General features: G+C 36.6%; 4 protein-coding genes across 9 annotated transcripts; all 4 read left to right on the top strand.

The window, feature by feature from the left end:
* Positions 1–2571: 2571 nt before the first annotated feature.
* Positions 2572–3404, top strand: LOC121244187 (disease resistance protein SUMM2-like). The gene is made up of 2 exons (XM_041142212.1): positions 2572–2664; positions 2778–3404. Exons 1-2 carry the CDS (start codon positions 2572–2574, stop codon positions 3402–3404), a joined length of 720 nt encoding a protein of 239 aa, XP_040998146.1.
* Positions 3405–3406: 2 nt separating this feature from the next.
* Positions 3407–6873, top strand: LOC121244186 (probable disease resistance protein At4g27220). Its single transcript, XM_041142210.1, has 4 exons — positions 3407–4468; positions 4533–4973; positions 5565–6266; positions 6509–6873. Exons 1-3 carry the CDS (start codon positions 3407–3409, stop codon positions 6048–6050), a joined length of 1989 nt encoding a protein of 662 aa, XP_040998144.1. The 3' UTR covers positions 6051–6266; positions 6509–6873.
* Positions 6874–27034: 20161 nt separating this feature from the next.
* On the top strand, positions 27035–94571 carry LOC121244342 (probable disease resistance protein At4g27220). 6 transcript variants are annotated; one of them, XR_005936399.1, is made up of 7 exons: positions 27035–29586; positions 57946–58500; positions 58559–58641; positions 58936–58990; positions 59065–59132; positions 59271–59371; positions 62436–62562. XR_005936399.1 is itself a non-coding variant. In XM_041142370.1 (5 exons), exons 1-4 carry the CDS (start codon positions 27076–27078, stop codon positions 94146–94148), a joined length of 3294 nt encoding a protein of 1097 aa, XP_040998304.1. In that variant the 5' UTR covers positions 27035–27075; the 3' UTR covers positions 94149–94187; positions 94326–94571. The 6 variants fall into 6 exon arrangements, 3 of the variants coding, with proteins under 3 accessions (XP_040998304.1, XP_040998305.1, XP_040998306.1); XR_005936400.1 differs by lacking the exons at positions 59271–59371; positions 62436–62562 and adding an exon at positions 76634–76859; XM_041142370.1 differs by lacking the exons at positions 57946–58500; positions 58559–58641; positions 58936–58990; ... (1 more) ...; positions 59271–59371; positions 62436–62562 and adding exons at positions 92998–93696; positions 93991–94045; positions 94120–94187; positions 94326–94571.
* A 14584-nt stretch (positions 94572–109155) lies between these two features.
* On the top strand, positions 109156–119712 carry LOC121244345 (S-adenosyl-L-methionine-dependent tRNA 4-demethylwyosine synthase). Its single transcript, XM_041142374.1, is given in 9 exon segments — positions 109156–109597; positions 109600–110132; positions 112365–112480; positions 112845–113020; positions 113938–114128; positions 114237–114323; positions 118692–118849; positions 118926–119136; positions 119225–119712. Coding segments are annotated over 9 exon segments (1944 nt in total). The 5' UTR covers positions 109156–109266; the 3' UTR covers positions 119366–119712.
* Positions 119713–144179: the final 24467 nt, after the last annotated feature.

Here is a 144179-nt window from a genome sequence, read left to right as displayed (position 1 = left end):
AATTGCATTGTCAAAATCCGATCAAATAATCAAAATGAGGTCTGTCCACGCCGATTGAGCCCTAGTGCATGAACATCAACATTAGGCTCTATTTGGATACTAACAGCTCTTTTGGATACAAAGGTGAGATAAATTCTTGAAATCTAGATGATCAGGTTCTGGTTGCTGGTTCTAACCAGAAGAAAGCCCAAGCTGGTAGCCTCATAACCCGAGCATACCCCGGTCCCAGTACCAGATAAAAAAAAAAATTATCGTCAAAACGACAAACAACGTGGTTTTTTTATTTTTCCTTCAATAAACCCACAGCCGGCCTTCAATCCCTTGAAGAAATTCATGCACCTAACTCATCTCACAAAACCAGTTTTACAAGAGATGATTATTCCTTATAAACATGCCCAAGACTTTGTCTACAGGTAATATGAGATTATTCCTCAACACCCTTTCTCATGTGTAGGCCAGTATTTTTCCTGGTCCTTATCACGGGATAAGTAGTATGGACCCCATTCATCCTGTGGCAGGTAATTCTGATACAATGAAGTCACCACCCTTCCCAACAGTTTAAGCTGATGGGAAGATGTAGATTTTATTATTTATTTTATATCTTAACACTCTCTCTCTTGTGCCGAAACCCTAGCCACTACATCGTGAACTTAGACCTAAGACTTGATCAATTATATAGACTTTGATGAAATTTTTGTCATCAGCTCAATCAAAATTCTATTTATAGAATGTCTATGAATTCCATCGTGACATAGTTCTCGAGGATTTAATAGAGTACAAAAATCATTAATTAAGAGGCTTTGTATATTCCATAGATATAGATAAGAGTAGTGATAGATTAGTAAATGAGTAGTAAGAGAGTAGTAACCCTATCATTTTCCATAGATAAGAATTACATGCTGCTCTAAAAGGCCTTTGTTCACTTGCGGGGAGTCTAGACCAAGAATATTATAATGGAAGATATAAATAGGAAATACTACCGTTGCTACTATATAATCATAGTTTATAAAAGAATATTATATGTTATTCGTATTCAATGATAGTCTCATTTAATCAATTTTTTATTTGAATTTTAAATTTTAAAATCTTTATACTTTTCATGACTTAAGATTCCCATTATCACGTGGATATTTAACTCTATCAATAATTGTATCCCATGCACCACGTGATCTGAATTATTAATGGGTCCTTTTGCTTGACTGAACGACAAAATGTCATGTGGCTAAGAAATTTATTGTGTATTTCATCTAGGGGTGTGCAAAATTCTGAAAATTTCGACTCCGTCCGACTTCCGCTCCGACTCAGACTCCAACGTCGGAGTCATCGGAATTCGGAGTTGGAATTCGGAGTAGCTCCGAATATCTATTCGGAGTCAGAGCTCCAAGAAGCTCCGATTCCGACTCCGAAATTTTTTTTACTGTACACTTGCGTTCGAGCGAGGTGTCGAGCACAAGTCGAGCACACGTTGTATTAAACATTGGCTCGATCGACATGTCGAGCGGAAGTCGAGCGAACCTCTCTGGAAGAGTTCTGCTCGAGCGACATGTCGAGCGGAAGTCGAGCAAACCTCTTCCAGAGAGGTTCGCTCGAGCGACATGTCGAGCGGAAATCGAGCGAACCTCTCTGAAAGAGTTCCGCTCGAGCGCCATGTCGAGCGCACGTCGAGCTCCGATCTTATGTTGGAGCTCCGACCTCCGATCGGAGTCGGACTCCGACTCCAATTCGGAGTCGGAGTCGGAGCTCCAATTTGGCTCCGACTCTTGTCGGAGTCGGAGGTCGAAAACGAGCACTCCGACTCCGTCGGAGTCGGAGCCCAGCCCTAATTTCATCATTAAATTTTTGCAGATTGTGGGCTTGAAGTTACAAAAACATGACTACAACCTCAGAGTTAGCTAGACACTTTTATCTTTCCTTTTGAAGAGGATAGATTGGCTGAGGTTGTCCGTCTAAGAAAGGGGGCCGAATGCTGGTGGAAACTCAGAAGAGCTGAAAGAAACGTTGATCTTGCAATATTAAGAGGTTCTTAATAATTTCTTCTTCGATCACTTATTAATAATGCATGCAAAAAATTCTTTTTAATTGGTCACAAACTTTTTAATTAATTATTTGTTCACGATATATGTATGTGTGTTACCTTGTAAATAATGCCAAAAAACAAAAATACTTTAATTAAAATTGGTTGCAAACTTTGTAAATACTTGTTCATGATGTTAATTTTTGAATATAATGAATCGTATATAGACGAGAGAATTTGATACAAAATACATGTTGGTAGTTGAGATCGATGTCTCCTGCCATAGCCTTCTTTTCTTACAACATGCCTGTTTTTCTCTGATATTCCAATTTTCGACTGACTTTTTTTTTTTTCTTTGATTGTTAAATGGGCAGGTGGCAGATTTCGTCCCATTCTTTCAGGGGAAAAAAATTACAAAAACAGAAAAACTACTTTTGAAAAAATGGAATCATGTATTCTTACAATTGTTGGAAAAATAGGAGCAGAATTGTTTGGTCCATTAATCGCAGAACAGTTTGGCTATATTATTTCCTACAAGAGCGATATTGCGATTCTCGATGACAAAATTTCGTAGTTACAAGGGAAGGAGCAGGCAGTGCGACGATCTTTTGAAGACGCCAAATGGAAGCGACAAACAGTCCCAAGTGAAGGTAAGACCTGGCAGGCAAATGTAGAGAAAAAAATTGAAGAAGCCCAGAAATTCCTTAAAGAAGAAGATGTCCAAGCTAATAGGATGTGCTTGAATGGTTGGTGTGATTTGAAGCTACGCTATTCCTTGGGTAAGGAAGCTCAAAAGAATATTCGAGCTATCGACGGCTTGCTAAGAGAAGGTAAAGATTATGATAAGGTGTACAGTATTAAACTTCCATTGGAAGTAAGATCATCATCGTATATGAATTTTGATTCTCAAGAATTGATGATTCAAGATGTTTTGGAAGCTCTAAAGAATGACAAGATTGACATGGTTGCATTATGCGGTATGGGAGGAATCGGCAAGACAAAAATGGCCAAAGAGATTGGGAGAAGAGTCAAAGATGAGAGTTTGTTTGATAAAGTTGCGATTACTGTGGTGTCTCAAAGTCCGAGCTTGACAAAGATTCAAGGTGAACTTGCAGAAATGCTAGGTAAGAGACTTGATGCAGAGAATGAACGTGTAAGAGCAAATGAATTATATTCAAGATTAACTGAGGAGAAGAAAGTCCTTTTGATATTGGATGATGTTTGGAAACCACTTGATATAGAGGCTATTGGAGTTTACCATGCAGTTCAAGAAAAGAGCTGCAAAATCTTGTTGACGTCAAGAGATAAAGAAGCTTGCAATGTGATGAGAATTCAAAAGATTTTTTCAGTTGGACTTTTATCTGAAGAAAAGCGTGGAATCTTTTCGTAGAGATGGCAGGTGATTGTATCAAAACCTCCAATCTAATCTCAATTGCAAAACAGGTCGCGAATGAATGTGCACGTTTACCTCTTGCCATTGTGATAGTTGGAGGCGCTCTTAGCAACAAAAACGACAAAAAGGAGTGGAAAGTCGCGCTTCAACAACTTAAAATGTCTATCCCACATAATATTTATGGTCTGCATCCAAAGGTATATTCCAGCATAGAGTTAAGTTACAATTACTTAAGAAGTGACGAAGCCAAATCATGCTTTTTGCTATGTTGTTTGTATCCGGAAGATTATAATGTTCTGGTTGAAGATTTAGTCAGGTATGGAGTTGTAAAAAGGTTTCTTAAAGGCTTGGGTACTGTGGAACAAACAAGAGAACATGTCCACACAATAGTTAAGAATCTTATAAGATCAAATCTCTTGCTGGATGGCGACTACTACAAGGACGAATACGTCAAAATGCATGATGTTGTAAGGGATGTCACCATATCAATTGCATCTAGAGACGAAAATGGTTTTATGGTAGTGTTGCATGAAGAACTTGAAAAATGGCCACAGAATGGTGACAGTTACACCACAATTTCTCATTTACTTGGAGAAATGAAAGGGCATCCTACTGAGTTGAAGTGTCCCACAGTTCAGCTTTTGCAACTATTATGTTTGAAGCATTCAAAAACATTCCCAGACAATTTATTTGACGGGATGAAGGAGCTAAAGATGTTGTCTTTGCAAGATTGTAGGTCTTCCTTGACGATGTTGCCACCATCAATCCAGATCCTCCAGAACCTTCAGATGTTGAATCTGGAGGATTGTTGCTTAGGAGATGTGTCGGCAATTGGAACCCTTGGCAACCTAGAAATTCTTAGCTTTTCTTATTCCAAGATCGAGGAGTTGCCGTCGGAAATAGGAAATCTTAGTCGTTTAAAGTTACTAGATATGAAGGGATGTGATTCTCTAAAGAGAATTGCAGCTGGTGTATTATCCGGTTTATCTCAACTAGAAGAATTGTACATGGGAAGAATCAAGAATTGGGGATGTACGACTACGATGGAAGGAAATGGGGAAGTAACAAATAATAATGCAAGCCTTGCTGAACTAATTCCTTATTCCAATCAACTGGTGGTTTTAGAAATCAGTGTGCCAAGTATCTTGTGCTTGCCAAAAGAATTGGACTTCAGTAACCTCCCATTTCAGATTTAGGATAAATATTTGTATAAACGATAAGTCAGGCGGTGTGAGATATTTATTTGAAAATACTTTGGAACTTGAAGTGAAGGATGCAAGTGATCTTGGGGAACACCGAACAATTCATTCATTGTTGAAGAATGCTGTAATTTTGAATTTGGATATTGAAAAAAATTGGAAACATATTTGGTTTGAGAAAGAGGAAAAAGGAATTATCCCATGCAGCTTGAAGAATCTATCAAGTTGTGGATGTGAAGATTTAGAATATCTACTCGAAGCCACATCGGATAGTACTCCACCTAATACCTTCCATCTCTTGCAGTCACTATCATTATACTGCTTACCAAGGCTCATTGGCATATGTAAATCCACAGATTCAGTTGAGGTAGGTTCTCCCAATAAACACTACATATACGATTCACTTTCTATATGAATTAGGTGAAATTTTTATACATGTTGCCAAGCCCAACAAAGGGTTTAATGATTTTAAACCTTGCTGCAAAAATTTGGAATTTAGAAATGACTACTTCTATTCTAAAGTCTTTACACCACACACAGCTTATATGGTATAATTTGATTTGGAAGATAAATTCTAAAATTCGAATCTTACAAATCTAATCTTATTATTTAAATGATTTTGGAAGAATATTATTCCACCAGGATTTCAAGGCTTTCAAAACTTAACATCAATTGATATCCGGGATTGTCATCGTCTGAAAAATTTGATCCCTGCTTCTATAGCAAAATTACTGGTGAAACTCTAACGCATTGTTATAAACTTTTGCAACTTGATGAAAATATTATTCAAAGGGAGTACGAAGCTGGAGGAGAGATCAGGAGAGCAGATATTTTGAGTAGCGAAGCCCATTCTCTTAAATTAAAGTTGAGCGTAAAAATATCCTCCTACGAGTCTACTTGAAACTGTCATTTGTTTTTAATATTATGTACTCCTTCACATTTTTTAATGTTTTGGTAGATTACATTGACAAAGGAAGAGGAGCAAAATGTGAGAGAGACTGAAAATCAAGCAAAGATGTTGTCGTTGTTTCAATACAACTTGATTGAAAGTTTGGAAAATCTACAACAACTTTCTATACATCGATGTGATTCATTGGAAGTGATATTTGAACTTGAGGGACTAAATGCTGAAGAAAGCAATATCTTCAATAATTTGACAGTGTTGTCATTAATATATTTACCGAAACTATTGCATATATGGAAGAAAGGCCCACGAGATATTAAGGGATTTAATTACTTGAGATTGCTACGAGTATGGGATTGTGGTAGTTTGAAATGTTTGTTCACACCATCCATAGCAAAACTTCTTGTGAAATTAGAGAAAATACAAGTATCTAGTTGCAATGAAATGGGAGAAATCCTTGGAAAAGAATTGGGAGATGAAGAGAATAGAGATGTGATTGCATTCCCCCTAGTGAAGACCCTCAAGCTCGAGCATTTATAAAAGTTGGAGTGTTTTTACACCGAAGATAATCATGCTTTTGAGTGGCCATCTCTGGATAAAATAACAATATATGGATGCCCAAAATTAAAAATGTTCGTTTCAACAAGTACAGAAACACCTAAGCTAAAGGGAGTGCATATGAGGTTCGAAGGAAATTTTCAACCAATGGTAGAAGGAGACCTCAATGCCACCATACAACACATTATCAAAGGAAAGGTATGTTACCATTTATAACAAACATTGCTTAATGGGAAATGTTTTACTTCAACTATTTGTTGACCGTAGTAATAGTATTGATATGTTTGGAAAATGGAAATTAAACATCATTCACCACGTTTTAACATAGTGTTTAGATACCTAAGAGTACTATCAATCAATTTTTCAATTGCTAGGCATCTTATGAGTTAATAATTGAGTTTTACGACTTGGTTTGATATATGGGCTCTCTTTTCTTTTAGGGGTTGAATTAATCTTCTTCTCCAGTACCTTTTCCTCTATGGAGTTTATGGAGTCAGAGATCAGAAGGTACCTAACACGATTAAATATTTTTTTCTTTTATACAATCTAAATTCTTAAAAGTTATTTTCTTTGAATTTCAGACGATAAAGATATTTTTGATTTTTTGAGATCGCGGAAGTTCCAAGTCTCCGTATACATGAGCATTGTAAGTTTCTATACTTCACCGATTCCCATATTTTCACTCCTTTTATTTTTAATTTCCTATAATTATTTTTTTCTAATTTTAGGACCCTCTTCTCAATCTCTTGACTAGCAGTCGTAGACATCCTTACTAGGTGAATTCCCAAATAATTGTTTACTTCTCTACCTTGTGCATTAGTAATTTTGTATTCTTTTTTTCTTTTTTATTTTATAAGGTAATTATTTCAAATATTCAATGAAGATCAGGACAAGTATTATAGACATAATTCCTAATGCATGTATCAACTTTCCCCTATCTAAGAAGACACATGATGTAGCCAATTCTTTAGGGGAAGACTAAGATTACAAGCTCCAATTAAACTTACTAAGTGCCTAACCCCTAAAGCCTCCTTATTAAGGGGATTCTTGGGAATGAAAAGAAAAAAATTGTACGTGAATAACAGTAAAATGGTTTGTAAATAGTAGTGAAATATATAGTTTGAGTTAGAATGTTTTATTAGATTTTGGAAATGTAACACCCCGTATTTTATTATTTTTATTTTATTCAAAATTATTCTCTTGTTTTAAAAATATTGGATTTTAATTGGATTATTTTTTTAGGATTTTTTAATTGGTGAAAATTAATTTTTATGTGCTTTCTTAATATTTATTTATTATTGTGCATTTAAATTGCTTTTCATATTTAATTAATTATTGTGGGATTTAATTATTTCAATTTGACTTTACCATTATGTTTAAATTATTTTATTTAACTTGAGGTTTTGAAATCATTTCCGTTGGATCATTTTTGTGACACAAGTTATGAGGATTGGACCTCATTTCTTTTCCCTCTATTTTTCTTTCCTCCTTTTCTTTTCTCTTTCTTTTCTTTTCTTCCTTATTTCTCCTTCGGTCTCTCCCTCCCGTGCACGACCCAGCCTCTCTCCCCCTCTCCGTCTGTTTGCCTCTTCTCCACCCAGCACCGTCGTGAGCCGGCGGTGGTCGACACCGCCCTGCTCCCCAGCTTTCCCATCCACCGGCGACATCACCCCTCCATTTCCAGCTCCTCCATCGCCACTGTTAACCACCATGAACCCATTGAAGCCGTGGCACTCTTTCCGCCGCTGCGCCGCCGTCACACCACCATTGGCCACCATCTTCTTACCACATCATCCTCGACCTCTTGGCAACCCATTGGACCCAACCCCAGCTCCGATCCGCCACCGGTGAAGCTCCACCATCTACATTTCCGATTTGGGTATTTTGGTCTTCTACCACCCATTGCGCCGCCACCCACGGCAAACCACCACCACTACTAGCTTCACCGACCTCCCTAGGCCCTACTCTATCAAATTTGAGTCTTCGTTTGTCACCGTTGAAAAGTGGGTATCTGTGACCCACGGCCACAGTGTATTTTACACTGTTCGACAGCTATTTTTCCACTTCGAGCGCACCCGTGATCCTCGGAAAATTATTATATAGCATTGTAAGTATTTCTCCAAAGAACTTTCATAATTTAAATGTCTTTTTGCACTAACCCATTTCACTGTATTTTTGGCATGCCGGATTGAGTCCGAGGAGTTCGGGAGTCGGATGGATTTGTGATTGGAGTTGTTTGGTTGGTTTGGTTTATTTGGTTTGGTTGTTGATGAGTTGTTTTGATTGGATTTGTTGGGATTGGTTCTGGATGGATGTTAGATCAGTGTTGGTGCATGTTCATATCATTATTTCATGCATGATCATGTTTGTAAAGAAAACTGGGTTTTCGTGTATTGCATTCATGTTCATGTGTTTATGAAAACTGGGTTTTCATGTGAGAATGGATTTTGGGTGCGTGTGTATCACGACCCCAAGCCGAGATGGGGTATTAACTCGGTGGAACTCTTCTGGTTACTCGGGAGCGGAATATACTGAGTAACGTCCCCTGGATTGTCGCCGGGCGATAATGGGATCGGACGAGATGGTCTCGTGCCGACTCCGTGGTCCTTCTGCTGGCGGGGACTAGAGGATGTCTGGTCACGTACGTGCTGGGCGCGGAACTGGGCATCGCTCGTTGCGTAGTGTGGGTGCTTGGCCATGTACGCGCCGGGCGCAGAACTGAGCACCGCTACGAAGCCAGGACGTGCAGATGGTCCATAGGGGAGGCCATGGTGCATATGGAATTAATGCATGGTGCATATGGAATTAATGCACTATTTTTTGGGAAAATAGTGCGAGTTGGATTTCTGGGTAAATTATTTTCTGGGAAAATGTTTTACGGATATTTTGGGCCAAATGGGATTTTGGCGTGTGTTGAAATAATTATTTTCGGAGAAAATAATGTGTTGAGTAAAATACATATTTTTCATGTGCATGCATGTTAGTTGCATTTAATGCATTTTATATTACGTTGTTATTTGGGGTCATACTTACCTGCGACACCATTTTGTGGTAACGCAGATTTTGATGCAGATGAGGAGGAGGAGGGCAAGCCTGAGGAGACGGCTCCGCCCGAGGAGTGATCTGGGATCACTCGTTTGTTTATTTGAAAACTATTGTAATATATTTTTATGGATGACTGTATAACTGCTATTCAAAGTTTTACTGATGTTTGATTGTAAATAAATTATGGTACTTAGTTGACTATCCGCTGCGTTATTTTATTTGTACACTGTTGCATGTACACACACTGGCACTTCGTTGGGATGTGTGACCGTGTTGTCACCATCCTGCCGTCTCGATCCCTGTGTATTTATGTAAGGGGGATTGGGGGCGCCACAGGTGGTATCAGCGCAGTTCGGCTCTGGGTAAAACCACATGTTCCTTAGGATAGTACCAGAAAATTATTTTTATTATTATTTTAAAATAATAAAATTTTTGTTTAAGTGGTGTAAGTTAAGTTATTTATTTTATATTATGAGTTTATTGCTATTTTATTTTATGTTAATTGATGTTATTTGATTTATTTTATTTTATTGCTTTAATTGGTGTTTACCTTTGGTTGAGTATGGTTTTATTGGCTTTATTTATTTTATTGTATAATAATTCTATTGTTTATTTATTTTATTGTATAATAATTTTGGTGTTTATTTATTTTATTGTGTAATAATTTTGTGGTTTATTTATTTTATTGTATGTCATTTTAATTTAATTGTTTTATTTTATGGCGGATTATTTTATTGTTTTATTTATTTCATTGTGAACTACTTCATTGGTTTTATGCATTTTGTCGTATGTTATTTTATTTATGGAATTTTATTTTATTTTGTTTTGTTCGAAATTGAAATGCGGGTTAAGGGTTATGTTATGACAGGAAGATGGTACGACTGAGAAGGCCATTGTTAGGCTTAAACATTGGTATAGTAGGCCTGAACTCTTGGTGATTGGTTGTTTTAATATCAAGGCTCGAACATCAGGGTCTGGGTGAACTCTTTGGATTAGGTACTCAAGTTGCTGCTAGGGGGGGAATAGTTTTTAATTGCTTAGAATAATTGAGGTTTTAGGTTTTGTAGAATTTATGTAGTGAGTCTATGGGTAGGAGGTTGTAAGTTCAACGAATGTCAATGTTAGATTTATGAGAAGTTCATCTAAGGTTTGTGGCCCCATAGTTTTTAGGAAATAAGTTTATGGGATTCAAGGTAGTAGGTTCAACAAGCAATTAAGGGATTACTTAGATTAAAAGTTTTTGATCTTGCCGACCTCGATAAGCAATTTGATAACATTTGGGGTTTTAGAATTTACAAGTTTTATAAGGTGAATGTTTTAGATTTAAGATCATCGATCTTGAAGATTTCAGGAAATGATTTATATCTGGGTTAAGGTTTTAGAATTGCAGAGTTGAAGGGCTGAATTAAAATAGGATTTATGAGAGTTGAGTTACTAATATGAGAATATTTTTTTCAGGCGAGAATTTTCTTGGAGATGGAAGGTAATGATCTAGTTTGTTTATTTTCTAAGGATTGAAGATTTTGATCTAATTTGGTTAAATAATTATTTTTAGCTTGGTGTTACAGTGACAGGTTAATGATTTAATCCATATCAATTTTAAGGATAATAGATGGTGCGGATATAGGAAATGATTCTTATTGGTTTTGGCTAAGGGTGCGTAAGATTGATGTATAGTAGTGGTGAGTGGTTATGGATTTCGGAGAGTATAGGTCCTAGTCTCATTTGGTTTGGAAGAAGTGGTTTTGGTTGGTGTGGAAGAGGAGTCGACACAATAGTACTAATTCAAGAGACCTTGGCTTGGAGTTTTTGGTGAGTTGATCGAAGTGTGCAATTGAAGTGGGTTACTCAATGAATCATGGTTGGGAATAGTTATTGTGATTATCTTCAGGAATTAATTGTGACTTGAGGTTACCTAGGAATTTAAATTTTGAGATTATACTTTCTTTGGAGATTGAGCATCCAGTTGGTTGAATTAAGGACATTGTTATTTAACTTGAAGAGAGATTGATGGGTCGTCATATTTGGTGTATGATAAGATCTTGGAAGTTGAAGTTTAGACATTAGCGATGAATAATATGATCAAGTATGTGAGTTAATCAAGTATTAGAATTCTTGGGTGATTTGCATTGGCTTTTGGTGGATTGATGATTTGAGCAGTAGGGCTTGCCTTGAGGTTTAATAGTGATGTGTTATTGAATGAGCTAGTCGTGCTAATACTAGCTTATAGGAGTAGAAGTAGCTGGGCGAGTTACCAAGGAGGTTTTGTTAATGTTTTGGTGAAGTCAATGGTGGTTCATTGTGAGTTTAGCCACCGTTAGATTAGATGTTGTTTAGAATGTAGAGGATGAGCTTTCGGGTTTAGGTTGTTAGGTAGAAGTCTCTAGGCACTCTTTTTGATTCGCTAGGTTGGAATTATGTCTTTTAAAGTATGTTTCTTATCTTAAAGGAGATGAGTGTATTTTGGGTTGAGGTTGCTTATTTTCAATTTGGGATGCTGAGGTTGTTTGATATTGAGTTTCTGTCTTTGATCATGGATGTATTTTATAGAATTTGATTTTGATCAAGGCAGCAGAAATTAATTGAGGAATTTGAGTTATAACTCGTGGTTTTGGGAGAGAGAGTATTTTTCTACCAAATTGTGATAAGAGTTTTGGTTAGTAGGAATGGAGCCACCTTGTACTCGATGGTGTTAGTTTCATGAGGACGTAAGTTTTATGCATGTGGCGAATATCAGAGTGCACAGCAGAAGCATGATATTTTTGTTGTAGTCAGGAGTTCAAATTGTGCTGATTTGAATAATTAATGGTGACTTGAATTTTGAGAAGATACTTGTAATTGGAGATTAATCATCTGGTTGTGCAAAATCTGTTATTGATGGTTAACATTGGAAGTGGCTATTAGGTTTCCAATAGTAGAATTCAATGAAGGTTTAGAAGTTGGAGCATAGGAGTTGATTGCAGTTGGCACATATTATTGTAAGGGCTTTTGATCATTGGAATTTATTGGATGTTGTATTAAGGTTCTCGAGGAAATGAGATTTTTTGGATAGCAGTCACTCTAGGAATACTGGTCGTGATGTGTCATTGGGGGACTAAAACTAGTATATTGGATATCGCCATGTTTATTGAGAAATGTGCCACGTGCTGTCAAGTTAAGGCTGAGCATCAAAAGACCTACTGGTAGACTTCAACCTCTCCCTATTCTAGAGTGGAAGTGGGATAATATTTCTATGGATTTTGTTGTAGGTTTGCCGATGACTCCTAGTGGGAAGAACTCAATTTGGGTGATTGTTGATCGGTTGACCATGAGTGCTCATTTCTTGCCTGTTAATAATACTAACTCTTTGGGTAAGTTGACTCGGATATATGTCAAGGAGATAGTGCGTTTGCATGGAGTACCCAAGAGCATTGTGTCGGATCGGGACCCGCAGTTCATGTCCCATTTTTTTTGGAAGAGTTTACAGGCAGCCTTAGGCACTAAAGTTGAAGTTTAGTACTGCATATCACCCCAAACGAACGGCCAATCAGAGCGTACTATTCAGACTCTGGAGGATATGTTGCGGTCTTGTATCATGGAATTCCAAGGAAGTTAGGAGAATCACTTACTGCTTATTGAGTTCTCTTATAATAACAGTTTTCATTCCTCCATTCAGATGGCCCCGTATGAAGCTTTGTATGGAAGGAAGTGTAGATCGCCTTTATGTTGGGATGAAGTTGGCGAGAACAAATTGTTTGGGCCTGAGATAATTCAAGAAATGAAGGATCAAGTTCAGTTTATCAGGAAGAAGATGGCTGAAGCGTAAAGTCGCCAGAAAAGTTACGCAGATACAAGAAGAAGAGACTTATCCTTTGAAGTAGGTGATTGGGTATATCTTAAAGTCTCTCCTATGAAAGGCGTTAACCGCTTTGGTAAGAAAGGAAAGCTTAGTCCAAGATATGTTGGCCATTTTCAGATCGTAGAGAAGGTTGGGTTTGTTGCTTATAGAGTGGCCTTGCCGGACCATTTTGGTGGTATGTTCTTAGTATGCTCTTAGTTGAATCTTATTCCTGTCTTAGTCTTAATGTTGACATTGCCAATTTCGAGGACGAAATTTTTTTTAAGGGGGGGAGGATGTAACACCCCGTATTTTAGTGTATTTTTATTGAATGATTATTTTTATTTTATTCAAAATTATTCTCTTGTTTTAAAATTATTGGATTTTAATTGGATTATTTTTTTAGGATTTTTTAATTGGTGAAAATTAATTTTTATGTGCTTTCTTAATATTTATTTAATTAATTACTGTGGGATTTAATTATTTCAATTTGACTTTACCATTACGTTTAAATTATTTTATTTAACTTGGGGTTTTGAAATCGTTTCCGTTGGATCATTTTTGTGACCCAAGTTATGAGGATTGGACCTCATTTCTTTTCCCTCTATTTTTCTTTTCTCCTTTTCTTTTCTCTTTTTTTTCATTTCTTCCTTATTTCTCCTTCAGTCTCTCCCTCCCGCGCACGACCCAGCCTCTCTCCCTCTCTCCGTCCGTTTGCCTCTTCTCCACCCAGCGCCGCCGTGAGCCGGCGGTGGTCGACACCGCCCTGCTCCCCAGCTTTCCCATCCACCGGCGACGTCACCCCTCCATTTCCAGCTCCTCCATCGCCGCCGTTAACCACCACGAACCCATTGAAGCCGCGGCACTCTTTCCGCCGCTGCGCCGCCGTCGCACCACCATTGGCCACCATCTTCTTACCACATCATCCTCGACCTCTTGGCAACCCATTGGACCCAACCCAAGCTCAGATCCGCCACCGGTGAAGCTCCACCATCTACATTTTCGATTTGGGTATTTTGGTCTTCTACCGCCCATTGCGCCGCCACCCACGGCAAACCACCACCACCACTAGCTTCACCGACCTCCCTAGGCCCTACTCTATCAAATTTGAGTCTTCGTTTGTCACCGTTGAAAAGTGGGTATCTGTGACCCACGGCCACAATGTATTTTACACTGTTCGACAGCTATTTTTCCACTTCGAGCGCACCCGTGATCCTCGGAAAATTATTATATAGCATTATAAGTATTTCTCCAAAGAACTTTCGTAATTTAAATGTATTTTTGCACTAACCCATTTCACTGTATTTTTGGCATGCCGGACTGAGTCCGAGGAGTTCGGGGGTCGGATGGATTTGTGGTTGGAGTTGTTTGGTTGGTTTGGTTTATTTGGTTTGGTTGTTGATGAGTTGTTTTGATTAGATTTGTTGGGATTGGTTCTGGATGGATGTTGGATCAGTGTTGGTGCATGTTCATATCATTATTTCATGCATGATCATGTTTGTAAAGAAAACTGGGTTTTCGTGTATTGCATTCATGTTCATGTATTTATGAAAACTGGGTTTTCATGTGAGAATGGATTTTGGGTGCGTGTGTATCACGACCCCAAGCCGAGATGGGGTATTAACTCGGTGGAGCTCCTCTGGTTACTCGGGAGCGGAATATACTGAGTAACGTCCCCTGGATTATCGCCGGGCGACAATGGGATCGGACGAGATGGTCTCGTGCCGACTCCGTGGTCCTTCTGCTGGCGGGGACTAGAGGATGTCTGGCCACGTACGCGCTGGGCGCGGAACTGGGCATCGCTCGTTGCGTAGTGTGGGTGCTTGGCCATGTACGCGCTGGGCGCGGAACTGAGCACCGCTACGAAGCCAGGACGTGCGGATGGTCCATGGGGGAGGCCATGGTGCATATGGAATTAATGCATTGTGCATATGGAATTAATGCATGGTGCATATGGAATTAATGCACTATTTTCTGGGAAAATAGTGCGAGTTGGATTTCTGGGTAAATCATTTTCTGGGAAAATGTTGTACGGATATTTTGGGCCAAATGGGATTTTGGCGTGTGTTGAAATAATTATTTTCGGGAAAAATAATGTGTTGAGTAAAATACATATTTTTCATGTGCATGCATGTTAGTTGCATTTAATGCATTTTATATTACGTTGTTATTTGGAGTCATACTTACCTGCGATACCATTTTGTGGTAACGCAGATTTTGATGCAGATGAGGAGGAGGAGGGCGAGCCTGAGGAGACGGCTCCGCCCGAGGAGTGATTTGGGATCACTCGTTTGTTTATTTGAAAACTATTGTAATATATTTTTATGGATGACTGTATAACTGCTATTCAAATTTTTACTGATGCTTGATTGTAAATAAATTCTGGTACTTAGTTGACTATCCGCTACGTTATTTTATTTGTACACTGTTGCATGTACACACACTGGCACTTCGTTGGGATGTGTGACCGTGTTGTCACCATCCTGGCGTCTCGATCCCTGTGTATTTATGTAAGGGGGATTGGGGGCGCCACAGGAAAATGATACATAAAAATATTATTAAGTTAAAATATTGTTAGAATATTATTTTTGTTTTGGGGTTTGAAACGTTTGAATTTTTTTTTTGTGTTTTGTTTAGAATTGAAAAAATTGTAATGATTAAGTAATAATTAAATAAAAATTGAATATTTAAAATTGAAAAGTATTTGTATTTGAGTGATGTTTAGAAAGGAAATGAAATGAAATTTTTTTATATGAGATGAGATGAAGCATCTCTATTCCAGAACTGCCCCTAAGTTTCCTATTCAATGAGACATTAAGCAAAACTCTTGAAAAATGGTTGATAAACTCTAGTTTAATCTTTGAGCAAAACCTTGCATCTCGGTCATACGGTAAAGAAAGGTGCCTAATTGATCTTCATGAGCTTGGTCTTTGCCTCGCTGCAACAAAATGTCTCCTTATCTAAATTTAGTAACATTTTTTTCCTATTCGAAGAGAAATTCAAGTTGTTTTCAGTACAAAATGCAAACTCCATGCCTACCTAGAAATTTATGTATCTTCTCAATTCCATTTGAGACTTTTAAATTCAGACAAAATTTAGAGATTATTTTCTTAGCCATTGTATAGTCTTCTCCATTATGTGTACAAACAAAATGTCTTCTAGCACCCTAAACGTGGAAATTTCAAATGACATATGAATTTGGCATATTACTTCCTCTGCTCTTTCAAATCCCTAGACAACAATCTTCCTCTATTACCTATTTTATTTAGGGCTTGCTTGGATAACAAGATATTCATAGATATTTCATTCCCAAACATCACTCAAATACAAAAATACTTTTCAATTTTACATTTTTAACTTTTTTATCTAATAATTACCTAATCATTAGCAAAGCAGAGATCCTGAATTTGAATCCTAACTCTATACTCTATCTCATTTAATTAAATATTCCATGTGTTCGACTCACTTATTGAGAGGTTGCTTCCCCCCCCCCCCCCATGAGAGAGAATGTTAAAAGTATGATGCAAATAATTAAATCTACTTCTTCCCTAAAACTTTTGGGATAATTGGTGATTTCACAAATATAAAAAGTAATTTCCCAATGTACTAGGGAGTTTCTTGCTTGACTTGAAAACTTCACACAAAGAAAAAGCCTCCTTGTTTTGAAACTAGACACTAAGCAATTACAAACCTTATGTTTGCTTTTCAATCCACATGGTAGTTTACGTTTCAAGTTACAAGCTCATTTAGCCATACTGACCTTAGTTATCATCTAATACTTTTTTAAATATTTTCAATTCTCTTTACCTTGATTCTATATAGTAGCTTAAATTTGTCGGAGCAGCATAAACTATACATTTGAAGTAAAAGTCGCCAAGCCCTCTTATTAGTTTGGCTAAAATAAAACTTTAATCAAATTTAGCTAACAAGAATTTAAAACATCTCACATCGAATTAGACACGTCTATATAAATTTAGACATTAACTATATTAACTCACCAAATATGTGGATGTACAGTAACTTAGCGAAACACTATAATATTTATTTCTCACTCCTCTCAATTTCGCGAGAAACCCTCCCGCTATTGAGACCCTCCCATTTTCACTGTATTCACTCTCATTCTCTTTACTGAACCTTCTCTCCCTCACTCTCGTAACTCTCCTTCACTGTATTCTCTCCCATTCTCTTCACTAAACATTCACTCACTCCCGTGACTCTCCCCATTCTCTCTCCTTCACTCTCATAACTCTCTCTCACTGCCATAACTATTCATTCCCATAACCAACGATTGAGCCTCGTGAGAGAGATAGAGAAACTCTCACTCTCTCCAAATCTACCACTAGTCTCACTCCCGAAATCCCTCTCCCATTCGTTTCGCTCACTCTCGAAATTCCTCTCTCCATTTTTATTCTCACTCCCAAAACCCCTACCGATCGACATTCACCGCACCCTTTCCACAACTAAGCCCGCGTGAAGCCTTTCCTCCTCACGATAGCCACAAAATGTTTGACGACAGCTTGATTGTTAATTTCTGTGATTTATCTCTTCTCCTAACTCTCTCATAATTTACGGCAGTCGTTTGGTCTTATTATTGTGATTTTTAAAATTTCTCTCAAGCATGGTTATTGTTGTGATTTGAAAATTTTTCTTGATTATTTTCTTACTGTTGAGCATGGTAATTTTTTTATTTCTGATTTGATGCAGATTTTTTGATTAATTTCTTACTGTTGAGCATGGTTATTGTTGATTTTTTTAATTTGAAAAAATAGTAAGAGGGGAAGAACGGGGACTTTTGATTTTGATGGAGATTTCTTGATTTTTTATTTGAACATGATAGTTGACGTTGTAGCCATTATCTTTGCCATGGAAGTCCTGTTGTTCCTCTCAGAATAACTAGAGTGAAAATCTGAGTACTACTAGGGAACCAAGAATTAGATTCTTTCAAAAAAATGAAAAAAAGAGGGAGAGTTTAGAAATTCTATTTTATGTATCCTGTATGTGTATATGCTTTAACAGTTTTGGTATTTCTTTTCCAGTGTTATTCCTTGTGGGTTATTTTGGAGTTTGGGAGAGAACTCTTAGTTTTTGTTATAAAATGGTTGAAGTGGACAAGAGTTATGCATGTTCATTATCCTTCTGCTAACCACTGATTACTTAAATGTTCTTGAGCTACCTATTTTTCATTAGGCTGAAAAAGAAGGACCTCAACTGGGAAAGTGAGCCAGATGCTTAAGATTAAGATTAAAAAAATACAATAAATATGCAAGCTTAGCCAATAAAATATAGAAAAGACAGCTTCTCACTTTCGATTAAGTTGAGCTTCTTCCATGATGCATTAAGTTGGGAAAGTTTTTGGGGTCTTGAGATTATCTTAATGCCATTGGCAGCACTATATGAGATGCCTATACTTTCAGTTTGAGGTTGTGATATGTTTGAGATCGTGCTTAATATGGCCTCGTTTGTTTTCAAGAAACATCTCATCTCATCTCATCTCATCTCACTTCATCATTACAACTTTCCCAAATCCCCACACAAAATAAAATAAACAATTCAACTTTTTCAAATCCCAAAACAAAAATAATATTAAAAAATATATTCTAACAATATTTTATTTAACTTTCTAATTTTAATCTCATCTCATCTCATCTCATCTCTGAAAACAAACGAGCCTAAGTTTCATGTTGGAGCATATATAACAATTAGAAGTTTTGCTTTGACTTGCTTGTATTTCCCACCTTTGCTTGGAAAGCATCACTTAAGTCTCAAAATTCCTTAGATTGTTTGAGGGACAGAATTCTCCCTTAGTTTCAATTTTTTCTTACATGTATAGGAACCTTACATATGCCCGCATCTTGATATGTGACTGATTCTACTTATGTGCCTGCACCTTTATATGCGCCAATTCACCTTGATATGTGCCTGCACATGATTTGTGTAATCTAACATGCTAAAACAACATTTATTACAAAGTGTGATGCACACTGTCTAGTTGTTTTCTGAACACATTATCTGTAGTTGAAGAATTAATGAAGTCGAGAAATCAACACTGCTAAAGAATGCAATTCTTGTTTTGTTTGTAAAAAAAGAAAAAAAAAGAGAGAGAGAGATAATATTCTGGGTTTTTTTGTTGGTCATCTTGGGTAATTTTTAATGTTTTGGGTCATTATCTCAAATTGGCATGAAACACAATCAAAAGACTCAAATTGTACGAATCTAGATAGCTTTGAGAAGCTGAAAGTTGAACACAAGAAAAAGTGGCATGGTCCAATCCATAATGCCATAAACGAGAGGAAGTAGTGAGAGTAGTAACATTTGTAGATGCATGGGAGGGAATCTGCAAAGAAGAGAGCTCGGACAAACGTTCAATGATCTTACGGTCGGTCCCAAATTGCTAGCCTGTCTAAAGATCTTGTACATCAATACCATAATTAGAAATATAGGACGAAAATATTTTGGTTTTATCTTTTCATTTGTTTTTATATTTTGCATCGTAACTTTTTGTTTTGGGGTATATGTCTTACCATATTGTTAATTTTAATTAATTTTAACTTATTCAGAAAAAGAGAGAGACATATGAAATAATAAAAGAGAGAGCAAGTTTGAGAAATAACCAATTAAAAACATAAACGATAGTCTTCTTTAATCATACTGATCCAATTGAGCAGTTATCGTGTAACTCTATTACAAAAAAAATCTTCATATTGAATAATCCAACACATGTAGAGAATTAAAGTGTACCACTCCTACTGATCTAATATTTATCATCTTAGTATATAATTATATTTGTTAGTCATTTAAATTTGAAAGTAATGAGTGACATTTAAAGAAACTTATGTTGGGTAATTCTTATAAGAAAAATGATATTCATCGTCTTTTTAAATTTTAGCTATCATTTTTTTGTCATATTCTAAAATAATATTAAATGATGAATAATGTTAGATACAGTTTTAGAGCGTGCAAGCCCTGCATACTCTATTTGAAAAAAAATAGGGCCCGCCATTAAAAATTAATGTTTTTATGTGAGACCAAAATTTATCTACTTTTTTTTTTAAAAAAAAGGTAGGCGGAGTTTGTATATTCTAGAATTGCAAATATCATTTCTCTTAAATAATTGGAAAATAAGTAAACAAGGTAATTATATGCATTCAAATTTCAACTCCTTTTACAACTACATTTTACATGAAGGGAAAATATGTAAAATCTGAAATTCAAATGAAAGATTTCTATAATTTTATAGGGTGATACTTCCATATTTAAAAGTGTGATTTTTAAAAGAAAACTTTTATTTATCATCTTTTCATAATTTCCTGATATACTATCAAAATAATTGGCAAAAAAGTAGAAAAATTACAGATACACACATACAATATTAAATTATTTTTACAACTCTCTTTTAAATGATAAGAGACAAACCTATTTAGATAGTGAGATTAGATGAGATAATTTATGAATAGTAATTAAATTATTAATTAAAATAAAATAAAATAAAGTGAGATAATTTCATCTTATCTCTGTATCCATAAGGACCTATAAAAGAATGGCAGATAATGCTAATTTAATAAATAGTATTTATTTCTCAATATTATCTCCTTCGACGGAGCCCATACTTTTGCAGAGAAAAGTGATGTACTCCGTTTGGGCCTAAATCCATACATTATGCATGGGGCCCATAAAGAATACAAAAGTCCAGTTGGATAACAAAGCGCACAGAGCCCACTCTGTTTTGAGTGCCAAACCGCTGTCGTCTTCTTCTTCTTTATAAAAAATAATATCATTTTATAAAAATATATTTATTTTATAACATTATTATATAATATATCGTGCAATATATATGTATATCATTACTCTTCCCTCAAAGGTTAGAATCAGAGGGTTAAATACCCACCATGTCCTTCTCCTCTGTCCCTGCTCGGCTCACCCTACTCGCCCTTCTTTCTGCCTCCACATTCTATTGCTTCTACAAGTCTCGCCGCCTCAGACAACTCAAATTCTCCTTAAACCATAACCCTAATCTCTCTCATTCAGAAGCCAAGATCTTCTTTGTTTCACAAACTCGTACCTCGGAAGCCCTAGCTCGCCGTCTCTTCGATCTTTTATCGTCGAAGAACTTGTCGTTCGACCTTGTCGATCCCAAGGACTGAGGACCTCCCGAAAGAATCACTAGTTTTAATCATCGCTTCAAATGCAAAATCATTATGTGCTTTTACCTGAAATTGAGTGGCAAAGCTATTCTTCTTCCATGTAGTTTCTCTCTAGGTCAATTAGTTTATTGGCTTAAGTTCAAATATGGATGAATAATAGCTCAGCACTCCAGCTCGTGCACTGAAGCAGGTTGAGTTTTACAGGTACCTGTGTCAATAGTTTTGACAGTACTAGTAGTCAAATTTTGTTCGTGATTGAAGAAAGCTGCAAAGTGTATGGAATTGTGAAGCAACTCTTTTAGGGACAAAGAGCCTGCAATTGGAGGTTACATGGCTGTCATGTGGCAGGTTATATCATTTTGTAATAAGTTGATGTTATGGGTCTAAAGGTAATGCTACAGTTAAATTGTTGCATACTTGTAGCTCCCAGTGAATTAGATATCGTTATGGCATGATATGTTTTGTTAAATGATACATTGGCTGGGAGGTCTCCCTCTCCCAATCATAAGAATGATCTTAGTAGCCTCACATCTCTGCTAGTTCAGCTTTATCTGTTGCGCTCTCTCTCCCTCCCTCCCTCCCCTTATTACAAGCACTCATTTTATGGAATTGACAGTCATAGGGAATTAGAAATCTATTTTATTTTATTTTTAATTAAAACTTGTTTTCATTTGTATTTGTATTTCCAAACTATATGGTCAGTTCTAAGAAAACTTTCATCAGATCATTAAAATTCAAATAAAAACTGATGACTAATCACTAAAGATTATGTACTTCTCTATGTTCATATAGATGAAGTTCTCCTCATGTATACATTATGTGTACTTGGGCTTTGCCTTCTCTTATGAATAAAGCTTCTTGATTGCCTATCGAAAGAGATGATGCCCTCCATTCTGCATTCTTTCCCACCCCCTTCTTTAAGATGGTCTGCTTTTTATTCATGCCTATGATCTCATAGTGCCTCAGCTAGCACATTAAATTTTTCAAAAATTTGGTTTTCACAGGTGCATGGAAGCAACCCCTAGTTTGGCTTGTGCCAATAAATGTGTTTTCTGTTGGAGACATCACACAAATCCTGTTGGAAAGAGTTGGCAGTGGAAGATGGATGATCCGCTAGAGATTGTGAATACTGCCATAGACCTGCATACAAATATGATTAAGCAAATGAAAGGAGTACCTGGTAATTATAAAGTTAAAAAAAAATTAAAAATATTTGTAATATATTTTTTTAATATTATTTTTATTTTGAAATTTGAAAAAATTATTCTATTTTTTTATTATTATTATTTTATTTTTATGTTTTTTGAAAGTTTTGAAAATGTTGTAATGATTAAGATCATAATTAGATAAAAAAAATTAAAAATCTGAAATTAAAAAATATTTATATTTATGTGATATTTAGAAAAGAAATTATAAAAAATTTTGATATGATATGAGATGTGTTTTCTAAACAATCCTTAGGATTCTTTTCACGAGCGTTAAAAACGTTATAAGAATATCTATATACCATTTTGGGTAGTGCTACGCCACTCAAGTTTGTCTACTTGATGTATTTCTTAGTGTAAATTATAATTTTTTTATTTTTATTTTTAAATATCTTTAAATACTTTAAAAAAATATTAATACAATAATTACTTTCTTAATCATAAAATTAAATTAAATTAAATTAAAAAATAAAATATATGAATGATGATCAAATTGAGAAAACAAATTTAGAGGACGTAATATCATTTTCCTACTGTTTAACTGTACCAATAATTATCAAATAATCGAAAAGTGGCCTTGAACAAAAAGGACAAAAGACAAAAGGAAATGGGATTAGATACCCACCGCATTATCTGAATTATTATGAAATCCGTAATTCTTTGCTTCACTGACCGACAAAAGGTGTGGCTAATTATTAACAGAAAAACAAAAGAAAAAGGTATACTTTTTTTTCATCATGACTACAAGCTCCCCATGCCAAGCTTACATGCATAGAAGCAAAGAACCCACCAAGTACCTCCCCCACTGCAAAGCTCCCCTCCTGTTGGGGATAAAGTCTGGAAGTCTCCTGTTGGGGATAAAATCGACTCGAAAGTTATTTAAATTTATCTATCTTATCATTATAATTTTTTTTTTAAATTATTATATAAAATATAATAAATAATTATATTTTTTAAATTTTAATATAATAATAATATTAAAAATAATATTTTAACAATATTTTATTCAATTCATCTAAAATTATCTTAATTCATCTTTAAATCCAAACAAAACTATTTAAACCATCGCTAATAACAAAGAAAGAGAATAAAGTCAAGAATTTGGCTCAAGATAAAACCAGTAAGATATAAGACAAGTTGACTCAAACTTTAAAAAGGAAATAGCTTGATAAGGTAAATAGGATTCAATAACTTCAGTGAAAGAAAAACACCTCTGGGATTTTCATAAATCTAGATACGCTCTCCACAACTTCTCTATGTACAGAATCCATCACGCACAATGATTCTAAAGGATCTTTTCTCAAGGGAGCTAGGCATCGTCTTCAATCTTTTAAAATTCTAAATTTCTCTATTCTATTGTGAGATATGTGAGGTCATGAGAGATTGTAAAATTATCCATAATAGATCATTAGAGATTGTAAAAAATCTTTTTTCATTCTTACTCGTAACTATAAGTTTTACGTCTCATAGAACATTTGTGGTCACAAAGAGCACAGAAAAATTTACAAAAAAAAAAAACACTACTTTTGGAAAATGGAAATTATTTTTTCAAAAATAGTAGTTGGTCCAATCAAAGACCAATGAGGCTATATTATTTTCTACAAGAGCAAAATCAATTCTCGTAGAGAAAATTCTGAAGCTACTTGAGAAGGAGGTAAGAATCTTCTTCTGGGCTGATTTTTTTTCTAGCCAGGTTTGAAATTCGAATGACAGGTTCCTGTTGTGAGTTCTAGCCCGAAGAAAACCCGAGCTAGTAACCGCATAACCTGAGCATACCTCGGTTCGGGTATCCAATTAAAAAATATATATATCATCGAAACGACGTTATTTTTTAATTTTTCCTTCATTAAACCCTTAGCTAGTCTTCAACCCCTTGAACAAATTCATGAGCTTAACTAATCTCATAAAATCGGTTTTACAAGAAATGATTATTTATTTCTTAAAAACATGTCTAAGATCTTGTCCACAGGCAATGTAAGATTATTCCTCGACACCCTCCCTAACGTGCATGCCAGTATTTTTCCTGATCTTTCTCACGGGATAAGTGACGTGAACCCCCATTTGTCCTGTGATAGATGCTGATATCTTGAAATCATCACTCTTTCCAATAGCTTAAGCTAATGAGAATATGTAAATTTTATTATTTATTTTATATCTTAATACTCTCTCTCTTGTGCCGAAACCCTAGCCACTACATCATGCCTTTGACACCATTGTCTCTCGCTGGACAATTGCAGTATTGTGACTTTGCCGTTGTTGCTCTCTTGCCAGATGTTACAATCACCACCTTCACAGAAACTGCTACTAGCCTTTGGGGTCTGTTTTCTTCTCTCACTGTTAAATTTGTTTTGTTCTTTCTCTATTGATTTGGGTCTCTTTTTTTTTTTATAAGAATGTTTAAATCGAATAATTTTTGTTTAAATCGAATAATTTTTATGGAGTATTTTTATGAGTTAGTTCTTAATTTGTGAGGGCGATGTGATGTGTGGGTTTTTCTTGTGGATAGGAGCCAGGAAGGGAGAAACCGTGTGGGGGCAATCACTGTCCCAAAAGCAAAAGGAAACAAGAATGCAAAGAAAACACCTTAGTGTACATAACTGCATGGTATGATCGATCAAGCCTTGTGGAGTTCATATTGCTTTCCAAACGAGTACAGTTAAGATTGCTTTCCAATAATAAATCATATATTTTTTAGATATATAGCTGTAAAAGCAAGATGTTTCAGCAAAGTGTTTTTTATTAGTTTTTAAATAGGTTTGTTGTTGGACTGATTTTGAATAATAAGCTAACGTTTGTGATTTTGTGTGAGCTGCATATATGATTTTTACTCCATTTATTATATTTGTTTTTGTAATTTTCGACTGACTTTTTTTCTGTTTTGCTTCTTTGATTGGTAAATGGGCAGTCGGTAGATTTCGTCCCCTTCTAAAAGAAAAAATAATAAAAATTACAAAATTAAAAAAAATAGTTTTAAAAAATGAAAAATATTATTTCGTTAATAGTTTTATTAACAATAATACTACATACAATCGTGAAATGCGCAAACGCCGCACAGTCGCTTTTAAAAAGAGTGAGATCTACTGTTAAAAAATTAATTTCTTTTCATGTGAGTCCTATATTTATTCACTTTTTTCAAAGCGACTGCGCAGTGCTTGCATATTCACGATTGTAAGTATCATTTCTCTTTTATTAATGGTCCAATCAAATAATAAAAGTGATCATGTCTTGTTCAGGCCGATTGAGCCCAACAGCTTCTGCATGACAAGGCTCCGTCTGTCATTAGTAAATATTAGTAAAGATCCCATAAAATGATCGAATTATGAATTCCTATTCCTTGCTTCGGCGAAACCTTTTAATATTGGTGAATAATAGTAAAAATATAATAATAAAATATTAAATAATAATAAAATATAAGTAAAAAATAATAAATAGTAAAAATTAAGTAAAAATTAATAATAAAATAAATAATAGTTGTGAGAATACTTGAGATACTCTTACTTGCCAAACATATAATATTTAACTGCATCGATAATTTCATCAACATGGATCTAAAGATTTATTTTGACACAGAAATTCAGAATTTTCAAAATTTATGATAATTTCATTACATGTTATCACTCAAATACAAATCGTATTTTTTAATTTTAGATCTTTAATTTTTTTTTATCTAATTATTAGTAAAACACAAAAATCAATATAATTTATATAAATTAAAAAAAATAGTATTTAAATAATTTTATTTTTAGAATAATTTTATTTAACTAAATTTTATCTCTCCTTTTTAGGAAACGTGCACTTAAGATATTTTTTGGCAGTGTCAAAATGTTACATGACATTTTACTGCATCAATAATTGCATCGTCAAACTCCGATCAAATAATCAAAAATGAAAAATAAGAAGAATATTTGATATCATCTATGAATAATAATATAAATTAATAGTAATAAATAATTTATAAATATTAGTAAATAGGTTTTAAATAATAATAAAAAGAAGAAATTAGATGGCCCATCACATGATCGAATTATGAATTCCTATTTGCTCGACTAACCGACAAGAAGTGTGGCTATAAGAGATCTTTTGTGTATTTTCCTCGTTTACTTTATGCAGAGATTGTGGGATCGGAGTTATTTGTCGTTTTTGCATTTTTTCACGCGGTTTCAGGTAAAGGCAAACGTAAATGGAGAAAATGATTACAACCAGGTTGGTCCCATTGTCATGCACAAGCTGTTGGGCTGTGTCTTTTAGAAGAGGAGAGAGCATTATCAGGAGAGGAGAGAGCATTTGTCTTTCTTTTTGCAGAGGATAGATTGGCTGAAAGTCTGTCTAAGAGAGGGGGAATGCAGCTGGAAACTCGGATGAAGAGCTGAAGGAAGTCGTTGATCTTGCGAAATTAAGAGGTTCTTACTAATTTCTTCCTCCATCACTAATTGATCACTTATTTCTAATTGGTCACAAACTTTTTAATTACTTGTTCACGATATATGTGTGTTACCTTTGTAAATGACGCCAAAAAACTAAAAATACTTACTGAAATTGGTCGCAAACTTTGAAAATACTTGTTCATGATGTTTTTGACTATAATGAATCGTTTATAGACGAGAGAATTTGATACAAAAAACGTGTTGGTAGTTGAGATGTCCCCTGCCATAGCCTTCTTTTCTTACAACATGCTTGTTTTTCTCTGATATTCCAATTTTTAAGTTACTTTTTTTCTGTTTTGCTTCTTTGATTGGCAGATTTCGTCAAGTTCTTTTAGAAGAAAATATTACAAAAACAGAAAAACTACATTTGGAAAAATGGAAAATATTATTTCGTTAATAGTAGAATACTCAGTTGGTCCAATCGGAAAACAGTTTGGCTATCTTGTTTTCTACAAGAGCAGTATCGTAACTCTTGAAGAGAAATTTCAGAGGGTACTTGAGAAGAAGGAGGCAGTGCAACAATCTGTTAATGGAGCCCAATGGAATCAAGAAGTAGTCGCAAGTGAAGTTAAGACTTGGCTGACAAATGTGGATAAAAAAATTGAAGAAATCCAGAAATTCCTTGGAGAAGATGTGAAAGCTAATAGGATGTGCTTGAATGGTTGGTGTCCGGATCTGAAGCTATGCTATTCCTTAGGTAAGAAAGCTCAGAAGAATACTCAAGCTATCATTCAGATGCTAGAAGAAGGTGAAAAATATGATAGGGTGTACAACATTGCACCTCCATTGAAAGTAAGACCATCATCCACAGAACGGTTTAAGGATTTTGAATCACGAAAATCAACTATTCAAAATGTTTTGAATGCTCTAAAGAATGACAATATCGACATGATTGCATTATGCGGTATGGGAGGGATGGGCAAGACAAAAATGGCCAAAGAGATTAAGAGAAGAGTGGAATCTGATAATTTATTCCATAAAGTTGCCATTACGGTGGTGTCTCAAAATCCAAACTTCATAAAAATTCAAGGCGAACTTGCAGAATCGCTAGGTACGAGACTTGAAGCAAAAAGTTTACAGGGAAGAGCAGATGAATTATATTCAATATTGACTGAAAATAAGAAAGTCCTTTTGATATTGGATGATGTTTGGAAACCACTTGATAATGAGGATATTGAGGATATTGGAGTTTACTATGCATTTAAAGAAAAGAGCTGCAAAATCTTGTTGACGTCAAGAAACGAAGAACCTTGCAATGGGATAGAAATTCAGGAGACTTTTCGAGTTGACCTTTTATCTGAAGAAGAAGCGTGGAATCTTTTTGTAGAGATGGCAGGTGATTTTGTCAATAGCTCCGATCTAATCTCAATTGCAAAACAGGTTGCGAAGGAATGTGCAGGTTCACCCCTTGCCATTGCAACAGTTGGAGGTGCTCTTAGCAACAAAAGCGATAAAAATGAGTGGAAAGCCGCACTTCAGCAACTTAAAATGTCTATCCCACAAAATATCAATGGTCTTCGGCTAAAGGTATATTCCAACATAGAGTTCAGTTACAATTACTTAGAAAGTGACGAAGCCAAATCATGCTTTTTGCTATGTTGTTTGTATCCCGAAGATTATGATGTTCGGATTGAAGATTTAGTCAGGTATGGAGTTGCAAAAAGGTTTCTTGAAGGCATAGGTACTGTGGAACAAACAAGGGTACTTGTCCACACAATAGTTAAGAATCTTAGAAGATCAAATCTCTTGTTGGATAGCGACGAGGACGAATGCATCAAAATGCATGATCTTGTACGAGATGTTGCCATATCAATTGCATCGAGAGACGAAAATGGTTTTATGGTAGTGTTGCACAGAAGACTTGAAGAATGGCCACAAAAGGATAGATATGACAGTTACACCGCAATTTCTCTTTTACTTGGAGAAATGAAATGGCATCCTACTGAGTTGAAGTGTCCCAAACTTCAGCTTTTGCGACTATCATGTTTGAACTATTCAAACACGTTCCCAGACAATTTATTTGATGGGATGAAGGAGTTGAAGATGTTGTCTTTGCGAACATCCTTGTCGACATTGCCACCATCAATCATGATCCTCCAGAACCTTCAAATGTTGAATCTGGAGAATTGTGAGTTAGGAGATGTGTCGGCAATTGGAACCCTTGGAAACCTAGAAATTCTTAGCTTTCGTGATTCCAAGATCAATGAGCTACCTTCGGAAATAGGAAATCTTAGTCGATTAAAGTTACTTGATATGAAGGAATGTCATTATTTAAATTTTATTGCAGCTGGTGTATTATCCGGTTTATCTCGACTAGAAGAATTGTACATGGGAGGACCATTCGAGGATTGGGGATGTACGACTGCGATGGAAGGATATGGAGAAGAAACAAATGATAATGCAAGTCTTGCTGAGTTAATTCCTTATTCCAGTCAACTGGTGGTTTTAGAAATCAGTGTGCCAAGTATCTTGTGCTTGCCAGAAGAATTGGATTTCAGTAACTCCAATTTCAGATTTATGATAAATATTGGTGTAAAAGATTGGACAAATGAGAGATATTTATTTGAAAATACGTTGAAACTTGAAGTGGAGGATGCAAGTGATCTTGGGGAACACCGAACAATTCGTTCACTATTGAAGAATGCTGTAGTTTTGAATTTGGATATTACAAGAAATTTGAAACATATTTGGTTTGAGAAAGAGGAAAAGGAAATTTTACCATGCAGCTTGAAGGATCTAACAATTAGTAAATGTGAAGATTTAGAAAATCTACTCGAAGCCACATCGGATAGTACTCCACCTAATACCTTCCATCTCCTGGAGTCACTATCATTAGAGGACTTACCAAGGCTCATTGGCATCTGTAATTCCACGGATTCAGTTGAGGTAGGTTCTCCCAATTAACACTACATGTATGATTCACTTTCTATATGGATTAGTTGAAAATTTTTGTACATGTTGCCAAGCCCAACAAAGAGTTTAATGGTTTTAAACCTTATTGGAAAAATTTATAATTTAAACCTATTCTAAAATCTCTACAGCACACACTACTTACATGGTATAATTTGATTTGGAAGATAAATTTTAAAATTTGAATGTTTCAAATGAAATCATATTGTTTAAATAATGTGAATAATGTGCTCTACGCAACGACTTAAGAATAGAATAATTCTTCAGGAATTTGGTTTTGTAGGGAATAAACATCTTATTACTTTCATATCTTAAGGAAATACATTTTATATATGAAAACTACTCACAACATTGTAATGGTTCAATTAATGGATTAAACAGGTTGAAGGAGGAGGCGGCATTGCATCAACAACTGTCACTCATAAACTATTTTCATCTAACACCATTTTGTGGGTACCCAATTTGAAATCCCTTGAAGTAGATGGCTGTAAATCAATAGAAGTGGTATTTGATCTGGAAGGACTAAAGGTCAAAGAGAACCACAAGCCCATCCTAGCAGTACTTTCTGATCTACGTTTAGGGAATTTATCTGGGTTGTCACATGTGTGGAAGAATATTCCACTAGGATTTCAAGGCTTTCAAAACTTAATATTAATTGATATCATCGGATGCGATAGTCTGAGCAATTTACTCCCTGCTTCTATAGCAAAACTACTGGTGCAACTCCAAGACTTTAAAATATGGCAATGCAACTGGATGGAAAATATTATTCAAAGGGAGTCCGAAGCTGGAGAAGAAAGGAGAGCAGATATTTTGACTAGCGAAGCCCATTCTCTTAAGTGGCCATCCATAAAGAAGATCGAATTGGTTGCATGTCCAAAATTAAAAACATTTGGTTCAGAAGTTCAAATCGGAAGAAAGCTAAGAAGGATGGATGCGGAATTGGATCCAAGAGCCCAAGAGCCTAGTGTTGGTTCCTCCTCGGCAAGAGAATCTTCAAGACTTTTCAACCGATGCCTAGAGTCTTGTGTACCACGTCGCAGGAATTATAGTCCAGCCCAAGGAAATAGCAGCTTCTCTTTAGGAGAGAATAAACAGGACTTAATTAAGAAAGAGGTATGAGATTAAGGTTTATTTATTATTCTTTTCATTTATAACTTTTTTGAAACACTTCTCTTTACAATTGCATTAATTATTATTTTTTATTATTTTTTTTATCAATAATTTTACTAAAGCTCCAGAATGAACTTTGGGCAATTCATTTAAAGATCTTAGACTTCCATTAGATTATAAAAAAAAAAAAAAACGTTTATTTGCAATATCAAATTATTGATTTTGATAGTTTGGCTGTGTAATTTAGAAAATGTGGTAATTTAGGGGCTCAAATTGAAGTTGAGCGTAAAATATACTCCTACGAGTCTACTTGAAAGTATCATTTGTTTTTAAGATTATGTACCCCTTCACATTTTTTGATGTTTTGGTAGATTACATTGACAAAGCAAGAGGAGCAAAATGTGAGTGAGATTGAAAATCAAGCAAAGATGTTGTCTCTGTTTCCCTGCAACTTGATTGAAAGTTTGGAAAATCTACAACAACTTTCTATATATCAATGTGGTTCATTGGAAGTGATATTTGAACTTGAGGGAGTAAATGCTGAAGAAAGCAATATCTTCAATAATTTGACAGAGTTTTCGTTACGAAATTTACCGAAGCTATTGCATATATGGAAGAAAGGCCCACGAGATATTAAGGGATTTAATTACTTGAGATTGCTACATGTATATGATTGTGGTAGTTTGAAATGTTTGTTCACACCATCCACAGCAAGACTTCTTGTGAAAGTAGAGGAAATAGAAGTATCTAGTTGCAATGAAATGGAAGAAATCCTTGCAAAAGAATTGGGAGATGAAGAGAATACAGATGTGATTGCATTCCCCCTAGTGAAGACCCTCAAGCTCGAGCATTTACAAAAGTTGGAGTGTTTTTACACTGAAGATAATCATGCTTTTGAGTGGCCATCTCTGGATAAAATAAAAATATATGGATGCCCAAAATTAAAAATGTTCGTTTCGACAAGTACAAAAACACCTAAGCTAAAGGGAGTGCATATGAGGTTCAAAGAAACTTTTCAACCAATGGTAGAAGGAGACCTCAATGCCACCATACAACACATTATCAAAGGAAAGGTATGTTACCATTTATAACAAACATTGCTTAATGGGAAATGTTTTACTTCAACTATTTGTTGACCGTAGTAATAGTATTGATATGTTTGGAAAATGGAAATTAAACATCATTCACCACGTTTTAACATAGTGTTTGGATACCCAAGAGTACTATCAATCAATTTTTCAATTGCTAGGCATCTTATGAGTTAATAATTGAGTTTTACGACTTGGTTTGATATACGGGCTCTCTTTTCTTTTAGGGGTTGAATTAATCTTCTTCTCCAGTACCTTTTCCTCTATGGAGTTTATGGAGTCAGAGATCAGAAGGTACTAACACGATTAAATATTTTTTTTCTTTTATACAATCTAAATTCTTAAAAGTTATTTTCTTTGAATTTCATACGATAAAGATATTTTTGATTTTTTGAGGTCGCGGAAGTTCCAAGTCTCCATATACATGAGCATTGTAAGTTTCTATACTTGACCGATTCCCATATTTTCACTCCTTTTAGGACCCTCTTCTCAATCTCTTGACTAGCAGTCGTAGACATCCTTACTAGGTGAATTCCCAAATAATTGTTTACTTCTCTAGCTTGTACATTAGTAATTTTGTATTCTTTTTGTATTTTTTATTTTATAAGGTAATTATTTCAAATATTCAATGAAGATCAGGACAAGTATTATGGACATAATTCCTAATGCATGTATCAACTTTCCCCCATCTAAGAAGACACATGATGTAGACAATTCTTTAAGGGAATACTGAGATTACAAGCTCCAATTAAACTTACTAAGGGGATTCTTGGGAATAAAATGAAATGAAAAAATTTGTACATGAATAGTAATAAAATGGTTTGTGAATGGTAGTGAAATATTAAGTTTGAGTTAGAATGTTTTATTAGATTTTGGAAAATGACAAATAAAAAGTTGAATCAAAATATTATTAAGTTAAAATATTGTTAGAATATTATTTTTATTTTGAGATTTGAAAAGTTTGAATTATTTTTTGCGGTTCGTTTAGAAATTTGGAAAAATTGCAATGATTAAGTAATAATTAAGTAAAAATTGAATATTTAAAATTGAAAAGTATTTGTATTTGAGTGATGTTTGGAAAGGAAATGAGATGAAAATTTTTTATATGAGATGAGATGAGTCATCTCTATTCCAAAACTGCCCCTAAGTTTCCTATTCAACGAGACATTAAGCACAACTCTTGAAAAATGGTTGATAAACTCTAGTTTAATCTTAGAGCAAAACCTTACATCTCGATCATACTATAAAGAAAGGGGCCTAATTGATCTTCATGAGCTTGGTCTTCGCCTCGCTACAACAAAATGTCTCCTTATCTAAATCTAGTAACATTTTTTTTCTTATTCGAAGAGAAATTCAAGCTGTTTTCTGTACAAAATGCAAACTCCATGCTTACCTAGAAATTTATGTATCTTCTCAATCCCATGTGAGACTGTTAAATTCGGACAAAATTTAGAGATTATTTTCTTAACCATTGTATAGTCTTCTCCATTATGTACTGTATAAACAAGATGTCTTCTAGCACCCAAAAAGGGGAAATTTCAAATGACATATGAATTTGGCATATTACTTCCCCTGCTCTTTCAAATGCCTAGACAACAATCTCCCTCTATTACCTATTTTATTTAGGGCTTGCTTGGGTAACAAGATATTCATGGATATTTCATTCTCAAATATCAAGCAAATACAAAATACTTTTCAATTTTAAATTTTTAAATTTTTTATCTAATAATTACCTAATCATTAGCAGAGCAGAGATCATGAGTTTGAATCCTGACTCTATACTCTACTCCATTTAATTAAATATTCCACGTGGTCGGCTCACTCATTGATGGGTTGCTTGGCCCCCATGAGAGAAAATGTTAAAAATATGATACAAATAATTAAATCTACATCTTCCCTAAAACTTGGAATAATTGGTGATTCCACAAATATAAAAATTAATTTCCCATTGTACTAGGGAGTTTCTTGCTTGACTTGAAAACTTCACACAAAGAAAAAGCCTCCTAGTTTTGAAACTAGACACTAAGCAATTACAAACCTTGTGTTTGCTTTTCAATCCACATGGTAGTCTATGTTTCAAGTTACAAGCTCATTTAGCCATATTGATCTTAGTTATCATCTAATACTTTTTAAAATATTTTGAAGTCTCTCTACCTTGATTCCATATAGTAGCTTAAGTTTGCCGGAGCAGCATAAACTACACATTTGAAGTACAAGTCGTCAAGCCCTCTCATTGGTTTGGCTAAAATCAAATTTTAATCAAATTTAGCTAACAAGAATTAAAACATCCCACATCGAATTAGACATGTCTATATAATCAAACTTTCAAGTTACATGTCTTGTAAGTCTCTCTCACTGCCATAACTATTCACTCCCATAACCCAACGACTGAGCCTCGTGAGAGAGATAGAGAAACTCCCACTCTCTCCAAATCTACCTCTAGTCTCACTCCCGAAATCCCTCTCCCATTCCTTTCACTCACTCTCGAAATCCCTCTCTCCATTTTTATTCTCATTCCCGAAACCCCTACCAATCGACATTCACCACACCCTCTCCACAACTGAGCCCCCGTGAAGCCTCTCCTCCTCCCGACAGCCACAAAATGTTTGACGACAACTTGATTGTTAGTTTCTATGGTTTCTCCTAACTCTCATAATTTCTGGCAGCCGTTTGCTCTTATTATTGTATTTTTAAAATTTCTCTCAAGCATGGTTATTGTTGTGATTTGGAAATTTTTCTTGATTATTTTCTTACTGTTGAGCATAATTATTGTTGATTTTTTTTTTTTTTTTTGTTTGAAAAAATAGTAAGAGGGGAAGAACGGGGACTTCTTGATTTTGATGAAGATTTCTTGATTTTTTATTTGAACATGGTAGTTGATGTTGTAGCCATTACCTTTGTCATAGAAGTTCTGTTGTTCCTCCCAGAATAACTAGAGTGAAAATTTGAGTACTACTAGGGAATCAAGGATTAGATTCATTCAAAAAAATGAAAAAAAGAGGGAGAGCTTGGAAATTCTATTTTATGTATCCTGTATGTGTATATGCTTTAACAGTTTTGGTTTTTCTTTTCCAGTGTTATTCCTTATGTGTTATTTTGGAGTTTGGGAGAGAACTCTTAGTTTTTGTTATAAAATGGTTGAAGTGGACAAGAGTTATGCATGTTCATTATCCTTCTGCTAGCCACTGATTACTTGAATGTTCTTGAGCTACCTATTTTTCATTAGGCTGAAAAAGAAGGAAACCTCAACTAGGAAAGTGAGCCGGATGCTTAACATTAAGATTAAAAAAATACAATAAATATCCAATAAAATATTAGAAAAGACAGCTTCTCACTTTCGATTAAGTTGAGCTTTTTCCCTGATGCATTAAGTTGGGAAAGTTTTTGAGGTCTTGAGATTATCTTAATGCCATTGACAGCACTATATGAGATGCCTATACTTTCAGTTTGAGGCTGCGATATGTTTGAGATCATGCTTAAATTAAGTTTCATGTTGGAGCATATATAACAATTAGAAGTTCTGCTTTGACTTGCTTGTATTTCCCACCTTTGCTTGGAAAGCATCACTTAAGTCTCAAAATTCCTTAGATTTTTTTAGGGACAAAATTCTCATTTAGTTTCAGAATTCTCTTACGTGTATAGGAACCTTACATGTGCCCACACCTTGATATGTGACTGATTCTACTTATGTGCCTGCACCTTTATATGTGCCAATTCACCTTGATATGTGCCTGCACATGATTTGTGTAATCTAACCTGCTAAAACAACATTTGTTACAAAGTGTGATGCACACTATCTAGTTGTTTTCTGAACACATTGTCTGTAGTTGAAGAATTAATGAAGTCGGGAAATCAACACTGCTAAAGACTGCAATTCTTATTTTGTTTGTTAAAAAAAAATGAGATAATATTCTGGGTTTTTTTGTTGGTCATCATGGGTAATTTTTAATGTTTTGGGTTATTATCTCATCGTTTTGTATAAATTCAAACCTAAAATAAGACAATAAATCAACTTTTTGGTTTGCTTCTATTGTCAAGGACAGAGAGTTGCAAAGTTTTTTTGCCAAGGGGTGTGTGCTTCTTCACATTTTCGTTGTTGTTCTGAGGCAGGTTGTTGGGGATATTGCATTGGCACTTTCATGGGTGCTTTTTATTGTATACTCATGGAGGGAGAAGTATGATTAGATTTTCCAAAACCACAGTTTACATTTTTTCTACTCACAGTTTGCATTAATTCTGGACTTCATATTGCAGAATTTATATATGTGGCTATAAGCAAATTAATAGTTAGAAAACTATTAAAGTCTATCTCATTTAGTTTATCTTCTTTATCTTATTAAAGTCAACATACTTTCTGTTGTGCCAACATTTAGGATGATTGTGTTTTTGCAGGTACTACTCAGAACACCCTTTGTGGCTGGTCGACATTGCTAAAATTCTTTGAAAACTATGTTTTGTGTTGCTATTATGTGTTGTTGTAATTGCAGATTTTACGTGGATGGTTTTTGCAACTTAGTATGTGGATGTTTTTTGCAACTTAGTATGATAGATCTAGGTTTTTTTTTTCTTATTTATTTACTTTTTTTTTATATACATAAAATATGTGTGTATTGTACGTATTGGGTTGTAATTCGGGGGTTTCTTCTTATGTTGTTGTTATGTGTTGTTGACATGAACACAAGTATGTTGCTAGACATGGTAATTTCTTGTTGGAAGTGCATATTTGTGTATGTGTTTTTTGTAACTAGTATGTTGCTGTAACTGATAGATGAAAGTTTGAGAAGAAATTTTGGTAAAAAAATATAATTTGATGGAAAATGTAAATATTTGGTTAGTAATTAAGAAATTTATATAGAATTTTAGATGAGTTTAATCAAATATTTTTAGTTATTAGCATTAAATGACATTTGAAAATATGATTTTTTAATATTAATTTAATTAGAATATAATTTTTATTATTGACATTTAATTGGTAGAATTACAAAATGTGATAAAAATAAAAAAATTATTAAACTAATAATATTTTATTATTATATAGAAAGTAAATGGATAATTTAATGTAGGGATTAGATTTGAATGGAATAGGCAAATACAAACTCATATGATATTAGCTAAAATTTGAATTTATATTTGGTCAATCCAATAAGAATGCTCTTAGCCATTCTGATCTTAGTTATCATCTAATACTTTTTTAAATATCCTAAAGTCTCTCTACCTTGATTCCATGTAGTAGCTTAAATTAGCCAGAGCAACATAAACTACGCATTTGAAGTACAAGTCGCCCAACCTCTCTATCCTTCACCACAAATTTTTGAACTCCATTGATGAAAACAGTCACCATCCATTGGTGGACACTAAAAAAAGGCACATTGATTGTGCATACAATAATTAGAGCAGTCTTACCTCAAAGTTTTCCAGGAATAGAAGCATAAATGATAATGGCACATAGAATCTCTAAAGTGTGACGATATTTTCTTTCTGTTTTTCTATTTTTTTTAGCAGTATATGGGCACGAATAATGTGAGAGTATTCCTTATTGACTCAAGAAATCAAGAAAAGATTTGTAATTATATATTATAACATTGTTTGAACGAAGGATTTTGATGGCACGAAAAAATTGAATTTGTACTATTTTGTGAAAGTTCTGATAAATGTGAGCAAATTCAGAATAATGCTATAAGAGATATATCCAAGTATAGGGACAATAATCATCAACAAATGTAACAAAATAATGTGATCCCCTATGTGAAAATGGGAGCGGGTCGCCAAATAACAAAATGAATCAAATCAAAATGTGCAGAAGAAAATGATCACTTTTATTAAACAAAAAATATGTATATTTTCCAAATTGGCATGAAGCACAATCAAAATACTCAAATTGTACGAATCCTAGATAACCTTGAGAAGCTAAAAGTTGAACACAAGAAAAAGTGGCATGGCCCAATCTATAATGCCATAAACGAGAGGAAGTAGTGAGAGTAGTAACATTTGTAGATGCGTGGGAGGGAATCTATAAAGAAGAGAGCTTGGACAGACGTCCAATGATCTTACGGTCGGTCCCAAAAAGCTAGCTTGTCTAAACCTAACTACAAATTAGAAAATGTTGGCTTAAAACCTAACTCACAAAGGCGATACATCCTATTCCTCAAAGAAATATAGGATGAAAATATTTTGGTTTTATCTATTCGTTTGCTTTTATATTTTGCATCGTAACTTTTTTTTTGGGGGGTATATGTTGAGAACCCCATCCCCTCTTACCATATTGTTGATTTTAATTAATTTTAACATATTCAGAAAAAGAGAGAGACAAATGAAATAATAAAAGAGAGAGCAAGTTTGAGAAATAACCAATTAAAAACATAAACAGTAGTCTTCTTTAATCATACTGATGCAATTAAGCAGTTGTTGTGTAACTCGGTTAAAAAAATAATCTTCATATTGAATAATCCAATACATGTAGAGAATTAAAGAGTACCACTCCTACTGATCGAATATTTATCATCTTAGCATATAATCATATTTGTTAGTAATTTAAATTCGAAAGTAATGAATGACATTTAAAGAAACTTATGTCGGGTAATTCTTAAACAATATTAAATTATGAGTAATAATACAGTTTTATGGTGTGCAAACCCTGCAACTCCATTTGAAAAAAAGTAGGGTTCGCCATTAAAAATTAATGTTCTATGTGAGACTAAAATTTTTCTACTCTTTTCAAAAGAAGTGAACAGAGCTTGTATATCCTAGAACTGCAAATATCATTTCTCTTAAATGATTGGCAAATAAGTAAACAGGGTAATGATATGCATTCAAATTTTAACTCATTTTACAACTACATTTTAGATGAAGGGAAAATATGTAAAATCTGAAATTCAAAGAAAAGATTTCAATAATTTTTATAGGGTGATACTTCCATATTTGAAAGTGTGATTTTTAAAAGAAAAGTGTTATTCACCATCTTTTCATAATTTCATGATATAATATCAATATAATTGGCAAATAAGCAGAAAAATTATAGATACACACATACAATATTAAACTATTTTTACAACTCTCTTTTAAATGATAAGAGACTGGCCTGTTTGGATGGTAAGATTAGATGAGATGAGTTGAGATGAGATGATTTATGAACAATAATTAAATTATTAGTTGAAATTAGATGAGATGAAGTGAGATAGTTTCATCTCACCAATATATCGACCCTATAAAAGAATGGCAGATAATGCTAATTTGATAAAGGAAAATTCTATACACCATACTACCATCTCACTTTCATTCCACTAAGTACGATGTGGCACATTTATCACCATTAAATGGTCATTTATTGCATGTTTCATTAATAACTAATGGTGATGAATGTACTACATACTACTTTGTATGATCAAAATATGATGAGAGTGTGATGTATAACATTACTCTTTGATAAATAGTATTTCTTTCTCAATATTATCTCCTTCGACGGAGCCCATACATTTGCAATGAAAAGTGATGTACTCTGTGTGGGCCAAAATCCATACATTACGCATGAGGCCCATAAAGAATACAAAAGTCCAGTTGGATGGATAACAAAACGCACAGGGCCCACTCTCTTTTGAGTGCCAAACCGATGTCGTCTTTTTGTTCTTTATGCTCTTCCTATCTCTCGAAATCTTAAACCTCCCTGAGCTCTAATAACATGAAGTCATCAACAATTGGCCACTTTACCTGAAGGGTTAGAATCAGAGGGTTAAATACCCACCATGTCCTTCTCCTCTGTCCCTGCTCGACTCACCCTACTCGCCCTTCTTTTTGCCTCCACATTCTATTGCTTCTACAAGTCTCGCCGCCTCAGACAACTCAAATCCTCCTTAAACCCTATCCCTAACACTAACCCTAATCTCTTTCATTCGAAAGCCAAGATCTTCTTTGTTTCACAAACTGATACCTCGGAAGCCCTAGCTCGCTGTCTCTTCGATCTTTTATCGTTGAAGAACTTGTCATTCGACCTTGTCGATCCCAAGGACTGAGGACCTCCTGAAAGAATCACTAGTTTTAATCATCGCTTCCACCTGGGAAGATGGAAAGCCCCCTACAAATGCCAAGTTCTTCTCAAGTTGGCTCTCCGAGAGCGCAGAGGACTTTAGGGTCAGGTTGTTAGACCCCCACGTCGAGTTGCCTCTAGAGATGCCGCACATGCCCTAGTCATGGTGGGGACAAGCACCTTCACTAGCCCACAAGCATGCCTTGGCTCGTGGGGCACCCCCAGCATGCATGCATGCCTTGCCCCTCGCGATGGCACACACCGAGCGCCCAGCATGCGGGCCAGCGAGGTTAGTGAGCACCTGCCGATGCGTGCAGCAATGCGCGCTAGCATGCGCCGAGTGCTCGTGAGTTCAACATTGAGACTTGAGCGCATGTGCGTGGCATTGCACTTAGCAGCGCACCGCACGCGCATGCGAGTTCCAGTGCGCAGGCCCATGCACACATTGATGGGCCGCGTGGCCCTTGCACGCGCCCATGTGCCACAAGGCCATGCGCAGCACATCCAGCCCAACCAGTGTGCGCGGGCGCGCACACACACGCACAGCCCTGCCTAACATCAGCGAGATTAGTGGCATGCCTCACGGCTCCAGCCCGTGCCTTGCAGAGCGGGCCAGTGGCATGCCCACCGAGCATGCCATCCAGCCCATGCCTTGAAGCCTCAGCGCCTAGGCCACCAGCCTGAGCCAGGTAGCACACCACTATGGGTCACCATCAGCAAGCCATGCCACACCACCTAGCCATGGACTTGCCGGAAGACCACCATGCACCAACCTAGCCCACCATGGGCCATGCATGCCACGGCTAGACTTGGTCCATGACCACTATCATGTTACTTATTTTATTTATTTAATTTGATTTATTTATTTATTTTCAAGAGACCTATTGCAGGTTTCCAAATTGTATTGCTTATAAATAGGACTCCATTCACTGCCTTAGAATCTTTTGGGCAAAACTCCTAGAATGAAGACTATTGTTTGAGAGATCATAAACGATGCCTTTGCACTTGGGCTTTTTGGGTGAAATTCGTGAATCCCAAAGAGAGGATTACACCTTGCAATTCATTGAATATGTGTAATTCATTTATCTTGTTTTCTTGCAAGTTAGTGCAATCCATGAATCCAAGTTGTATTTATCAATATATGAGGTTTATTCAATTCTTGTGCAATTCGTGAATCAAGCGTTGAATTATCATTATTGTTATTTGTTCATTCAAGTTCTTAAGTTTCATATTTTTGTTCTTGAGTGTTCTTCATTATGTTCTTGGTGTTCATCACATTTTTGCTCTTCCAAATCCAATAAACCCTAAAAGTCGACCAACCATAGTGTTAGTCAACTTTCCATAATTGATTTGCTTCATCCATTTACCCTGGCCGAAATACACTTCCTACTTGGTGCAAAGTCTTATTCGGCTACCACTTGCCTAATTTGGATGTGCCCTAGCCGCCCACTCCACTTGCCATACTAGTGTTCCTATAATTTAGGAACCCTAGTTGACCCAATCAAAGCCCCATAGCCGGCCATACACATCCCATTGAATCCAAAGATTTTAAGAAACTTTCCTAAAATCTCTCACTAGCCATACTCGCCCAACCCTAGCCGCCCAACTCCAAAACACTAAACCTAATCCTAACCATCCATCATCCATCTTCCAAACCCTAATCCTAAAACCTAAGTGGTACCATCCCTAATTACCCTCCATTGTCGTGCGCCTCTTTCCACCATTGTAGTCATACACTTCATCAAACAAGTCCATCATCCCATTCATCAATTCAAGCCTAAACACCAAACCTCACCATACCAAAGTGGTCATATTGGCCACCATTGTTCGAGAATCAAGCAAGAGAGGAACGGACTTTCAGTCATCTAAAGGGGATCCTAGGCGTGGAGATCATAGTGTTTAGGGACTTGACCGAGGTCCATAACATCTCTGTTGTTGTCTCGGTGTAAATTCGCAGTCTTCGGCATGGGAAGCTGTGCTTACGGCGCGACATTCAATGCGGTTGCGAGGGACTATTCAAAACAGATGAGAGCGTTGGGTGCCAACGAGATTTTGCCAGTCTGGGAAAGGGATGTGGATAACGGTTATTTTGATGAGGTATTTGAAGCCTGGAGTGCTAAGGTGGTTGGGCTTTTGAAGGTTGGCATCTTAGATAATGGTGCAGTTTTGCATTCTGAGACTGAGGCGTTAGCTGGTGGGGTGAGTGATGCTGAGAGTTTTGGTAGCTCAGATGAGGATGAGGATGAGGATTGGGAAGGCAGCGCAGAGATTGTCGATCTGGAGGATATTGCGGGGAAAGGGCCATCAAGGAAGTCGGCGGTAATGGCTGAAAGTAACAGGAAATTGGATGGGAAAAAAGAGATGGTGACTCTGGTGATTAGGGTGAGCTTAGAGAAGCAGGTGCGCTCGTGTATTTACAGTTTTCTCTTTATCTCTACCTTCTTGTCCCTGAAATTAAAGAAAATGGTGCTCTTTTTAACTTTTATGATTTTGGATGGGCCTGTCATTTTTCGTGAAACATTTTTATTGCCTACACCCTTCCTGGTTATGTATTGGGATTTCAAATGCTAATTCTATTGCTTACTGTCCCCTAACTAGAAAGTTGCACTTGTGGAGATGGAGATCTCTCAAAATTATCTGTCAAAGCTATGTGAAACTGTGGGAGGAAGAAGTTCTTGCTCTTTATAATGGTTCAAACTACTCTAATTGTACCATTTACTAGTTCATTTTAGAGTATAGACCCAAATGTAGTTAGGTCTTCCCTTGAAGTGTTACAAATGGTATCAAAACCTATTTCAACTAGAAGTGTGAACTTGAGTCGTGCCACCTACAATAGACTGACCTAACGAGGACGTTGAAAATTTGAAGTGGAGATTATGATACCCCATATTGATTGATGAGTGTATATGGTGTATAGGATCCTGTATTGCTTGAGAGGAAAAAGTTCTTGCTTTTTATAATGGTTCAAGGGCTCCAAGTGTACTATTGACAAGTCGTTTTGGAATATCGACCCAGATGTGACTTGGGACTAACTTTGGAACATTTTTTTTTTTTGATAAGTACATTACTTTGGAACATTACAAAGGATCTGTTTTGATTCACAAACTTTTTTGGCATTTAAGGTTATATCTGTGACTGTAAATATGTTATTTTGTAGCCCCATTAAGCCCAATGAGATGTTCAGTTGTCTTGGAACCTCTAGCTAATCTGATTATTAACTAGAGCTAATGGAGATGTTTAGGTTTTAATTAATACTCCGTGGAGAATTTTTGGACATTTCATGAGCTTTTTTCCCTGGATAAAGGCATCAGAGATGTTTTTTGTTAGATATTCATTGCCTTTTTATGTTAGAGCCTTTTATTATTTGTTTTTTTTATAAGATATTCCTGGATATTCATTGCCTTTTTTGTATGTTTTTAGATCAGTTCTCAACCCTTTTTAAAAGACAAATGCAAAATCATTATGTGCTTTTACCTGAAATTGAGTGGCAAAGCTATTCTTCTTCCATGTAGTTTCTCTCTAGGTCAATTAGTTTATTGGCTTAAGTTCAAATACGGATGAATAATAGCTCAACGTTCCAACTCATGCACTGAAGCAGGTTGAGTTTTACAAGTACCTGTGTCAATAGTTTTGACAGTATAATAGTCAAATTTTGTCTGTGATTGAAGAAAGTTGCAAAGTGTATGGAATTGTGAAGCAACTCTTTTAGGGACAGAGAGCCTGCAATTGGAGGTTACATGGTTGTCATGTGGCAGGTTATATCATTTTGTAATAAGTTGATGTTATGGGTCTAAAGGTAATGCTACAGTTAAATTGTTGTATATAAGGCTGCAACCCGGCCCGCCACAACCAGGTTTACACCCGACCCGACCCGCTCTATTTATGGCACCAAAGCGAATAGACCCGACCCGATTAAAATAGACTCAGGTCGAACCCGTATGACCCGACCTTTACTAAACAAAAAAAACACCTAACTTTCTGCACATCGATTTATCTCAGATTTAAGCCTCTAATGACAATATCAATCTCCATCGATCTCAGATTCTTCTCATTCTCAAGAAAAACCCAAAAAAAAAAAAAAAATGAAAAGAGCAAACTGTGAAGAAGTCATTCGGATGCGGTCATTTGCAGAAGCGATAGTAGTAAACAAGAATGGTAGATATTCAGTCTTCCTCCTCACTCTTATTCTCGACAATGTTGAAGTAAACATTCCTATCCTTGTTGGCAGCAATCACCCGAAGCCAGTCCCTCACATTGTGCTTCTTCAAGTACTTCTTAGTCAAGTACTTAAGATACCTTTTAGAGAAGTTACTTTCAGAGGTGATAGAGATTTTGCTCTTTTTGCGGACAACGATGATGTGGCTCCCTTCTTCTTTCCCTTCGATCCCACCAATGCTGCCCCGCGACTCATTTTCACTGTGAATTCTTCACTCCACAAACACGAGAGATAAAGAGGGAAGAGTTTTCCGCTCAGGACTTGGAATTGGGTAGCTAGGGTTTGATAACTGATAAGTTTGTATTTATATTCGAACGGGTTGACACTAACGTAAACAACCTGCGTAACTAGTCGGGTTGGAAATCGATCAGATAACAAACCAATAAAAAAATCGGGTCGGGTCGGGTCATTTTAAACAGGTTTTCGGGTAATCAACACAACCCTAGTTGTATACTTGTAGCTCCCAGTGAATTAGATATCGTTATGGCATGATATGTTTTGTTAAATGATACATTGGCTGGGAGGTGTCCCACTCCCAATCATAAGAATGATCTTAGTAGCCTCACATCTCTACTAGTTCAGCTTTATCTGTTGCTCCCTCCCTCCCCTTATTACAAGCACTCATTTTATGGAATTGAGAGTCATAGGTAATTAGAAATCTATTTTATTTTATTTTTAATTAAAACTTGTTTTCATTTATATTTGTATTTCCAAATGATATGGTCAATTCCAAGAAAACTTTTATCAGATCATTAAAATTCAAATAAAAATTAATGACTAATCACTAAAGATTATGTACTTCTCTATGTTCATATAGATGAAGTTCTCCTCATATATATATATATATATATATATATATATATATATCCTGTGTACTTGGACTTTACCTTCTCTTATGAATAAAGTTCTTGATTGCCTATCGAAAGAGATGAGGTTCTCTATTCTGCATTCTTTCCCACCCCCTTCTTTAAGATGGTCTGCTTTTTATTCATGCCTATGATCTCATAGTGCCTCAGCTAGCACCTTAAATTTTTCAAAAATTTGGTTTCCACATGTGCATGGAAGCAACCCCTAGTTTGGCTTGTGCCAATAAATGTGTTTTCTATTGGAGACAACACAAATCCTGTTGGAAAGAGTTGGCAGTGGAAGATGGATGATCTGCTAGAGATTGTGAATACTGCCATAAACCTGCATACAAATATGATTAAGCAAATGAAAGGAGTACCTAGTAATTATAAAGTTAAAAAAAAGTTAAAAATATTTGTAATATATTTTTTTAATATTATTTTTGTTTTGGTATTTGAAAAAATTATTATTATTATTATTATTTTGTATTTTTTGGAAATTTTGAGAATGTTGTAATGATTAAGATCATAATAAGATAAAAAATTTAAAAATCTGAAATTAAAAAATATTTGTATTTATGTGATATTTAGAAAAGAAATTATAAAAAATTTTGAGATGATATGAGATGTGTTTTCTAAACAATCGTTAAGATTCTTTTCACGAGTTTTAAGAATATCTATATGTCATTTCGGATAGTGCTACGCCACCCAAGTTTGTCTATTTGGTGTATTTCTTAGGGCAAATTATAATTTTTTTATTTTTATTTTTAAATATCTTTAAATACTTTTAAAAAATAAAAAAATAATAATTACTTTCTTAATCATAAAATTAAATTAAAAAAATAAAATATATGGATGATCCAATTGAGAAAACAAATTTAGAGGATGTAGTATCATTTTCCTACCGTTTAACTGTACCAATTATTATCAAATAATCGAAAAGTGGCCTTGAACACAAACGTCAAAAGGCAAAAGGAAATGGGATTAGATACCCACCGTATTATCTGAATTATTATGAAGTCCGTAATTCTTTGCTTGACTGACCGACAAAAGGTGTGGCTAATTATTAACAAAAAAACAATAGAAAAAGGTGTACCTTTTTTTTCATCTTGACTACAACCTCTGTGAAGATACTGCATAGAAGCAAAGAACCCACCGAGTACCTCCCCCACTGCAAAGCTCCCCTCCCTCCCCTGTGATGTAGCCCGGAAGTCTCCTGTTGGGGATAAAGTTGACTCGAAAGTTATCTGAATTTATCTATCTTATTATTACAATTTTTTTTAAATTATTATATAAAATATAATAAATAATTTAATTTTTTTAAATTTTAAAATAATAATAATATTAAAAATAATATTTTAACAATATTTTATTCAACTCATTTTTAAATCCAAACGAGACCAATCTAGACCATCGCTAATAATAAGGAAAGAGAATAAAGTCAAGAATTTGACTCAAGATAAAATCAATAAGAGATTAGACAAGTTGACTCAAATTTTAAAAAGGAAATGGCTTGATAAGGTAAATATGATTCAATCACTTCAGTAAAAGAAAAAAACCTCTGAGATTTTCATAAATCTATATAGGCTCTCCGCAACTTCTCTATGTACAAAATCCATCACGCACAATGATTCTAAAGGATCTTCTTTCAAGGGAGCTAGGCATCATTTTCAACCTCCTAAAATTTTAAATTTTACTATTTTATTGTGAGATATGTAATGCCGTGAAAGATTATAAAATTGCCCATAATAGGTCATTAGAGATTATAAAAAATATTTTCCCGTTCTTACTCGTAACTTTAAGTTTTACGTCTCATAGAACATTTGTGGTCACAAAGAGCACGGAAAAAATTACAAAAATAAAACACTACTTTTGGAAAATGGAAATTATTTTTTCAAAAAAATAGTAGAATACTCAGTTGGTCCAATCAAAGACCAATAGGGCTATATTATTTTCTACAAGAGCAAAATCAATTCTCGTAGAGAAAATTCTGAAGCTACTTGAGAAGGAGGTAAGACTGTTCTTCTAGGCTGAATTTTTTTCTAGCCAAGTCTGAAATCCGAATGACAGGATCCTGTTGTGGGTTCTAGCCCGAAGAAAACACGAGCTAGTAATCGCATAACCCGGGCATACCTCAATCCGGGTACCAAATTAAATATATATATATATATCATCGAAACAACGTCGTTTTTTTTATTTTTCCTTCATTAAACCCTTAGCCGGCCTTCAACCCCTTGAACAAATTCATGAGCCTAACTAATCTCATAAAACTAGTTTTATAATAAATGATTGTTCATTCCTTAAAAATATATCCAAGACCTTATCTACAGGCAATGAAGATTATTCCTCAATACCCTCTCTAACGTGCATGCCAGTATTTTTCTTGATCTTTCTCATGGGGTAAGTAGCGTGGACTTCCATTTGTCCTGTGATAGACGTTGATACCTTGAAGTCACCACTATTCCCAATAGCTTAAGCTAATGGGAATATGTAGATTTTATTATTTATTTTATATCTTAATACTCTCTCTCATGCCAAAACCCTAGCCACTACATCGTGCCTTTGACACCGTTGTCTCTCGCCGGATAATTGCAATATTGTGACTCTGCTGTTGTTACTCTCTTGCCAGATGTTATAATCACCACCTTCGACAGAAACTGCTACTAGCCTTTGGAGTATATTTTCTTCTCTCTCTGTTGAATTTGTTTTGTTCTCTATGTTGATTTGGGTCTTTTTTTTTTATATAAGAATGTTTAAATGAAATCATCTTTGTGGAATATTTTTTTAATTTTAGATTTTTAATTTTTTATCTAATTATTAGTCAAATACAAAAATCAATATAATTTTTATAAATTAAAAATAATAATATTTAAATAATTTTATTTTTAGAATAATTTTATTTAACTAATTTTTATCTCTCCATTTTAAGAAACGTGCACTTAAGATTATTTTTAACAGTGTCAAAATGTTACATAACATTTTACTGCATCAATAATTGCATCGTCAAACTCCGATCAAATAATCAAAAATGAATAATAAGAAGAATATTTGATATCATCTATGAATAATAATATAAATTAATAGTAATAAATTAACAGTGTCAAACTCCCATTGTCATGCACAAGCTGTTGGGCTGTGTCTTTTAGAAGAGGAGAGAGCATTATCAGGAGAGGAGAGAGCATTTGTCTTTCTTTTTGCAGAGGATAGATTGGCTGAGGAAGTCTGTCTAAGAGAGGGGGAATGCAGCTGGAAACTCGGATGAAGAGCTGAAGGAAGTCGTTGATCTTGCGAAATTAAGAGGTTCTTACTAATTTCTTCCTCCATCACTAATTGATCACTTATTTCTAATTGCTCACAAACCTTTGTAAATGACGCCAAAAAACTAAAATACTTTTTGAAATTGGTCGCAAACTTTGAAAATACTTGTTCATGATGTTTATGAATATAATGAATCGTTTATAGACGAGAGAATTTGATACAAAAAACGTGTTGGTAGTTGAGATGTCCCCTGCCATAGCCTTCTTTTCTTACAACATGCTTGTTTTTCTCTGATATTCCAATTTTTAACTTACTTTTTTTCTGTTTTGCTTCTTTGATTGGTAAATGGGCAGGTGGCAGATTTCGTCCAGTTCTTTTAGAAGAAAATATTACAAAAACAGAAAAACTACATTTGGAAAAATGGAAAATATTATTTCGTTAATAGTAGAATACTCAGTTGGTCCAATCGGAAAACAGTTTGGCTATCTTGTTTTCTACAAGAGCAGTATCGCAACTCTTGAAGAGAAATTTCAGAGGGTACTTGAGAAGAAGGAGGCGGTGCAACAATCTGTTAATGGAGCCCAATGGAATCAAGAAGTAGTCGCAAGTGAAGTTAAGACTTGGCTGACAAATGTGGAGAAAAAAATTGAAGAAATCCAGAAATTCCTTGGAGAAGATGTGAAAGCTAATAGGATGTGCTTGAATGGTTGGTGTCCGGATCTGAAGCTATGCTATTCCTTGGGTAAGAAAGCTCAGAAGAATACAAAAGCTATCATTCAGTTGCTAGAAGAAGGTGAAAAATATGACAGGGTGTACAACATTGCACTTCCATTGAAAGTAAGATCACCATCCACAGAACGGTTTAAGGATTTTGAATCACGAAAATCATCTATTCAAAATGTTTTGAAAGCTCTAAAGAATGACAATATCGACATGATTGCATTATGCGGTATGGGAGGGATGGGCAAGACAAAAATGGCCAAAGAGATTAAGAGAAGAGTGGAATCTGATAATTTATTTGTAAGAAAGGGGCACCCATAGTGGGCACCCCTTCACCTTCTCTTGGTGGTTATGAAGTGGTTTATTCATGAGACTTAATAACTGGCCATTAAGGGCCAGCCGGGGGTTACACTTAGAGGGGCTATTTACATAGCCCCTCTCCCCTTTGGAGTACACTTGCATCAAAAACATGAAATCTCTCTCTCAAATGACTCTCTCTAGTTTCGACATTTAGGCTGTGGAATATGTGGGTGTTGCTCTGGTATTGCCACGTAGCACACTCCACCATCGATATGGGAGATTGTGAATGAACAATGACGATGACGAAGAATCTGTGGAACAACCGCACTAGATCCTAGATATTTACGATGAGGTAATATCGCTTCCGCTGTGTACTTTGATCTAGTATTTCTAACATTGGTATCAGAGCATATTGGTTGTTCTCGATTTGTGTTTGATGTGCATGTTGTGATTTCATTTACTGTTTTTTTTTGCTGCCCGATGAGAAAATTTTTATTTTCTCTCGATAACCGTGAGAGGCGGTTAATGTTTACCCCTTAATGTATGCCGATCATTGTTAACACAACCAAAGAATCGCTGCAGCTGTGGCCATATGAGGCAGCAACCTGCACTGGAGGGTACTGTGCATCCCGGTGCTATGAGCGCCACAAAAGACACCAGAGCGCACCACTTGGGTGCTGCCGCACAGGTGATGGGTGCACCTTTGTGTTGCATCCGCAAGGCAACATTGAGCACCTCTTGAGGTGTCTGAGCGCCACGGTGCTGCTCGAGCCAGAGGGCAGCGACGTGCACCCGAGGTATTGCGGCCTGCTGCATACCAAGCGAAGTGGCACGATGGGGCACTGCGTACCAAGAGCGGCTGCACCGTAATGAGAAGCAGCGACAAGGCTGGTCCTGCTGTGCACAAAGCCACCCACTTGGGCGCGGTGAGCTCTGCTCCACTCAGAGCTGCGCACAAGGGGAGTGAGGCAGTCCAGTGCCTCAAGAATGCTGCCGTGGTTGCACACAGTGCAGGGTGGGGGCGGTGCTGCCATGGATGGGCGCCTCTGCCATGGCTACGAAGTGCATCGGGCACTGCAGTGTGGGCGCACCAGCTGGGTGTTGCGCCGCCCATGCAGTTGCGCCCACCAGCCATGGCGCAACCCGCCATGCTCTGCGCTGCACCATGGCTTAGTAGTCCGTGTCGCACAGTCCTCTGCTGCATGCAGAGCAGCGCGCACCATAGTGGTGCTGCGAGCTCTGCTCCGCGCAGAGGAGCACGGCAGGCTCTGCTAATGGAAGAGCTGCGCACGGATGGTGCGACAGTCTCTGCCTCCCGCAGAGCTGCGTGCTGCGAACGTAAGTGTGCAGCGTAGCCCACGGTGCGTGCTGCCCACGGTGCTACGGCTGTTGAGAACCAATGGCCGAACGAGTATACTCGTGCCAACATGAAGCAGTAGTAGATGGTTAATATGGTGACAGCGGTTACTTGAAATTTTTTTTTTACGTTACTCTGTAACCGATGGGAGGAAGAAGAAGAACAGTGCAATTTTTTTTTTGGTTGATATAAACATGTGGGCTGCTAAATGGATTTGGGCGATTACTTGGGCTATGGGCTTGTTTCATAATTTGTTTTGGGTTGTAGGCAGTAAAACAAATGGGTTGTTTATTACTAAATCAAGTTTTTCGGCCCGGCCCATGTATCTTTTTCCAACAAAACATAAACTTTTTTAGTTTGGGCCTTTTTTTAAATACTTCGGCCCGTATCACATCCTGTTAAGGGTGCTTGTAGATTTGGGCCGTGAGCCCAGTAGGCACAGGCCTGCTTTGTAGTTGGGCGCCCAAGAAGGTGCGGCCCATTGGCTGTCTAAGAACAATTTTTTTTTACAAAATGCTTGAGTGGTGTTTTGAACCCAAGACCTCACACACAAAGATTATAAGCTCAACCATTGGGCTAGAGCTTATTGTTAGTGTGTATGTTAATTTTAGTTATTTATTCAGCATGTTATTGTGGCATAAAATATTCTTTTTGAAATATTTTTGCATGTCATTATGGTTATTAAATACATACTTGCCATGATATTATTTTTGTCACATTTGTTTGGCATTTTATTTTACGTTATAAATTGCCTAGATTATTATTTTTGTGAATAATAATTATTTGAATGAAATGTGATGATTATTTTTCCATACATGTATTGTGATTGCATGTGATTGTGAGCTTAATTTATCACTTATATTGTTAGACTATTTTTTAGAATTGTCTTCAGTTTTTTTTATGTGATAAATTAGAGGATCAAGTAGCCCGAGTTTGATTAGTCCATGCTTCTGATTGGTTCAAATGAATTTCTTCGATCAGAGAAGAATTTTTTTTATGTGACTAACTCGGTAGATTGCTTATCCTAGTGGGAGTATGGTTGAGATTAATTTGGAATTAATCTCCTATACGATATAAATTTGCGCGAAAATTAAATTAGAAATTAATAATTAGACATTGAGGCGCAAGAGATGATTAGGAAGCTTAGCGAATTTTCGATCTTGCGACATGTATTAATTATTTTTGTTCTAACTTAGATTAACGCGGCAAATTTCTTAAATGTGTGTGCAATTAGATGTGCATAGTTTAGTAACTTTGAGATAACCATGAAGAAAGCCTTGAGATTATTTATACGACTTAATCGTCGCATTAATCTCCTCCATGAGCAGTAGTTGGAAATAAATAAAGATTATTGTGAGTGTCAGATTGTCTTAGACCATCATTATTGTGAAACCTCTAAAAGGTTTAGAGTAAAATTGGAAGTGCGCGTAGGACGCTTGCACTATAATTTTTTATGGAAGTTGATGGGATCAACTGTCAGATAGAGCTAAACCACTATTTTGCCTTTGAATCTTGTGGGTAATAACAAAAGTTGCGCATTGTTTTTGTAACGCAAAGATTAAATTGCTCCTATATTTGAGGTTGAGCATATAATCTTGAAGCAACTTAGATTAACTCACAGATAAGTATATACCCTCTGTACTTGCTAGTATGTTTGGCAAGTCAGGACATTAAATTTTGAGTGTGCAGGAGTGTTGAGGACATTCTTAATTGGCACATTCATTTTTTAAAGTTTTTATCAATGCACCTCTATGTGGTACTAGCACTGGTAATCTTGCTCAAGTTTTATTTTTCTCTAGTGAGAACAAATAGGTTCTTGCAGATATATAAACTTTGGAGCACCCGTTGAGAGTAATAATACCAAGCACCTTGGAGGTTTGCATGGTAACTGTGGCAAAAGTCTGAATAATTAGGTACGACTTAAATTAAGCCTAAAAATCTTGCTCGTGGTTGCATTGATGCAAGACAGGTTTTAGGCTAAAATAATTTCTTACAAAATTTTTCTTTTCTCTCCTATAGTGGATTGGAGAATATGAAAAATATTGAGTATGCAAGAAATAAGGATATATCGCTAGTTAGCGGCTAAAACGTCGCATACTGCATTTGTTGCAAAAAGCAATATTTTTTATTAGTGCTTTTAATGCGATATTAAATAAGTCTAGACCTAATTTGATTTAAGACTTCTTGAAAGTAGTGGTGTTAGTGAGAATTCCTAGAGGTTTAGAAGTTGGATGGTCACTCATTGACTCAGTGGTATTATTTCTCGGGTGGGGAAATAATATACTAAAATATGCCATTGAGGCTTAGGATGATGGGTGTGAGCTTGAGAAATTGAATATTTTCTCGCTAATGAGATCTCTCTCCTTGGATTAGTAGAGTCAAAGAGAAAAGGCAACATGAGCATTTTCTATGTGAAAGTTCTTATACATGCACACTAAGGACTTTGATAATAAATATGTTGTTTCATCATATAAATGCGATCCAAAATTTTTTCTATGAAAATATATTTTTCAGTTAAAATATTTTCAAAATCACAATCGTATGAGTTATATGATGAGAACAATTATCTCGCAATTTATTGGCTTGCTGAGAATGGTGTTATGGCGCAAAGCAGTTGTTACATCACACTTGGGTTGATGTAATATGGGGTTGCGGCCGTAATTCTTATTTGTCGTCCTTAGATTGAGTTCATTCGCTTTTGAGAAAGGCTGAGTGATTATTTTGTGCAAACGTGAATTCTATTAAAAATCGAGAGGATCTAAGCTTGATCATTTTTTGGTTGAGTCAAGTAAATTACTCGTATTTTCGGCGAGGGTGGGGAATTGTGGATTTTTTGTAACACTTATTTTTTGGAAAGAACGTTTTCATCACGTTTCATTCCACATTACCTTAACCAAAATATTTTCAAAATTCTTTTTATATAAGATCGCCGAAAATAGTGGGAGTAATTCAACAGCTAGTGGGAGTATACTTTTGAGTTAAGGCGTACCATTAGTGATAGTGACTCCCAAAAAGTTATAGAATATAAGGATCCTCTTAAATAGCGTGGTAGCTTTATATCAATATTCTCTCGTCGTTTAGAGACTAGAAGAAAATATTTGTAATATGGCTCCGCTAAAGGTATTGAATTCACATAGTAGGAATCCCAACATAGAATCTTAGATTCGCTTCACTTATATGATCCAACTTGGGGTTATTGATCTAATTGACAAAGGTAAAGTAGAGTTGATAGAGGTATAGATCCATCTCTTGGCACTAATTGAGTTGCATTTAGATAGCCATTGATCGCATATTCATTGAAACTTTTCTTGAAGGTGTTAAATAGCTGATTCTCATAGGAGAATTAGATGGTTAGCTTTTGTGATGTTTAGGCATGAAGTACTTTGAGCGCCTGATTATTGCTAGTACTATTTTGGTACATAAAGCGAATAAATGTTGCTGGTACTGTTTACATGCGACCTAAATAAACCATCTATTCAAAGATACCCAATGTACCTAGTCGTTTTTTTTATTAAACGACTTATTGAATAAAATGGGGTTCTTTGAATGCTGTTGACAATATTAGAAAAGTGTCATCATAAGAGATATTGCGAACTGGTTATCTTAGATAATTAATTGTCGCCTAAAAAGAGGTTTTCCATACTACGAGGTGATGGACATGGGTTTGTGAAAAGTAGCTCAGGCTTCATGTCTTGTGAGACTGTTTATAAGAAAAACAGTTTCTATGAGCTCTTGTTCAAAATCTATAGACAATTAATGAAATGGAAAATACTAAAGAATCTAGTTTTGCCTATATTGTTTGATGTTTCCATTATGGTTTGCTCATGGGAGTTAGAGGTTAAGTTTTTGTTAGAGGGTAAATATGACTTACTTTGTTAAGTGAGTTTGTGATGCGATTGTCATTAAAAGTAATGATTAGACTATTATGATTGTCTTTGGGGGCAAAGGCCCTAATCGCTTTACCCTTAATGAAAATAAATTATGGTTATCTCACATGCTTTTGTGAAACCTTGAAGTCGCAAATTAAGTTTGCTGAATAACATTTGTGGTCACTTTATAGATTCTTAAAAATCGCAGTTAGACTTGCTGACTAGAATCTACGGCTTATATTGTGAGTCTGACCTAAATGAGATTCGCGATGAGTCATCGCTGACTTCATGATTGTGCAAAGGACTCTTACATGTAAAAGTTGAGTCTCTTGGTAGGAGCATGTTTTGGAAAGTTACTGTACATTAAAATGCGCATGGAGAGAAATGGTCATTAAACACCACTTGAGAATTGTGGTTTAATAATTTGTTGTTGACCATGTGATTTCTCTGTACCTCACAGTATTGCTCATCATGCACATGATATTGATATGGTCTATGATCATGTGGCGTGATTGGAAGCATTCTTTGGTATGCACACACATTCACCATAAATTTAGGAGTTATGGTGAAACAGGTATATTGACAGGCTTAGATCGGCTCACTCACACGAGCGATCGCCTTTGGCGCTACAAAGAGGTAGCGAGCAAAGATGAGACAATGTGTTACTCGGTATTTGTCCAGAGAGGGATAAGTTGGAAGACACAAAATATATGTTGCCTTGGTGGGAGCTAAGATGAGGTCTAAGGATCGTGCATGGTTACCCACATACCATGTAGCCTGTGGTTTAGCCAGATGCGAGATCCTCTTTGGCGCTTTGGATAGCGAGCAAATGGAGGGACTCGGGTTAGGCGCTGAGATAACGACTAGACTAAAATCTGTACGGTGAATTGAGAATAGATATACGCTCTTTCTTTGGAAAGAGAACTCCACCGTAGCATGTATTTCATACTACATGTGCTTTTGTGACCAATAGTAGAGGTGAGTGAATGGTTCCCTGCTTCCTCACCGTGTGAGTCCTGTAGGTTATAATTGATGACCTTAATTTATTTATGCCCTTAAGAGACCTTTGACTATGTCACGAGGTTGATGTTTTAGTGTCTGCTACTTTGGCATGTTATCTATGGCCATGAATGATGCGGTCTAAAGAGGCATTGCTGGGAAAGCGACTAAACTAAAACTAAATGACATGAGCGCAAAGGGAAGACTATTTGGTAACACATCGATAATGGTGTGTACTCATTGCCGGCAAGTTATGTTGCTTCCTGGGAGTTGCAATATAGCTGTGAATACATCATGTTTTATGGAGATTGAGCATTGCTTTGAGTCATTTGGACTCGAGAGGGATTAGGGATGCTTAGTTTGATGTGACCAAATGAGTCGGGGCATAACGAGACACTTTTTTTTGGGATGTTGCTATGCTGGTCTTCTCTAGGAGAGACTTGGTATAGTGCTCCCATTTTTCTTTTACAGATGTGCTCGATGGTCGCACGGCCTATTTGTCAGTATGAACAAGATTGAGAACATATTGAGGGATGCAGACCTGGGGTCTTGCCCACTATGTGTGAGTGGGAGATGTAAGAAAGGGGCACCCATAGTGGGCACCCCTTCACCTTCTCTTGGTGGTTATGAAGTGGTTCTTAAACCACTTCATGAGACTTAATAACTGGCCATTAAGGGCCAGCCGGGGGTTACACTTAGAGGGGCTATTTACATAGCCCCTCTCCCCTTTGGAGTACACTTGCATCAAAAACATAAAATCTCTCTCTCAAATGACTCTCTCTAGTTTCGACATTTAGGCTGTGGAATATGTGGGTGTTGCTCTGGTATTGCCACGTAGCACACTCCACCATCGATATGGGAGATTGTGAATGAACAATGACGATGACGAAGAATCTGTGGAACAACCGCACTAGATCCTAGATATTTACGATGAGGTAATATCGCTTCCGCTGTGTACTTTGATCTAGTATTTCTAACATTATTCCATAAAGTTGCCATTACGGTGGTGTCTCAAAATCCAAACTTCATAAAAATTCAAGGCGAACTTGCAGAATCGCTAGGTACGAGACATAAAGCAGAAAGTTTACAAGGAAGAGCAGATGAATTATATTCAATATTGACTGAAAATAAGAAAGTCCTTTTGATATTGGATGATGTTTGGAAACCACTTGATAATGAGGATATTGGAGTTTACTATGCATTTAAAGAAAAGAGCTGCAAAATCTTGTTGACGTCAAGAAACGAAAAACCTTGCAATGGGATAGAGATTCAGGAGACTTTTCGAGTTGACCTTTTATCTGAAGAAGAAGCGTGGAATCTTTTCGTAGAGATGACAGGTGATTGTGTCAATAGCTCCGATCTAATCTCAATTGCAAAACAGGTTGCGAAGGAATGTGCAAGTTCACCCCTTGCCATTGCGATAGTTGGAGGCGCTCTTAGCAACAAAAGTGACAAAAATGAGTGGAAAGCCGCGCTTCAGCAACTGAAAATGTCTATCCCACAAAATATCAATGGTCAGCTAAAGGTATATTCCAACATTGAATTCAGTTACAATTACTTAGAAAGTGACGAAGCCAAATCATGTTTTTTGCTATGTTGTTTGTATCCGGAAGATTATAATGTTCCGATTGAAGATTTAGTCAGGTATGGAGTTGCAAAAAGGTTTCTCAAAGGCTTGGGTACTGTGGAACAGACAAGAGTACTTGTCCACACAATAGTTAAGAATCTTAGAAGATCAAATCTCTTGTTGGATAGTGACGAGGACGAATGCATCAAAATGCATGATCTTGTACGAGATGTTGCCATATCAATTGCATCCAGAGACGAAAATGGTTTTATGGTAGTGTTGCACGAAGGACTTGAAGAATGGCCATAGAAGGATAGATATGACAGTTACACCGCAATTTCTCTTTTACTTGGAGAAATGAAACGGCATCCTACTGAGTTGAAGTGTCCCAAACGGCATCCATAAAGAGCATCAAGTTGCGGGAATGTCCAAAATTAAAAACATTTCGTTCAGAAGTTAGAAACGAAAGAAAGCTAAGAAAGCCAAGAGCCCAAGAGCCTAGTGCTGGCTCCTTCCCGGCAAGTGAATCTCCAGGACATTTCAACCGATGCCTAGAGTCTTGTGTATCACGTCACAGGAATTATAATCCAGCCCAAGGAAAAAGCAACTCAATTAACAAAGAGGTATGTGATTAAGGTTTATTTATTATTCTTTTCATTTATAACTTTTTTGAAACACTTCGTTATACAATTGTATTAATTTTTTTTTTTTTTTATCAATATTTTTACTAAAGCTCCAGAAGGAACTTTGGACAATTCATTTAAAGATCTTAGACTTCCATTAGACTATAAATTAAAAAAAAAATGATTATTTGCAATATCAAATTGTTGATTTTGCTAGTTTGGCCGTGCAATTTAGAAAATGTGGTAATTTAGGGGCTTAAATTGAAGTTGAGCGAAAAAATATCCTCCTACGAGTCTGCTTGAAAGTGTCATTTGTTTTTAAGATTATGTACTCCTTCACACTTTTTGATGTTTTTGTAGATTACATTGATAAAGGAAGAGGAGCAAAATGTGAGTGAGACTGAAAATCAAGCAAAGATGTTGTCTCTGTTTCAATACAACTTGATTGAAAGTTTGGAGAATCTAGAAGAACTTTCTATACATCGATGTGATTCATTGGAAGTGATATTTGAACTTGAGGGACTAAATGCTGAAGAAAGCAATATCTTCAATAATTTGACAGTATTGTCATTAATATATTTACCGAAGCTATTGCATATATGGAAGAAAGACCCACGAGATATTAAGGGATTTAATTACTTGAGATTGCTACGAGTATGGGAATGTGGTAGTTTGAAATGTTTGTTCACACCATCCATAGCAAAACTTCTCGTGAAACTAGAGGAAATAGAAGTATATAGTTGCAATGAAATGGAAGAAATCCTTGCAAAAGAATTGGGAGATGAAGAGAATAGAGATGTGATTGCATTCCCCCTAGTGAAGACCCTCAAGCTCGGGAATTTATCAAAGTTGGAGTGTTTTTACACCGAAGATAATCATGCTTTTGAGTGGCCATCTCTGGATAAAATAACAATAGTTGGATGCCCCAAATTAAAAATGCTTGCGACAAGTACAAAAACACCTAAGCTAAAAGGAGTGCATATGAAGTTCAGAACTTTTCATCCAATGGTAGAAGGAGACCTCAATGCCACCATACAACACATTATCAAAGGAGAGGTATGTTACAATTTATAACAAACATTGCTTAATGGGAAAGGTTTTACTTCAACTATTTGTTGAACATCGTAATAGTAGAGATGCATATAGTTTGGTTATATTACTAAATTATAAAACTTACATTGCATTTTTATGTTAGAAAAATCCAAATTAAACATCATTCACCACGTAGTAACATAGTGTTTAGATACCCAAGAGTACTATCATAATCAATTTTTCACTTGCTAGGCATCTTATGAGTTAATAATTGAGTTTTACGACGTGGTTTGATACATGGGTTCTCTTTTCTTTTAGGGGTTGAATCAATTTTCTTCTCCACCTTTTTACGATATACGGAGTTACGAAGCAGGTACCTCATGCGATTAAGTATTTTTTTTCTTTTATAGAATCTAAATTCTTAAAGTCAGTTTCTTTCAATTTCAGGGTACGATAAAGATGTTTTTGATTTTTAGAGGTCATGGAAGTTCCAAGTCTCCATATACATTGGGCACGTAAGTTTCTATCCTTGACCGATTCCCATATTTTCATGAGTACGTAAGTTGAATCAATTCCCCTATACATGTGTATATATTATTTTTTATTTTATATGGTCAATAATAATAAATTAGATGAAAAATACATCTTTACAGTGAATGTTATGCACATGAGCAACACATGGAGGCACTTTCCGTAACATTTGATGCTGCTGGTAGACGGAAGGGAGGAATTGATAAGTTTTGAAAATAAGCAGGTCCTGTAACGCCCCAAACCCAGCTGGCCTGGAGAATTACTACCTGCCACTTAAGAACATGTTTTCCAACACAACTAAAATAAAACTCCAAAACTTTATTAGCAAAACTCAATCTCAAGTACTCTAAATAACCACATTGAAACTCTACAAAGTTATTACTGCAGCAAAATAAGCGAAGGAGTCCAAAATCTCCAGGTAGCCATAACAAACCAAACTAATAACTTCAAAAGTCTTACTAATCCCAAGCCCAAGATAAAATTAAATCTAAAAGACATAAGACATCAGAATTCCTTCTTCTAACATCCTCTCTCAGCTTAATCGTGCCCACCAATCTAATCCAGGTCCTCAGTTGGACTCTCCACATCATCTGAAAAATATTATGAAGATAGGGGGTGAGTTATCAACAACTCAGTAAGCAGAAATCATATGCTAGCGTGTAAACATGAGCATTTACAAAGTAGAGCATGCAGAACAAAATATTTTCCAGAGTTATCATGCAGAACAGAACATATTTTCAAAAGTAACAGAGCAATGGTTTTAAGACAAGTAAAACTCATAGTGCTTTGGCATAACATAAACTGAGTATCATCATCAGATCAAAACAGAGCATCAAACAGAGCAGAGACCATGTTTCACCCCCGTGGTAGGGTTGTGCTAACCCCGGTGGCCAAACCAGGCAGAGACAGAGGTGAAATCTTTCCTTTATTCTTCTCGGAGCCCCGAGTGTGCACACAGGAAAGACCACAATAAAACCACTTTGTTTTCAAAGTGGGTGCACTCAGAGACAGAGAAGTTGGTACCAACCCAAACAGAGCAGAGCAGAGCAAAGCAGAGACAGAGTCAGATACGAAAACCAGTACACCATGCCAAAGGTTTTCAGATGTTATATCAAAATAATACAGAGTATCAAAACAAAATCAGACAGTTTACACACACTGAACACAAAAGCCAGAATATCTTTTCAAATAAATGCACAACTTTTCATATTCTCAATATCGCTCATTTTTCAGATTTCAGAAATCACATGACAGAATTTAGCTCATGTCTACACAATGCATGTCAGAACATATTTTTCTCTTTTTCGTACAGATTTCATGAGTATGCAAATAAACGACCGAGGTTGGTTTTGTTTTTCCAAAGTTCTCATTTCACCACAAAAATATGCAAAGTTTTCAGAAAATCAACCTCAGTCTCAAATAATTCGTGTAAGGCCTAGCATAGGAACCCCGCTTACCTGACTCCTGCAGCGCATTATCTATGACTTGAATACGGTCTCTATCCGTCTCGTCACCTATTCATAAAAACAATATAAACTAAATATTAAAGTCCAACAACACAAAATTGGTCTTAGACAACTTAATACCCAATTTCTAGACCATAATTCAGTAAGTTTAATCAAACTCAATCAGCCAAATAATAATCCGGACAACCCACACTTCGACCCAAAATATTCTATACCAATCTCAATATTGTCCAATACAAACATAAAAACCAATGCCAACTCAAATTCCAGTAACTCACACTTATTCCTACAGTTCGCAGTCCCAAACAATTACTAACAATTTAATCAGGACGACACTACACTACTCTCTCTTCGTTCACACTCCACAACAGGAAAAAATATCTCAACACTTCTATATGTTAAAAAGGCCCCAACAAACCCTTCTAAACATTTCCAATACATCAAACCAATAATCCAAAAATATATCATCACTTCCTAAAAATCATCAATATTCACCATGATCGACGTCAAACTCAAAACACCAATATTTAAACCCGAAACAGCCAACAAATTTCCTAGCATAAACCAATCTCACATAAACAACTCCATCATCCAATCCAACCGATCACCTTACTCCTCGGACTCAGTCCGGCACAACAAATAAATTCACAGTAAATATGAATTAGCGCAGAAATACATTTAAATATCAAAAGTTCTTTGGAAAAATACTTACAATGCTATAATATAATTTTTGAAAGATCACGGAGTTGTACGAAGCAACAACGCAGCAACAAAACAGTGCCAAATGCACTGTGGCCGAGGGTCTCAAAGACCCACTTTTGAACGGGTGCAAACGAAGACCCCAGATTGATAGGGTAGGGCTTAGGGATGTCGGTGAAGCTAGTGGTGGTGGTGGTTAGCCGTGGGTGGAGGCGCAATAGGCGGTTGTAGTGCAAAAACACCCAAAACGGAAATATTGATGGTGGGGCTTCACCGGTGACAGATCGGAGGTGAGGTTGGGTCCATTAGGTTGCTAGAAAGTCGAGGATGATGTGGTGAAGAGATGGTGGCCGGAGGTGGTGCGACGGCGGCGCTGGAACGAATGGTGGCCGCGGCTTTGAAGGGCTACTGGTGGTTAACGGCGGCGCGGATGGAGGTGAGGTTGGTGGGGTGAGGTCGCCGGCGGCAGGGGAACACAAAGGGGTGGGCGGTGAAGGCCACCGCTGGCTCACGGCGGCGCTGGCGTGAAAGTGGCCCGCGGCTTCGTGGGGTGCGTGCGGGCTATTGGCGGCGAGGTAGGGGCTGGGATTTGGGGGGTGAGGTTCTCGGAGGGAGGGGGAGCTGGTCGGCCGGGCGGTGTCGCGCACGGCGGCGCGACGGCGGCGGTCTGGGTGAAGGTGACGGACGCCCGGGGAGAGAGAGGGACGAGCGCACGGGGGAGGGGAGAAATAAGGAAGAAGAAAAAAAAGAAAAGAAAAGAAAAGGAGAGGAAGAAAAATGGAGGGAAAAGAAATGAGGTCCAATCCTCATAACTTGGGTCACAAAAATGATCCAACGGAGACGATTTTAACACCGCAAGTAAAATAAAATAATTCAAACACAGTGATTAAAGTGAAAATAAATAATTAAACCCCACACAAGTTAATTTAATTTGAGAAGAAATTTAAACGCATAAAAATAATTAATTTAGATAAAGCACTTCAAAAATAATTTTCGTAAATTAAAAATCATAAAAATAACACAACCAAAAATCCAACAATTTTAAAACAAGAGAATAAATTTTAAACTAATAACAAATAATCTTCAATTAAAAGAAATACACTAAAATAAGGGGTGTTACAGGTCCACTTTGATACAATTAATAGTTTTGGAGGCACATTGTGAATTGAGTGAGAGTTTGAGGAGGCAAAGTGTAATTAACCCTATTATTTCTGTTTTGGAATTTGAAAAAGTTAAATTGTTCATTTTATTTTGTATGAGAAGTTATAATAATTAAATGAGATGAGTTAAGAAGAGTTGTGAAAACAAACAGGCCTAAGCTGATGGGAAAGAGTAGATTTTTTTATATGTATTATATTCTTAACACTCTTCATCACGCGTGGGCCAGATTTATCATCAATGAGTGGGTCCAATATGTAGAATATTAAAGGAAATAGGATAGAGTGTAGAGTAAGGTTCGAATTCAAGACTTCTATTTTGATATCATGTCAAATTAACATTTGTTCAAAAAATTTAAAGAATGTACATAGAAGAAACTGGTATTCATTTTCATGTTCTATCTTGTATCTTTTCTAAATATTGGAGTTATTAGAAGCTGAAGTTGTCATGAAAATGCCCACCTTGATAGCTCTTTTTGGTGGCTCCGATTACCTATTCAACGATTAGTACTTTTGTTTAACTAACTCATTTTATATAGAGTTGGCTAGCTAGGACAACCTCCCCCACATGGTCACGTAGTATGTTAATTTTTATTACTGAATTGGATATAGGATTTATCCTTGTTAATTTTTTTACCAGACCATGAAGAGTAATTGTTAAGGCATTTGAGATAAGAAGCTGAACCAAAGAGAATTAGATCATCAGCAAAGAGGAGGTGGGTGAGGTAAGACCCATCTCGACTAATTTTAATGCCTTTGATGTTGCCAAGATGATCCTCCCTAGTGATTAATCTAGAGAGCACTTCACTGCCAATTATGAACAAGAAAGGGGAAAGGAGACCTCCTTGTCTTAATCCTCTGAAAGGATGAAAATAGCCACAGGATTCCCCATTAATTACCGCAGAGAAAGAAACCGTTGAGATGCATGCTTTTATCCAATTAATCCAAGTAGGATGAAAACCAAGACAACTAAAAACCTTAAGTAGAAAGTTCCATTCCATATAATTGAAAGCCTTTTCATGTCAATTTTAATTGCCATGAAGCCTCTCTTTCTCCTTGTTTTTTTTTTTTTTTCAAAAATTGGAATATTTCTTGGGCAACTATAGTATTGTCTTGGATTACTTTACCAGGGATGAAAGCGGAATAATGAGGAGATATGAATCTATTGAGTGCAGTCTTAAGTCTGTTGGCAAGAATTTTAGTAATAATTTTGTAACACACATTAAAGAGAGTGATTGGTCTGAATTGATGTACAGTGTTAGGGGAATCAAACTTGGGGATTAGGACAATGTGAGTATGTTTTAGTTCTTTCAAAAGACACCCATTGGTGAAGAAGTTCTTTATGGCCTTTGTGAGATCTTCCTTGATAACCTCCCAATAGTGCTTGTAAAAAAAGTCAGTAAAACCATCAGATCCAAGAGACTTAGAAGATGGTGTTTCTCTAATGGTTGACAAAGTTTCTTCTTCAGAGGGAATTTTACAAAGGATGTCATTGTCCAGATTTGAAATTTTATCAGGGAACAAGTTGTCTAGATCATCAGGGAACTCAGGATTTGAGATTTGGTAGATTGTTTCTAAAATGATCAAGAAACATGATTTTAATGGTGGATGGATCATTAACCCACTGATTAGAGAGGTCTTTCTGGCAAGAGATATCATTCCTTCTCCTTTTCATAGTGGAAGTCATACAGGAAAATTTAGTGTTAAGGTCACTGGTGGTAAGCCATTACAGTCTAGACTTCTCCCCCCAAAGAATTTCCTCCCTGATTCTTCAATGAGGATGGAAGAATCAGAGGGGTCACTAGACTGGATTTGAGCTAATTGGTTATTTAGATCTTTTATCAAAGTTTGACTATGACCAAAACACTCCCTATTCCAAACTTTTAGGGCTTTCTTGTCTGCTCGCAGTTTTTGGGAGAGAATATAAGCTGGTGAGCCTACGAAAATCATATCCCAAGCATTTTTAACAACGGCTAGACTAGCAGTGTGCCTAGCCCAAAACTCTTCAAACTTAAAAGTTTTAGAGACCTTTTTTGAACCAGAAGTGTCCACAAGGAGTGGAGTATGATCCAAAGAGTGGATTGACAAATGTCCAAGTTGGATTTGCAATCCCTCTATCCAGCCTTTCATGAATATGACTTTTACCAAATCTTTTATTGGATCATGTATATTTTGAGCCAGAAAAACCTAAGTTAGCTAAACCATTTTGATTCATGAAAATACTAAGACCATTGGGTTGAGAAGAGGAGGCGAAAGGTCTTCCACCTATTTTTTCAGAGTGATGTAGGAATGAATTAAAATCTCCTAATCCTAGCATAGGTCCATGAAAGGCCAATGCAATAGAACTAAGCTATGTCCAAAAAGCATTCTTTTGACAAAATTGAGCAGGCAGTAAGCAAGAAGTAATAACCACCATGTCTCTTGGATTTTCACAATGGCAAAGATCCACCTTCATAGTTTCTTATTAGCTAGTGTGTATTTTTTCTTTCAGTCTATTTATAATAAGGACATTTTATTAATGAAGTTTACCTTTTGAAGAAAAACAAATGTACCATTTTTTAGATGTGCATCATAAATTACTGAGAAAGTTTAGTATGGACCATAAACAACAAAACCGAGAGTGCACATTCATGCTAAAGATAATTTAAGGTGAATATTGTAACTTTTTTTTTTTTATGACAAGAATACTTTCATTAATGCAAATAGTTGGATTACATATAGCTATCCACTCATACAGCTTCTTTTACAAAATCTAGGCATGAACCAAATGGTTACATCTTGAACATACCATCATGCCTGGCTAGGTTGTGAGCTACTGTATTTCCCAAACGGCCAACATGTTGCACTATGCAGCTTCTAAACCTTGTAGAACATTGCCTCATTTCCTTAATGATGTTCCTAAATAAAGACCATGGTTTTATGTCCTCATTCATCTGATTAACCATTAGGAGAGAATCACTTTCTAGGGTAAGCTTCTCAATGCCCATCGGAATGCACAATAAGACCACGGAGCATAGCCACCATCTCTATTTCAGTAGGATTACCAACCTCAGACTCCTTCATGCTGGCTGCCAGTAACACAGTGCCTTCACTGTCTCTAAGAATCACCCCCACCCCTGCGATATGCTGGTCTGCAAAGATAGCCCCATCAACATTCGACTTTAGGACCCCTTGAGGAGGTTTACTCCATCCCACTGTGTGCTTCACCTCAGTCTTATGTTGCCTTATTGACTCTTGATATGCCTGAAGGAGAGACCACGCATATTCCAGGGACTGGGTTGGAGAACCAAGTATCCCATCATGAGTCCACAGATTCCGTCTATACCAAAAGCTCCATGCCAACATCACAAAAAACTCCAAGTCTTTTGTCTTGCCTCTTGTACATATCTGATGGACCATTTCCTTGAAACTGTTTCTCCTTTCCAACACTCCCAGAGCCACATGCCAAGGATGACTAGTCCAAGTTGCTATCAACTGATCACAAAACACTAAGGCATGGGAGGCATCCTCCGGTTTAAGTTGGCACAACTGGCAAATATCATCCTTAAGAACCTTTCTAGATTTCAAATTCTGTCTCGTAGGGAGGCTCTCCTTACAAGCTCTCCATGCAAAAACCTTGATCCTCTGAGGGACCTGCAACTTCCATATCCCCTGCCATACCACCTTGTGGCCGCTGTCTAAAGAACTTTCCCCTCCTCTGAGTACCTGTGCTTGTTTTCCACTGAAACTATAAGTTGACTTTATGTTATACCTCCCATCTTGTGTTTCCCCCCATATGAGCTTATCCTCATGGACCTCTACACTCAATCCCAGTTCGGTAATAGCAACTACAATCTGGGGAGGGAAAAGTCTATTGAGTTTGAGCAGATCCCACCATTTTGTAACAGTGTCAATTAAGCTTGAGACAGTGGACTCTGAGGGGGATTTAGCTAGACCTCCTCGTTGGAAACTAGATGGCCTAAAGCTAGGAATCCAGTAATCCTCCCAAATATCAATCGTAAGGCCATCCCCCACCCTCCAGATGCAACCCTCTCTAAGGAGCTTTGTTGCCTCCCAGATATCGCACCATGTATATGACAGATTCATGCCTAAATGTGCTTGGAATATATGACGAGGAAAATATCTAGCCTTGTAGACACGGTGTAAGAGGGAAGATGTCTCCTGCAGGACACACCACCCTTGTTTGGCTAGGAGGGACATGTTAAAAGTACGAAGGTCTTTTGAATCCCATCCCTCCTTCGGCTTTCGAGGCACACAATTTGGACCAATTGACCCAATGAACATTCTTCTCTCCCTCCTTTTGCACCCACCAAAACCCAGCCATAAGTTGTTCCAACTCAGAACATAAAGACACTAGTACTTTGAAACAACTCATGGAAAATGTCAGAATCGAGAAGGCCACTACCTTTATAAGCACTTCCTTCCCGCCTAGAAACAATAATTTCTCTTTCTAGTTATGAAGTTTCATCCATACCTTGTGTTTGATATCCGAAAATGCCTCATGCCTAGCTCGACCTATCATGGGTGGCAACCCCAGACATTTGTCAAATTGGCAAGGCCTTTGGACCCCCCACAGAAACTAAGAATTTGTTGTTGCACTACCATACTCACATTTTTACTAAAGATCATGGCAGATTTTTCGTGATTCACCTTTTGTCCAAGGCTCGTTCATACTCCTCAAGCAATCCTTGTATATTTCTGCATTCCTACAAGGTAGCCTTCCCAAACAACACACTATCATCCGCGAATAGAAGGTGGTTCAAACAAGGGGCCCCTCTACAAATGTTTAACCCCAAGATGCTACGATTGGCAGCTGCCTTATGCAACAAAGATATGAAACTCTTGGTGCACAGGAGAAAGAGGTAAGGTGACAAGGGGTCAACTTACCTCAGTCCTCTAGAAGGGGAGGAAAGACCTATGGGAATCCCATTAATAAAGACTAAAAAGGACACCGATTGAACTCACCACATAACCATCCTCACCCATTTTTCATGGAAACCCAACTTCAGCATTGTCTTCTCAAGGAAAGGCCACTCAACTCTATCGTACGCCTTGCTCATATCAAACTTGAGTGACATATACCATGTTTTCCCCCCTCTCTTCTGTTTCAGAAAGTGGACAACTTCATGGGAAACTAGGAAGTTGTCCGTGATGAGCCTCCCTGGCATGAAAGCACTTTGAGATTCTAAGATAAGCTGTGGTAGCACCATCTTGAGCCGACTGGCAAGAACTTTTGCCATCAATTTATAAACTACATTGCAGAGACTTATAGGGCGGTAGTCTGTAACTCTAAAAGGTTTTGTTTCTTTGGTATCAAAGTAGTATAGGTGCGGTTGAGAGGACTAGGAAACATACCAGAGTTAAGAGCCTCCAAAACAGCTGAGGTCAATGTTTCGCCAATAGTCCTCCAGTAACTCTGATAGAACACAGGAGCCATTCCATTGGGACCGGGGGCCTTTGATGGGTGCATCTGGTGAAGGGCCTTAAGAACTTCTTGCGCATCAAACTCCTTAATGAGGACTTGGTTCATCTCCTCACTGACTTGTCCCTCCATCCCTTCCAAGCAGCCTAAATTATCCCCAACTGCGCCGTGTTGTAGGGAGCAGGAGTAGATGTTCTTAAAATAGTCTAGGATCATTTGGTCCCTCCTATCCTCAACCTGCCATCTGCCCTTCTCATCCAAGATACCCTTGATAAAATTCTTCCTCCGCCGCTATGAAGCTTTGTGGCGGAAAAACTATGTATTGCAATCCCCCTCCCTTAACAACAGAGACTTGGACCTCTGTAGCCACATTATCTCTTCTCATTCTAGCCAACTTTGTAACTTAGCTCGAGCACCCTGTTGCTCCTCCATTCTGAGTTTTCTTGGGTCCTCAGCTTGCAGTAAATGGATCTGCTCTCTTGGCCGATTGATGCGACTATGAGCTTTTCCAGGTACTTCCCAATTCCAAACCGATAATTCCCTGCTGCAACATTCAGTCCTGTCCATCATTGTGTCAAGGGTTGACCTCTCCGTAGCACCCCTCCAAACGTCCTCTATAATCTGGCCACACTCCGTAGCAGATGAATTATATTCAATATTGACTGAAAATAAGAAAGTCCTTTTGATATTGGATGATGTTTGGAAACCACTTGATAATGAGGATATTGATGATATTGGAGTTTACTATGCATTTAAAGAAAAGAGCTGCAAAATCTTGTTGACGTCAAGAAACGAAGAACCTTGCAATGGGATAGAAATTCAGGAGACATTTCGAGTTGACCTTTTATCTGAAGAAGAAGAGTGGAATCTTTTCGTAGAGATGGCAGGTGATTGTGTCAATAGCTCCGATCTAATCTCAATTGCAAAACAGGTTGCGAAGGAATGTGCAGGTTCACCCCTTTCCATTGCGACAGTTGCAGGTGCTCTTAGCAACAAAAGCGACAAAAAAGAGTGGAAAGCCGCACTTCAGCAACTTAAAATGTCTATCCCACAAAATATCAATGGTCTTCGGCTAAAGGTATATTCCAACATAGAGTTCAGTTACAATTACTTAGAAAGTGATGAAGGCAAATCATGCTTTTTGCTATGTTGTTTGTATCCTGAAGATTATGATGTTCGGATTGAAGATTTAGTCAGGTATGGAGTTGCAAAAAGGTTTCTTAAAGGCATAGGTACTATGGAACAAACAAGAGTACTTGTCCACACAATAGTTAAGAATCTTAGAAGATCAAATCTCTTGTTGGATAGCGACGAGGACGAATGCATCAAAATGCATGATCTTGTACGAGATGTTGCCATATCAATTGCATCTAGAGACGAAAATGGTTTTATGGTAGTGTTGCACGGAAGACTTGAAGAATGGCCACAAAAGGATAGATATGACAGTTACACCGCAATTTCTCTTTTACTTGGAGAAATGAAATGGCATCCTACTGAGTTGAAGTGTCCCAAACTTCGGCTTTTGCGACTATCATGTTTGAATCATTCAAACACGTTCCCAGACAATTTATTTGATGGGATGAAGGAGTTGAAGATGTTGTCTTTGCGAACATCCTTGTCGACGTTGCCACCATCAATCATGATCCTCCAGAACCTTCAAATGTTGAATTTGGAGAATTGTGACTTAGGAGATGTGTCGGCAATTGGAACCCTTGGAAACCTAGAAATTCTTAGCTTTCGTGATTCCCAGATCAATGAGCTACCTTCGGAAATAGGAAATCTTAGTCGATTAAAGTTACTTGATATGAAGGAATGTCATTATTTAAATTTTATTGCTGCTGGTGTATTATCCGGTTTATCTCGACTAGAAGAATTGTACATGGGAGGACCATTCGAGGATTGGGGATGTACGACTGCGATGGAAGGAAATGGAGAAGAAACAAATGATAATGCAAGTCTTGCTGAGTTAATTCCTTATTCCAGTCAACTGGTGGTTTTAGAAATCAGTGTGCCAAGTATCTTGTGCTTGCCAGAAGAATTGGATTTCAGTAACTCCAATTTCAGATTTATGATAAATATTGGTGTAAAAGATTGGACAAATGAGAGATATTTATTTGAAAATACGTTGAAACTTGAAGTGGAGGATGCAAGTGATCTTGGGGAATACCGAACAATTCGTTCACTGTTGAAGAAAGCTGTAGTTTTAAGGTTGGATATTGCAAAAAATTCGAAACATGTTTGGTTTGAAAAAGAGCAAAAAGGAATTTTACCATGCAGCTTGAAGGATCTAACAATTAGTAAATGTGAAGATTTAGAATATCTATCCAAAGCCACATCGGATACTTCTCCACCTGATACCTTCCATCTCATGGAGTCACTATCATTAAATAACTTACCAAGGCTCATTGGCATCTGTAATTCCTCAGATTCAATTGAGGTAGGTTCTCCCAGTTAACACTACATGTATGATTCACTTTCTATATGGATTAGTTGAAAATTTTTGTACATGTTGCCAAGCCCAACAAAGAGTTTAATGGTTTTAAACCTTGTTGGAAAAATTTGTAATTTAAACCTATTCTAAAGTCTCTTACAGCACACACTACTTACATGGTATAATTTGATTTAGAAGATAAATTTTAAAATTTGAATATTTCAAATGAAATTATATTGTTTAAATAATGTGAATAATGTGCTCTACGCAACGACTTAAGAATAGAATAATTCTTCAGGAATTTGGTTTTGTAGGGAATATACATCTTATTACTTTCATATCTTAAGGAAATACAATTTCAGATTTACTCACAACATTGTAATGGTTCAATTAATGGATTAAACAAGTTGAAGGAGGAGGCGGCATTGCATCAACAACTGTCACTCATAAACTATTTTCATCTAAGACCATTTTGTGGGTACCCAATTTGAAATCCCTTGAAGTAGATGGCTGTAAATCAATAGAAGTGGTATTTGATCTGGAAGGACTAAAGGTCAAAGAGAACCACAAGCCCATCCTAGCAGTACTTTCTGATCTACGTTTAGGGAATTTATCTGGGTTGTCACATGTGTGGAAGAATATTCCACTAGGATTTCAAGGCTTTCAAAACTTAATATTAATTGATATCATCGGATGCGATAGTCTGAGAAATTTACTCCCTGCTTCTATAGCAAAACTACTGGTGCAACTCCAAGACTTTAAAATATGGCAATGCAACTGGATGGAAAATATTATTCAAAGGGAGTCCGAAGCTGGAGAAGAAAGGAGAGCAGATATTTTGACTAGCGAAGCCCATTCTCTTAAGTGGCCATCCATAAAGAAGATCGAATTGGTTGCATGTCCAAAATTAAAAACATTTGGTTCAGAAGTTCAAATCGGAAGAAAGCTAAGAAAGATGGATGCGGAATTGGATCCAAGAGCCCAAGAGCCTAGTGTTGGGTCCTCCTCGGCAAGAGAATCTTCAAGACTTTTCAACCGATGCCTAGAGTCTTGTGTACCACGTCGCAGGAATTATAGTCCAGCCCAAGGAAATAGCAGCTTCTCTTTAGGAGAGAATAAACAGGACTTAATTAAGAAAGAGGTATGAGATTAAGGTTTATTTATTATTCTTTTCATTTATAACTTTTTTGAAACACTTCTCTTTACAATTGCATTAATTATTTTTTTTTATTATTTATTTTTATCAATATTTTTACTAAAGCTCCAGAATGAACTTTGGGCAATTCATTTAAAGATCTTAGACTTCCATTAGATTATAAAAAAAAAAAAAAAAAAAAAACGGTTATTTGCAATATCAAATTATTGATTTTGATAGTTTGGCTGTGTAATTTAGAAAATGTGGTAATTTAGGGGCTCAAATTGAAGTTGAGCGTAAAATATACTCCTATGAGTCTACTTGAAAGTATCATTTGTTTTTAAGATTATGTACCCCTTCACATTTTTTGATGTTTTGGTAGATTACATTGACAAAGCAAGAAGAGCAAAATGTGAGTGAGATTGAAAATCAAGCAAAGATGTTGTCTCTGTTTCCCTGCAACTTGATTGAAAGTTTGGAAAATCTACAACAACTTTCTATATATCAATGTGATTCATTGGAAGTGATATTTGAACTTGAGGGACTAAATGCTGAAGAAAGCAATATCTTCAATAATTTGACAGAGTTTTCGTTACGACATTTACCGAAGCTATTGCATATATGGAAGAAAGGCCCACGAGATATTAAGGGATTTAATTACTTGAGATTGCTACATGTATTTGATTGTGGTAGTTTGAAATGTTTGTTCACACCATCCATAGCAAGACTTCTTGTGAAAGTAGAGGAAATAGAAGTATCTAGTTGCAATGAAATGGAAGAAATCCTTGCAAAAGAATTGGGAGATGAAGAGAATAGAGATGTGATTGCATTCCCCCTAGTGAAGAACCTCAAGCTCGAGCATTTACAAAAGTTGGAGTGTTTTTACTATCAATCAATTTTTCAATTGCTAGGCATCTTATGAGTTAATAATTGAGTTTTACGACTTGGTTTGATATATGGGCTCTCTTTTCTTTTAGGGGTTGAATTAATCTTCTTCTCCAGTACCTTTTTCCTCTATGGAGTTTATGGAGTCAGAGATCAGAAGGTACCTAACACGATTAAATATTTTTTTCTTTTATACAATCTAAAATCTTAAAAGTTATTTTCTTTGAATTTCAGACGATAAAGATATTTTTTATTTTTTGAGGTCGCGGAAGTTCCAAGTCTCCGTATACATGAGCATTGTAAGTTTCTATACTTGACCGATTCCCATATTTTCACTCCTTTTATTTTTAATTTCCTATAATTATATTTTTCTAATTTTAGGACCCTCTTCTCAATCTCTTGACTAGCAGTCGTAGACATCCTTACTAGGTGAATTCCTAAATAATTGTTTACTTCTCTAGCTTGTACATTAGTAATTTTGTATTCTTTTTGTATTTTTTATTTTATAAGGTAATTATTTCAAATATTCAATGAAGATCAGGACAAGTATTATAGACATAATTCCTAATGCATGTATCAACTTTCCCCCATCTAAGAAGACACATGATGTAGACAATTCTTTAAGGGAATACTGAGATTACAAGCTCCAATTAAACTTACTAAGGGGATTCTTGGGAATAAAATGAAATGAAAAAATTTGTACATGAATAGTAATAAAATGGTTTGTGAATGGTAGTGAAATATTAAGTTTGAGTTAGAATGTTTTATTAGATTTTGGAAAATGACAAATAAAAAGTTGAATCAAAATATTATTAAGTTAAAATATTGTTAGAATATTATTTTTGTTTTGGGATTTGAAAAGTTTGAATTATTTTTTGCGTTTCGTTTAGAAATTTGGAAAAATTGCAATGATTAAGTAATAATTAAGTAAAAATTGAATATTTAAAATTGAAAAGTATTTGTATTTGAGTGATGTTTGGAAAGGAAATGAGATGAAAATTTTTTATATGAGATGAGATGAGTCATCTCTATTCCAAAACTGCCCCTAAGTTTCCTATTCAATGAGACATTAAGCACAACTCTTGAAAAATGGTTGATAAACTCTAGTTTAATCTTAGAGCAAAACCTTACATCTCGATCATACTATAAAGAAAGGGGCCTAATTGATCTTCATGAGCTTGGTCTTTGCCTCGCTACAACAAAATGTCTCCTTATCTAAATTTAGTAACATTTTTTTTTTCTTATTCGAAGAGAAATTCAAGCTGTTTTCTATACAAAATGCAAACTCCATGCTTACCTAGAAATTTATGTATCTTCTCAATCCCATGTGAGACTTTTAAATTCGGACAAAATTTAGGGATTATTTTCTTAACCATTGTATAGTCTTCTCAATTATGTACTGTATAAACAAGATGTCTTCTAGCACCCTAAACGGGGAAATTTCAAATGACATATGAATTTGGCATATTACTTCCCCTGCTCTTTCAAATGCCTAGACAACAATCTCCCTCTATTACCTATTTTATTTAGGGCTTGCTTGGGTAACAAGATATTCATAGATATTTCATTCTCAAACATCAATCAAATACAAAATACTTTTCAATTTTAAATTTTTAAATTTTTTATCTAATAATTATCTAATCATTAGCAGAGCAGAGATCATGAGTTTGAATCCTGACTCTATATTCTACCCCATTTAATTTAATATTCCACGTGGTCGGCTCACTCATTGATGGGTTGCTTGGCCCCCATGAGAGAAAATGTTAAAAATATGATACAAATAATTAAATCTACATCTTCCCTAAAACTTGGAATAATTGGTGATTCCACAAATATAAAAATTAATTTCCCATTGTACTAGGGAGTTTCTTGCTTGACTTCAAAACTTCACACAAAGAAAAAGCCTCCTAGTTTTGAAACTAGACACTAAGCAATTACAAACCTTGTGTTTGCTTTTCAATCCACATGGTAGTTTATGTTTCAAGTTACAAGCTCATTTAGCCATATTGATCTTAGTTATCATCTAATACTTTTTTAAATATTTTGAAGTCTCTACCTTGATTCCATATAGTAGCTTAAGTTTGACAGAGCAGCATAAACTACACATTTGAAGTACAAGTCGTCAAGCCCTCTCATTGGTTTGGCTAAAATCAAATTTTAATCAAATTTAGCTAACAAGAATTAAAACATCCCACATCGAATTAGACATGTCTATATAATCAAACTTTCAAGTTACATGTCTTGTAAGTCTCTCTCCTACCATAACTATTCACTCCCATAACCCAACGACTGAGCCTCGTGAGAGAGATAGAGAAACTCCCACTCTCTCCAAATCTACCTCCAGTCTCACTCCCGAAATCCCTCTCCCATTCCTTTTGCTCACTCTCGAAATCCCTCTCTCCATTTTTATTCTCATTCCCGAAACTCCTACCAATCGACATTCACTACACCCTCTCCACAACTGAGCCCCCGTGAAGCCTCTCCTCCTCCCGACAGCTACAAAATGTTTGACGACAACTTGATTGTTAGTTTCTATGGTTTCTCCTAACTCTCATAATTTCTGGCAGCCGTTTGCTCTTATTATTGTGATTTTTAAAATTTCTCTCAAGCATGGTTATTGTTGTGATTTGGAAATTTTTCTTGATTATTTTCTTACTGTTGAGCATAATTATTATTGAATTTTTTTTTTTGTTTGAAAAAATACTAAGAGGGGAAGAACGGGGACTTCTTGATTTTGATGAAGATTTCTTGATTTTTTATTTGAACATGGTAGTTGATGTTGTAGCCATTACCCTTGTCATAGAAGTTCTGTTGTTCCTCCCAGAATAACTAGAGTGAAAATTTGAGTACTACTAGGGAACCAAGGATTAGATTCATTCAAAAAAATGAAAAAAAGAGGGAGAGCTTGGAAATTCTATTTTATGTATCCTATATGTGTATATGCTTTAACAGTTTTGGTTTTTCTTTTCCAGTGTTATTCCTTATGTGTTATTTTGGAGTTTGGGAGAGAACTCTTAGTTTTTGTTGTAAAATGTTTGAAGTGGACAAGAGTTATGCATGTTCATTATCCTTCAGTTAGCCACTGATTACTTGAATGTTCTTGAGCTACCTATTTTTCATTAAGCTGAAAAAGAAGGAAACCTCAACTAGGAAAGTGAGCCGGATGCTTAACATTAAGATTAAAAAAATACAATAAATATCCAATAAAATATAGAAAAGACAGCTTCTCACTTTCGATTAAGTTGAGCTTTTTCCATGATGCATTAAGTTGGGAAAGTTTTTGAGGTCTTGAGATTATCTTAATGCCATTGCAGCACTATATGAGATGCCTATACTTTCAGTTTGAGGCTGCGATATGTTTGAGATCATGCTTAAATTAAGTTTCATGTTGGAGCATATATAACAATTAGAAGTTCTGCTTTGACTTGCTTGTATTTCCCACCTTTGCTTGGAAAGCATCACTTAAGTCTCAAAATTCCTTAGATTTTTTTAGGGACAAAATTATCCTTTAGTTTCAGAATTCTCTTACGTGTATAGGAACCTTACATGTGCCCACACCTTGATATGTGACTGATTCTACTTATGTGCCTGTACCTTTATATGTGCCAATTCACCTTGATATGTGCCTGCACATGATTTGTGTAATCTAACTTGCTAAAACAACATTTGTTACAAAGTGTGATGCACACTATCTAGTTGTTTTCTGAACACATTGTCTGTAGTTGAAGAATTAATGAAGTCGGGAAATCAACACTGCTAAAGACTGCAATTCTTATTTTGTTTGTTAAAAAAAAAAAAAGAGATAATATTCTTGGTTTTTTTGTTGGTCATCATGGGTAATTTTTAATGTTTTGGGTTATTATCTCATAGTTTTGTATAAATTCAAACCTAAAATAAGACAATAAATCAACTTTTTGGTTTGTTTCTATTGTCAAGGACAGAGAGTTGCAAAGTTTCTTTGCCAAGGGGTGTGTGCTTCTTCATATTTTCATTGTTATTCTGAGGCAGGTTGTTGGGGATATTGCATTGGAACTTTCATGGGTGCTTTTTCTTGTATACTCATGGAGGGAGAAGTATGATTAGATTTTCCAAAACCACAGTTTGCATTTTTTCTACTCACAGTTTGCATTAATTCTGGACTTCATATTGAAGAATTTATATATGTGGCTATAAGCAAATTAATAGTTAGAAAACTATTAAAGTCTGTCCCATTTAGTTTATCTTGTTTATCTTATTAAAGTCTACATACTTTCTGTTGTGCCAACATTTAGGATGATTGTGTTTTTGCAGGTACTACTCAGAACACCCCTTGTGGCTGGTCGACATTGCTAAAACTCTTTGAAAACTGTGTTTTGTGTTGCTATTATGTGTTGTTGGAATTGCAGATTTTACGTGGATGGTTTTTGCAACTTAGTATGTGGATTTTTTTGCAACTTAGTATGATAGATCTAGGTTTTTTTTATTTATTTATTTACTTTTTTTTTTTTAACGTAAAAGATGTGTGTATTGTACGTATTGGGTTGTAATTGGGGGGTTTCTTCTTATGTTGTTGTTATCTGTTGTTGACATGAACACAAGTATGTTGCTAGACATGGTAATTTCTTGTTGGAAGTGCATATTTGTGTATGTGTTTTTTGTAACTAGTATGTTGCTGTAACTGATAGATGAAAGTTTGAGAAGAAATTTTGGTAAAAAAATATAATTTGATGGAAAATGTAAATATTTGGTTAGTAATTAAGAAATTTATATAGAATTTTAGATGAGTTTAATCAAATATTTTTAGTTATTAGCATTAAATGACCTTTGAAAATATGATTTTTTAATATTAATTTAATTAGAATATAATTATTATTATTGACATTTAATTGGTAGAATTACAAAATGTGATAAAAATAAAAAAATTATTAAACTAATAATATTTTATTATTATATAGAGAGTAAATGGATAATTTAATGTGGGGATTAGATTTGAATGGAATAGGCAAATACAAACTCATGTGATATTAGCTAAAATTTGAATTTATATTTGGCCAATCCTATAAGAATGCTCTTAGCCATTCTGATCTTAGTTATCATCTAATATTTTTTTAAATATCCTCAAGTCTCTCTACCTTGATTCCATGTAGTAGCTTAAATTAGCCGGAGCAACATAAACTACACATTTGAAGTACAAGTCGCCCAACCCCTCTATCCTTCACCTCAAATTTTTGAACTCCATTGATGAAAACAGTCACCATCCATTGGTGGACAGTAAAAAAAGGCACATTGATTGTGCAGACAACAATTAGAGCAGTCTTACCTCAAAGTTTTCCAGGAATAGAAGCATAAATGATAATGGCTCATAGAATCTCTAAAGTGTGACGATATTTTCTTTCTGTTTTTCTATTTTTTTTAGCAGTATATAGGCATGAATAATGTGAGAGTATTCCTTGTTGACTCAAGAAATCAAGAAAAGATTTGTAATTATATATTATAACATTGTTTGAACGAAGGATTTTGATGGCACGAAAAAATTGAATTTGTACTATTTTGTGAAAGTTCTGATAAATGTGAGCAAATTCAGAATAATGCTATAAGAGATATATCCAAGTATAGGGACAATAATCATCAACAAATGTAACAAAATAATGTGATCCCCTATGTGAAAATGGGAGCGGGTCGCCAAATACCAAAATTAATCAAATCAAAATGTGCAGAAGAAAATGATCACTTTTATTAAACAAAAAATGTGTATATTTTCCAAATTGGCATGAAGCACAATCAAAATACTCAAATTGTACAAATCCTAGATAACCTTGAGAAGCTAAAAGTTGAACACAAGAAAAAGTGGCATGGCCCAATCTATAATGCCAAAAATGAGAGGAAGTAGTGAGAGTAGTAACGTTTGTAGATGCGTGGGAGGGAATCTACAAAGAAGAGAGCTTGGACAGACGTCCAATGATCTTACGGTTGGTCCCAAAAAGCTAGCTTGTCAAAAGATCTTGTACATCAATACCATAATTAGAAAATGTTGGCTTAAAACCTAACTCACAAAGGCGATACATCCTATTCCTCAAAGAAATATAGGATGAAAATATTTTGGTTTTATCTCTTCGTTTGCTTTTATATTTTGCATCGTAACTTTTTTTTTTTTTGGCGTATATGTTGAGAACCCCATCCCCTCTTACCATATTGTTGATTTTAATTAATTTTAACATATTCAGAAAAAGAGAGAGACAAATGAAATAATAAAAGAGAGAGCAAGTTTGAGAAATAACCAACTAAAAACATAAACGGTAGTCTTCTTTAATCATACTGATGCAATTAAGCAGCTGTCGTGTAACTCGATTAAAAAAATAATCTTCATATTGAATAATCCAATACATGTAGAGAATTAAAGAGTACCACTCCTACTGATCTAATATTTATCATCTTAGCATATAATCATATTTGTTAGTCATTTAAATTTGAAAGTAATGAGTGGACATTTAAAGAAACTTATATCGTGTAGTTCTTAAACAATATTAAATTATGAGTAATACTAGATACAGTTTTATAGTGTGCAAACCCTGCTACTCTATTTGAAAAAAAAGTAGGGTTCGCTATTAAAATTTAATATTTTTATGTGAGACCAAAATTTTTCTACTCTTTTCAAAAGAAGTGAACAGAGCTTGTATATCTTAGAACTGCAAATATCATTTCTCTTAAATCATTGGCAAATAAGTAAACAGGGTAATGATATGCATTCAAATTTTAACTCATTTTACAACTACATTTTACATGAAGGGAAAATATGTAAAATCTGAAATTCAAAGAAAAGATTTCAATAATTTTTATAGGGTAATACTTCCATATTTGAAAGTGTGATTTTTAAAAGAAAAGTGTTATTCACCATCTTTTCATAATTTCATGATATAATATCAAAATAATTGGCAAATAAGCAGAAAAATTATAGATACACACACACAATATTAAACTATTTTTACAACTCTCTTTTAAATGATAAGAGACTGGCCTGTTTGGATGGTAAGATTAGATGAGATGAGATGATTTTTGAACAATAATTAAATTATTAGTTGAAATTAGATGAGATGAAGTGAGATAGTTTCATCTCACCCCTGTATCGACCCTATAAAAGAATGGCAGATAATGCTAATTTGATAAAGGAAAATTCTATACACCATACTACCATCTCACTTTCATTCCACTAAGTATGATGTGGTACATTTATCACCATTAAATGGTCATTTATTACATGTTTCATTAATAACTAATGGTGATGAATGTATTACATACTACTTTGTATGATCAAAATATGATGAGAGTGTGATGTATAGCATTACTCTTTGATAAATAGTATTTCTTTCTCAATATTATCTCCTTCGACGGAGCCCATACATTTGCAGAGAAAAGTGATGTACTCTGTGTGGGCCAAAATCCATACATTACGCATGAGGCCCATAAAGAATACAAAAGTCCAGTTGGATGGATAACAAAGCGCACAGGGCCCACTCTCTTTTGAGTGCCAAACCGATGTCGTCTTTTTGTTCTTTATGCTCTTCCTACCTCTTGAAATCTTAAACCTCCCTGAGCTCTAAGAACATGAAGTCATCGACAATTGGCCACTTTACCTGAAGGGTTAGAATCAGAGGGTTAAATACCCACCATGTCCTTCTCCTCTGTCCCTGCTCGACTCACCCTACTCGACCTTCTTTTTGCCTCCACATTCTATTGCTTATAGCCGCCTCAGAAAACTCAAATCCTCCTTAAACCCTATCCCTAACATTAACCCTAATCTCTTTCATTCGAAAGCCAAGATCTTCTTTGTTTCACAAACTGATACCTCGGAAGCCCTAGCTCGCTGTCTCTTTGATCTTTTATCGTTGAAGAACTTGTCGTTCGACCTTGTCGATCCCAAGGACTAAAGACATCCCCAAAGAATCACTAGTTTTAATCATCGCTTCCACCTGGGAAGATGGAAAGCCCCCTACAAATGCCAAGTTCTTCTCAAGTTGGCTCTCTGAGAGCGCATAGGACTTTACGGTCAGGTTGTTAGATCCCCACGTCGAGTTCCTCTAGAGATGCCGCACATGCCCTAGTCATGGTGGGGACAAGCACCTTCGCTAGCCTACAAGCATGCCTTGGCTCGTGGGGCGCCCCAGCATGCATGCATGCCTTGCCCCGCGCGATGGCACACACCGGCGCCCAGCATGTGGGCCAGTGAGGTTAGTGAGCACCTGCTGATGCGTGCGGCAATGCGCGCAGGCATGCGCCGAGTGCTCATGCACGCAACACTGAGACGTGAGCGCATGCGCGCTGCATTGCACTCAGCAGCGCACCGCGCCGCATGTGAGTTCCAATGCACAGGCCCATGCACACATTGATGGGCCGCGTGGCCCTTGCGCGCGCCCATGTGCCGCAAGGCCATGCGCAGCACATCCAGCCTAGCCAATGCGCGCATGCGCGTACACACACGCACAACCCTGCCTAACATCAGGGAGATTAGTGGCATGCCTCACGGCATGCCATCCAGTCACGGCTCCAGCCCGTGCCTTGCAGAGCAAGCTAGTGGCATGCCCACCAAGCATGGCATCCAGCGCATAGCTCTAGCCCATGCCTTGCAACCTCAGCACCTAGGCCACCAACCTGGGCCAGGTAGCGCACCACTATGGGTCACCATCAGCAAGCCATGCCACACCACCTAGCCATGGATCAGCCGGAAGACCACCATGTACCAACCTAGCCCACCGTAGGCCATGCATGCCACGGCTAGACATGGTCCATGACCACTATCATGTTATTTATTTTATTTATTTAATTTGATTTATTTATTTATTTTCAAGAGACCTATTGCAGGTTTCCAAATTGTATTGCTTATAAATAGGACTCCATTCACTTGCCTTAGAATCTTTTGGCAAAACTCCTACAATGAAGACTATTGTTTGAGAGATCATAAACGGTGTCTTTGCATTTGGGCTTTTTGGGTGAAGTTCGTGAATCCCAAAGAGAGGATTACACCTTGCAATTCATTGAATATGTGTAATTCATTTATCTTGTTTTCTTGCAACTTGGTGCAATCTATGAATCCAAGTTGTATTTATCAATATATGAGGTTTATTCAATTCTTGTGCAATTCGTGAATCAAGCGTTGAATTATCATTATTGTTATTTGTTCATTCAAGTTCTTAAGATTCATATTCTTGTTCTTAAGTGTTCTTCATTATGTTCTTGGTGTTCATCATATTTTTGCTCTTCCAAATCCAATAAACCCTAAAAGTCGACCAACCATAGTGTTAGTCAACTTTCCATAATTGATTTGCTTCATCCATTTACCCTGGCCGAAATACACTTCCTACATGGTGCAAAGTCTTATTCGGCTACCACTTGACTAATTCAGATGTGCCCTAGCTGCCCACTCCACTTGCCATACTAGTGTTCCTTTAATTTAGGAACCCTAGTTGACCCAATCAAAGCCCCATAGCCGGCCATACACATCCCATTGAATCTAAAGATTTTAGAAAACTTTCCTAAAATCTCTCACTAGCCATACTCGCCCAACCCTAGCCGCCCAACTCCAAAACACTAAACCTAATCCTAACCGTCCATCATCCATATTCCAAACCCTAATCATAAAACCTAAGTGGCACCATCCCTAGTTACCCTCCATTGTCGTGCGTCTCTTTCCACCATTGTAGCCATACACTTCATCAAACCATTCCATCATCCCATTCATCAATTCAAGCCTAAACACCAAACCTCACCATACCAAAGTGGTCATCTTGGCCACCATTGTTCAAGAATCAAGCAAGAGAGGAACAGACTTTCAGTCATCTAAAGGAGATCCTAGGCGTGGAGATCATAGTGTTTAGGGACTTGACCGAGGTCCATAACATCTCTGTTGTTGTCTCGGTGTAAATTCGCAATCTTCGACGTGGGAAGCTGTGCTTACGGCGTGACATTCAATGCGGTTGCGAGGGACTATTCAAAACAGATGAGAGCGTTGGGTGCCAACGAGATTTTACCAGTCTGGGAAAGGGATGTGGTTAACGGTTATTTTGATGAGGTATTTGAAGCCTGGAGTGCTAAGGTGGTTGGGCTTTTGAAGGTTGGCATCTTAGATAATGGTGCAGTTTTGCGTTCTGAGACTGAGGCGTTAGCTGGTGGGGTGAGTGATGATGAGAGTTTTGGTAGCTCAGATGAGGATGAGGATGAGGATTGGGAAGGCAGCGCGGAGATTGTTGATCTGGAGGATATTGCGGGCAAAGGGCCATCAAGGAAGTCGGCGGTAATGGCTGAAAGTAACGGGAAATTGGATGGCAAAAAAGAGATGGTGACTCCGGTGATTAGGGTGAGCTTCGAGAAGCAGGTGCGCTCATGTATTTACAGTTTTCTCTTTATCTCTACCTTCTTGTCCCTAAAATTAAAGAAAATGGTGCTCTTTTTAACTTTTATGATTTTGGATGGTCCTGTCATTTTTCGTGGAACATTTTTATTGCCTACACCCTTCCTGGTTATGTATTGGGATTTCAAATGCGTATTCTATTGCTTCCTGTCCCCTAACTAGAAAGTTGCACTTGTGGAGATGGAGATCTCTCAAAATTATCTGTTAAAGCTATGTGAAACTGTGGGAGGAAGAAGTTATTTCTCTTTATAATGGTTCAAAATACTCTAATTGTACCATTGCCTAGTTCATTTTACAGTATAGACCCAAATGTAGTTAGGTCTTCTCTTGAGGTGTTACAAATGGTATCAAAACCTATTTCAACTATAAGTGTGAACTTGAGTCGTGCCGCCTACAATAGACTGACCTAACGAGGACGTTGAAAATTTGAAGTGGAGATTATGATACCCCATATTGATTGATGAGTGTATATGGTGTATAGGATCCTGTATTGCTTGAGAGGAAAAAGTTCTTGCTTTTTATAATGGTTCAAGGGCTCCAAGTGTACTATTGACAAGTCGTTTTGGAATATCAACCCAGATGTGACTTGGGACTGACTTTGGAACTTTTGTTTTTTTGTTTTTTGGTAAGTACATTACTTTCGAACATTACAAAGGATCTGTTTTGATTCACAAACTTTTTTAGCATTTAAGGCTATATACAGCTGTAAATATGTTATTTTGTAGCCCCATTAAGCCCAATGAGATGTTCAGTTGTCTTGGAACCTCTAGCTAATATGATTATTAACTAGAGCTAATGGAGATGTTTAGGTTTTAATTAATACTCCGTGGAGAATTTCTGGACATTTCATGAGCTTTTTTCCCTGGATAAAGGCATCAGAGATGTTTTTTGTTAGATATTCATTGCCTTTTTTGTATGTTTTTAGATCAGTTCTCAACCCTTTTTAAAATACAAATGCAAAATCATTATGTGCTTTTACCTGAAATTGAGTGGCAAAGCTATTCTTCTTCCATGTAGTTTCTCTCTAGGTCAATTAGTTTATTGGCTTAAGTTCAAATACGGATGAATAATAGCTCAACGTTCCAGCTCGTGCACTGAAGCAGGTTGAGTTTTACAAGTACCTGTGTCAATAGTTTTGACAGTAATAGTAGTCAAATTTTGTCCGTGATTGAAGAAAGTTGCAAAGTGTATGAAATTGTGAAGCAACTCTTTTAGGGACAGAGCCTGCAATTGGAGGTTACATGGTTGTCATGTGGCAGGTTATATCATTTTGTAATAAGTTGATGTTATGGGTCTAAAGGTAATGCTACAGTTAAATTATTGTATATAGGGCTGCAACTCGGCCCGCCACAACCAGGTTTACACCCGACCCGACCCGACCCGACCCGCTCTATTTATGGCACCAAAGCGAATAAACCCGACCCGATTAAAATAGACTCAGGTCGAACCCGTATGACCCGACCTTTACCAAACAAAAAAACACCTAACTTTCTGCACATCGATTTATCACAGATTTAAGCCTCTAATGACAATATCAATCTCCATCGATCTCAGATTCTTCTCATTCTCAAGAAAAAACCCAAAAAAAAAAAAATGAAAAGAGCAAACTTTGAAGAAGTCATTCGGATGCGTTCGTTTGCAGAAGAGATAGTAGTAAACAAGAATGGTAGATATTTAGTCTTCCTCCTCACCCTCATTCTCGACAATGTTGAAGTAAACATTCCTATCCTTGTTGGCAGCAATCACCCGAAGCCAGTCCCTCACATTGTGCTTCTTCAAGTACTTCTTAGTCAAGTACTTAAGATACCTTTTAGAGAAGTTACTGTCAGAGGTGATAGAGATTTTGCTCTTTTTGCGGACAACGATGATGTGGCTCCCTTCTTCTTCCCCTTCGATCCCACCGCTGCTGCCCCACGACTCATTTTCACTATGAATTCTTCACTCCAAAAACACGAGAGATAAAGAGGGAAGAGTTTTCCGCTCAGGACTTTGAATTGGGTAGCTAGGGTTTGATAACTAATAACTTTGTATTTATATTCGAACGGGTTGACACTAACGTAAACAACCTGCGTAACTAGTCGGGTTGGAAATCGATCAGATAACAAACCGATAAAAAAATCGGGTCAGGTCGGGTCATTTTAAACAGGTTTTCGGGTAATCTACACAGTCCTAGTTGTATACTTGTAGCTCCCAGTGAATTAGATATCGTTATGGCATGATATGTTTTGTTAAATGATACATTGGCTGGGAGGTGTCCCACTCCCAATCATAAGAATGATCTTAGTAGCCTCACATCTCTACTAGTTCAGCTTTATCTGTTGCTCCCTCCCTCCCCTTATTACAAGCACTCATTTTATGGAATTGAGAGTCATAGGTAATTAGAAATCTATTTTATTTTATTTTTAATTGAAACTTGTTTTCATTTATATTTGTATTTCCAAATGATATGGTCAATTCCAAGAAAACTTTTATCAGATCATTAAAATTCAAATAAAAACTTATGACTAATCACTAAAGATTATGTACTTCTTTATGTTTATATAGATGAAGTTCTCCTCATATATACATCCTGTATACTTGGACTTTGCCTTCTCTTATGAATAAAGTTCTTGATTGCCTATCGAAAGAGATGAGCTTCTCCATTCTGCATTCTTTCCCATCCCTTTCTTTAAGATGGTCTGCTTTTTATTCATGCCTATGATCTCATAGTGCCTCAGCTAGCACCTTAAAGTTTTCAAAAATTTGGTTTCCACAGGTGCATGGAAGCAACCCCTAGTTTGGCTTGTGCCAATAAATGTGTTTTCTGTTGGAGAAAACACAAATCCTGTTGGAAAGAGTTGGCAGTGGAAGATGGATGATCCGCTAGAGATTGTGAATACTGCCATAGACCTGCATACAAATATGATTAAGCAAATGAAAGGAGTACCTGGTAATTATAAAGTTAAAAAAAAGTTAAAAATATTTGTAATATATTTTTTTAATATTATTTTTGTTTTGGACTTTGAAATTTTTTTTTTTTTTTGTATTTTTTAGAAATTTTGAGAATGTTGTAATGATTAAGATCATAATTAGATAAAAAATTTAAAAATTTAAAAATTAGACAAATTTAGAGGATGTAGTATCATTTTCCTACCGTCTAACTGTACCAATTAGATACCCACCGTATTATATGAATTATTATGAAGTCCGTAATTCTTTGCTTGACTGACCGACAAAAGGTGTGGCTAATTATTAACTAAAAAACAAAAGAAAAAGGTGTACCTTTTTTTTCATCTTGACTACAACCTCTGCGAAGATACTGCATAGAAGCAAAGAACCCACCGAGTACCTCCCCCACTGCAAAGCTCCACTCCCTCCCCTGTGATGTAGCCCGGAAGTCTCCTGTTGGGAATAAAGTTGACTCGAAAGTTATCTGAATTTATCTATCTTATTATTACAATATTTTTAAATTATTATATAAAATATAATAAATAATTTAATTTTTTTAAATCTTAAAATAATAATAATATTAAAAATAATATTTTAACAATATTTTATTCAACTCATTTTTAAATCCAAACGAGACCAATCTAGACCATCGCTAATAATAAGGAAAGAGAATAAAGTCAAGAATTTGACTCAAGATAAAATCAATAAGAGATAAGACAAGTTGACTCAAATTTTAAAAAGGAAATGGCTTGATAAGGTAAATATGATTCAATCACTTCAATAAAAGAAAAAAACCTCTGAGATTTTCATAAATCTAGATAGGCTCTCCACAACTTCTCTATGTACAAAATCCATCACGCACAATGATTCTAAAGGATCTTCTCTCAAGGAAGCTAGGTATCGTTTTCAACCTCCTAAAATTTTAAATTTCTCTATTTTATTGTGAGATATGTGATGCCATGAGAGATTATAAAATTGCCCATAATAGGTCATTAGAGATTGTAAAAAATCTTTTCCCGTTCTTACTCGTAACTTTAAGTTTTACGTCTCATAGAACATTTGTGGTCACAAAGAGCACAGAAAAAATTACAAAAATAAAACACTACTTTTGAAAAATGGAAATTATTTTTTCAAAAAAATAGTAGAATACTCAGTTGGTCCAATCAAAGACCAATAGGGCTATATTATTTTTTGCAAGAGCAAAATCAATTCTCGTGGAGAAAATTCTGAAGCTACTTGAGAAGGAGGTAAGACTATTCTTCTAGGCTGAATTTTTTTCTAGCCAAGTCTGAAATCCGAATGACAGAATCCTGTTGTGGGTTCTAGCCCCAAAAAAACCCGAGCTAGTAATCGCATAACCCGAGCATACCTCAGTCCGGGTACCAAATTAAAAATATATATATATCATCGAAACGACGTCGTTTTTTTATTTTTCCTTCATTAAACCCTTAGTCGGCCTTCAACCCCTTGAACAAATTCATGAGCCTAACTAATCTCATAAAACCAGTTTTATAATAAATGATTGTCCATTCCTTAAAAACATATCCAAGACCTTATCTACAGACAATGAAGATTATTCCTCAATACCCTCCCTAACTTGCATGCCAGTATTTTTCTTGATCTTTCTCACGGGGTAAGTAGCGTGGACTCCCATTTGTCCTGTGATAGACGCTGATACCTTGAAGTCACCACTATTCCCAATAGCTTAAGCTAATGGGAATATGTAGATTTTATTATTTATTTTATATCTTAATACTCTCTCTCTCGTGCCAAAACCCTAGCCACTACATCGTGCCTTTGACACCGTTGTCTCTCGCCGAACAATTGCAATATTGTGACTTTGCCGTTGTTGCTCTCTTGCTGGATGTTACAATCACCACCTTCGACAGGAACTGCTACTAGCCTTTGGGGTTTGCTTTCTTCTCTTTGTTAAATTTATTTTGTTTTCTCTCTGTTGATTTGAGTTTTTTTTTTTTAATAAAAATGTTTAAATGAATTAATCTTTGTGAAGTATTTTTATGAGTTAGATCTAAATTTGTGAGTGCGATGGGACGTGTGGGTTTTTCTTTTAGGTAGGAGCCAGGAAGGGGAAACCGTGTGGGGGCAATCACTTTCCCAAAAGCAAAGGGAAATAAGAATGCAAAGAAAACACCTTAGTGTACCTATTTATTAGTTTTTAAATAGGTTTGTTGTTGGACTGATTTTGAATAATAAGCTGACGTTTGTGATTTTGTGTGAGCTGCATATATGACTTTTACTCCATTTATTATATTCGTTTCTGTTTTGCTTCTTTGATTGGTAAATGGGCAGTTGGCAGATTTTGTCCCCTTCTAAAAGAAAAAATTAAAAAAATTACAAAATTAAAAAAATTAGTTTTAAAAAAATAAAAAATATTATTTCGTTAATAGTAGAATACTCGGTTGGTCCAATCAAATAATAATTTTAGAATAATTTTATTTAACTAATTTTTATCTCTCCTTTTTAAGATATTTTTTAGCAGTGTCAAAATGTTACATGACATTTTACTGCATCAATAATTGCATCGTCAAACTCCGATCAAATAATCAAAAATGAATAATAAGAAGAATATTTGATATCATCTATGAATAATAATATAAATTAATAGTAATAAATAATTTATAAATATTAGTAAATAGTTTTTAAATAATAATAAAAAGAAGAAATTAGATGGCCCATCACATGATCGAATTATGAATTCCTATTTGATCGACTAACCGACAAGAAGTGTGGCTATATGAGATCTTTTGTGTTTTTTCCTCGTTTACTTTATGCAGAGATTGTGGGATCAGAGTTATTTGTCGTTTTTGCATTTGTTCACGCGGTTTCAGGTAAAGGCAAACGTAAATGGAGAAAATGATTACAACCTGGTTGGTCCCATATGATAGAGCATTATCAGGAGAGGAGAGAGCATTTGTCTCTCTTTTTGCAGAGGATAGATTGGCTGAGGAAGTCTGTCTAAGAGAGGGGAATGCAGCTGGAAACTCGGATGAAGAGCTGAAGGAAGTCGTTGATCTTGCAAAATTAAGAGGTTCTTACTAATTTCTTCCTCGATCACTAATTGATCACTTATTTCTAATTGGTCACGATATATGTGTGTTACCTTTGTAAATGACGCCAAAAAACTAAAAATACTTACTGAAATTGGTCGCAAACTTTGAAAATACTTGTTCATGATGTTTTTGACTATAATGAATCGTTTATAGACGAGAGAATTTGATACAAAAAACGTGTTGGTAGTTGAGATGTCCCCTGCCATAGCCTTCTTTTCTTACAACATGCTTGTTTTTCTCTGATATTCCAATTTTTAAGTTACTTTTTTTCTGTTTTGCTTCTTTGATTGGCAGATTTCGTCAAGTTCTTTTAGAAGAAAATATTACAAAAACAGAAAAACTACATTTGGAAAAATGGAAAATATTATTTCGTTAATAGTAGAATACTCAGTTGGTCCAATCGGAAAACAGTTTGGCTATCTTGTTTTCTACAAGAGCAGTATCGCAACTCTTGAAGAGAAATTTCAGAGGGTACTTGAGAAGAAGGAGGCAGTGCAACAATCTGTTAATGGAGCCCAATGGAATCAAGAAGTAGTCGCAAGTGAAGTTAAGACTTGGCTGACAAATGTGGATAAAAAAATTGAAGAAATCCAGAAATTCCTTGGAGAAGATGTGAAAACCAATCGGATGTGCTTGAATGGTTGGTGTCCGGATCTGAAGCTATGTTATTCCTTGGGTAAGAAAGCTCAGAAGAATACTCAAGCTATAATTCATTTGCTAGAAGAAGGTGAAAAATATGATAGGGTGTACAACATTGCACTTCCATTGAAAGTACGATCACCATCCACAGAATGGTATAAGGATTTTGAATCACGAAAATCAACTATTCAAAATGTTTTGAAAGCACTAAAGAATGACAATATCGACATGATTGCATTATGCGGTATGGGAGGGATGGGCAAGACAAAAATGGCCAAAGAGATTAAGAGAAGAGTGGAATCTGATAATTTATTCCATAAAGTTGCCATTACGGTGGTGTCTCAAAATCCAAACTTCATAAAAATTCAAGGCGAACTTGCAGAATCGCTAGGTACGAGACTTAAAGCAGAAAGTTTACAAGGAAGAGCAAATGAATTATATTCAATATTGACTGAAAATAAGAAAGTCCTTTTGATATTGGATGATGTTTGGAAACCACTTGATAATGAGGACATTGAGGATATTGGAGTTTACTATGCATTTAAAGAAAAGAGCTGCAAAATCTTGTTGACGTCAAGAAACGAAGAACCTTGCAATGGGATAGAAATTCAGGAGACTTTTCGAGTTGACCTTTTATCTGAAGAAGAAGCGTGGAATCTTTTCGTAGAGATGACGGGTGATTGTGTCAATAGCTCCGATCTAATCTCAATTGCAAAACAGGTCGCGAAAGAATGTGCAGGTTCACCCCTTGCCATTGCGACAGTTGGAGGCGCTCTTAGCAACAAAAGTGACAAAAATGAGTGGAAAGCCGCGCTTCAGCAACTGAAAATGTCTATCCCACAAAATATCAATGGTCAGCTAAAGGTATATTCCAACATAGAGTTCAGTTACAATTACTTAGAAAGTGACGAAGCCAAATCATGTTTTTTGCTATGTTGTTTGTATCCGGAAGATTATAATGTTCCGATTGAAGATTTAGTCAGGTATGGAGTTGCAAAAAGGTTTCTCAAAGGCTTGGGTACTGTGGAACAAACAAGAGTACTTGTCCACACAATAGTTAAGAATCTTAGAAGATCAAATCTCTTGTTGGATAGTGACGAGGACAAATGCATCAAAATGCATGATCTTGTACGAGATGTTGCCATATCAATTGCATCCAGAGACGAAAATGGTTTTATGGTAGTGTTGCACGAAGGACTTGAAGAATGGCCACAGAAGGATAGATATGACAGTTACACCGCAATTTCTCTTTTACTTGGAGAAATGAAACGGCATCCTAATGAGTTGAAGTGTCCCAAACTTCAGCTTTTGCAACTATTCTGTTTGAACCATTCAAACACGTTCCTAGACAATTTATTTGATGGGATGAAGGAGCTGAAGATGTTGTCTTTGCGAACATCCTTGTCGACGTTGCCACCATCAATCATGATCCTCCAGAACCTTCAAATGTTGAATCTGGAGAATTGTGAGTTAGGAGATGTGTCGGCAATTGGAACCCTTGGAAACCTAGAAATTCTTAGCTTTCGTGAGTCTGATATCAAGGAGTTGCCGCCGGAAATAGGAAATCTTAGTCGATTAAAATTACTTGATATGAAAGGATGTCTTTATTTAAATCGAATTGCAGCTGGTGTATTATCCGGTTTATCTCGACTAGAAGAATTGTACGTGGGAGGATTCAAGAATTGGGGATGTAGGACTACTAATAATGCAAGCCTTGCTGAACTAATTCCTTATTCCAATCAACTGGTGGTTTTAGAAATCAGTGTACGAAGTATCTACTGGAATTGCACTTCAGTAACTCCAATTTCAGATTTATGATAAATATTTGTATAAACGATGACTCATGGGACGAGAGATATTTATTTGAAAATACTTTGAAACTTGAAGTGGAGGATCCAAGTGATCTTGGGGAACACCGAACAATTCATTCATTGTTGAAGAATGCTGTAATTTTGAATTTGGATATTGAAAAAAATTGGAAACATATTTGGTTTGAGAAAGAGGAAAAAGGAATTTTCCCATGCAGCTTGAAGGATCTAACAATTAATAGATGTGAAGATTTAGAATATCTACTCGAAGCCACATCGGATAGTACTCCACCTAATACCTTCCATCTCCTGGAGTCACTATCATTAAATTACTCACCAAGGCTCATTGGCATATGTAAATCCACGGATTCAGTTGAGGTAGGTTCTCCCAGTTAACACTGCATATATGACTCACTTTCTATATGGATTAGTTGAAAATTTTTGTACATGTTACCAAGTCCAACAAAGAGTTTAATGGTTTTAAACCTTGCTGGAAATTTTTTTTAATTTAAACCTATTTTAAAGTCTCTACATTGCACACTGCTTACATGGTATAATTTGATTTAGAAGTTAAATCTTAAAATTTGAATCTTTCAAATCAAATCTTATTGTTTAAATAATGTGGATAATGTGCTCTACACAACGACTTAAAAATAGAATAATTCTTCAGGAATATGGTTTTGTAGGGAATAAACATCTTATTACTTCCCTATGTTAAGGAAATACATTTTATATATGAAAACTACTCACAACATTGTAATGGTTCAATTAATGGATTAAACAGGTTGAAAGAGAAGGTAGCACTGCATCAACAACTGTTGCTCATAAACTATTTTCATCCAACACCATTTCGCTGGTACCCAATTTGAAATTACTTCGAGTAAACGGCTGTGGATCACTAGAAGTGGTATTTGATCTGGAAGGACTAAAGGTCAAAGAGAACCGCAAGCCCATCCTAGCAGTACTTTCTAAACTAGAATTATGGGACTTATCTTGGATGTCACATGTGTGGAAGAATATTCCACCAGGGTTTCAAGGCTTTCAGAACTTGACATTAATTGATATCAGGGGATGTGGTAGTCTGAGAAATTTGCTCTCTGCTTCTATAGCAAAACTACTGGTGCAACTCCAAGTCGTTACAATACGAGATTGCAACTTGATGGAAAATATTATTCAAAGGGAGTACGAAGCTGGAGAAGAAAGGAGAGCATATATTTTAAGTAGCGAAGCCCATTCTCTTAAGTGGCCATCCATAAAGAGCATCAACTTGTGGGAATGTCCAAAATTAAAAACATTTGGTTCAGAAGTTAGAAAAGAAAGAAAGCTAAGAAAGCCAAGAGCCCAAGAGCCTAGTGCTGGCTCCTTCCCGGCAAGTGAATCTCCAGGACTTTTCAACCGATGCCTAGAGTCTTGTGTATCACGTCACAGGAATTATAGTCCAGCCCAAGGAAAAAGCAACTCAATTAACAAAGAGGTATGTGATTAAGGTTTATTTATTATTCTTTTCATTTATAACTTTTTTGAAACACTTCGTTATACAATTGTATTAATTATTTTTTATCAATATTTTTACTGAAGCTCCAGAATGAACTTTGGACAATTCATTTAAAGATCTTAGACTTCCATTAGACTATAAATTAAAAAAAAAAGGATCATTTGCAATATCAAATTATTGATTTTGCTTGTTTGGCCATGTAATTTAGAAAATGTGGTAATTAGGGGCTTAAATTGAAGTTAAGCGAAAAAATATCCTCCTACGAGTTTGCTTGAAAGTGTCATTTGTTTTTAAGATTATGTACTCCTTCACACTTTTTGATGTTTTGGTAGATTACATTGACAAAGGAAGAGGAGCAAAATGTGAGTGAGACTGAAAATCAAGCAAAGATGTTGTCTCTGTTTCAATACAACTTGATTGAAAGTTTGGAGAATCTAGAAGAACTTTCTATACATCGATGTGATTCATTGGAAGTGATATTTGAACTTGAGGAACTAAATGCTGAAGAAAGCAATATCTTCAATAATTTGACAGTATTGTCATTAATATATTTACCGAAGCTATTGCATATATGGAAGAAAGACCCACGAGATATTAAGGGATTTAATTACTTGAGATTGCTACGAGTATGGGAATGTGGTAGTTTGAAATGTTTGTTCACACCATCCATAGCAAAACTTCTCGTGAAACTAGAGGAAATAGAAGTATATAGTTGCAATGAAATGGAAGAAATCCTTGCAAAAGAATTGGGAGATGAAGAGAATAGAGATGTGATTGCATTCCCCCTAGTGAAGACCCTCAAGCTCGGGAATTTATCAAAGTTGGAGTGTTTTTACACCGAAGATAATCATGCTTTTGAGTGGCCATCTCTGGATAAAATAACAATAGTTGGATGCCCCAAATTAAAAATGCTTGCTTCGACAAGTACAAAAACACCTAAGCTAAAAGGAGTGCATATGAAGTTCAGAACTTTTCATCCAATGGTAGAAGGAGACCTCAATGCCACCATACAACACATTATCAAAGGAGAGGTATGTTACAATTTATAACAAACATTGCTTAATGGGAAAGGTTTTACTTCAACTATTTGTTGACCATCGTAATAGTAGAGATGCATATAGTTTGGTTATATTACTAAATTATAAAACTTACATTGCATTTTTATGTTAGAAAAATCCAAATTAAACATCATTCACCACGTAGTAACATAGTGTTTAGATACCCAAGAGTACTATCATAATCAATTTTTCACTTGCTAGGCATCTTATGAGTTAATAATTGAGTTTTACGACGTGGTTTGATACATGGGTTCTCTTTTCTTTTAGGGGTTGAATCAATTTTCTTCTCCACCTTTTTACGATATACGGAGTTACGAAGCAGGTACCTCATGCGATTAAGTATTTTTTTTCTTTTATAGAATCTAATTTCTTAAAGTCAGTTTCTTTCAATTTCAGGGTACGATGAAGATGTTTTTGATTTTTAGAGGTCATGGAAGTTCCAAGTCTCCATATACATTGGGCACGTAAGTTTCTATCCTTGACCGATTCCCATATTTTCATGAGTACGTAAGTTGAATCAATTCCCATATACATGTGTATATATTATTTTTTATTTTATATGGTCAATAATAATAAATTAGATGAAAAATACATTTTTACAGTGAATATTATGCACATGAGCAACACATGGAGGCACTTTCCGTAACATTTGATGCTGCTGGTAGACAGAAGGGAGGAATTGATAAGTTTTGAAAATAAGCAGGTCCACTTTGATACAATTAATAGTTTTGGAGGCACATTGTGAATTGAGTGAGAGTTTGAGGAGGCAAAGTGTAATTAACCCTATTATTTCTGTTTTGGAATTTGAAAAAGTTAAATTGTTCATTTTATTTTGTATGAGATAAGTTAAGAAGAGTTGTGAAAACAAATCAGGCCTAAGCTGATGGAAAAGAGTAGATTTATTTATATGTATTATATTCTTAACACTCTTCATCACGCGTGGGCCAGATTTATCATCAATGAGTGGGTCCAATATGTAGAATATTTAATAAAATAGAATAGAGTGTAGAGTAAGATTCGAATTCAAGACTTCTATTTTGATATCATGTAAAATTAACATTTGTTCAAAAAATTTAAAGTATGTACATAGAAGAAACTGGTATTCATTTTCATGTTCTATCTTGTATCTTTTCTAAATATTGGAGTTATTAGAAGCTGAAGTTGTCATGAAAATGCCCACCTTGATATCTCTTTTTGGTGGCTCCGATTACCTATTCAACGATTAGTACTTTTGTTCTTTTCTTCCTCAACAACCTAACTAACTCATTTTATATAGAGCTGGCTACCTAGGACAACCTCCCCCACATGGTCACATGGTATGTTAAACTTCTAAAAAGTCAAAGTCAAACATTGATGAACTTCAACTCACCAACAACAACTCAAAGAAGGTAAGAGACCTTTCCAAATCAGAGGTTTGTAATTCATAACATAGCATGGCCAATAGGACAGTATGTACTTCATAGGAATATCCAGCCACGAAGCGCTTTTCAAGTATTTATTAGAAATAATTGTTTTCCACAAATAAGTGTTGTTATTGATGAGGGTTCATTTTAATTTGCACAAAAGAGATTTGTTGAAATGAGAAATGAGTCTCAAACCTAAAGCTCACATTGACTTAGGCTTGCAGATTGAGTTCCAAGACTTAGGAGTGAAGTTGTGAGATTTTTTTTGAATTAAACCCCCACCAGAATTTTACAAAGGAGTTATCAATTTTTCTCACAACGGTTTTTGGAATCAGAATACTAGGCATCATGTAGGCAGGAATAGAGCTAGCTACTGATTTGGTCAAAGTAGTTCTACCAGCTTGGGATAAAAGCTTGGCTTTCCATCCTGTCAATTTCCTCTGAATTGTATCCCTTACTTCTTCAAATTAGTTGTTGTTAGACCTGTCAAAATTCAACTGGAGGCTTAGGTATTTAATTCTAGAGGTAGAGACTTTAAAGTTCGTTATTGCTTTGACAACTCTAATTATTGAGGGAGAAGAATTCTTATTACTAAATTGGATAGAGGATTTATCCTTGTTAATTCTTTTACCAAACCATGAAGAGTAATTGTTAAGGCATTTGAGATAAGAAGCTGAACCAAAGAGAATTAGATCATCAGCAAAGAGGAGGTGGGTGAGGTAAGACCCATCTCGACTAATTTTAATGCCTTTGATGTTGCCAAGATGATCCTCCCTAGTGATTAATCTAGAGAGCACTTCACTGCCAATTATGAACAAGAAAGGGGAAAGGAGACCTCCTTGTCTTAATCCTCTGAAAGGATGAAAATAGCCACAGGATTCCCCATTAATTACCACAGAGCAAGAAACCGTTGAGATGCATGCTTTTATCCAATTAATCTAAGTAGGATGAAAACCAAGACAACTAAAAACCTTCAGTAGAAAGTTCCATTCCATATAATTGAAAGCCTTTTCATGTCAATTTTAATTGCCATGAAGCCTCTCTTTCTCCTTTTTTTTTTTTTTTTTTTTTTTTCAAAAAATGGAATATTTCTTGGGCAACTATAGTATTCTCTTGGATTACTTTACCAGGGATGAAAGCGGAATAATGAGGAGATATGAATCTATTGAGTACAGTCTTAAGTCTGTTGGCAAGAATTTTAGTAATAATTTTGTAACACACATTAAAGAGAGTGATTGGTCTGAATTGATGTACAGTGTTAGGGAATCAAACTTGGGGATTAAGACAATGTGAGTATGTTTTAGTTTTTTCAAAAGACACCCATTGGTGAAGAAGTTCTTTATGGCCTTTGTGAGATCTTCCTTGATAACCTCCCAATAGTGCTGGTAAAAAAAGTCAGTAAAACCATCGGATCCAAGAGACTTAGAAGATGGTGTTTCTCTAATGGTTGACAAAGTTTCTTCTTCAGAGGGAATTTTACAAAGGATGTCATTGTCCAGATTTGAAATTTTATCAGGGAACAAGTTGTCTAGATCATCAGGGAACTCAGGATTTGAGATTTGGTAGATTTTTTTTAAAATGATCAAGAAACATGATTTTAATGGTGGATGGATCATTAACCCACTGATTAGAGAGGTCTTTCTGGCAAGAGATATCATTCCTTCTCCTTTTCATCGTGGAAGTCATATAGGAAAATTTAGTGTTAAGATCACTGGTGGTAAGCCATTACAGTCTAGACTTCTCCCCCCAAAGAATTTCCTCCCTGATTCTTCAATGAGGATGGAAGAATCAGAGGGGTCACTAGACTGGATTTGAGCTAATTGGTTATTTAGATCTTTTATCAAAGTTTGACTATGACCAAAACTCTCCCTATTCCAAACTTTTAGGGTTTTCTTGTCTGCTTGCAGTTTTTGGGAGAGAATATAAGCTGGTGAGCCTACGAAAATCCTATCCCAAGCATTTTTAACAACGACTAGACTAGCAGGGTGCCTAGCCCAAAACTCTTCAAACTTAAAAGTTTTAGAGACCTTTTTTGAACCAGAAGTGTCCACAAGGAGTGGAGTATGATCCAAAGAATGGATTGACAAATGTCCAGTTGGATTTGCAATCCCTCTATCCAGCCTTTCATGAATATGACTTTTACCAAATCTTTTATTGGATCATGTATATTTTGAGCCAGAAAAACCTAAGTTAGCTAAACCATTTTGATTCATGAAAATACTAAGACCATTGGGTTGAGAAGAGGAGGCGAAAGGTCATCCACCTATTTTTTCAGAGTGATGTAGGATTGAATTAAAATCTCCTAATCCTAGCATAATTCCAAGAAAGGCCAATGCAAAAGAACTAAGCTATGTCCAAAAAGCATGCTTTTGACTAAATTGAGCAGGCAGTAAGCAAGAAGTAATAACCACCATGTCTCTTGGATTTTCACAATGGCAAAGATCCACCTTCATAGTTTCTTATTAGCTAGTATGTATTTTTTCTTTCAGTCTATTTATAATAAGGACATTTTATTAATGAAGTTTACCTTTTGAAGAAAAACAAATGTACCATTTTTTAGATGTGAATCATAAATTACTGAGAAAGTTTAGTATGGACCATAAACAACAAAACTGAGAGTGCACATTCATGTTGAAGATAATTTAAGGTGAATATTGTAACTTTTTTTTTTATATAACAGGAATACTTTCATTAATGCAAATAGTTGGATTACATATAGTTATCTACTCATACAGCTTCTTTTACAAAATCTAGGCATGAACCAAATGGTTACATCTTGAACATACCATCATGTCTGGCTAGGTTGTGAGCTACTGTATTTCCCAAACGGCCAACATGTTGCACTATGCAGCTTCTAAACCTTGTAGAACATTGCCTCGTTTCCTTAATGATGTTCCTAAATAAAGACCATGGTTTTATGTCCTCATTCATCTGATTAACCATTAGGAGAGAATCACTTTCTAGGATAAGCTTCTCAATGCCCATCGGAATGCACAATAAGACCACGTAGCATAGCCACCATCTCTATTTCAGCAGGATCACCAACCTCAGACTCCTTCATGCTGGCTGCCAGTAACACAGTGCCTTCACTATCTCTAAGAATCACCCCCACCCCTGCCATATGCTAGTCTGCGAAGATAGCCCCATCAACATTCAACTTTAGGACCCCTTGAGGAGGTTTACTCCATCCCACTGTGTGCTTCACCTCAGTCTTATGTTGCCTTATTGACTCTTGATATGCCTGAAGGAGAGACCACGCATATTCCAGGGACTGGGTTGGAGAACCAAGTATCCCATCATGAGTCCACAGATTCCGTCTATACCAAAAGCTCCATGCCAACATCACAAAAAACTCCAAGTCTTTTGTCTTGCCTCTTGTACATATCTGATGGACCATTTCCTTGAAACTGTTTCTCCTTTCCAACACTCCCAAAGCCACCAGCCAAGGATGACTAGTCCAAGTTGCTGTCAACTGATCACAAAACACTAAGGCATGGGAGGCATCCTCCGGTTTAAGTTGGCACAACTGGCAAATATCATCCTTAAGAACCTTTCTAGATTTCAAATTCTGTCTCGTAGGGAGGCTCTCCTTACAAGCTCTCCATGCAAAAACCTTGATCCTCTGAGGGACCTGCAACTTCCATATCCCCTGCCATACCACCTTGTGGCCGCTGTCTAAAGAACTTTCCCCTCCTCTGAGTACCTCTGCTTGTTTTCCACTGAAACTGTAAGTTGACTTTATGCTATACCTCCCATCCTGTGTTTCCCCCCATATGAGCTTATCCTCATGGACCTCTACACTCAATCCCAGTTTGGTAATCGCAACTACAATCTAGGGAGGGAAAAGTCTACTGAGTTTGAGCAGATCCCACCATTTTGTAACAGTGTCAATTAAACTTGAGACAGTGGACTCTGAGGGGGATTTAGCTAGACCTCCTCGTTGGTAACTAGATGGCCTAAAGCCAGGGATCCAGTCATCCTCCCAAATATCAATCGTAAGGCCATCCCCTACCCTCCAGATGCAACCCTCTCTAAGGAGCTTTGTTGCCTCCCAAATATCGCACCATGTATATGACAGATTCATGCCTAAAGGTGCCTGGAATATATGACGAGGAAAATATCTAGCCTTGTAGACACGATGTAAGTGGGAAGATGTCTCCTGTAGGACACGACACCCTTGTTTGGCTAGGAGGGACATGTTAAAAGTACGAAGGTCTTTTGAATCCCATCCCTCCTTCGGCTTTCGAAGCACACAATTTGGACCAATTGACCCAATGAACATTCTTCTCTCCCTCCTTTTGCACCCACCAAAACCCAGCCATAAGTTGTTCCAACTCAGAACATAAAGACACTAGTACTTTGAAGCAACTCATGGAAAATGTCAGAATCGAGATGGCCACTACCTTTATAAGCACTTCCTTCCCGCCTAGAAACAATAATTTCTCTTTCTAGTTATGAAGTTTCATCCATACCTTGTGTTTGATATCCGAAAATACCTCACACCTAGCTCGACCTATCATGGGTGGCAACCCCAGACATTTGTCAAATTGGCGAGGCCTTTGGAGCCCCCACAGAAACTAAGAATTTGTTGTTGCACTACCATACTCACATTTTTACTAAAGATCATGGCAGATTTTTCGTGATTCACCCTTTGTCCAAGGCTCGTTCATACTCCTCAAGCAATCCTTGTATATTTCTGTATTCGTACAAGGTAGCCTTCCCAAACAACACACTATCATCCGTGAATAGAAGGTGGTTCAAACAAGGGGCCCCTCTACAAATGTTTAACCCCAAGATGCTACGATTGGCTGCTGCCTTATGCAACAAAGATATGAAACTCTTGGTGCACAGGAGAAAAAGGTAAGGTGACAAGGGGTCACCTTGCCTCAGTCCTCTAGAAAAGGACACCGATTGAACTCACCACATAACCATCCTTACCCATTTTTCATGGAAACCCAACTTCAGTATTGTCTTCTCAAGGAAAGGCCACTCAATTCTATCGTACGCCTTGCTCATATCAAACTTGAGTGACATATACCCTGTTTTCCCCCTCTCTTCTGTTTCAGAAAGTGGACAACTTCATGGGAAACTAGGAAGTTGTCCGTGATGAGCCTCCCTGGCATGAAAGCACTTTGAGATTCTAAGATAAGCTGCGGTAGCACCATCTTGAGCCGACTGGCAAGAACTTTTGCCATCAATTTATAAACTACATTACAGAGACTTATAGGACGGTAGTCTGTAACTCTAAAAGGTTTTGTTTCTTTGGTATCAAAGTAGTATAGGTGTGGTTGAGAGGACTAGGAAACATACCAGAGTTAAGAGCCTCCAAAACAGCTGAGGTCAATGTTTCGCCAATAGTCTTCCAGTAACTCTGATAGAACACAGGAGCCATTCCATTGGGACCGGGGGCCTTTGATGGGTGCATCTGGTGAAGGGCCTTAAGAACTTCTTGCGCATCAAACTCCTTAATGAGGACTTGGTTCATCTCCTCACTGACTTGTCCCTCCATCCCCTCCAAGCAGCCTAAATTATCCCCAACTGCGCCTTGTTGTAGGGAGCAGAAGTAGATGTTCTTAAAATAGTCTAGGATCATTTGGTCCCTCCTATCCTCAACCTGCCATCTGCCCTTCTCATCCAAGATACCCTTGATAAAATTCTTCCTCTGCCGCTGTGAAGCTTTGTGGTGGAAAAACTATGTATTGCAATCCCCCTCCCTTAACAGCAGAGACTTGGACCTCTGTAGCCACATTATCTCTTCTCGTTCTAGCCAACTTTGTAACTCAGCTCGAGCACCCTGTTGCTCCTCCATTCTGAGGTTTCTTGGGTCCTCAACTTGCAGTAAATGGATCTGCTCTCTTGCCCGATTGATGCGAGTATGAACTTTTCCAGGTACTTCCCGATTCCAAACCGATAGTTCCCTGTTGCAACATTCAGTCATGTCCATCATTGTGTCAAGGGTTGACCTCTCCGTAGCACCCCTCCAAACGTCCTCTATAATCTGGCCACACTCCTTCGAGCCAATCTACATGGCTTCAAACTTAAATAAACGCCTCATTTTCCACTTCTGAGAGGTATTACCCTTCAAATGCAGGCATATTGGGAGGTGATCCCAGTGTGTGGCTTGCCCATTCACCACTCTCACAAACAGAAACCTTTGGCACCACAATCAATTGGCAAGGCATATGTTAAGTCGTTTGCTAATACTGGCCTGATTTTCTCTTCTGTTGCACCACGTGAATGGTGGCCCTCGAAGCCAAGATCCTTTAAACAACAATCATTGATTGTGGCCCTGAACGCAACAAGTTGTCTCTCGGGCCTTTCCCTGCCCCCAGCCTTTTCATCTCTGCTCAGCAGCTCGTTAAAGTCTCTCATTACTAGCCATGGCAGAGTACCACCCAACACAGCCTATAATCTCATAAATCTCCATGTTTCCTCCCTTCTAGATGTCTCAGGATGGCCATACACCCCTGTAAAAACGACCTCCCATCCCCCTCCCCATCTATAATGTATGCACTGATATGGTGCTTCGAATAGCTAGAGATGGTAACACATATCTCCTTCTGCCAAAACAACACAAGTCCCCCACTTCACCCTTCATTATCCACAGCTAAGCAACAATCAAACCCTATCCTTGATTTCATGGCCTGCATCCTACAAGCTGACATTTTCGTCTCTTGCAGAAATACAAGCATGGGACCTTCCTTCCTGATCACATCACGAAGGGCTCTAACTCCCTAGGGGTTCCCAAGCCCCTTGGAGTTCCAACTTTGGGCCTTCATTGTGATTGGCCTCCACCGATTTCTCCTCTACATTTTGCTTCCTACTACCATCCACCTTCTGGCGTTTCTGAACTAGCCATAGGCTAGCTATTAACTCACCTTTCCTATGCGTTCCGCTTTTGCGTTGATTCAAAAGATGGGCTGTTTCAGGTGGGTCGCTCACTAAGAACTCCTCCAAAGCCCACTCCTTATCACCCCTCAAAATAGTGGGCTGGGCCCCCATTTGCAAAATAGGGCAATCCATCAGATTCCCTTCATTATCCAATATATGTTGGTTACTATCCAAACTCTCATTCCCCTTTTGTGCTACAAACTCATCTCGAAGGTTTCTCCTTTCCAAAGATACTTCTACTGAATCATGTCCCTCTGAACGTCCCCCCCCTTCCTTGACTTGCACCTCAGTATTTTTGGTACATGAAGTACCAACTTCCTTAGTCCCCAGATTGTCCTGCGCCATACTATCATGACAAGGCTCAGCCACCCTTCCTGACACAGCCGTTTGAGCAGCCCTATTTCTAGCGAGAAAATTGAATTTCTGAAAGTTTCCCGCCATCACGAAATCGTTCCTGACACGCCCGTCTGAGCTAACCCCTCCCTCTCTATCACTAGAGCAACACCCTGGTTACCCCAGTTAAACTTCACCTGAGTATCACATTGCTCAAATCATCTGCTTGGATTGTCACCAGCACGCATCTATTGCCCATAAGGAAGCTTCCCTTCCCCCACAGACTCCCCCCAATCCTTCCAGAGGACACAATCCTTATAGCCATGACCAAGCAGACCACAGGCATAACAGAAGTTTAGCATACGGTCGTACCCAATGGGTGCCGAGATTACCCAGGTTGACCCTCTTCCCCCTCATTAGCGGCTTAGTGATGTTTACTCTTACTCGGATCCTCAAGTACTCCCCCTCAGACTCCTTTATCCTCCTCCGCTTCCACTCTCTCGACAACCCCAAGAAACGATCCCATCGAGCTCCCCACCTTCTCATTCATGGCATGAAGGGGGAGTTCGTATAAAAGCACCCAAAAGGAAGCTTCCCGAATCTCTATCTGGTTTAAGTTTAAACCCCCTTCCATTTCCTTCATCAAAACCAAGTTTTTATCAAAAGACCAAGGGTCCTCAGCCCGAATATATAATATCAAAGGACAATGTAGCGTGACTCCTACCAAATGTGCGCACCAAATATGCACACTAGTACAAATGAGTTTTTTTTTTCTTTAAATATTTTTTAAACATCCTTAACCATTAAGCTCATTTTAGATTGAGAAATACTCTCAACCCATCTCATTTCATCTCATCTCATCATTACTCCCAAAATAATAATAATATTAAAAAATAATATTTTAACAATATTTTATTCAACTTTCATCTCAACTCACTATCCAAATCTAACCTAAGAAATAAAATAAAAATATATAAATTCACTAATAGTCACTTCATTAACCATTAAGAAAAAATAAAATAAAAATAAAAATATATGGGTAGGCACATTTAATGGCCATATTTGATAGTCATATTATCATTTTCCAATATTAAATAATTAACATATAAGTGAAAAAAGCACCGATACACTCATACATGTAGAACTTTCAACTATTTTGACAACCCTCTATTTTTTTTTTTTTTTTTTTTTTTTTATGAAAGAATCATATCATTAATGATAAGAGTTTTATAGACAATTATCAAGCCAAATTGCTTGAGAAAGAAAATCTGGAAAACCATTATACCACATCTCAAGAGACTCTACAACCCAAGCATGTCGGGCTAAGCCATGAGCAACTTCATTACCCACTCTATTCACATGTTGAATATGATAATCTTTGAAAATAGCCAGCATCTTCTTGGTTTCTTGCAATAATGCTCCTAGACTTGAGGAAGATTCTATTGAAGCTTGAAGATCCCTTACCATCAACATAAAATCACGTCTCTCAATCACCACCTTTTTAATACCATAGGAATACATAATTGCAATCTCCGAAACACAACAAGTAATTCAATATCCTCAGGTGCAGAAAACTCAAGTTCAACCTTACTAGCAGCCATAACAACTTTCTCATTCTCATCTCTCAGTATTGCACCAATCCCAGCTTTATGTTGATCTCGAAACATAGCTCCATCTACATTTAACTTCAAGAAACCAATAGGAGGTAGTTTCCATCTACATAACTTCTTAATCTCTGTATTGGGACATTGTCTTGCAATTGAGAACAAGCCTTGAAGAGAAATAGCATGTTCCACCACCTGCCTCGGCTCAAGTGCCACTTGGTCAAACAACTTCTTATTGTGCCTATACCAAAATCCCCAAGCTATAGAGAAAAATCTAGCCAAGGCTTATGTGTTACCTGAAGCTTGAAATTGCAAAGCAATCTGAAAAAATGAACCAATTTTCTCCATATTCTGCATAACAGGCAACAATATATCCCACTGATTTCTAATGGAAGGACAACTAATCAAAGCATGAACCAAATTTTCACCCCTTTCATGACAAAAACAACACACGTCCTCATTAATGATTTTTCTCTTCTTCAGATTACATTGAGTAGGTAGACCATCCTTACAAGCCCTTCAAGCAAAAACTTTTATCCTAATAGGAACTTGCATCTTCCAAATTGCCTTCCACAAAGTTTGTAGTAGTCTTGCACTGGAGCATTTACCCACAGATTTCTAGGCACCCTGCCTTATTAGTCTATATGCACATCTCACACTGAACATACCATTTCTCTCGAGAGACCACAACCATTTATCTGGGTAGTTTCCAGGGCAAACTATAATTTTCAGGATTTCAGAGATAGCATTTGGATTGAATTGAGCACTAACTTTAGCTACATCCCATCGGTTGCTATCCTTGTCCAGTAAGGAATCCACAGTATCCTCTTCATTGAATGCAACAGCATCTGAAACCACCAAGGAAGCATGACTAAAACCAGGAGTCCAAGGTTCCTTCCACATTTTGGCAGTCTTCTTATCTCCAATTCTCCATCTGCATCCTTTGAGCAGCCAAGCTTTAGCCTTCCAAATTCCTCTCCATGTATAGGAAGGATTCCCACCCAATTTAGTATCAAAGAAACTATTTTTAGGAAAATATCTAGCCTTATATATTTTGTATAAGAGGGAATTTTGAGCATTAAGGATTCTCCATCAAAGTTTTGAATATCATACCGGACGTCGTACCAATCAAGGCACTAGAACGAAATATTTCGGTACTAGTACCGTTTCGTGTACCAGTAAATTATATATATAAATTATATTCCAAAATAATAGTCTATATATGAATAAATTATATATAAATACATATATATCAATTATAAATAGTCTAGTCTGAATTGGAGGTCAAAAAATGAGCTTGTAGTTTGAAAAAATGAAAAAAAAAATTTAAAGGCTGAAATATCGGCTAGTACGAGCCAAAATACAGGCCGGTACAGGCCAAAATATCGGGCGATACGGCCAGTATTTGGACCAATACGAAATATATGTAATACTTGTACCGGACCAGTGACCGGTATGGCATATATCGGCCATACTGACCGGTACGTTATGGTATTTAAAACAATGTTCTCCATCCCTGTTTAGCAAGTAATGTTAGGTTGAAGGATTTCAAATCTTTAAAACCCAATCCCCTTTTGCTTTAGACTCACACATTTTCTCCCAGCTAACCTAATGAATTTTCCTCTCTTCATTTTTTTGACCCAACCAAAATCTAGCTATCATAGATTTCAACTCTGAGCATAGTGTAAGAGGTAATATAAAACAACTAATGGAATGTGTAGGGACAGATAAAGCTAAAGCTTTAATTAAAACCTCATGTCCCCCTTGAGAAAATAACTTCTCTTTTCAACTCACCAGTATTCAGAGCATTCAGAACTACTGTAGTTACTGCTTCACTAACCTCAGGCCAAAACTTTTGATAAAACAGTGGTGTCATTCCATCTAGGCCTGGAGCTTTCAAAGGATGCATCTGCTTCAAAGCTTGTACCACCTCCTGCTCAGAAAACCTTGCAACTAACCCTTCATTCATTTGGTTTGTCACTCTTCCAGTCAAATTGCCCAAGAACTCCATAGGCCCTCTCTGATCAGCAGTAGTAAACAACTTTGTAAAAAAGTTCTGAATAACTTAATCTCGGTCATCCCCATTTTAAGAATATGATTCCTTTTTTTCCTGTTTGTAGCTTTAGCATGGAAGAACTTAGAATTCTGATCACCTTCCTTTAGGTACAAAGCTTTGGATCTCTGACGCCACAGCAACTCATCCCTATCCATCCATACATGAACCTTTTTTCTAGCAGCAGCTCGACCCTCCTTATCATTACCCCTGGGGTCACTAACTTCCAATTCTTGTAGTCTTTTTTGGGCCTTCCTCAAATTTAGTTTGACTCTACCAAATTGGTTCTGATTCCACCTCTGGAATCCACACTCAGCAATTTTATTCATAGCAGTTGTCATATCATTTCTTTCACCAATTTCTCTCCAGATATCTCTAACAATATCATCATAGCCCTTTTCCCCTACCCACATAGCCGCAAATCTGAATAACTTAGGCCTCCTCTGCTGAATTATCTCCCCATCAATCTCAATCCAAATTGGCAAGTGATCTGAATAGACTATAGACCCATGAAAGAATCTTGCAGTTGGGAACTCATTACACCACTGAAAATTAGCAAGAAACCTATCTAATCTCTCACTGATGCATTGTTTTCCTTCTCTACAGTTACACCATGTAAACATAGGCCCTCTAAATCCCAAATCTCTCAGAGAGCAATCATACAACACTTCTCTAAAATTAGCAATTTGTTTCTTAGGTCTCATCCTCCCTCCCCACTTTTCAAACTGACTTAAAATCTCATTAAAGTCACCCAACAGCAATCATGCCTCTCCTCTACTGCTATGTAGTCTGCGAATGAGATCCCACATCTTATAACACAGATAAGCCTCAGGATGACCACATACCCCAGTAAGATAAAACTTAATTCTATTAGCCCCAACATTTTTAATCAAAGCATCAATATGATTAATATAATAACTTTGAATGTCTATATCAACATCCTTACTCCATAACAAAGCAATACCACCACTCTTCCCCACACAATCTATAGCTAGGCAATTAGTGAAACCAAGCTTATACTTACAATTTTCCACTACACGAGTCTTCAACCTTCTTTCTTGCACGAACAAAACATTGAGACCTTCTTTCACAATGACATCACGAAGTGTACGAATGCCTAGTGGGTTCCCAAGCCTACGGACATTCCAGTTGAGTATTTTCATGGCGCCCAACAGGGCTGGGAACCAGCCTCTGGCAATATCTTCCGGATCTCATGGCGTCTAGCACTCTTCTGAATCTCATTTAATTCGATGGAAATGTGATGCTTCTGCGCCCCTCTGACTATTTCTTCCTCAGTGCCCAGACTTTCCTTCCTCTTTCTATTCCCAATCTTCAATAGGGAGTTATTCATCTGGGCTTGGTGCATGTGGGATAACCTTCTCCATTTCTTCCCCTCCAACACATCTGGCTTTGTAACACACTGGGTTGTCCCAGTTTCTATCACACTGTCCACCCCAAGCCCAGTTCCCTTAATAGTTCTCTCAAGCCCATAATTCATCTTCACAGAGTTTGAAATTCCCACCCCTTCTCCCGGCACCATAAACTCTCCCTCCATATTTTGCAAAATCACAGTTTCTCCCTCCATTTTTTGCGGGATCATGGTTTCTTCGATTGGCAACTCCGGATTGTCAGTCGTTACAGAAGTCTTCCCTTCTCCCTCCAACCTTTGCGGAATCACCTCTTCTTCCGTTATCAACTCTGAGTCCTTAGTCATTACTGCAGACTTTTGTGGCCATGGTTGACTCCCAATATTTCGCTCTGTCCCCATGAAATATGCTGCCCGTTTCCCCTTCGTCGAAGTGCCAAGCAGAGATTTATGCCCGATTTGACTTTTCTGTTCATGCCGATCCCACCGTCCACCCGTATTACTAGCACATAGCCACTGCCCATAAGGAAAACCGTCTATCTCAGCCTTTCCTTGGTTTTCCCCTTGCCCTTCCTCACAATCCTTGTGACCATGGCCAATTCGACCACAAAAGTAATAGAAGTCAAGGAGTCTCTCATAGGAGAAACGAACCCAGACTGGTTCATTTGATCCCAGGTTTAACATCTTTCCCCGCAGGAAGGGTTTGGTAACATCAATCTTAATACCCTTATGAATTCCCCCCATGCCATCTCATCTTTCTCCAGATCCACTTCCTCCACTTGTCCCACCTTACTACCAATGAGTTTGCCCACATATTCATTTCTTGCACTAAGAGGAAGATCATGCAATCGGATCTAAAAAAGTGCCTCAGTAAGTTGTATGCAATGGATTGGTTGATTACCCTCTACCTCCTTGATTAGTACCAATTGCTTATCAAAAGACCATGGGCCATCCTACACAACTCTGCTCTTGTCCCCAAGATCCTCAAACTCAATCAACATTAGTATTGCATTCAAATCTCTACAACCTTAATAGGTCTCCATATTTTTTTCATCGTCTCCTTAAACGCTTCTTTATTGTAGTGCCTTAGCGTCATTAGTTGAACCATCAAGCACTTCCCCCTCGAATAATAGCATCCTCTAGTTTCTATGTCTCCATTATAATTTCCTCATGTTCGCAGTCTGCCAACTTCAGGCGTTGGTAAAGAACCTCCAGATTCTACTCCATCTGACCCAAAATAGAGACCTACACCAGGCAAGGAAAGGACCTCTACGTGGGATAACCCAGAGAGGATTTCTAATAATTATGCTTTTTTAACCCAGCAACTGTAGGGAGGTGACAACCCTCTTTTAAATGAATGATGGTTATGTGAAATTTGAAAGTCAACTAAAAAAATTAATGAAGTGATATTTATTACATTAGTTGGTTGCGAAAATGATTATAAAAAGATTATTTGAACATCATTATCAAGCGAAAATTAAAAAAAAAAAATAGTAGTTTTCTTTCCTGTTAAGAGACGGTAAAAAAGTCATAGTTAAAAGAATGGTGTAGATTAATTGATAAATAGATCTCTTTCTCAAAATTAATTCATTTAGTTGGGTCTCAATATTATTTCCTTAGACGGAGTCCATACATTTGGAGCGAAAAGTGATGTGCTCTGTTTGGGCCTAAATCCATACATTAAGCATGAGGCCCATAAAGAATATAAAAGTCCAGTTGCATAACAAAGCGGACAGGGCCCACTCTCTTTTTGATTGCCAAACTGCTGTCGTCTTCTCGTTCTTCTGGCTCTTCGTACCTCTCGAAATAAACCTCTGTGCTCTAAGAACATGAAGTCTGCGACACTTGGCCACTTTCCCTGAAAGGTTAGAACCAGTGGGTGAAATCCCCACCATGTCCCTCTCCTCTGTCCCTGCTCGACTCACCCTTCTCGCCCTTCTCTCTGCCTCCACATTCTATTGCTTCTACAAGTCTCGCCGCCTCAGACAACTCAAATTCTCCTTAAACCCTATCCCTAATACTAACCCTAATCTCTCTCATTCGAAAGCCAAGATCTTCTTTGTTTCACAAACTGGTACCTCGGAAGCCCTAGCTCACCGTCTCTTCGATCTTTTATCGTCGAACAGTCTGTCGTTCGACCTTGTCGATCCCAAGGACTACGAGCCTGAGGACCTCCCGAAAGAATCACTTGTTTTAATCATCGCTTCCACCTGGGAAGATGGCAAGCCCCTCCAAATGCCAAGTTCTTCTCAAGTTGGCTCTCCGAGAGCGCAGAGGACTTTAGGGTCGGGTCTCTGTTGCTGTCTCGGTGTAAATTCGCGGTCTTCGGCGTGGGAAGCGGTGCTTACGGCGCTTCATTCAATGCGGTTGCGAGGGACTATTCGAAGCAGATGAGAGCGTTGGGTGCCAACGAGATTTTGCCAGTCTGGGAAGGGGATGTGGATAACGGTGATTTTGATGAGGTATTTGAGGCCTGGAGTGCTAAAGTGGTTGGGCTTTTGAAGGTTGGCGTCTTAGATAATGGTGCAGTTTTGCGTTCTGAGACTGAGGCCTTAGCTGGTGGGGTGAGTGATGCTGAGAGTTTTGGTAGCTCGGATGAGGATGAGGATCGGGAAGGCAGCGCGGAGATTGTTGATCTGGAGGATATTGCGGGAAAAGGGCCATCAAGGAAGTCGGCGGTAATGGCTGAAAGTAACGGGAAATTGAATGGGAAAAAAGAGATGGTGACTCCGGTGATTAGGGCGAGCTTAGAGAAGCAGGTGCGCTCATGTATTTACAGTTTTCTCTTTATCTCTGTCTTCTTGTCCCTGAAATTAGGAAAAGCCCGTTCTTTGTTGAACTTTTACGATATTGGATGGGCCTGTCATTTTTTGTGGAACATTTTTATTGCCTACACCCTCCGTGGTTATATATTGGAATTTCAAATGCCTAGTTTATTGCTTCCAGTCCCCCAACTTCAAAGTTGCAGTTGTGGAGATGGAGATTTCTCAAAATTATCTGTCGAAGCTATGTGAAACACCGTGCACTAAGGGTGTGATGCCCCATATTGATCGATGAGTACAGGTGGTATATGGGATCCTACATTCATTGGGAGAGAGAAGTTCTTGTTCTTTATAATGGTTCCAATGGGACTCTAATTGTATAATTAACTAGTTTATTTTGGGGTATAGGCCCAAATGTAGCTTGGGCCTTCCCTTGGGGTGTTATAAATGGTATCAGAGCCTTTTTCAACTAGAAGTGTGGACTTGAGCCGTGTCACCTATAATAGACTGGCCGAACAAGGATGTCGGGAATTTAAAGTAGAGGAGATTGTGATACCCCATATTGATTGATGAGTGTATGTGACGTATGAGATCCTACATTGTTTAGGAGGAAAAAGATCTTGCTTTTTATAATGGTTCAATGGGGCTGCAATTGTACTATTGACAAGTCCTTTTGGAGTATAAACCCAAATGTGGCTTGGGACTTCCTTTGGAACATTACAAAGTGTCTGTTTTGATTCACAAATTTGTATAGCATTTAAGGCTATATCTGTGACGGTAAATATGTTATTTTGAAGTAAACCCAATGCGATGTTCAGTTGTCTTGGAACCCTAGCTAATCTGATTATTAACTAGAGCTAATGGATATGTTTAGGTTTTCATTAATACTCCATGTAGAATTTCTGGACATTTCATGAACTTTTTTCCCTGGATAAAGGCATCGGAGATGTTTTTTGTTAGATATTCATTGCCTTTTTATGTTTGAGCCTTTTATTATATGTTTTTTTATAAGATATTCCTGGATATTCATTGCCTTTTTTGTATGTTTTTGGATCAGTTTCAACCCTCCATTTTCTTTTTCTTTTCAGTAAGTTCAGCCCTTTTTTTTTTATAAGTAATAATATTATATATATATATATATCAATAGGAGTAACCAAGTACACTAGACGTATACAAGAAAAACACCTAGCTCATACAAGAGAGCCCCTAATGACCCAAAAGCCCATGAAAACCTACCCAAAATACACCAAGCCCATGAAAACACACCTCCCCGACCCCAACCCCTAGATTCTGTAAAATAATCCTCTACCCGAACATCCCACTACGAGAACGTCTTCACAAAGCCCTCGCTTTAGCCTTTCCTCGACTTGAGTTACCTCTCTTAGCATCGTAGTTGATTGCCCATGAAAGATTCTTTAACTCCCTGCTTTTCTTAAACTTAGATTTGGTTTCAAGCGTGTGGCTCGCCTCAATTGCAGTGAGTAGTGCTTTAAATTGATCTTCATATTCTCCATGTTCTCCATATGAAAGTCTCAGAAACCAGGGAAACGACATTATCCCAACCACAGTACCCAATTGCACTCCCAACTCTCAACCTTCCCCTGAAAGACATGCAAAATCATTCTGAGCTTTTACCTGAAATTGAGTGGCAAAGCTATTTTGCTTCCATGTAGTTTCTTTCTAGGTCAATTAGTTTATTGGCTAAAGTTCAAATATGGATGAATATTAGCTCAGTGCTCCAGCTCGTGCACTGACGCAGGTTGAGTTTTACACTTGTGTCAATAGTTTGGACAATACTAGTAGTCAAATTTTGTCCATGTGATTGAAGAAAGCTGCAAAGTGTATGGAATTGTGAAGCAACTCTTATAGGGACAGAGAGCCTGCAATTGGAGGTACATGGCTGTCATGTGACAGGTTATATAATTTTGTAATAAGTTGATGTTATGGGTCTAAAGGTAATGCTACAGTTAAATTGTTGTATACTTGTAGCTCCCAATGAATTTGATAGTGTTATGGCATGATATGTTTTGTTAAATGATACATTGGCTGGGAGGTGTCCCTCTCCCAGTCATAAGAATGATCTTAGTAGCCTCACATCTCTGCTAGTTTGGCCTTATCTCTCTCTCTCTCTCTCTCTCTCTCTCTCTCTCTCCCCCCCCCCCCCCCCACCTCCCCTTTATTTGATGCAATTTCCTGTTTTATTGGCTCTGAATGACTCTAAATTTGCAGGGATATAAAATTATTGGTTCACATAGCGGTGTGAAAATTTGTAGATGGACCAAATCACAGCTTAGAGGCCGGGGAGGTTGCTACAAGCACTCATTTTATGGAATTGAGAGTCATAGGTAATTAGACATTTATTTTATTTTATTTTTAATTAAAACTTGTTTTCATTTGTATTTCCAAATGATATGGTCAGTTGGAAGAAAACTTTCATCAGATCATTAAAATTCAAATAAAAACTGATGACTAATCACTAAAGATTGTGTATTTCTCTATGTTCATATAGATGAAGTTCTCCTCATGTATACATCCTGTGTACTTGGGCTTTGTCTTCTCTTATAAATACTTCTTGATTACCTATCAAAAGATGGCATTCTGCATTCTATCTCACCCCCTTCTTTAAAATGTATCTGCTTTTTATTCATACTTATGATCGTATACTGCCTCAGCTAGCACATTAAATTTTTAAAAATTTGGTTTCCACAGGTGCATGGAGGCAACCCCTAGTTTGGCATGTGCCAATAAATGTGTTTTCTGTTGGAGACATCATACAAATCCTGTTGGAAAGAGTTGGCAGTGGAAGATGGATGATCCGCTAGAGATTGTGAATACTGCCATAGACCTACATACAAATATGATTAAGCAAATGAAAGGAGTACCTGGTAATTATTTTGTTTCTGTACTAGTTGATAATCCTTTTGGGGTAATAAACCTGCTTACAATAGATTTTATCAAATTGAACAGGTTCTGGGTTCACTAAGTTGCTTGCCTGGAATGTGAAGTTACCTTAGTAATCAGGTGGCAAAAGTTATGTGCTAGATATTATTTTTTAAAGAAAATAATTGTGGCAATCATATCTGATCCTGCATGTAGTTGTGAGTTCTACAAAACAGTCAGACTTCATCACGTGACTAACCTCGAATTATTTTTGTGGAGACTCAGATTTATGCTCCATTTTTTTTTTGGAAAATGGGAGAGATTCATAAGGCTTCTTTGGAGGTTGAACTGTGGTATTAACATTAAGGTGGGCCTAGAGATATGAAAATCTTCTGGTCTGCTCTGGTATCATCTAATCTATGTTTATTGGTGATCATGATATTGGCATAGAAATGGTGGCTTGAATTTTAAGTAACAAATAGCTTATGCTTTTTTTTTTTTTTTTTTTTTTTTTTGCCCAGTACTCATTTTGTGCAAGTCGTATTTCAAGTTTTTATGCAGATCCATGTCTATGTTTGATGTGTCTTTGAAGAAAAAATCTATGTTTAAAGAATAGTAGATGCAGTCCCTTATACGATTTGGGAAGATTAGTGATTGCTAATTAATGGCCTGAAGATGCAGGTCATCTGTAGAGAAGCCCTTTAGCATAGAATATCTTTCTTTCATCATAGTGTATTTGTTGTATTTGTTGGGAGCATATGAGTCTGCAACTTGAAGCAATGTTTTTTGATATTGTGGTTTATTAAACTCCTTGCCAAGGGGGGTTTGTGCACCCCTGGGATTAGTCGGGGCTTTGTTCTTGGATACCCTATGCCAATCACAAAAGTAAACTTGTAGTTGACCCAAGAATCTGTTCATGAAGGTGTTAAATTGGAGCGATTAATGGAGGGTCTCGCACCTAGGCATTGTGCCCTATCTCTTGTTGGTGAACCGATTATGTATCCAGAGATTAATACATTAGTGGATGAGCTGCACCGGCGGCGGATATCTACTTTTCTAGTTACAAATGCACAGTTTCCTGAAAAGATTGAAGCACTTAAGCCTGTTACCCAGGTATGCATCCAATTTAATTTGTTATTTTAAAAAATCTAGCATCGAAGACCTTCGCAAGTTTTGTAATTAATTGCGAACATATTTGGCTCAACTTCTTGACATGTGCAGTTATACGTGAGTGTAGACGCTGGAACAAAGGAGAGCTTGAAGGCAATTGATAGGCCACTCTTTGGAGACTTTTGGGAGCGATTCATTGTATGCAATTTTTCTCAGTATCCACGATTATTTAGCTGTAACTGGGCACTAATTCTTTTCAAAACAAGTATTGATTTTATCAAGGAGGCAAGTGAAGAATTGAGGAGGTCTTTTTAACTTAACAATAAGGAGTGGAGTGATAAGAGAGCTTATAAAGGAGAAAGTATAAGGCATGCAAAAATAACTCCAAACAGTGATGAACCCCAAGGGTTTTGAATATTAAACTATTAAAAAAATACTTTGAACATTTTTTTACCCAGATTTTAGGATTTTTAAGTTGAAAAAATAAAATATGAAGAAGTAAAAATCAGAACCTTAGTATTATATGAATATGAATAATAATTTTTTTTGTTACTATATGCAGTGACTTGAATTTTTGCACTTGTTAATCAAATAATTCTTGAATTTGGGTTTGTAAAATTTTTTAAACTGACTCTTAAGATTGATTTTTTTTGTATGTGTATAATCGAGTTTGATGTTTTTATTTCTTTGTGCACTTGTTAATTATATTAGCTTTGACATTCTTGTTTGAGTTATTCATGGTATTAATAATTTTTGTTCATTGAATAAATATCGAGTTTAATTGGTATAATTGATTTTCTTCTTAGATCTGAACCTAAAACTCCACTTAGGGCCACTGAAGGTTTACCTGATCATTAACTTCAGGGCCTCATGGGATTTGGTCGAGGTGCGCGCAAGCTGGCCCTGACACCTACGGTTATTAAAAAAAAAAAAAAAAAAAAAAAAAAAAAAAAAAAAAAAAAAAAAAAAAGAGAGAGATCTGAACCTAAAACTTAAGGTTAACCCTTTCTTGGTGCAAGCCCTGGTGTGCAGTCCCTGGGCCACACCACTGGCGCGGTACCATGCCACGCCAGTTGTTTAATTTGTGTGAATTTTTTTAATTCAGCCTCAAGTTCTTAAAATTGAAAAAGAACCCGTATCCTCATTCCAAGCCAGAAGCCCTACACTTACCCCATCCTCTTCCCTCATCTCATCACCCATTGTACAGCTTGAGAAAGTTAAAATTAAAAAAATACTCCTGTCGAGCTTCAAGCTTCTCTGTTCTCTTCTCTGCAGCGGACGTATTCGAGCTTTTGTGTTTGTTCTCATGTGGTGTGAGTTTCTGGGTCTGTTCTGCGGTGGACGTGTTTATGGTTTTCGATTTTGTGGTTTCAATTAAATGAAATGAGTGTTCTATCAAAGCAGATCTGTGTGAAGCACAAAGAGAACTGAGAAAGACAGAGAGCCCCAGCAAAACTTCTCTTTAAGCCATACTTTTTGATTCTTAGTTCTCTTTGCTGCTTTTTGTGTTCTTTAACATTGAAAACTCTCCATTGTTTTTTATTTATGTCATTTATAGTATCACCGTCGCTTCTTGTCCACAGTTCATACACTATGATCTCTTCCTTGTATACCCCTTTCACAACTCAATCTCAACTCTTAACTAGTTTGGTGTTGAAGAAGTGAAGCAAAATGTTGAGAAAGTGAAGAATGTTCAGGAAGTAAAAAAAACAATTGAAAGATGTTAGCTTGGTGTTGATAAAGTGAAGAAAATGGTGGATTTTGGTTGGTGAATCTGGAAAATGTTTTTTTTTTTTATAAGTAAAAATATTATATATATAAAAAATGAGTAACCAAGTACACTGAAGTATACAAGAAAACACCTTGCCCATATTAGAAGCCCCCAATGATCCAAAAAAACCGTGAAAAACAACCCAAAATACACCAACCCCAACCCCTTGTTTCCCGTAGAACTAAAACTCTACCCGAACCCAACCCCATATTTCCCGTAGAACTAAAACTTTACAATGCCCTCCCTTGGGACTTCCCTCTAGTTGAGCTACCACCCTTAACGTCGTAAGTGATTGCCCAAGAAAGACATTGTAACTCCTTGCTTTTCTTGAAACTTGATTTGGTTTCAAGCACGTGGCTTGCCTCAATCGAAGTGATTAGTTCTTTAAATTGGTCTTCACATCCTCCATGTGAAATTCTCACGAACTGCTGAATCTCGTTAACTATAGGCAGAATCCAATCCGCTATTGGAGGAAGAGAGACCAGGGGAGCAACATTATCCCCAGACACAATATCCAACTGCATTCCCGACTTTAGGCATTCCTTTATACAAGGCACCAACGCCAAGCCCATTGGTTCTCCAACAAAACCATTGGTTCTCTCCAATGGTTTCAGGGTCCCCATTGGAGATTCTGGGGTGACAGCAAGTTCCTTCACCTCTAAGGTGGTAGCGGATTCTACATCTCCTTCAGACTTCGCCAGTACACCATTTTCCTTCAACTCCGACGTGGAAACTATAGTTTCTTGGGGGACCAAGGGTGTAATACCGACTATCGGTCTATCCTGTGTAACAAGAGGCAAATGGCATTCCATTACTAATGTCTCAATGCCGATACCGGATGTAGATCCCACTTCAAATAAGCCAGACTTTTAACAAGCCATACTCTCCTAGATCTGGTTATAGGGATAGGGCCGAATCAGATTTTCCATTTTTCTTTATCAAAGTTTAAAGGGTTCGGGCCTATCTTGTTTCTTACAACCATGTTGCCTCCAGCTGAAAGCAGTCTATTTTCATAGACAAGCAAGCTATCGCTGCCATCAACTTGACCAGTTGGGTTTCCATCTCCTTTAAAGAATTGTGCATCCCTACAAGCTGGTCCTGAGGTGTGATTTGCAGACCCCCCTCATTCTGAACCCCCGAGGCATGACCCGTCTTCAAAGTTGTTGTATAGGATCACCTTGACACCAAGGATGTACTTGGGTCTTCACCTCCAAGTTCTCTCTGTCGAGACGATAACTGTGTTCGTTTTTCTTTCTTTCATTTTGTTTTTAAAATAATGCTTACATCGGTGCTTGCCCTGTAAGCTTGTGCCTGCAAGCCCAGGGCCTAAATGTAGCGGGACTCCAAATTAAACACCTGGCTTTGTCCTTGATCCCAAAGTTAGTGAGATACATGTTGGGGATGAAATTATTTCCCTCAACCAAAAGGAAAACGTTATTTCCCTTCAAACACTCCGATGTGATTGTAGCCTAACAATCTGCAACCTGACTGGATGAACTCTATGCACATTGCATTCTGAAGGTCACATTTTAAGGGACTGTATAAATCCAAATCAACAGTTCCGTAACTCATTCATAAATTTGCTATTGTTTGTCACTGAGAAGGAAAATAGAATTGTTTCTATTCCTTTATTTGTTATAGGTTTTCTTCCATAATTAAATGAATTCTGTTTCGAGGACTACCTTTGATGATGGTCCTCTTTTTGTTTACTTGGGGAATGTTTGGAAATAATTCTCATCCTATCTCATTTCCTTTCCAAATATCACTCAAATGCAAATACTTTCAAATTAATCATTACAATATTTTCAAACTAACCATTACAATTTTTTCAAACGTCCAAATAAAAAATAAAAACAATTAAACTTTTTCAAATCCCAAAACAAAAATTATATTAAAAAATTATATTCTAATAATATTTTATTCAACTTTGTAAAAAATAATATTTTATTCAATTTTATTCATCTCATCTCATTTCATCTGTGTAACCAAACCAGGCCCAAATGTTTACTGTAAATTTTGATGGAGAGACACATCTAGACCTCTTTGGCATCCCAAGTGTGGCATGCCATCCTTTTTTTATATAGGATCTTTCCTTACTAATGGTTCATCATACCCAGAGGATTTCAATATGGAATGGCATCAATTTCATGACTTTCTAAGCGGATGTTTCTGGAATAAGATGAGATGAGAATTTTGTGAATAGTAGTGAGATAATTTGAGTTAAGTATTTTTTGGGTTTTGGGAATGGAGAGAGAAAAAGTTGAATAAAAAATATTATCAAGTTCAAATATTGTTAGAATATAATTTTTTAATATTATTTTTATTTTGGGATTTGAAAAAGTTGAATTGTTTATTGTATTTTGTATAGAAGTTTTGAAAAGTTGTAATGATTACATTGAGATGAGATGAGTTTGTTTTGTTGAATAAGGCAATATCCTAACTTGATATGTATTTGTTTTGTTTCTAGCTTTACTTCTTCTTGGACTATCTGTGTTCTTAGGTAGAAGTAGGTTATAAATTAGATTGCTGCAGAAAGTTGGCTCAAAAGGCTGAATGTTATAAGGCTTTTCTTTAATAGTTAGTTCAAAAAAGTTACATCATGGCTCTCAAAGATGTCAACATCTCTGGAATCCATCTAATAATTGGTTCTTTTCTGTTTATGTAATGAACAAAGTAATAATATAATATGTAGTGGTTCATCACCACTGTGTCTTAGTTTCTTTGATCATTTAACTTGACAGGACTTTAGTGACTTTGACATTACTTTTTTGCATCTTTGTGCAAATCTTTGGCAGGATTCCTTAAAAGCTCTCAAGGAGAAACAACAGCGAACTGTTTACCGGCTCACTCTGGTGAAAGGCTGGAATATCGAAGATATAGATGCTTATTCTAATCTCTTTAGTATTGGAAAACCTGATTTTGTTGAAATAAAAGGCGTTACATATTGTGGATCGTGAGTTATCCCCTTCTTTTCCCCTGGTCTCGATAAGTTTTCTTGAGCTGCATAATCATTTGTGATGTATCTACAGGTCTGCTACATCAAAGTTGACAATGGAAAATGTCCCATGGCATTCTGATGTGAAAGCTTTTTCTGAAGCCTTAGCTCTAAGAAGCCAAGGGGAGTATGAGGTTGCATGTGAACATGTCCACTCCTGCTGTGTCCTCCTGGCAAACACTGAGAAGTTTAAGGTCAACGGCAAGTGGTTCACGTGGATAGATTATGAAAAGTTCCATGACTTGGTCAGCAACAGAACTTTTTGCTCTTCTGGAATACCTTTAGATTGATATTTTTTTAGTTATGTTTTTTTTATTATCATTGAAAATGCAGGTGGCTTCTGGAAAACCTTTTGACAGCATGGATTACATGGCTGCCACCCCATCCTGGGCTGTCTATGGAGCAGAGGAAGGTGGATTTGATCCGGATCAGTCTCGGTATAAGAAGGAGCGACATCACAAATCGGGCCGCTGAATGACCAGGTTACATACACAAACTAGTATTGAGTTGACCGAATTTTGTTCTCCAAATAGATCAATCAATAGGTTATATTTTGGTGCACTCCATGGCTAATTGGCTATGGATAAGATCCCAAAATCCAGATTAGTAGGATATTTTGTTGCTGTTGAATTATATTTTCTGTTTCTCCCGTTTTCCATATATTTCTTAAGAACAAAACTTAATTTTGTAGTGCATAGCGTTTTGTCAAGGTTTTATTTTACAATTGCTTTGTTAGAGAAGCTAGACACTTCAGTGCTCCACCTGTATCTGAATTTAATTTAAATAAATTCAGGGAAAATATTATAGTTTATTTAAGCTTATTTATCACGTGATTGTGTGATTTATTTCCCCACGTTGATTCCAATGTGTTCTCTCCTATATGCATGTGATGCAGTTCCCTTTGAGTGGGAAAGAATCTGGCTCTCTTGTTTTGCTCTAAGAAAATTGACTGTTAAATCACATTTGATGGGTATTGGTTCAATGACAATTTTTACACTAAGGACGGGCCCTTTACTCCCAAAATAAAGAATGTGCGCACTATTTTTCTGTGGGTTTCCCTTTTAACTATTTTTTTATATGTTGGGTGCAGCTTCTTTGAACTTGTGCCTTGGCTGCCATTGTATTAGTGTTGCAACGGTTATATTCGCAGTAGAAATGAGACTAACATTCTATCCGGAGTAACTTTTGTGCATAAGTTAAAAAAGTCAGTTTCTCTTGATTTTGAAACCTTTATTTATGACTCATCTATACGATTACAGATTTTGGGAAGAGTAGTGCTAGTGTGCCACCCAGCTTTTATCTGGATGATATAATGGGGCTGGATCTACCCAATCATATTTTAGGTAGCAATAGTTTCATTCTTGGAAAGAGCTTTCAGAAGAGCTTTTACATTTTGGGGTGTTTAGTGACTTTAAGTCTTTTGGGTTTGTTTTTTATGGCCTGTTTAAAAAAATTTGAAAATTATTTTTTATTTTTTTTAAGTTTCAAATAAAAATAAAAAAAATAAAAAAATAAAAAGGGCCAAGGATCTGTATACCCTGTGATGGAACATAGTAGAGATGCCAGTGTTGAGACCTCTAGACTCTAGCCATTGCTTCTGACTGTACCGATCAGCCTATTATGGGATCCTCTTAACCAAAGATGTTTTAAGTATTTCATTGAGTAGATTTGCCTTTCTTTTGTCTCAAGGTTGAGAAGTAATAGAACCAGGCCAAATTTTTGGCACAATTTTCCCATTTATATTTCTTTTTCAACTTCTTATCTATTGTTTTAAGGTATTTGTTGAGTCTACTATAATTTATTGGGGCCACAAGGATGGGGTAAGTTATCATATTGGACTTGGAGGCACAAGAAATTAAACGAAACTTTGAACAAACGTTAGAAGATAATATTTGAACAAACATTTATTTTTCTCTGTAATAATTGAACCAACTTTTATTAAATATTTCTTCTTATAGTTTCTTCTACTGAAATCTCCCCTCTATTCTTTGGGCATTCCAGCTTCTTAATCGCTTGCTCCGAAAGAAGGGTGGGTGGAAAACTCAGTAAGATCTATACCTATTTTCAAAGTTTCAAACGTGAAAAACCCTCTCCCTTCTCTTTGTGCAGCCCACCACTGGCCTTCAACAAAGAACACCATCAGGGCAAAAGAGAGGAGTTCCGGCTCCTCTCCTTCTACACCAACACCCTTAGCTTCCAGCCAACCCCGCTTTCGTAGGTTCTTTTTTTTTTTTTTTTTTAGAGATGATCGACTACCAATTGCCAAGTTGCCACATTTCCCTCTCCGTCAGGGTTCCGAGGACACAAGCTGCGATGAGCATGTGATCCACACGTTTAGACTCCAACACACGTAGATCTCACGCGCCATCACTTCTCCTTAAAATGCCACGAACCACCACGCATCCACCCTTGAACGCCTGCCCAACCACTTCCACTCTCCATCGCCTTTCTAACTAAGCCTTCACTGCACCTTGCCTACCGTGTGTGGCACACGTGCTGGCAGACAAAATAATTGCTGCCGAGTGCCACTACTTGTCCTCTTCCATGTTAAAACACTCAGAGCCACTTGCTCCTCCTTACAAGTCCAATCTTATTTGGGCATTAGATTTAGGTTATCCATTGTTATGTTTTTGTTTTATCCTTTTTTTTTTTTTGTTTTTTTTTGGGGTTGGTACATGGAAGCTCGATCTATTAAGATCTTCAAAATGTCTAACTTCCTCTTCACTTGCTAAGAGTATGTGCGTGCTCTCTTTTGTCTAGAAGGTTTTAGATTAGTGCTCACTCTCCTGTTGCGGTAACCTCTCGTAATGGATGATTCAAACCAATCCATTGATTGGATTGCTACAACAATTATCATGATTATGACCAACTATGGGACCAAACCATCATTTGGTACCATTTCCCAATTTGTTTTTTTATTTCTCGTACTGTGCATATAATTTTTTGGGATGATTGTCAGCGAACCCACCCCTCTTGATCTTATCTTTTAGGTAGTAATGAAATTATTTGCCCATAAAAAGGTAAGAACAATACCTAATTATTACAAAAATGGCACGGTTAAATATAACATTTAGGGACAGTATAAAGTTTGAATAATGCAGTATGATTTCTCATTTTGTCCTGTTATTTTGATCGCTCATATATTTTATTTTTTTTAATTTTTTTTTTATGATTAAGGAAGTGACTATTAGAGTATTGGTATTTTTTTTATTTTTTAAAAATGTTTAAATATGTTTAAAAAAATATTTGAAATAAAAAGAAAAAAAAAAGTACAAATTGCACTAGGTGGCACACAAAGTGGGCATGTCTAAGCAGCAGAGTAACACCACTCATAAAATTTTCTTGTATGCAAAAAAATATATATTTAACTAAGAACATCCTTGAATTTATATGTAAATGAAAAGAACATGATTGATTAATAATGAACAAATACTAAAATCTAAAAACATTTCTTTGGCTTTGGAAAATATGTGCTTTTATATGATTTCTCTGAATTTTCCCAATATACTTGAAACTTTTCTCATCCTTAACTTGTTAAAATCGATTTTCCACCGATTAAAATTGAATCGTTTTCTTAAGCCATGCTTGGCACGTCAAACTGAGGAGGAATGGTGGCTGCAAATGATGATTTCCCAAGCCATGTGGCTCCCCCATATTAAGGGTTCTCTCCACTCAAGAACAAGGGCAATGTCTCCCAAGTCTAACCGGGAAACAATGATCAATCAAAGAGGAAGTAATGAATACCTGAGCAAAATGGAACAAATAAGAGACACAATACAAGTAGCAAAAATATAGTGTTGTCATTCCTTGCTATCATGAATGGCGTTTGAAGACCGTCCACAGGCTGTGGAAGACTGTATCGATAGGAAAACTTCACATGCCAACAGGGGCCAAAAAACAACAAAGAAATTCTGGGGGGCAGAAATTTAGGTAAAACAAACATACCCTTTGATGATTAGCATTTAGCCCGACTTTTCCCCCTTTCCCCTCTAAAGTCTCACCAAAATGAATTGTGATGAGCAGATTTAGAGGATTGTGCATATTTACTTAAAAGGCGTTTTTTTTTTTTTTTTTTTTTTGGAAAACTCTATTTGCATGGTGGCGTGAATACACCTAACAGAACACTTATATGACATGATTTGATTTAGAAGATAAATTTTTAAAAATTAAATAAACATATTAAATATTGCAATGTAAGTGATATCGATGATGTATTCTACTCACCGGCTTGCAAAGAGAGAGAACTCAAATTTTTTTACAAATCATACATACACTCGTCCCGGCATCTATAATTGATCTTCACCCAATTAGAGCCATTAAACTAAGTACATATTTTTATAATAATAAATAAATAAATAAAAAGAAAGAAACTTTGTAAAAAGGAGGGGCGCATCACACATTAAGCCTAATGCTTCCAGTTTTGTTCTACTCATCTCTGTTATTTCTTTTTCTGTTTTCCGATTCCATCCTTTTAGACTCGGTTTGGTTACATAAAATTAAATTATCTCATTTTATCTCATATAATAATTATAATTTTTTCAAACTCTTACACAAAATATAATAAATAATTTATATTTTTTAAACTCTATAATAAAATTATATTATAATAATATTTTATTCAATTTTTAATAAAATATCTCATCTTGTCTGAACTGCGTAACCAAACATCTCATCTAATGTAAATAAATGAGTAATGATACTTGTAAAACCTTTTTTGCAATCATTTATGTAATCATGTTTTAAAATAAAGATATTTATTCAAAATTACGTTGCTTTAATAAATTATTTTACAAAAATATTTTTTATTTAAAACATCATTATATAAAAAGTTGTAAAAAATATTTATGACTATCATTTTCCTAAATTTATTACAGTAGACACTTGCGCCCTCTCCTCACGCGGCCAACAATGCGGTGCATGCCAGATGCCACATGGATGTCCAAAATCAATTCAATCCCTGCTACTACCACCACCACTCAATAGCCATTAGTTGGTTGAGACGGTGGTGGTTATGCGCTGCACAGTCCACATACAGGATATTTTTCTTTAGCTGCATTTGAATCATTAATTCACCTCAACTTATCATTATAATTTTTTTAAATTTTAATATAAAATATAATAAAAAATTCAATTTTTTTAAATTTTAAAATAATAATAATATTAAAAAATAATATTTTAAAAATATTTTATTATCTCAACTCAACTCACTTCAATATTTAAAATTAGAGTGAGCCCCACTCTTACCACTGATTTTTTTAATATATTTAAATATTTTTAAAAAATAAAAAATATATCAATACATTTAAAATTACTTTCTTAATCACTAAATAAATAAAAAATAATTTTTTTTTAACTAGCAGTCAAATGGAGCAATCCAAATAGAGAGATAAAATAGTTTTATTCTTCAAATTATTATATATCATTGATATAAAAAGATTTAAAAAAATTCACAAAGATAATTTATAAATTAATATATTTTTATATAATATATTAAATCTATTTTACATGCGCTTATCACTCCTATTAAGATAAAGAATAAATTGCTTGAGTAGTTTATATAAATAAATATATATTTATAGATATTATAAAACGACCCTGTTAATGTATTGCTGATAGCTGAGAGCTGGCGCTTGCACTAGAGCTGCAACCAGGTCTTCTGCAAAACGTCAAATTCATTTCCTTTTTCATCTTCACTCATGTCCACCCCACTCCACCATTGGAATTTTTTCATCTTTCTTTGGTTTCCATTTATATGCATTCATTTTTTAGGTTGCGTTATAGTTGTGCGAGAATGGTAGTTATAGTTATAAGTGTATAAATATCGTATAATTATTTTTAAAAAAATGATAAATATAAGATTTATATTATTAATAATAAATCTCACTTTTTTTTAAAATAACTATACGTCGCTTGCGTACTCCACGACTGTATATAGCATTACTCTATTCAACTCAACACATCTTTACACTCGAGATCCATAATTTTTTTTAATCTTTTATAAATACATCTAGACATTTAGGATGCATTTGGTTACCAAACTCATCTCAACTCATCATTACAACTTTTTCAAATCTCAACATAAAATATAATAAACAATTCAATTTTTTCAAATTTCAAAATAATAATAATATTAAAAAATAATATTCTAACAATATTTTATCATCACAACTCAACTCAACTCAACTCACTTCAACATCCAAACACACCCTCAAACACTCAACTCTCAAATTACTAAATTTATTACAATTCAAAACCTTCTTACACGTAAAACTTATAACTTTTTTCAACTTAAAACATATTTATACATAAGACTCGTAACCTTTTTCAATTTCTTATAAAAAATACTAAATTCATCTTAATATTTAAACACACTTTAAACTTAATTTAGATGAGTCCACATAACTCTCTCTACCACTTAACTCATTACTATTCATAAAAAACTCAACTCAGTCAAGTTCAACTCCACATCTAAAAACAGCCTTAACATCCAATCACATCTAAATTTATATCAAATAAATCCCACCAAACTTCCTTCACCATCTCAATCCATTCCTGCATGACTAAAATCAACGGCCTAAATCTGGTTTTGTACAATAAATACTGAGAGATAATGCAAACCAATATAATATATATCCGTTGAAAGTGTGATACGTTTCTTAAAATTCTTGGCTTCTGCAGAAAATTATATTTCCAGAGAAATAAGAGGAAACTGATTCTAAAGTGGTAAAGAAGATATGCCCTTTTCTCTCTTTGAAATTTCAATGAGATTGAAATTTCAACGGGATAAGAGGGAAAAGCGAATGGTGAATCCGAAAGCTACGTCACGAGCATGAAGGCATAAAAAAAGGAAGAATCTTTTGGGTTTATGCATCTTGAATTGCTGGGTCGTTGTTGATAAAGGAAAATGTGTGCTTTATTATTATTACCACTCAGATCAGCTGCTAGCTGCTCTTTCTGGGTTTGCTTTTGCGCCTAGCTCTGCTTCTGAGGGTTTGAATTGCTGGATTCCCTTCCTTCTTTATTCCTCTCATGGAGGCAGATGAACCTTCTCCCTTCAGCTTTTGCTGTTCTTGTTGATGCTGCTCATGTTGTTGTTCTTGCTGTTCTTCCCTGGCGCCCATTTTAACTTTCTTCGATTGATTCTCTCTCGCAGCAACTTGGGCTTCATCTGATACAGGTTCTTCTTCTTTTTTATCTTGGATGTCAGCTCTCTCGACGATCTTTCGAGGCCTACCTCTCTTTCTAGGGGTCTGAGGCTGTGCTTGTTGCTGGGATTGATCAATATCTCCTGTTGATGAAGCTTCTGCTATTGCTATTGAAAGTGCCTTCGTTTTTCGAGACTTCTTTCCCATCTATCTCTCTATCAATAAGATATCAGCCACTTATATTATATAAAGAAAAAGGTCAAAAAAAAAAAAAAAGGTAAGCTTATTGCTGTTGTTGTATCCACCAAATACCTGAAAATATATACTCACAGACAGAAAAACCAGACCACCTAAATCATATCATTTATGAAACTTAATCTACAACCTAATCCATTTGCTTTTGTATTAAATCCAAAAACCATTCCAAAAGATCACACCCACTGTTTTTTAGATCACTACTCTCTCTCTCTCAGAGAGAAGGAAAGCATAAAGCAACCAAATCTTCTGTTCTGTTGAATAGAATAAACAAATTCTTGAAAGCTCATGAAAAGCCACCGAAATCATCTTTCCCTTTCTTTTGTTTATTCATCCAATTCAAAAGAAACCCTACATCTATAACTGTATCAATATCTATATATCTATATATATATATATATATTTCATATTATTTTGTTGCAGATGAAAAGACAAGCAGCCAAGCAGGAATGTGGTCGAAAGGCTGCGAGGAGAGCAAGAAAAAGCAAAGGGTTACTGGGTTGGCTAAGAGTAACCATGGTTAGGGTTAAGGGTTGAAAGGAGGACACGACTTTGTGCTGAAAGTTAAGGGCATGTGGTTTTCACGTGGATAAGGTTACTGAACTGAACTGTTGAATTGACTCGGACTCGGCATGAGAGTCTGACATTTTGTCAAAGTGCGTCCCTTCCGAGTTTCTCACTGCAAGCTTCCCGAGTTTCCCTTTGGACTCAAAGGTGAAAAGAAAAGGAAAATAAAAAAGCATCAGAGTTACATCATCATGACTCATGTTGGCGCTTGGCGGCACTGAACCTAACCGAACCCAAGTAAAACTTTAATTTATCTAGTTTGTAATTTGAGAAACGAGAAAAGACAAGCTCCAAATATATATATATGCTGTCCAATTTTTTTTATAAAAAAAAGGTAGATTATTCCAAAAAAAAAAAGAAATGAATTTTTCACATTTTTTACAATGAAATCTTTTTTTTTTTTTTTTTTAACTAAAAACCTATACGATGCTTATATATTTGGAGAAAAATACACAGAGTTCTTCTCAAACTATGATCAATTGTAATCATTTTCAAAATTATCAATTTATCAATTTGTACCCGTCTAAAACTTTTTAAAAAATGCCCAATTAAATTAAAAATTTTATTTTAAAAACTAATTGTTTATAAAAGAAAATTTCTGTCAGCCTCGGGAGTTTTGGCTCTACATGATTGAAAAATAGTTGAAATCGACTAATACAAGGAAAAGTAGAAAACTACTATTTGGTATTTCATTTCTCGTTATGTTCTTAGACATGGTCAGGTTCAGCACACAGAATGGGCCGAAATGAAAATGATTATTCTCATTCCATAGTTGAGTTAAGGTGTACTTGTGACGCTCCAATATTAAAAGATCTAAATCATATGATCGATATTTTAAAAAGACTAGTTAATGATATAACTGAAATTTTATTAGAACATTATAAAAAGTAAGAATTCTTCTTTTTTAAATAATGTGAGATTTCATATACCACCTACCTTATCATCTTATTATATAAGGTATCACAATCTCCTCCCTTAAATTCATGACGTCCTCGTCAGACCTATCTGTCATAAGTGATATGACTTAAGTTTCACATTTTTAGTTTGAATAAACTCTAATACCATTTGTACGTCCCAATAGAAAGTCCTAACCACATAGTCTATATTCTAAAAAGACTACTCAATGATACAATTAGAGCCTCATTGAAGATGATGAGGAGGATGTAAGGGCTCGAGTGGATGACTGTTTAACATCAAGATAATACAAACCACTAGCTTCATGCCTTGTACCAATTTTGTTCCACGTCTTGAGATCCTGAAAGATACATGAAGAGAACGGATAAAAGTTCACTGGACATTGAAGATTTTGAGTAATTTTACTAAATGGTAGCAAACTAAAGGGAAAACTAGGAGCATATAGAACATATGACAAGGATATAGAATCATGAGCTTAAATGTCCGTAACTTTAGCAAGAGAGCCATCAACAAGAGTAATACTTTTTAGAGATGTCACAGTATCTAACTTAGATAAGACAAAAGACAAACCGGTCAAATGTTTATTAGCTCCTGAATCAATGATCCATGAATCTTGAGTGGATAAGACAAGACATGTGTATACTGTATCTGAGTGGGTAAGAGTATATATGGAAGATGAAGCTCATGTACGACCCAAATGCTAATCATACTTATCCTTCAATATGCTAATCATATTTAGAGTCGAGTTGGAGCTCATTGACCATGATGTAGCATCTTGGCAAATGTCATGATTAGCGAACCCAAATAGTCTACCATGTATATCCCAACAATAGTCCACCAAGTGGTAAGTACGATCACAATGGGTGCATTTACAAGATTTTAGACATCGAGTGCGATTACATTTAGTATCACGTCTCCCAAGTGCTCCTATACCACCCTAGCCTCCACACCCGCTTGGAGAAACATATAGGGCAACCAAGGCAGATCTCTCACTAATCTGATCAGAAGATAACTGAGATTTTTGTCTGGATAACGTGCCACGTTGAAGTCGGGAGAACAAATCAAGAAATGAGGAAAGTTGTGGACTTGTAAAAATCTTAGAACGCACCGACTCATATTCAGGTTTTAAGCCAACAAGAAATCAAACAACTTTGCACTCTTCACGTTGTTGTTTCATACGTGAAATAACAGAAGTGATAGGTTGATAAATTTTAAGTTCTTCACATATGCTCATCGCTTGAGATTAATATTCTTCTAGACCCAAATTACCTTATTGCAACCCAAAGAATTGCTTACACAACTCATAAATACGAGTTGTATTCCTAGCACTCGAATACATCTGCTTGAGATGCCTCCACACTTCTCGAGCAGTGTCAAAATGTATCAAACTAAAGCCAATATTAGGCTCAATACTGGTAAACATCAAAGATAAGATTTTAGCATCTTCTTTTTCCCATTGAGGAAATGCAAAACTAGTTGAGTCAGGTCTTGAATCAACCAAGTGGCTATGAAGACCCTTACCTTTCAAAAACATTTCAACAAATCTTGACCATAGCATATAATTCTTTCCATTCAACTTGACCAAAGCCATAAACAAAAGTGACTCAAGTTTAGTTGCCATGGAAGTAGAAAAATATCACAATTCAACTTGAAGACAAAATCCACACAAAATATAAAAAAAATATACAATTTAACTTTGAAAACAATAAGAAACACGATTTGAAAATGTAGAAACTCAGTTCAAGTATCCGAAAAATGACCAAAGTAACCAAATTTCAACCTTGTATTGGTCAAAAGCACCTTGTATCGGTAGAAACAAACATGTATTGGCTCTAAATCGGCATGTATCAGATATGAATCGAGTTGTATCAAGTTGTACCAGCTATCGGTCGAAACTAACTTCAACCTAACCTTAAATATGGATTAGAATATTAGTGTAACTTGTGAGGGTATATTTGTTAATTGTATGTAGTATATATTGTGGTTGTACATCAATGAATGAAGTAAGAGAATTCTCTCCATGTCTGTTTACATGGTATCATAGCATTGAGTAGTCGTTGAGTAGTCTAATAGTGTTGGTCGTGGTAAATTCATTCAGTTAGCAGAGGTATAAATTATTGCCGGATCCAAGGCCATTGTCATTTTCTGAGCATACCGGCAGCTTCTCTCTTTATCGACGACCAATTGGAGGTTCAATGTGTTTCTTTTGAGTTTCTAAATTCGTTGATGGTATTGGACACCAAGGTTGAGCTCTCTGTTGTCATTTGTGCATACTAACGTGTTCCCCTTCATCAATGGCGTCCGGAAGAGCTATATGTCGCCGATAACGTGAAAGTGTTGGCGTGTTTGGTTGCAAGTATAAGCTATCTAATCTTTCACACTCACCCAACCTTCTTCAATGCCTCCCCCAATTCCTTTACAGATTTACTCGCTTTGTTAGCGGCCGTCGGCTCCCATGCCTCCACCAACAGTGTCTCCATCTTCAGATCCTGAGTTACCTAATACTTAGGACTCTTCACTTATTGCTCTCTACAAAGGTACTTGTTCTTTATTACTCAATATCCGATTAGTCAATATGTCTCATATCATGCTTTATCTCCTTCATTCTCATGTTTTACTTCTCAACTTTAAAAAAAATTTGTTCCTAAAACAGTTTAGGATGCTTTATCTGATCCGGGATAGAAGACAACTATGAAAAATGAAATTGATTTCCTTCACCATAATGAGATATGGGATCTTGCTCCACTACCATTTGGTAAACAGCTTGTTGGTTGTAAATGAGTATATACAATCAAATTTCATCATGATGATTTTGTGGAACATCTAAAATGTCACTTGATTGCTAAGGGTTACACTCAAACATATGACGTTGATTACAAGAAGATCTTCCCAGTTGTTAAAATCTCCTATGTTCAAGTGTTGATCTATCTTGCTACAAATACAGACTGGCCCTTATTTCAGTTGGATGTTAAAAATGCATATCTACATAGCGACTTGCATGAAAAAATTGATATGGAGCAACCACTTGAGTTTGTTTCTCAGAGGGGTATCGAGGTACTGTATGCAAGTTTAAAAAGGCATTATATGATTTGAGAAAATCTCCTCGAGCATGGGCCAAACAAACCATTTGGTATTTCACCTATATAGTGATGCATGTCATATTTTGTTAGTTGTATATGTGGATGATATTATAATTACTGGGAGTAACTCTGCTAGAATTTCTAGGTTGAAACAGTTTTTACATGATTAGTTTCATACAAAATACTTGGACAAGCTTATATATTCCCTTAGAATTGATGTTAGTAGATCAAAAAAGGGTATCAACCTATCTCAAAGAAAGTATGTACCTGACCTTATAGAAGAAACTGGCATGTTGGGTGCGCGATCTATTGATACTCTTACGGACCCAAGTTGTAAATTCTTGAAAGAGGAATGAGAGTGTTTTGGAGATCCAAGTAAGTATCAAAGACTTACTGAAAAATTAAATTATCTCACTATCAATAGACCGAACATCTCTTATGCAGTGAGTGTATTAAGTCAATTTTTACAAATGCTTAAGGTCTCACATTGGAATGTTGTAATTCATATTCTTCGTTATATTAAGCGAGCTCCTGGACTTGGATTATTGTATCAACCAAATGGACATCTTAGGGTCGAAGCCTTTTCTGACTCTGATTGGGCAAGATCTCTTTCATATAGACTATCTACTACTGGATATTGTACCTTTGTGGGAGACAACTTGGTTACATGAAAGAGTAAGAAACAAGTAGTAGTAGCTCAATCCAATGCAGAAGCTTAATATAAGGCAATGGCTCACACTACTAGTGAGCTGACATGGTTGCAACTGACATGGTTGCAATACTTCCTGCAAGAGATTGAATTTCTAGCTCATGTTCCTCTTTAGTTATTTTGTGATAATCAAGCTGCAGTGCATATTGCATCTAATCATGTGCTCCATGAGATGACTAAATACATAAAGATTGATTGTCACTTCGTTCGAGATAAGGTACTAAGTGGTGACATTTCTACACCTTTTGTGAAATCAGTTGATCAACTCGTAGATATATTTACGAAGTCATTGTGTTGTACTCAGTTAAAGTTGATTTGTTTCAAGTTGGGTAAGCCTATAAAACGATTTGCCCAACCCAGATTTGTGCCCAACCCGACTTGACCCGCAAGGAATGACAACTCCAACCCACCACAACCCAACCCACAAAAATTGGGTCGAGTTAGAACCTATTTTTTCCTTCCCTGAAAGTTTATAGGCCCAACCAAAACATATGCTCATTCTCACAAACCTGACTTTTTGTCACTTCACAAAAAAATATTCCATTAAAATGGGAGATTGATATTAGGAAAAAAAAACACAAAGATATACAACTGTGGTCTACTTTCTACCCTTATTAGCCATGCATCAGCTCTAACAAAAATACATTGCAAGTTGCAAAATAGTGTTGTGAAGGAGAGCCAACGGGAACGAGACAAGGCAAGTAAATGTAGTTCACACACATGTTTGACAATAAACAATAGGAGATGATCATGGTAGTATCTTCTTCCAATGGGTCTTGCTTTGCCTAATTGTGGATCCTTAGGAGATGTAGGAGAAAGTGAAAAAATATAAAGCAATATAATCTTGATGATCAGTTGGAAATGTAGGCATCCAACAAAACTCATAAATATGTTGCACTGCAACAAATCCCATTTCTTGATGCCAAATTGATTTTTTCTGAGGAGCCAATAGCTCCAGCTTCCACAACTATCCAAACACAGTAGCTGCTAAATGTAATTCAATATAACCAAATAACTATGCAAAAGATTAATTTAATTGAATCAAGATTAGAATGATACGTTGAAAAAAGAATATGAAATTTAATTTTTCAAGCCTAATGTTATCTATTACATTATGAGTCAGTTCCACATAATACAAAATATATAAATTAAACATGGCGAATCTTCACTTTCTTCTTTTTATCTTTAGATAGTGGAATTATAATGTAGAGAACAACTTACAACTTATAAGTAAAAGAATGAAAATGAAAGTCATACCATCATGCAAACTATAAGTCTTGAGTCACTCTTCATCAACATTATGCAAATAAAAAGAGATTTTAATATGCAACACCAGAAAAAACTAATTGGAAGAAACTATAGCTGATCTGGCAGGAGTTTGCTACCTTTTCTCACATGCAAACCAGACAAAGATTTAAGGGTAATTAAGACAAAATCATAAGAGTTATGCTAACGAGACATTTCTAAAACTATTTTGTAGCTAAAAGTGCTCAACCGAGAAAGAGCATGAATGCAATGGGTATTTGCTTTTTTAATCATAAATAGATGCAGAATACATGATCGGAAGGGAAAATACACCAAAACCAAGCTATACAACCCTATAACCTTTGAGACTATTTTGGTTCAGATTGGTGTAATATTTGTAATTTTTATTGTTATTTGAGATTTTTAATCCCAATGGACTTTGCTTAATCTTATTATTCTAATCTTTGAGACTCCAACTGATTGTTGATTACCCCTTCAACCTGCCTTCCAAAGAACCAAAGGTTCTAGGTTCTAACAACAAATAACAGTTGAATTTTTTAAAACAGAACAAGAACAAAAGCTATTAGAACTTAGTATGTTATAAATCAAGAAATGTTGGACATTTTTATTGGTTTGAGTATGTTATAATCTTGTCTATTTATTGTCAATGCTACATCAGTTTCATCTCAGTAATTGATGATCTCTTAAAAATACTTTCTGCAGGTTCGATTTGTGAGGAGAAAATATTTGTCACCACCTCTGTTCTTTAATTCTTTCCAAATTGGTAAATGGATTTTAGGAGGCAATGTTAATGCTTTGTGTGTGTGTAGTTGTGTGTGTGTGTGCGCGTGTTTTTTTTTTTTTTTTTTTTTAATTTGTTAGGTAAAGAAACAAACTTAATTGATAGCATGCATGCTGAGATTTTCTAGTTAATCCAAATTTCAAGTGACTAACACATTCAAACATAACATTCTTCTTTTTCCTTTTCTCTTATTTTACCCCAAGCTATCAATTTTCTTGTTCATATCGTGGTCTTGGGATTCTCTGAAAATTCAAGGGGAGTGAATAAGTTTTGATCGACATAAGATCAAAAGGTATAATGGGTCAATAAATTTGTTTTTTATACCATATTCAGTTTTGAATATGGTGCAAGAAATTAAACATAGCTAGGAGTATAAGCATTAGCCAATAGACAGGGCCTTCCTAGTTCTTTCCCCCTTGAAACAGAAGTCTGACATTAGGAAATAACAACAGAGAGAGGGAGAGTGGGAGCTCACCATGGATGGTGGATGGTGGATGGTGGTAGACTGCTAGGTGGGTGATGAGTTGAGAAGGAGCGGCTGCTTGGTGGGCTAGAGAAGTCAACATTAGGTTTCTTGGTAGCACCATCGAGGAGATATATATATATATATATATATATATATATATATATATATATATATGAACATGGCTAGGTTTTTTTTTTTTTTTTTTTTTTTTTTTTTGCTGGAGAAAGAAATGAAATCGGATTATTGTTTTGTCTGATAGACAACGGATTAGTTGATGTCCAACCCACATCTAATTTCAACACAAAATTATTAGGTAGATTGAATTAGGTCTATCGAACGGGCCGGGTGTGACCCCCCGACTCCCACGTACAAAAAAACAAGGGAATCGTGACGTCAGGATGGTGACAACACGGTCACACATCCCAACGAAGTGCCAGTGTGTGTACATGCAACAGTGTACAAATAAAATAACGCAGCGGATAGTCAAATAAGTACCAGAATTTAAATACAAATATTCAACACAATTTATCTTTAAAAAAAATATACAGTCACCCCAAATATAATACAAAAGGTAAGTACATAAATTGATAAAAACATAACTCACTAAACAGGAGCAATCCCAGATCACTCCTCCAAGGGAGCCAAGCTAAGGCTCGCCATCATCATCTGCATCAAAATCTGCGATACCATAAAATGGTACCACAGGTAAGTATAAACCAAACAACTCTCGGGATAAAAATACATTAATGCAACCAACAATATAGCAAAATACATTTAGCCATAAAATACCATTTTTCCCAGAAAAATGATTATTTCCAACACACGCCAAAAATCCCATTTTGGCCCAAAATATCCGTAAAACATTTTCCCATAAAATGATTCACACAAACAATCCATTTATCGGACACTGTAGGCGGGAATCGCAGGCGGGACTCTACCACCGTCCCTGCTTACCACCATCCCTACCGCGTGCACCGTAGGCGGGAATCACAGGCGGGACACAACCACCATCCCTGCTTACCACCATCCCTATCGCGTGCACCGTAGGCGGGAATCACAAGTGGGACTCTACCACCATCCCTGCTTACCACCATCCCTACAGTTCCTTTACACACAATGAATACTTAACATAGCACTGTAGGCGGGAATCACAGGCGGGACACAACCACCATCCCTGCTTACCACCATCCCTACAGTCTCTTTTCCTTTTACTCATATGAAAATCCAATTTCCAATAAACACATGAACATGTATGCAATCAAGCGAAAACCCAGTTTTCTTTACAAACATGATCATGCATGCAATATGCGATGTACGTGAACAAGTCATAACCAACAACCAACAACCACAATTCATAATGCAAACAAACACACAACTCCGTCCACAATCCATCCGACCCCCGAAACTCCTCGGACTCAGTCCGGCAATACAAACCAATTCACAGATAATATGTGTTAGTGCAAAAATATATTTAAATCACGAAAGTTCTTTAAGGAAAATACTTACAGTGCAATATAATAATTTCCGGAGGATCTCGAAGTTGCAAGTGGTGATTTCTGAGCAACACCACAGTGTAAAATACACTGTGGCCGTGGGTCACAGATACCCACTTTTCAACGAGGACAAACGAAGACCCAAAAATGGTAGGGTAGGGCCAAGAGAGGTCGGTGAAGCCAATGGTGGCGGTGGTTTGCCGTGGGTGGCGGCGAAATGGGCGGTAGAAGACCAAAATGCCCAAATCGGAAATGTAGTTGGTGGAGCTTCACCGGTGACGGATCGGAGGTGGGGTTGGGTCCAATGGGTTGCCAAGAGGTCGGGGATGAAGTGGTAGGAAGATGGTGGCCAATGGCGGTGCGACGGCAGCGCAACGGCGGAAAGAGTGCCGCGGCTTCGAAGGGCTACTGGTGTTTAACGGCGGCACGGATGGAGGTGAGGTTGGTGGGGTGAGGTCGTCGGCGGCTGGGGAAGCTAGCGGGCTGGGCGGTGAGGGCCACCGCCGGCTCACGGCGGCGCTGGCGTGAAGGTGGCCCGCGGCTTCGTGGGGGGCGTGTGGGCTACCGGCGGCGAGGTAGGGGCTGAGATTTGGGAGGTGAGGTCGCCGGAGGGAGGGGGAGCTGGTCGGCTGGGCGGTGTCGCGCACGGCGGCGCAACGGCGGCGGGCTGGGGGAGAGGAAGAACGGACGGAGAGAGGGAGGGAGAGGGAGTTGCGCGGGAAGGAGAGAAAATAAAGAAGAAAAAGAAAAGAAAGAAAAGAAAAAGGAAGGAAAGAAAAATGGAGGGAAAAGAAATGAGGTCCAATCCTCATAACTTGGGTCACAAAAATGATCCAACGGAGATGATTTTAAAACCACAAGTCAAATAAAATAATTTAAACGTAATGGTAAAGTCAAATTGAAATAATTAAATCCCACGGTAATTAATTTAAATATTAAAAGCAATTTAAATGCATAACAATAAATAAATATTTGGAAAGCACATAAAAATGATTTTCACCAAATTAAAATCATAGAAATAAACTTACTAAAAATCCAACCAATTTTAAAATAAGAGGATAAATTTTTGAACAATAAAAAATAATCCTTCAGTAAAAATACACTGAAATACGGGGTGTTACATCCTCCCCCCCTTAAAATAAAATTTCGTCCTCGAAATTTGTAGGGCCAATCATCACTCTAGAGCAGGATACCAAATATAACCAGAACACTCTTAAGAAAATCACACAACCTCCAACACCCAACGGGCATGGATACAACTTGCATAACTTTCCAAAACCCAAGAATAAACCACACATGGCATCCATTACGAAAGGTAAGATTAGACCCATACCTGTCGTAACTCCAGCGTCCTGAGTCCCTGGAATCTCGTCGCCAGCACTACCAGGAGTCACTGCATACACCCGAGCCTGAACTACTTGCCTCTGATTAGTCCTACCACCGCGATGACCACCCTGATTCCCTTGGGTCCAATTAGGGCACTCACGAGCAAAGTGTCCTGTCTGACCACACTCAAAGCACTGGTTCCAACCCTGACGACACTCGCCCTCGTGGGCTCTATTACATCTACCACAAACTGGAGCTCGGCCCCCAATACGTATACCGGAAGCTGCCTGCGCTCTGGCCCCGATCCTTTGCACAAACTTCTGTGGCGACCCGGAGCTGCTCCCTTCACCATCAACGTTCAGTCGCTTCTTACCCGGAGGGGAACCTACCACAGCACCTCGCTCTCGCTCAGCAATTGAGGCCACATTGACCAACCTCTGAAAGTTCTGGATTTCCAAGCATGCGACCTGCCTGCGGATTTGAGGGCGCAACCCTTCTTGGAAACGTTCAGCCCGCATCTCTTCCGTAGCAATGAGGTGAGGAGCAAACCGCCCAAGCTCCATAAATTTCCTTGCATACTGCTCAACAGTCATGTCTCCTTGAACCAAATTATTGAAATCCCGAGCCATTTGCCGTCTCACCGAAACAGGAAAGAATCGATCATCAAATTCTTTCTTACAACGCTGCCAAGACACAGCAGCCAAGGATCCCAACTCCATCTCTAAAAGTGACCGCTTGGTCTCCCACCAATTTGCCGCTTCACCTTGCAGCATATAGCTCCCATATAATACCCTCTGGGCCTCAGTGCATCCACAGACTTCAAACGTTCTTTCCAGATCTTGAATCCACCTTCTAGCCCGTAACGGATCCTCTTCACCAGAAAAAGCAGGGGTCCTATGCGCTAAGAAGCGCTCATAGGTGCACCGGGCCTGCATCGCCCTGTACTGCTCTCCTTGTTGTGGACGAAAATTCTGCTGAAGAAACTCCGTCATCCTATTCAACGCCCTCGCCATGGCATAATTTCCATCACCCCTCGGTAATTCATCCTCGGGCTCATTAGCTTGCCTTCTTGGTCGTACCATTTTCCTGCCATAGCGTAACCCTTAACCCCACTATCAGTTTAAAACAAACTAAAAAATATAATTATAGTAAAATAAATTAAAATACAACCATATCACATAAAATAAAATAAAATAAAACCAACAAAATAAAATATCATAAGACAAAAGGAATAAAACAAATGAAATAGTACACAAGAAAATAATTGAAACAAGTGAAATTGCCTGCCATATAATAAAATAACTAAATAAACTAAAATAACAAAAATAAGATAAATAACAAACAATTAACGTACAATTAAAATAAATAAATTAAATTAAAATAATGTACTCCCAACAAAATAATTTCAAATCAAAATTTTAAAATTTTCTGGTACTACACCTATGGGACATGTGGTTTTACCCAGAGCCGAACTGCTCTGATACCACCTGTGACGCCCCGACTCCCACGTACAAAAAAACAAAGGAATCGTGACGTCAGGATGGTGACAACACGGTCACACATCCCAACGAAGTGCCAGTGTGTATACATGCAACAGTGTACAAATAAAATAACGCAGCGGATAGTCAAATAAGTACCAGAATTTAAATACAAATATTCAACACAATTTATCTTTAAAAAAAAATACAGTCACCCCAAATATAATACAAAAGGTAAATACATAAATTGATAAAAACATAACTCACTAAACAGGAGCAATCCCAGATCACTCCTCCAAGGGAGCCAAGCTAAGGCTCGCCATCATCATCTGCATCAAAATCTGCGATACCATAAAATGGTACCACAGGTAAGTATAAACCAAACAACTCTCGGGATAAAAATACATTAATGCAACCAACAATATAGCAAAATACATTTAGCCATAAAATACCATTTTTTCCAGAAAAATGATTATTTCCAACACATGCCAAAAATCCCATTTTGGCCCAAAATATCCGTAAAACATTTTCCCATAAAATGATTCACACAAACAATCCATTTATCAGACACTGTAGGCGGGAATCGCAGGCGGGACTCTACCACCGTCCCTGCTTACCACCATCCCTACCGCGTGCACCGTAGGCGGGAATCACAGGCGGGACACAACCACCATCCCTGCTTACCACCATCCCTATCGCGTGCACCGTAGGCGGGAATCACAGGCGGGACTCTACCACCATCCCTGCTTACCACCATCCCTACAGTTCCTTTACACACAATGAATACTTAACAGAGCACTGTAGGCGGGAATCACAGGCGGGACACAACCACCATCCCTGCTTACCACCATCCCTACAGTCTCTTTTCCTTTTACTCATATGAAAATCCAATTTCCAATAAACACATGAACATGTATGCAATCATGCGAAAACCCAGTTTTCTTTACAAACATGATCATGCATGCAATATGCGATGTACGTGAACAAGTCATAACCAACAACCAACAACCACAATTCATAATGCAAACAAACACACAACTCCGTCCACAATCCATCCGACCCCCGAAACTCCTCGGACTCAGTCCGGCAATACAAACCAATTCACAGATAATATGTGTTAGTGCAAAAATATATTTAAATCACGAAAGTTCTTTAAGGAAAATACTTACAGTGCAATATAATAATTTCCGGAGGATCTCGAAGTTACAAGTGGTGATTTCTGAGCAACACCACAGTGTAAAATACACTGTGGCCGTGGGTCACAGATACCCACTTTTCAACGAGGACAAACGAAGACCCAAAAATGGTAGGGTAGGGCCAAGAGAGGTCGGTGAAGCCAATGGTGGCGGTGGTTTGCCGTGGGTGGCGGCGAAATGGGCGGTAGAAGACCAAAATGCCCAAATCGGAAATGTAGTTGGTGGAGCTTCACCGGTGACGGATCGGAGGTGGGGTTGGGTCCAATGGGTTGCCAAGAGGTCGGGGATGAAGTGGTAGGAAGATGGTGGCCAATGGTGGTGCGACGGCAGCGCAACGGCGGAAAGAGTGCCGCGGCTTCGAAGGGCTACTGGTGTTTAACGGCGGCACGGATGGAGGTGAGGTTGGTGGGGTGAGGTCGCCGGCGGCTGGGGAAGCTAGCGGGCTGGGCGGTGAGGGCCACCGCCGGCTCACGGCGGCGCTGGCGTGAAGGTGGCCCGCGGCTTCGTGGGGGGCGTGTGGGCTACCGGCGGCGAGGTAGGGGCTGAGATTTGGGAAGTGAGGTCGCCGGAGGGAGGGGGAGCTGGTCGGCTCGGCGGTGTCGCGCACGGCGGCGCGACGGCGGCGGGCTGGGGGAGAGGAAGAACGGACGGAGAGAGAGGGAGGGAGAGGGAGTTGCGCGGGAAGGAGAGAAAATAAAGAAGAAAAAGAAAAGAAAGAAAAGAAAAAGGAAGGAAAGAAAAATGGAGGGAAAAGAAATGAGGTCCAATCCTCATAACTTGGGTCACAAAAATGATCCAACGGAGATGATTTTAAAACCACAAGTCAAATAAAATAATTTAAACGTAATGGTAAAGTCAAATTGAAATAATTAAATCCCACGGTAATTAATTTAAATATTAAAAGCAATTTAAATGCATAACAATAAATAAATATTTGGAAAGCACATAAAAATGATTTTCACCAAATTAAAATCATAGAAATAAACTTACTAAAAATCCAACCAATTTTAAAATAAGAGGATAAATTTTTGAACAATCAAAAATAATCCTTCAGTAAAAATACACTGAAATACGGGGTGTTACACCGGGTCTATTATATTTTTTGGACATGCATATTTATATGATATATGTCCCAGCTTGAGGGGGAGTGTTAGGGGATATGGTTGTAATTAATGTAATTTGTTAGGGTATAATTATCAATTGCATGTAGTATATATTGTGTTTGAACATCAATGAATAAAGAGAATTCTCTCAATGCCTGTTTACAATCTGAATGGATATTTTGCCTCCTTCCTAATCACATACCTACTTATTCAATTCAAAGCCTTTCTGATAAAATGTATAGCCTTTTATTTCTTTTTCTTTACAACAATCAAGCAATTGTAGAGAAAAAAGTTTGAAAGATCTTTATGTTATTTTTAGCTTTAAGACTTGTTGTGACAACTTTTGCAACTACAATTGTTTACTTAATTGTAATTGAATCTTATTCAACAAAAAATCTTTAGCTTTAATGCCCAATACATGTCTAAATAGAAAATTGTGTACTTAATTCTTGACAATAATGAAATTAAAATGTTGAATCTTATTGTTTAAAAAAGTGTAAAAATTCTTAGTACATAATGTCTTTTAAGTGCTAAGTTAAATAATACAGTTATATTTAAATAAGTAAAATAACTTTATTCACAATGAGCAATCTCTATAAAAATCAATGATCTAATCAATAACACTATTAGTAAGGGGACAACCAACCTCGTACAATCAACAAAACAATATCAAGAATGTGAATTGATTACCAAACCTAAATAACACCTATAAGCATAGCACAACAATATAAGGCATGCTAATGCTAGTCAAGGTACACGAGTGCATTTAACAATAGTCTACAAATAGCACATCTGCTGAAAGGTATCATTTTCCTTCATCACCAACCTCAAACAAGCAATTATGATAAATACAAGCAAGAGAATAGAGCAACTCTCACATGCGAATCAACTAAAAAAATACTGGTAGTAAATCAATGACCAATGCTAATATTGAGAAGACAACTCTTTACACTACATATCAATATGTAGCAAAAAAATATGCATTGTCCTTAATACAAAATGGATGTAAATGGTAAATGATATATAATTAAATAACGTTGCATCACTTAATATATTACTGATTCAAGGCTCCACCATTGTGAATATGCTAGTTCCAAAAAGGAAAAAATCTCGAGGCCAAATATCCATATAAGCTAATTATAATAAGTCAGAAGATATATAGATAAAGGTGTCAAAATATGATAAAATTACAACGTCGTCATGTATTTTCAAATGAGTCATACTAGAATGCCCTCCAAAGTTTCCCCCAAAAGTGTCCCAAGTGCATTTTGATTTTTTTTTAATGTTAAAAAAGCGCACACACAAACTTATAGTGGTAGCGATTATAAAATATTAAAAAAATAAAATAAAATACACTAGGGTCACTTTTGTGGGACACATTTGAAGGGCACCCAAGCATTTTCCTTTTGAGTTTTTTTTACACTTTGCATTATCTATCAATCTTATTATTTTTTAACAAAAAATAAATAGATAGATCTTAAAAAATAAATTAGTTTTTGGTAGAAATTTGTTAAAGACACTTGAGCCAAGGAACACCTCCTCCTAAACCTTAGTAAGGCATGTCTTCATGGGAAGTTTGGAATATTGAATCTTATTTCCCTACAAAAGGAATGAATAACAACGCAGTACTTTGAATTTGCATTCCCTCATCAGTCATCACCTATTGAAAAGTTGACTTCCGATCTCATGCAATACATTGTTACAATTGATTTTACATCAACAAAAATCAATCAACAGATTTTTTACAGCTAGTTTTTGTCTTTCATTAACACTTTGAATGGTCTCTCATCAAAAGTGTTGCACCATTTAGACAATCTTAAACTACCTTCCAAAACTTCTTCTTTATTTTAATTAATTATATGTATTTCTTTCGTTATGAATTATCATTTTGAAATATTCATCTATTTCTAACGTATTTTATAATCATATGTACATGAGATATATGCATACTCATAATAGAAGCAGAAAAAAGCTCTTGAAAACATGTAATCCCAAAACTTATTACCATTAGATATCCAATAAAGAGTTTTTTTAGATATTCTGATCTCTTTGATATTCTAATATTAAGAATGAAACAATGATATTCACCATTATATCATAACCTTGTCAACAATGAAACAATAGTACGAAATTCTGTCTTAAATGCAAAATATATCAAAGTAGCATAAATATTATTTTAAATGCTATATTTCGTATACTATTTGGTATCAAGATCTAAAATTCAAGCTATGATTGCCTTTTAGAAAACTAGATTTATAAGCAAGTCTATCATATCCATGAACTTTCCAAAATTTTACATATGCATTCTTCATAATCCTATAGTTTTTGTCTTCTTTCTGGTCATAAACAAATTCAATTGTAAGAATTGCATGTTGATAAATTTCTTTTTTTTCTTGAAGGATTAAGTCGAGTTCATTTCAATCTTCACATATACCATATTAAACAGTATCATAAAATACATTAAGTAATAATCATTATATTATTATTAGTATGCAAATTTGAAATTTATTATTTAAATTGTTTGAATTTTGCGTGCAGTAGTATACCGATTATTACTTTATTCGCTGCAACTAATTAAGATAGGGGCCCACTTCCTACTGAATCAACTTTCTCAATGAAATTTTGCAGCGACTTAAAACTCGCCGCAGTATACACTCTACTACGGCGAATTTTTTTGCAGCAGCATAAAAATCGCCGGAAAAACTCTTTTTACAAATAATATTATTTGTTATTCTTTCACTCACATAAAAGCTATCTTCATTCTCCTTATCTACGTCTCTTATATCAGCAATCTTCACAGTAAAAATCTTCTAGAGGAAGAGACAAGAAAAGAATATGTTGTATAGATACATACAAACAAACAAATATTTATTTAGATGTGTATATATATATATATGAACAATAAATTCTGATTTATTTAATCTCTTAAGAAATTTGGATTTATATGTAACATTTTGTTTCTTTTTCTTTACAACAGTCAGGCAGTTCTTGGTAAAAGATATTTTTATATCAATTTTTAGTTTTAAGACTTGTTGCAACAATTTTTGTAACTATAATAGTAAAAATTTGTATCTGAATCTTATTTAGCAGAAAATCTTTATGTGAAAATAGTTTAAGTACTTTATGATAAAATAATTAGACAGCACTTTGGTTTAAATACCTGCTGAAAGTGACAGGCTTGAATCGACGTATGCACGCTCATTGACTTCTTATAATTATGAGCAAGAAATCCTCGATCAAGAATAAGTAAAAAAATTACTTAGAAATAGCTATTGTTGAGATATTGTTAAGGAATAAAACCAGAATTTATAAGATATTGTTGAGGAAAAAAATTAGAAAATCGTAATAGGATTAAGATTTAAAAAAATTAAAAAATTTAACTTACATGCTCATTCCTACTCGATTATGTTCCATGCACTTGACTACTAATTATTGTTGAGTGATCTATTGGCAAAGATCACCCCCCCCCCCCCCCCCCCCCAATAGAAGAAGATCATCTATGAAAAGG

This window comes from Juglans microcarpa x Juglans regia, chromosome 8S, assembly GCF_004785595.1.
Source record: "Juglans microcarpa x Juglans regia isolate MS1-56 chromosome 8S, Jm3101_v1.0, whole genome shotgun sequence".
In the NCBI taxonomy this organism is placed as follows: Eukaryota; Viridiplantae; Streptophyta; class Magnoliopsida; order Fagales; family Juglandaceae; genus Juglans; species Juglans microcarpa x Juglans regia.
This window is presented reverse-complemented; position numbering and strand designations above follow the sequence as displayed.

Coding starts and splice junctions, on each gene's coding strand:
- LOC121244187 (XM_041142212.1), top strand. CDS start 2,572: ATGACAAAATTTCGTAGTTACAAGGGAAGGAGCAGGCAGTGCGACGAT. Junction 2,665..2,777: donor ACAAACAGTCCCAAGTGAAG/GTAAGACCTGGC, acceptor TGTGATTTGAAG/CTACGCTATTCCTTGGGTAA.
- LOC121244186 (XM_041142210.1), top strand. CDS start 3,407: ATGGCAGGTGATTGTATCAAAACCTCCAATCTAATCTCAATTGCAAAA. Junction 4,469..4,532: donor CGATGGAAGGAAATGGGGAA/GTAACAAATAAT, acceptor TGGTGGTTTTAG/AAATCAGTGTGCCAAGTATC. Junction 4,974..5,564: donor AATCCACAGATTCAGTTGAG/GTAGGTTCTCCC, acceptor ATGTTTTGGTAG/ATTACATTGACAAAGGAAGA.
- LOC121244342 (XM_041142370.1), top strand. CDS start 27,076: ATGGAAAATATTATTTCGTTAATAGTAGAATACTCAGTTGGTCCAATC. Junction 29,587..92,997: donor ATTCCACGGATTCAGTTGAG/GTAGGTTCTCCC, acceptor ATGTTTTGGTAG/ATTACATTGACAAAGGAAGA. Junction 93,697..93,990: donor AACACATTATCAAAGGAGAG/GTATGTTACAAT, acceptor CTTTTCTTTTAG/GGGTTGAATCAATTTTCTTC.